Source organism: Maylandia zebra, linkage group LG7, assembly GCF_041146795.1.
Source record: "Maylandia zebra isolate NMK-2024a linkage group LG7, Mzebra_GT3a, whole genome shotgun sequence".
NCBI lineage: Eukaryota > Metazoa > Chordata > Actinopteri > Cichliformes > Cichlidae > Maylandia > Maylandia zebra.
In genome coordinates, this window is record NC_135173.1 from 52,492,552 (window position 1) to 52,636,730 (window position 144,179).

Below are 144,179 nucleotides of genomic sequence, written 5' to 3' on the forward strand. Positions count from 1 at the left end.
TAGCATTAGCTTATAACTTAGCGCTCCACCCTCATGTCATTTGTCATTCCTAGCTCAAAAAAAGATAAAGATAAAGAGAGATAGACACTGTGGATGTCGTCATCTGTTTTATGCAGTCTATGACTGTCCCTTATTGTTGAGACAGTTTTCTATCAAATGACATTCACAGTGATTCGAGTTGTACTTCATGCTTTGCTCCAAGTTGCAATCGTAATGTCAGGATAATTATTCCATCACATTTTTATCACGAGTAAGTGGACATGCTAATCTTAGCATTAGCTGCTTAAAGATATAGCCGACTGGAGCAAGGTTTTAGTCCTGGGTAAAAACATAATGTCCTAAATCAGCCAGCCATTATGCTTTTTAGCAAATGTTACTTGAATAGCTGAAAATGTTGCCTTTGCTGAAGGCTGTTGGATCAATACACATTCAGTGTATTTAGAGCAGAAAGGTGTGCGGATTAAAACACTGCCAGTTATCATGTTAATAAATGAAGCATAATATTAGCAGTACTTTCTGGACAGCAGTGAAGGTTAAGAGTAACGAGCTGCAGATATTTTGGGTTACAAGCATTAGTCACTGGACGTGCCCTTTACATGAAAAAGCCTCATCAGCAGATGTTAAGTGAGCTGCTGTGTATATGCAGAGGAAGTCCCTCTGATGGAAACATAGATTACTAATTGAATGAATACATGCAGCTCTGTATCGTGTGTCTGCCAGCTTTACTTACGATGTTTTGATGGTGTAGTGTGAGTCTGCCTGTGCACGCAGGGCACAGTTACATAGCGTGATCAAAGTATTATTCTCACCTGTACACAACAAGCCATACAAGACGAAATTCATGCAAATCACTTGCTTCTCTTCAGCGTCCCTGGCCTTTGGTGGCTTTCTGTGACCTTAGGAGGATTGGAGGAACAGATGTCAATTATTCATAATGTGTCTGTGTCACAGCATCCTGTCAGATATTGGATTAGGATTGTCTAATGCATCCGTGCAATAACCACATCTTTCCTGTTAAATGTCGCTCATTGTCTGGATTATTGGATATAAGAAACATCAATTTCTCTCGGCATTCAGTTGCATGTGGCGACGCAGCTGGAGACACACTGTTATATTTGTTTGTGTGATGCGCACCTGAAAATGCATACACATGAGGGGAACTGCAAACCGGCTGTTTCCCTGAGGACGGTAGGTGGGCAGGTGCCATCTGTGATTGCAGGGATTCCCAGTCACCACATCTGTCAGTCACTCAAGCGAGGATGTACCTGAAGGGCTTTCCTTGCCTCCACACGGAGATACAGATGTATTATTGAAAGGAAAAGAAACTTGAAGGACAGATGGATTTTTTCCTGTTTTAAATGTGTAGTAATAATTTCTGCAGCCCACTTCTCACTGATAAATTTCTCTTTGTCCTTGTCACCTCTATTCTTAGCCTCTTATTCCTCCCACTCGCCCACGTTTAGTATTCTGTGTCTTATGTCTTAAAAACACTGCTCTTCATAGATGGAAAAATGGAAATGTATGTTAATGAAAACTTTGCTCGACTTAACAGAACAAATTGAAGCATCTGTTTCCGTCCCTTTGCCTCTATAGTGGCCAACTACATAAGGTGGTGTGGATGTAACAGGAGTGTGGATTTATAGAGGCAAATAAGAGATGATTTAACGCACGACACATTGAGAGTAGCACAGAGTCAGCCACTGGTCATAGCTAAAAGCGACATCAGTAAACTGAAGCTTTTATCAACATGAATATTTCTAGTTACCATTAATAGGCATGCATACGCTGATATAAGCTGAATGCAATATATAATCTATAAGTGGGCTTGGACATCTGACTGTCTTCACACAGGAAAAGACTGGGTGGAAACTGTCACTCATGCTGCTCCAGATACAGCTCCAGGCTCACTCCCTTATTACAAACAATCGCAGGCTGACAGTTAAAACTGTGCCTGACGTTGACGTCCCAGTGTCTGGCGTCTTTAGTATTAGGTGATGCATTTTCATTGCTTGCAAACAAAGGTACACATAGGTTGAATGCCCCCTAACAGAAAATCCTACAGCTGTTCTTTCGTTCCTGTTTCTCACTCTCTGAAGATGAATTTGTAGACTCATTTACATATATATGACTCTGCTGATCACAGGGGCAACACAGCAAAACACCAAAAAAAGTGATTAAAGCGCACTGTTTTTCATTGCTTTGGTTGCTGAAAAGGCTTAGTTGTCGCACACGTAGCTATTCTTTTTCTTACATGTTCCTCTTCCAAGTGTACACACATGCAGGCACTGGTGTCTCTTCCTTTCTTGAATTCATACAGTGGAGGATGAGGAGGAGGATAAGAGAAGGTTCTCTTGTGGCTCATTTTTGATGTGAGAGATGCGACAGTATCCTCAGAGATGAGACAATAGGAAAGGCACACAGAGACCAACAACAGGGTTTTTATCTACTATCCTTGCTGATAAACCTTTACGTCGAATGAGCTGCGGTACCGTCTCTCTCCTTCTCTGTGTTCAGTGTGCGATTCATTTCATCTTTTTAGTTTTTAATATGTTTCTTTTAATCTTCTGGACTTTTATTTTGGAGCTTTTCTGCAAATTCATTTCATGTCAATTTTCTATTTTTGCCTCAGTCCTAGAAACAAGTGATGCGGAGGTGGCGAGCATCTGTTATTTACACAATGGCCAAGATTTTGAGTGGTACACTTTAGTGATATGAAGAACACACGCATCTACAGTGAAAAGGCTAGCAACTGCTTCAAAGTTGAATTGTGCGGATTTCATTTAAGTTACATCTAGACGTTCTATAATTTACCTGCTGTGGGACCATGTCCTGGTCTTAATGTCTGTATCTGATATGTAGAGCCTACGCTTGAAGAGAGGGATCCAGTGAGATTCACAATGAAGATGAGACGCTTGTTTGCAGATACTGACTCAGTCTCAGACTTAGATATGACTGTTTTTTTGTGCCAGAGTTTTCACTGTTGAACATGTCTGACGGTCTGATTTGTGATTAATATCTGGAAGAATGAGAAAGAATTAGTCATGTGGCTTAGGAATGATAGATGTAGCCATCCTGATGTTACTCATTATTTCATGGACCACCGTTTTGGCTATCCTTAAACAAAAGCTTTGTGGCTGTTACCGTGTACGGGAGAGACCTTATTTAGAAGAGAGCACTGCATGCTAGCTAGCATCACACACTCAGATACCTGTTATTTAGTGTAAGTACACTAATTAGTACCTTATTAGTTAGTGCAAAATACAAACAACCCCCAGAATTTTATTCACCAGAATTGGAACACAGACTGTGTATATGGGGAGTGTGGACAGTCCAAAGATCTTGGAAAGCATGTGACAGGACTTCTTGAAGTTTTTTTTTTATATATATATATAACTGTAACTGGGAAATTTTCCAAAATCCTATTAGAATTGCACATATGGTTGTTTTCCTGTAAATCAGATATCTGTATGTCAGAAGGAAAATGAGGTCTGCCTGTGAATGCTTTGCTTTGGTATTCCACCACTGCGTATCAAAGTCCACATCAAACATCCCTCACGTGACATTAAAGGATTTCTTGAGGTATTTCGTCTTCTGTGCACTCTTCTGAGCTGCATCTGTGAGTGGAATACCTCTGTGAGTTGATCAGATTGAACAGATTAAGTCCTCATGTTCTGCCATTTAGGTTTCATCTGCTGGCTTCAATTAGAGCTCGATCCATCAAAGAAATCCCAGGTGGGGAAATGCAAACAGGTGTGCTAGAGATGCACTTATAGAGAGGGGGGGGAAGGAGTGGGAGAAAAGAAAAAGCTAGAACGAGGTTAGAATGAGACAGGATGGCAATTTTTATGAATGAGGAGGTAAATTACTCTTCAAGGTCATGGACGAAACACAGCTGTCTATTTGATGGGTTGATGATGCCTCTGGGTCGGCAAATGGAGCTGCAATGCCAAACCGGAGACTCATATTTGCTTTAAGATACCACCATAACAAAATTACCTGCTGCTGTGCAGTTTGATGTGAGGATGGTAAACGAATGGGACTGCAACGTATGTGCTATAAAGCAAGAGAGGGAGATATATTAAAAACATAAATCAGTCAGATTTATCCCTGATTCAGGTCTGAGTTTATGGCATCATGTGTGTATTTCATGTGTGTGTGGGTTTGCGTCCTTGCCTACACATTCTTCCTTCATGACAAGTTTGAGATTGAGCGCAGCAAATGAGACGGGATGCTTTTCCGTTCCGTGTCTCTCCGGTGAGTGGTGCACATGCTGCTTCAGCACTGCTCCAATCAATTTGTCACTACAGTGTGAATAATCTGATTCATCTCCATAAAGAAGGAATTGATTTTTTTTTTGTTATCTCTTTTTTTTCTTCTTCTTTTTTTTTAAGTGTGACTGGTGGAAAGTGTTGAGTTTATAAAATAAAAACATCTTTTTGGTGAAATATTCCAGTTTATTGTGCAGATTTAAAACCACAATCAGAAGAATTACAGGAGTGCACAAAAGGTTGGAGTAAATTACAGCTGAGAGCTTCGGTTGTCTTTTTTCCCCCCTGCTTGATGTTCCCTTAAAAAAGGATTCCCTCTTGTGAAGGCAGCCTCAAATCTCATCTCCCCTCTTCATGTGACAAATTGAGTGTGAAAACAGATTTAGAGAGAGCTGAAACAGCTGAATGAGCTTATACCAACTAACTGGCTGCTCTGTGTCACTTACATTATGACTCGCTCTCTCTCTCTCTCACACACACACACACACACACTGCAATATTTAAAACACAGCACTTTAAAGCCATGCCAGATTTTCTGATATTTGGTCAGTGTCTGTCTGGAAAATGAAGATGTATAGAAAAAGCTTTTATTAGCATTAGCATGCATATAATTTAGCTGTGTGGATTTACCGCTATGCTAGTTCTGCATATTACATATGTTGTTTGCCATCGGTAAATTTTTTTTATATTAATCTCTGATTGCTGTTAACGTGGGTTTGCTGTAGAGCTGTCAGTGTTAATCTTGTTAAATTGACGTTAACGCCATAACCGCATTAACACAGCAAACCTCCGTTAGCGAGTTAACGCAGATCGCCCCGTGCGAGGGCTGCATGGCGTCCACGCATTAGTGCAGTTAGCTCGTTAATACGTTAGCGCCGCGCAGCCCCTCATACGGGGTGATCCGCGTTAACTCGCTAACAGAGGTTTGCCACGTTACTGCGGTTATGGCGTTAAGGTCATTTTAACGTGATTAACGCTGACAGCACTAGTCTGCTGTAATGACTTTTTTCAAAGAATTGTTAATTTACTACGTATATAGGCATACAGGAGAACTGACTTACTGTTTCTCACGTTAGTATAAAGGAGAATATTAAATAAAAGGTAAAAATAAAGAATACACGTTTACACATATATTGTCATGGCTGTGTGTAGGCAGGCAGGGAGGAAGGACCCAAAATGCAGGATTCAGTGAGGCAAAGTTGAACTCAAAGTAAACAGCTTTATTTGCAGGTTGCAGATTGAACAGAAGGCTAACTATACTGGGAAAATATAAACTAACAGGCAGGTAAACAGGGACCAGAACATAGAGCGTAGACTGAGGGTGAGTAGACATTAACGATGCAACAGAGAACAATGGAAACACAGGGTTTAAATACACACAGCAGCAATCAAGGGATGAGAGACAGGAGAGGAACACACTTGGGAGAAATCAGAGAAATCAAACTGAACACACTCACATGAGACAGAGACCTTCAGAATAAAACAGGAAACTCACAGACACAGAGAAGTGGGAGCAGGCAGGCATAGAACAAAACCCCAACAAATGGTAAACCTTGGCAAAAGATATAACAGAATAATATAAAGAAACACAAAACGCTGAGTCGACAGACTCAGGACAATGACATATATAATCAATGCTGTGCTTCACATTTAAAATACTTTTCCAACATACTTTCTTTTTGAAAGATTATTTGTGGTTTCTTGATTTCTTACCATCCAAATGAATCAGCGTCTGTAATATGGGACAGATAAATGATTTAAATGATAAATGATGGGTATTGTTTAGCTAAAATGGAAAAAAACAGTCCAGCATTCCTTCAAAGTCCCTGATTTGAGAACACACTAGTGACGATTTCTAAATGTCACTAAATATAGCTCATTTATAAGATCACTTGGAAGAACTGAACATGATTTACTGAGTTAAAGAAATGAATATATTTGGCGATTAGACTCCCATGACCCATCATGGCAGATGGTCATCCCAGGTGTGATAGGATTTAGGACAGGAGCCGCCCAGAGTCTAGACCAGGGGTGGGCAATTCCAGGCCTCAATAGCCGGTGTCCTGCAGGTTTTAGATCTCACCTTGGGTCAACACACCTGAATCACATGATTAGTTCGTTACCAGGCCTCTTGAGAACTTCAGGACATGTTGAGGAGCTAATTTAGCCATTTAAATCAGCTGTGTTGTTGGTTCAAGGACACATCTGAAACCTGCAGGGACACCTGCCCTCGAGGGCTGGAGTTGATTGGAGTTGCCCACCCCTGGTCTAGACGCTGGTGGTGAAGATGAAGACCGAGGGCTGAATGGAGCTCTGAGGTGTCTGTGAGGTGGAGATGGGGAGGAGGTGGGTTGTACGAAAGAGAATCTGAAAGGGAGAATAATGGTGGGCACAGGTTTAATCCATGCAAAGCAGAGGCTGATTGGATAGGTGGGCAAAGTAGGTGGGCGAGAAGGTGATTGGACTAGAGAAATGATATCAGTATTGAGATTAACAGCGTGGGAAAGCGGTAGTCATGTAAAGAACAGAAAAGCAGCCGAACACTCGGGTGATGAGCAGGCAGATGAGTGATTATAGATCCTCCTTACTGAATTTACACATAAAGCTTCATTTCAATTTCGCTTTACTGTAATCCATTGGTATTCATTTACATATACAGTATAAAAAAATTTAAACATAGTTCATGCACTTTTCTTAGCTCTGCATCGCCCAGCTAAATATCGCAACACTTTGAAATCCGGAGACACAACTGATTACATGTTACTTCTTCATTTTGGAGCATGGTGCCAATCTGCCTCAGCTGTTTTAGGGAGGGGACACTTGTGAGTGCAACTGAAAACACTGTATCAACACACAATTGTCTGTGCAACGAACAGTGAGTCATTCTCTCCTACTGTCCATGCGTATGAAGACTGAGCTAAGCATTTTTGTCCAGATGGCAGATTGTGAACAAGGACACACACACACACACACACACACACACACACACACACACACACACACACACACACACACACACACACAGATAAACACGGTGGAACTTAATGAAATGATTGTTCTCTGCTGGAAAATCAATGAGGGTCTGCTGGCTAGAATTCATTTCAGTACTCTACTGTTTTGATAACCATGAGAAGAAGTCTGAAACACATTAACAACACTGAGGCAAGCAATGAAAAAAAGAAAAGAAGGAAGGCTGTGGAGGGGGGCAGCTAATGGAAAAATCAGTGCTTTAATAGTATATCTTACCACTGGACACTATAAGTGGATATATGACAAACTTTCTAAGAAATGTACATGTTACAGACATTTGGATATGATGTGATAACAAATGACACTAAACATCATGATGTCATTTTATGGATTTAGTCTAACTGAAATAACAGGAGGAGGAAAACATGTGAAAAGGTGAAAAATGTGTCTGCTTCACTAATAGCGTAGTTCGAAAGTGCATCCATTAGCCCTTCAGTGCATGGACTCATGGGTCAAGGATTTGGGTGCATTATAAGCAGTGTTGGTCAAGTTACTTGAAAAAAGTAATCAGTAACTAATTACTGATTACTTCCCCAAAAAAGTAATCCCGTTTACTGATTACTTTTTTAAAGTAATTAATTGCTTAGTTACTTTTTAAAAACACGATTTACAACCTGAAGAGGTGATAAAGCGATAGATCTTTCAGTCCAATTCAACTTTTTCTGCATAATCCATCATACAAAATGTAATCAAATGGAAAAGTCTCTTTTTAAAACTTGTTTTATTAGTTTTAATCTTTTAACTTTATGCATCAAGCAAAAATTTAATTATATGCAACATTCTCTGACTGGAAGAAATTTGTTTAACATTTAAACCTATTTTCTGCACATTCCAGCACATAAAATATATATATATATTTTTGTGTTTACACTCACTCTTTCAAATAGATGCAAGTAAAACACAGCAGAAAAAATAAAGTCAAAGACTAGCGGTCCTGTTGCTCTATTTTCACCTGTAAAGCAGGAGTCGGGTAGGCGGAGGTATACCCTGGTGCAGGTGTGCCGCAGCGGTCAGTGGAGGAATCCGCGAGTTTCTCTGAGTTTCCACGCTTTAAACGCTGCACGCTCATACTCTCTCATCCACTGTTGATCTGCACACAGCTGTTGTCACGAACATCGCACTCGCTTACGTCACTGTCATGAGACATTCTCGCAAAAAAAATCACGGTTTTAGTAACGCAGTAACACAGCGTTCCTACGGGAAGGTAACGGTAATCTAATTACCGTTTTTGCAATAGTAATCCCTTATTTTACTCGTTACTTGAAAAAAGTAATCGGATTACCCATCTCTGATTATAAGTGCAGGATAAACCGTTTCTGACACAAAAGTAGTCACATGACCCCCCAAACAAAAAAATATTTAAATGACGGCACATTTAACAAACTGTGGTCTTATTTAGCATTTATTAAACAAGCATGCATTCAGTACATTCAGTATGGGCTATATCTTCCATCTTTAACAGTCACTGTTTTGATAGCTAAGAGTCACCGCCCTGCATACAGGGTCAGACACAGGTCACTCTGAGCTCACTTTTCTGTGGTATTTGTGGTGTTCTCTCCCTTACTCTCAGACGCTGCTGCACTAAAGATTTGTAGCCTTAGTGACAACACTGAATAATGAAGTCATACTAAAACACAACAAACTCAGGGTCTTGCGATCTTAAGTACCACTGCATAAGTACAGTATCATTTTAATAGGAACGTCGGTCACATCCTCTAGTGAACACTTTTGAAGATGGATGATGAAGATGATTAAATGTTTCAGTGCTTGGAAGAATTTACAAGACAGCAGAGAGACAGAAGGAGCCTTCTTGAGAAAATTCTTTGAACTCTGGAGTTTACAAAGAGGAAGTGAAACTGAGCTGAAGCCATCATGAAATTGGGGTGGAGATTACTTTACTTCCATGGGTGTGCATGATAATGTACTAATAATAAACATGGACGAAAGACTTGGTGCGTTCTGTTGCGTAAAATCGACAAGATTGCATTTGCACATTTAGGCTGATATTTTTTGCAGCTAATGCTTCTCCAGAGTTAGGAGAGCTAATCTGTGAGATTGGGTTAGCATAGCTCTTAGTCCTTACTAATGATATATATGTGGATTGGCAGAACTATAAACCACATTTTACTACACTGAGTGTAGGTATGACTTTGTGGCTGTGACAATTAATCTAATTATTGATTTAAAGAATGGAAAATATCACGCCAAATTATTAACAATGTGATTTACGTTACTCCTTGTACACTGAATGGACCCCTGATGCACAGGCCTTTGTTATTTATTGGGTTTGTACCCACAGAAACTGAACAGTATTATAGAGTTGACAACGTCAATCATTTTTTATATAATGTTAAAAAGGAGTTTCTTATTCCCACTGTTGCCACTGTTGCTTGTCTGAATGTTGGGCTTTTCTCTGTATTATTTTGAAGTCTAAACCTCACAATATAAAGCACACTGAGGTGACTGTTGTTGTGATTTGGTGCTATTTATAAACCAAATTCAACTGAATTAAATAGAACAAATTGCATTAATGTATTTACTATAGCTTATGACCTATATGCTAAACTACCGGTAATAATCTTGCTTTCAGCCTTAGCTCCACACGTCTGTGTCACAGATCAGAAAATAAGGATCTAAAAGCATGGTGTAAACTGAGGTTTACTGGGTTCAGCTAATTTACAAGGCACAACACAAAATGCAGGCTAGAAAGCTATAGCCAAGTCTAAAAATAGACTGGAATGAATGGTGAATCACTGATGCATATACTAAAAGCACTGTGGTAATTCACTAGGAGTCAGAGGGAAATTCAGGTAATACTACTAGCTGAAAAATGGACACGGACCATTTGATTTTAGACTGGACCATGAAGCTGGTGTTGTGCACATTGACTCACTGTACTGTGGCTGTGACTTACTAAATAAAAATGGGACCATAATTCATGTCAGTAACTACACCTAAGTTCACCCCAGCACGAATTGTCAAAATGGGTGCTGTTGACGTATTAGGTTAAATATGAGAAATGATGCGTGCAGCGGGAAGTAGCCATCTTCACTCTGTAAAGCCTGTAGAATTTCAAAGTGTGCTGATTGTGGTGCATAATAGCATGGGGAAAGCCAAGGATATAGATCTTATAGACTACGTGTAGGTAGTTTGCAGATGAGCACTGTTAATTAAAGCCGTGGAATGTTTAATCATCCGGTGAAAGCAGGTTATTTCTCTTCCTGCTATGCTGTGAGCCGAGAGGATTAATTAAAGTCCTAAAGTTCATCTTGTGAAGGTTTAAAAAGTTATGAAAACAGAAACGAAAAATGATCTGAGTCTAACAGCCTCTCTCGGTGATACAGTATAGTAAGTGCATGGGTGCTGAATCCCTTCTTTTTAAGCACGCACAGAAAAATATACAGCATCATTCAGAACTTCACAAGCTCACAATGGCCACCGAGTGCCAAACCTTAGACCCTGTTTTTAATTCTTCCATAACATGCAGTAGCCTAATCTTTGTTTCTGCTTTTGTCTTCCCCCCGATGTTTGCTGAAAAGATGTCAGGCTCTTACCCGTCGTCTGCAGCAGCCAGGAAAAACCGCAGGCAAAACTGCCAGAGATAATATTATGCTGTAAACGTATATTCCTTACTCTCTGTGCAAACCATTAATCACTGTATTCCTGAAAGTCCCTCTGCATGTTTTGATTTCAACAAAATAGATCTTTTATTGTTAGTCACACAGTAGAAGTGCAAATATTCTCTGCAGTTTTCATCTGTACATTTTTTGGTCGATGTGTCGCACCAGTGTTTGGATTATACTGGTAATGATCAAGACAGTATAATGCTATAGACAATAACGATGACCTGACAGTGCTGTCCTGATTTCTCAGTCTTTTACATATTTATCACACTTACATGTTTCACATCATTAAACAAAATACAGCTTTTAAATGTTGAATCTTTAAATGATAAATTATTTTTTAATTTACTAAAAGGGGAAAATATCCAAACCTACCTGGCCCTGTGTCATAAAGTAATTGCCCCCTAAACCTAACAACTATTTGTTTCACACTTGGCAGCGAGAACTGCAATTTAGCATTTGTGATAACCGGCAAAATTCCTTCACATCACTGTGGAGGAATTTTGGCCCACTCCTATTTGCAAAATTGTTTTAATTGAGCCACAGTGGAAGGACTGCATGAACAGTCTGTTTAAGGTCATGCCTTCAAAGTCTAGACTTTGACTAGGCAACTCCAAAACCTTTGTTTTGGGTTGTTGAGGCATTCAGAGGCAGACTTGCTGGTGTGTTTCAGATCATTGTCTTGAACTTAATAGCATGAACTGATGGCCAGAGATTCTCCCTCAGGGTTTTCTGGTAGAGAACAGAAGTCATGGTTCCATTAATTATGGGAAAACATTCAGCTCATAAGGCAGCAAATCAACCCCAGACCATTGTACTACCGGCACAAATAAACTCTTTTTATGAAATGCTGTGTTAATGGTGTGTTAGTTTCCCCAGATGTAAATGGACTCAAACCAAAGAGTAGAACTGTTGTCTCGTCCGCAGAAGAGTCAAAAGTCTTGGGAGTCATCAAAGTGTGTTTTTTTTGACAAGTGTTAGAAGAACGTTTTGTTTTGGTCAGCTGTGGTTTTCTCCTTAGGACTCTCCCATAGACACCATTTTTGTTCAGTCTTTTTCTTATTGCTAAATAACCAAGTCTGACCTTAACTGAGACAAGTGGGGCTTGGCATTATTTAAGGTGGCCCAGGATGTGTTTCCAGTACCTGCTATAGCAAAACTAACTGACCGCTTGATATTTATTGTAAAAACATAACACAGTATTATTTTCCAGTAAGAGAGACAGTATGAGTAATTTAACCTCTCTCCAACAGTGAGATTAACTGAGTGGACTGGATTGCTGCCATGTTACAGGTGCAGTTTTCATGATTAACCAAGCAACAGCTTCTGCAGAACACTCATCATCTAGCTTCCTTTGTTTGGACAACCTTTGTTAACTTAAAATCAAACATCACTTCCAAGTAGTGGTCATTGTAACTTATATTTAACTTTGCAAAAGGGCCTGGCTTTATCAGCTTGCAGGAGTGCAAATAACAAGGGCTGCTTGGCTTTCAGACCATAGCTGATCTTTTCTGAGCACACTGCAAATGTGATAGGTATTACTACTCCTCTGCTTGACTGCATTACCAAAAAAGACAGAGGGAGAAAAAACATCTGTTAAAGGAAATGGTTTGAAACTAGTGAGTATTTTATCGGCTCCAGGGTCTAGCTGTACAAAAAGCTCACCTAAAGCTTTCGCTCTGATATTCTGCACAGGCTCTTCAAGCAGCACACAGCAGCAGTTTTTGCCCGCTTAACATTCATGTGCTCAAAGCTGATAAAAAGAAATGACAAACAGAAAATGTAAGCTGTGCTACACACCTCCAGACAACCAAGAGACAAAAAAATAAATGAATAAAATCTGCATTTTCTAAACTCCCGCATATGGCTCTCTCATTGTAAAAATAACCCCAAAAAAAGATAACAGGGTTTTACCAGCATTAAGATGCAAGACCATCTACACGCACATTTCAAAAGGTGGACAGTCCAACAGCTTCATGACACTTGTGTTCCAGTGAGCTGTTGTGTGTCTCCACAGTCCCATCACTTTTTCTCTTGTTCCCAGCTCCATCTGTCTGCCTGTTTACATATCTGAAATGTCTGTCTTCCTAATAAAGCCATGACATAGTGAAAGAAGACTCTGGCTACAAAGGACCAGAGAGGAGTGCTCCAATGTGTCTGGTTTGGGCTTTATGTGAAAGCACATATGTTGATATAAACAAGACCACAGATATCATTCTTGTGCTTGTCTGGATTGAATTTCATGATATTTTAACTTATTCGTGATCATTAAATCCATTACAGTTACATATCTATTTAGGGAAAAGCCAAGAAATTCAGCACTCAGCCTCTCCCTCACTGTGACCTCAGCTCTCCAGCGTATAGGGGAACTTTGGAGTCACCATATTTAACTCAGCCTCTCCTGATCTCTGCTGCATTGGCTGAGGGCAGCTGGGTACTTTATTCACATGCTGTGGGACAGTCAAAAGTCAAATCCTCTTTGAAATTCAGCGTCAGTGCTCTCTCACTGCATCCTGTTGTTTGCTTGCTGTGATCGGTTCTACAAAAGCAAATTTGACTTAGAAATATATCAGACCTAGTATGTAGTGCCAGGGTAAAAAAGCAGTTTTTTTTAGGCTTTTACTTTTTAACCATTTCTGTTTTAGCTTATAGTTAATATACATTAGTTCTAAACAAACAATTTTATTGGACAACAGGCAAGAGATATGGAGTCCTGGTGTAACCTATATATTACTAAAAAATATAACCCTTATACCAGGGGTGGGGAATTCCAGGCCTCAAGGGCCAGGTTTTAGATATCACCCTGAGTCAACACACCTGAATCAAATGATTAGTTCATTACCAGGCCTCTGGAGAATGTCAAGATATGTTGAGGAGGTAATTTAGCCAGCCCTTAGTTACAAAGGCCCTTGAGGCCTGGAGTTCCCCCACCCCTGCCTTATACAATGCATACATATTACTTTTAAGATTAGGCTTGAAACTTTGACCTTTGATAAAGGTCAAAGTTAGGGCTGGATCACATGAGGTCAGCCTAGACTGTTGTTATTATCCCTGCCACAACCCAAGACTTACATGCTAGTTACTATAATAAAAAAATAAAGGTTTGGGTACAATGTTATCTGCTTTCCTAACTGCTTCTCAAAACTTTCTAGGGGGCCCATTTCCTGCTGTTCTTCTTTCGTCTTATCTTCCTCCCCTCACAACCAACCAACCAACAAACCAAGCAGATGGCTGCTGCTCCCTAATCCTGGTTCTAGCCGAGTTTTCTTCCTGTTAAAAAGGAGGTTTTCCTTCCCACTGTCACCAAACGGGACAGTGGGAGGTTGTCTGATTGTTGGGGTTTTCTCTGTATTATTGTAGGGTCATTACCTTACAATATAAAGAGCCTTCAGAGGACTGCTATGATTTGGTGCAATTTAAACTGCAGGCAAGCAGGCCACCCGCAACCAGTGACAGATGGCTTCCCCTCCCTGAGTCTGGTTCTGCCAAAGCTTTCTTCCTGTTAAAAGGGAGTTTTTTCTTCCCACTGCCACTGCCAGCACCACCAAGTGCTTGTTCACAGTGGATTTCAATTGAATTTCTCTTGAATATTGTAGTGTCCTTACCATACAATAGAAAGCATGTTTCTGTGAAGTGGCACTCTATGTATAAAACTGAACTGAACTGAAGTTGTGATATAAACAGCCTCCAGAAAACCAATCATAAACTTGTATGCAGGACTGAGAATTTGCATCAGGTGTTTTCAAAAATGCTGTAAAAGAGATCACAAGGGCAGTGGAAGACAAGCAGCACACCATGCCCCTATTTCCTGTTTCACTTAAAATATTTGACACTATAGAACAACAGTATAACTGGACAATCAAAAAAAGTTTACAGAACATTGTCTGATACCTGATTCGGTTGCACTTGGTAATGACGGGCACCTCAAACTTGACTCATTCATCAAAAACAAGACAAGGGTAGATTTCACAAAGTATTTCACTAAAGAAGCTAAAAGAAGGACCCATCCAAGGACCCAAGAAAACTGGAGCGGTGCTACATTAAAAGGGCGAGACAATCACTTCTGCCTGAAAGCATCTCTTCAAAAATATAAGAGCAAAAGTCATCTGCAGCCGACCTTGGAAGTAATCATCACAACTGTTACCAGGACGTGATAAAACGCAGGGATGTGTACATATTACACTGGTTTGGTTTGCATTGCCATAGTATGTTTACCTAAAAACGCTACCCTGCCACAGCTACATTCCAACCAGTGTCGAAATCAATCAAGTTACTTTCTTTTAGATGTGCTTTGTGGTATAGATGGTGAAGCCAACCAAAGTCTTTCCCATACAACTCTTCTCTGCAATTTAATACACAGCTAGTGTTTATGCTTTAAAAATATTTTTTGTTGAATCAGTATGTTAAACTTCAGCTTTTTATGAGGAATAACTAGAGCAATATCTAAACCATTGGTGTCAAAAATAAGGCCCAGGGGGCCAGAATCAGTCTAACAAATACTCCAACCTGGCCCACTGGACAACTTTGGAAAATGTAAAGGAGGGCATAGCATTTGGACTTTTAACTGTATTTCCATATATTTTCAGCCACCGGGTTATGGCTGAATTCCAGTGGAATGACGGTAATAGATGTTCCAGCCATGTGTTCCAGCCCTAAACCTAACCTTATCCCTAACCGTAACCATAACCTTATTCCGAACCTTAACCAGCAGTTAAATGGCGTAAAGTAGTGTTTTCCAAAGCGATTTCAAGAAAATGACTGAACATGTGTAGATTGAGTCCAAACGGTTCTTATATGTTCTCCTTTTTCTGATGTCATCATTTAGGAACGCGTTGGGTACCCAAAAACATAAAATGTTGACAATTTGTCACCTGGCGTAAAATATTAAGCTTAGGGAGTGAGAATGTGTTGATATTTTACAGCTTTTCCTATTGATAGAGAACTCTCCTGTGGTCATTCATACCACACCAAATTAAATTTGTAACAGATAAAAAAAAAGCAATTAAAATACAGACATTTTTTCCCTCACTTTGTCTGAAAGGTGAAAAGTCACGTGGCTGCAGCCTTCTTTGTGCACCAGCTTAGTGATTTCACTATACATATTAATAACAATAACAAAGAGGAAGCAAGACACTTTTCACATCCTGTGTATATAAAAATGGAGTCACTGAAACATTAAAAAGGAAAAGAGTTTTACCCTGAAAACTTGTATCCTGCCCTCTGCTTTGAACTTCTTGCTAATGTGTTTGCTACATAATTATGACCCGAGAAAAACTGATGGTATCCAGCAAGGACTTTGATATTACAAATTTGCATTTAAAGAGAGATGACACTATCACACCCTCTATCTTCTCTGTTTACTTTTCTGAGCCTTCTGCCCTGTAAATACTAAATGCAGCTGAACATTTAAACATTAGATTAATTAAAATGCGCTGAATTGCTATCTTCACAACCCTGTTGTGTTGATGTCAGAATTAAACTGTTGGGCTTCCTCATTCTCGGATGATTTCTTTAAAAAAAAGGTAACAAGATCTGATTTGTTTCTTTATCTTGGTTTCTACTGGCAGCTGTTAAAAGCAGCAGGCTTTGCATAATGAGTCGGTCCCTGTGCCTGTGATCACCAGCATCTCTCTCACACTCACACACACACACACACACACACACACACACACACACACACACACACACACACACACACACACACACACACACACACACACACACACACACACACAGCTTTTATCACTGACCGGCTCGCTCCTGTCCGTACACAGACTAATGACTTTTCAGCAGCATTAATGGGCATATAAAGGACGAGGGACATCTACTTTAAACGGCTATGTAAAGCCGAGGAGCTGGGGCTTTGGCGTGAGGCTGCCTTCCAGCTTCTATGGGCTACGTTAGATTGATCGCAGATCAGATGCAGTCTTGTATTGAATGGGCTTACTGAACAGGATGGAAACCACCTCTCTGGAGAGAAATAGGAGAGAGAGGAGGGACAAGCTGCACAAGCATCCTGCATTATTGATTATCCAGCAGGGGAATTCCATGTTGAAGGTGAGAATGAAGGCACGCAGGGACACTACACAGCTAATTTCTTATCTCCAGACTGTAGCAGAGGTGGTGTTTGCAGTCCTTAGATTAGAGAGGTGCGCAGGGAAATAACAGCATTGCCTTCTTTGCTACAGCTGCATTACACTGAGGCCCTGAAGGCTAATAAGCCTGTCAGCAAGATGTTTGCACCCTGAAGCGACAGGGCACTCTGTGGAAGCGAAGTTTGCAGGCTCGTGGACTAGAGAGAAGAAAAAGCTCACCTTCAAAAGGACACCTTGGGAGCACAACGCCTTGGAGGAAGGGACAGGAAGTGTCGTCAAGCCTTGAAAATGTTAAGTGTGTGGTAAAGAATTTGAGAGGCATGAATTCCTAATGTCAAATGGGACTGTAATGAGATATAATGAATGCATAGCCAAACAGGCCAGAAGAGCGGACGATCTGTCTGTTCTGCTTTCCATTCAAAGCGAGGAGACGAAACCAACAGCACAGTCTTTATTGGAATCCAGCCGCGAGCTGCTACAGTAGTTCCTCAGAGCCGCACCTGTGCGCTGATATCTTACACCGCTGCGTTACTATTTGCAGTGTAATCTTCTCAATGTAGCTTCAGCTCTGGCTGTGGTTCAAATGATGTTGACTGTACAGCGGTTACAGGAAATTACACTGAATGAAAAGGCGTGTGAACAAAGATCGGCAGCAGATTAAAATATGTGCAACGACAGGAAATGTAAGCAGTACAGTAAGCACAGGTTTTCTTTGAACCCCCTCCTTCCATAGCACTCTTCTCCCTAGGTGTCCTGTGTGCAGAAGGTAACAGGAAGTAAGGGTCTAAGACTTTAGTTCATTTCAAGTGATCCACAAATAACCAGAAACAAATTTTTCTTCAGCTGTTTCTCTTTATTATTTTTTCATCCACATGTTATTGCTGTTAAGCTCCCTGCCACGTGTAATGTTGGGAAAAGCCTGATTTCTGTGTTTTGCCTGTACACCTGCAACTTTACACTCCCCCCCTGTGACCTTGTGTGCTTTACCCCTCATCTCCATTTATATTCACTTCTACTCGCAGAAGGTGGCACTTTATTCAACACCATTAACAAGGCAACAGAAACCTTATAAACGTGAAGTTAAACAGCTACTGCTTTTCATCGTCCGTCGTTCCGATTATTATCTCTAGCATTTTCTTCAACATTTTATGATTTCATTTATAAAATGTCAGACATTTAAAGTAACTCAGTTTATTGAATTTTTCAATCTGGTTTGATCTATGGTGGAACATTTTGGCATTTTCATTTCAACTTCATACAATTATTTCTTTTATAACTAAACTGTTGGGATGAGAGTGAAGTTTGATTCACTTTAAACTACTCGAGGTCCTTTTCTCTCGATTGAATGCCAACAATGTTCCCACCGTTTAGGTTAATTCACCCTGAAAATGAAAGCAGATTTGTTGGGTATTCAAGATTTGACAAAGATAGAAGCAAAGAAGAGAAAATCCATCTGCCAAGCTGTCTTTCTCCAAGGTCCTCTCTGATTCCCCAATTATCTTCCCATTCAGTATCTTGTAACAGACTCCCCACTCAGACGGGCGCAATCCATTACTTTCACGGTCATTAGCTTCATGTCGAGTTTCTCAAAAAGAAAATGCTTTTAATTCAAAAATCCCCTTTGGTTTTAAAGGATTGCATCCAAAACAAATCAATTGAATACACGGAATACCTGCAGACATTCCACTCATTTTCCCAGCAGTGCTTTAAGGCCCACGAAATGCAAGTAAGAAAAAAACCATTCTAAAACCCACTAACCTCTGAGAGTACAAAAACATAATGCACAGCGCTACACAGCTGTGCGCAGACCGCAACACATCATTTTCCATTTTTACTGACTTTCTTGTTCTTTTCTTTCCGCCCACCATTACCCGTCGGGTGCTCCTGCAGAAATCGAGGCTTCTCCCAACATCAAAATCACAAGCACTTGCATGGTCATCGTGTATCTTTAGTTTGTACCACAGTGAACCATCATACAAAATAATCTTTTAACGTCGACTACTAGCAAAAATAAAACGTGTTCCCTCGTTGGCTTTGAATTCTACGCTAAATTGACTTTAACGGTGCAAGAGGTGCTACATGTATTCTGCTAAACATTCTAGTCACTAAAAAGTAAATTAGCTCATTATTTTATTACAAAAATACTAAATCTGTCCACAGGCTAATCAACTGTACAATAGAGTACTTTCCAGGAACTGGTATCAGCTACTGTGTGCCTGTACTGTGTCACAAGTGGGTGGAACGATTAAAGGCCCTGAAATAGAGCCCAGTGCAAACATAGGAGGGTCTGATAGTAAATATTAGATTAAAAGCTGATTGCAGAAGATGATGGAAGTTTTCCAGGAGATCAATAGCTCCTAGCTCCGCTGAGGGACGTTAGGGTCCTCCTGGCTGCTCTCCAGCAGCTCATCCTCAGAAAAGCTGATGTGAAGGCAGGTATCATTCATCGGGGAGAAGGGCAGCGGGTGGCCACAAGTGTCCGACTGTGAAGTGAGGGTGGGGGCTTCAGTGGGATACGACTCAGCGGCTGAGAGAACGGTTTCCCCCCTCTCCTCCACGGGACTGTTACAGCCACTGGAGGCTGTTAAAAATGTCCCATGGTCCCCGAACAGGTCGTCGTCGTCACGCAGGGGCGACAGCAGGGACTTGGTTTCGGAGCGCACGCCCGAGTCCTCGCTGGTGGAGCAGGAGCTGCTCTCGCCGTTGCTCAGGGAGTGGAAGTCACCGGATGACAGCGAGCTGGGGGTGATGTCAGGGAACGAGATACTGCTGCTACGGCTGGGGGCTGCGTCGTTAGAGGTGACCTCTGCGGGCGTAGGCGCAGCTGCGACCTCTGACCCTGGAGACAATGTCCTGCTAGCTCTCTTGCGGTTTACGGAAGGTGGAGGAGGGTCGAGTTTGGGGATTATCTGCCTGCACCTGTCGGTGAGAAAACAGAGGCACCGGTTAGTGAAGCCTTCAACCGGCTAACATGTTGAGAAACAGTAGATTCATGAGCACATTTTCTGTTTGGTTTTTTTGGGGTTTTTTTTTGCTTATTTATATTCAGCATAATTTTCTACATTATTAGTAGAAGAATGCACCTTGAGCCAGTTTTGCTCCATCAGTCACATTATACTCCATTAACCTGAGTGCACTGTGGTGTAAGCTGCTACTACACGACACAGTGACTCTGTCTCTGGCTCCCTGTTGTTCCGGCTGTCTAGGAACTTATCTACGTCCCACAGCTTCTCTGCGGGGGAAACGGAGGGACGGGCGAAGAAAAAGAGCCAAAGACTGCGGGAGGGGAAGCGTAAAGAAGCAAGGAAAAAGCTGCAGGCTTTCCCCCAACCAGAAATAGCTACATTGCTCACTCTGATTTTACCACCATAACATCATGACAAGCACCAGTGCTCACAACCACACTCAATTATAGGCATTCTCTTGGAAAATGATTCCTGACAAACATCCGATAACAAGCCTCACTTCCTCCCCAACTCCTCCCATTTACATTATAACTGTGGCTGCTAACTTCGTTCCCCCGAGAAATCTGGTCCGTGGGTGAATCCTGGGCTGAGTAATGAACTTATGTGACCTAATGATGTATTTGCCGTCTCCACACGAGGATGATGATGACAGCTACAGTAATGATGGGGAAAACATCTCCTGAGATAATTATCCGCCATTTCCTACACTAACAAATGGAGCAGCACAACGTAGCACAGGAAGGTAAAAGTCAACCTGAACTCCACTGACTCCAAAGGCACAGGGGGGTATCATTAATAAGCCAGTGTAGCTGTGGGGATTGCAATGCAGATGAAGAAAAATGTAGCAATGAAAGGGCCGGCATTCAAAGGTTGTGGTTCCCTGAGAATGGAGCCGACTGCTTTAGGATCCCTCGACTTTTCCTCAAAGGACAGCATGTGGTAACTTTTTTATTTTCAGTTAAATGTATTGGAAACTGTTTTTATGGACTGACACAAAATGTGGCACCTGCATCAACGGTGGCCACAGGCTGAGTTTTAATGAGGTTAGCAGGTTAACATTTGTGGTTTTCCATGAAACGATGTTAAGAAATTTTTGGTGGAGACATTCATGTTTATACTCAAAGTAGCACACATAGTGAGCCCTAAAGGCAAATGAATCCACTTGATTCTTACTCATATTTAGCTTCTTTTTGGGCTGGTAGGTTCACTGTTCACGCACAATCTGCTCATTTAACGGTTTGACTCTGCAGCAGGTTTAAATGGTGTTATTTTTAAAGTGCTGCCAAGTTGTGGCTTGGATTCCAGCTGGATTGAGCATCAGGCTATTTTCTTTTCCTCTACTTTCTGTCACTATTTTGATTTAGCACTACTCTGGAAGACCAGGACATACAACTGGGATTGGGGTTGTCAACAGAACAGATACTGCTGATATCTTTCAATACCAAAATTCTGAAAATGTGACAGTACTTTTGTGTTTTTGCCTTAAGTACTCTAGCAGGCCTTTGTACTGAAGCTGTGAATCTTCTGGAACTGAACGAGATGAAATATGCCAGGAAGTGTTTTAGTTTATCCTCACTTGCTAAAGAAATAAAACAGGAACACACACAAGCACAGGATAAACTACACTTGGAAGATTGTGACTAGTACAGCTGCTGTAATTGCTTTGCCACGCTCATTAATAAGAAGGCTGGTATGGAAGTACTTAGTATTCGAGGTAGATGACCAACGAATTCGTCAACCAATTCGCCAAAGGCAAAATGTAAAAATGCTGTCATGTCATTGCAAGGGACGAGGAAATAGTTCCAATACTTTAGCGAACCACTTAAAACAACTGACATTCAACAGCATCCAAAGTTAAGTCAGCTATAGTGCTGATTGTAGGGCTGCCACAAACGATTATTTTGATAGTCGACTAGTCACCGATTATTTTTGCGATTAGTCGACTAATCAGATCATCATCCATTGAACGTAAAAGTACAGCTTATTGCACCAGCAGCATCTGCTCTTATATAACTATCATTAGCTTACAGCTTTAAGTGTTTAAGGTCTGTGCTAACTAAAAATAAAGACAAGATGATAGTTAATTGAATTCTAATTAAATGTGCAGATTGTTTCGGTGGAGTTTAATAAACTCAGCCGATTTACTCAGGAACAAATAAAATACTGAAAAAAGCCAAACAATAACATTTTTAAGTTATCTAAGTGACTTGTATATGTTTAACCTGAGTAGGGCGGTGGGTTTGAAAACGATCTGCCGGGAGTCCGGTGCTCTCATGGCCCCCGGCTAGCTATCGAGCTAGTGGGTAACAGACGCCTCCGTAAACGTCGGAGCGCTTTTGAAAATATGTGGTGTCTTGATAAACTGAGCAGATATTTGAGGTTTACACAGCTACATTCTCGCCTGAAAATATGTTAAACGTTTATTTTGTGACCCAGAAAGAATAATAAGAGTAATATTAAAACTAACTAGCTGCCGCCATTGTTGACAACTGCGCTGGGCCGCGCTATGAATTCTGGGACACAGTTTCTTCTTCTTCGGGGTTTAACGGCAGCTGGCATCCTTGTACATGCAGTGCTGCCATCTTCTGTTTCAGTCCGTTATTACACTCTTAAATCCTGCTACTTATTCCTGCTTTTGGGATCTTACAAAGCTTCAAATGACGCGTCGACTATTAAATCAGTCGTCGACGATTTTGATAGTCGACGTAATCGTGACTAGTCGACTAATCGTGGCAGCCCTAGCTGATTGGCTAAATTAAAGTAAATTATTGCTTCAATAAATGCTTAAACTAATGTTAATGTATATAACATTACAACTTCTAATATTAACATTTTAAATAAATACTCTGCCAACACCATGTCTGTATTTTAAAGTTACAGTGTGTAAAATCTCACCACTAGATGTCAGTAGATTTCTTTACCCTTCCCAATTCAAGAGCACAATCCTAGCTATGGTGGCCACCGTTTATTTGTATTGAGTGTCAGTCTGCTAACTTTCTGCTGTGAGCGAAACTTTGACATTTAGCAAATAAGCTCTCATACATTATGAGAATGTAATCAAGTTGTTTATCAGAGCGAAAGCGTGATTTGTAACATACATGAGCCTAACATTAGCTGGCATGACGTTAGCTTATAACCAGCTGTTGTTGCTGGATAAAACATGTATTATCCTTCACATCTTGAGTCTGAAGAGCTAATTTAAATTTTATTATTATGTAACATAACAGCTTTCATTCTATATTATGTAGAGCTACAGAGTGTTAGTGATTAAACAGTAGATACTTTAGCAAGAAAATACTGAAAATAGGTCACTGAACTTTAAAAATCCAATGCTCAGTTAGTCCCGTTAGGTGTACAGAATACAAGATGAGCTAAGGACTGGGGTCAGACTTTTGACTGTGAAATGGCCCACAGTAGCCCACAGTGATCAAGTCGTCCAGTGCTCATTATCCTATAAAGTCAAGTGATTATTATGAGAGTACCTGCAATGACAGTACAAACACAGTTCAAAAGAGAACATGAGTGCTTACTTCTGGTGTATCATTTGATCAGCAATTAGATTCAGTTGATTTCACTGTGGATTTATCTTTTTTTCACAATGCAGCTGGAAAACTACTACTTCCACTACTTCTAAATTGAGGCAGGGCACAAAGACAAGCGCAGTCACAATTCCCGGCTGATCCCAAGCTAACCAGCAGCAAATGACTCCTCAGCAATCTTCTACGCATCCAACTGGAATCTCATATAGGGTGTGATATTAAAACTAGTTTAGTTGTTTGTTGTGTGGTGTTAGTTCAGCAAGTATTACACACACACGCAGGTAGGAACAGAGGATTACCGGAGTTGACTCCTTTCTTTATTTTTCTTTTTTTCTTCTCCAAAACCACAACCAGAACAACATACTCACTAGCGCCCTCTAGCGCTTCTGGTAAATGCATCTACAGAACAAATGCAATAGTATGTGTGGACACAACATCTCCCCCTTTGAACAAGGACTTCTTATGTGAACCTGACTTCATCATTCTGATGTATGTCACCTAATACACTTTTAACATATTTCACATTACTCAGTAACATTCACTTTCCCATGACAAAGTCTTGGGTCCAGCAAGGTGGGTTCCTCATCCTGGTGGGCCTAAGCCTACTATCAGACTCAGAGTTAGATGCTAGATCAGTTCCTGGTTTATGACAGTCCATTGTTGTGTCAGAATCAGTACCTGCGTTCAGCTCTGACAGAGCCGATAAGTGTGAGGCGTTCCAGGTCCGTCCATCATCCAGCAAATAAGTGTTTGGTCCTTTCCTTGTCATGACAGTCCTTGGTTTGGAAAACTTTAACTCGCCTTTCTTTACCTTCCACGGCTTCCTAACCCGTACCTTGTCACCAGGCTGAAAGTTGGATGGTTTGGCGTGTCTGCGAGCATCAGTGTATTCTTTCATTTTCATTTGCTTATTCTTAACTCTTTCGCACATGGTATGCCTCTCTGTCTGAGGAACAGGCATATCCATTACCTGTAACTTTGTTCTCATTCGTCGTCCATGGAGCAGTTCTGAAGGGGAAACTCCAGTTGTTGAATGAGGGGTTGCTCTGTAGTCCATCAGGTAAGTTCTCAGGAACGATTTCCAGGGTTGTCCTTGAATCGAGGCAATCTGTAGGCAGTCTTTAATGCATCTATTGAATCTCTCAACTTCCCCATTAGCTCTTGGGTAATACACTGAGGATCTCAGGTGTTGGATTCCCCTGCTTTTCAGGAAGTCAGTGAACTCAGCAGAGAGAAATTGAGAGCCATTGTCACTTATCAGTGTCTTTGGATTCCCTTCACGAGAGAAAACTACAGAAAGGAATTGAATGATAGTAGCTGCATCAGCTCGGGGAGAAAAAGCTACTTCAGGCCACTTGCTAAAGTAGTCTACCAATGTGATGGCAAATCTACAGTCAGAAGGGGCTATTTCAAAAGGGCCTATGATGTCCACAGACACCTTTTCCCAAGCAGCAGCTGGTAAAGGAATGGGTTGGAGTGGAGCATCATGGGTGACAGCGGACTTGTCATTCTGTCTGCACGTTGCACAGTTCTTTATCAGTGTCTCTATATGACAATCCATTTTGGGCCACCAGTACATTTCCCTCAGGCGTTGTTTGGTACGGACGATGCCTTGGTGAGTTTCATGAGCTATATCCGTGAGTTTTTTCTGCAACGACTCAGGCACTAGCAATCGATGTGTACCTCTGATGATGCACTCGTTCAAGACTGCGAGTTCATGGCGGATTGGGAAGTACGGCTGTAAGTCAGGATCCAGTGACGTCTTCCTAGCAGGCCAGCCTTTCTGTATCTGCACTTTCTGCAGCTTTGTGAACACTGGACAGTCTTTGCACCCTGACTGGAAGTCATCCTCAGACACAGCACTCAGATCAGTGAGGATGGCTGCAACTGACTCCACATCCTCTGCACATGCCATGTCTGTCTCGGAAAGTGGAAGCCTAGAAAGACAATCAGCAACATGGTTCAGTGACCCAGTTCTATATTCCACTTCATAATCAAACTCCAACAGGCGAGCTGACCATCTGGCTATGCGTAGACCAGCTCTGTTATTGCCCTTAGTAGTCAGCAGTGTTGTCAGTGCTTGGTGATCTGTTCGTAGGAGGAATTTTCTGCCCCAGAGCCATGTGCGCCATTTTTCAGCAGCCCAGACGCAAGCTAGAGCTTCCTTCTCAACGATTGAGTATTTCCTCTCTGCATCAGACAAGCTGCGAGATGCAAATGCAACAGTATGTTCTGCATCATTACCGTCAAGTTGAGTCAAAACAGCACCTACACCGTAGTCTGAGGCATCTGTTGAGACTATGGTTGGCTTACTGGGGTCGAACATCACCAGGGCAGGGCTGTGCACGATTAACCGCTTGACTTGATCAAACGCTGCTTGAGCTGCTTCGTTCCAGTGGAATGAACAGTCCTTACGCAGAAGAGCTCTCATAGGTTCAACAACAGTCCCGTAATTTGGCACAAACTTGCTGTACCATGCACTCAAGCCAAGAAATGAGCGCAGGGTTGCAGGATCAGTAGGGGGCGGAGCATGCAGGATGGCAGTGACATGAGAGTCATCTGGCAGCAGACCTTCTGGACCGATCTTTTGACCCAAAAAGCTCAGAGTAGTTTGACGGAGTTGACATTTGTCAACATTGAGTTTCAGTCCTGCATTGTTGATTCTGTGTAACACAGCACGCAAGTTGGCCTCATGTTCAGCTTCTGACGTTCCGTATATGATGACATCATCAAGGTAGCATTGCACCCCTTTCTGGCCGCGTAGGATTTGTGTCATCATCTTTTGGAAGGCTGCAGGTGCTGAACTCAACCCATAGGGAACTCTGCAGTACTGGTACAGTCCTTCATGTGTAATGAAAGCAGTGAGCCCTCTACTCTCTTCATGTAGTTTCAGCTGATGGTAGGCGGATTTAAGATCCAGGGTGGAGAACATGACAGCCCCACGCAGCTCAGACAGTATGTCCTCTATCAGTGACAAGGGATGACTGTCAGCGACCACCGCTTTGTTAGGTTCTCTCAAATCAACGCACATGCGTATGCCACCAGTCTTCCTTCTAGTGACTACAATCGGGGAGACCCATTCAGATGCATCAATTTTCTCTATGATGCCATGTTCCTCAAGGTTCTTGAGTTCTGCGGAAACTGCATCACGGACTGACAGGGGTAAGCGTCGAAGTTTCTGCTGTATTGGCTTCACTTCAGGTCGCACCTTCACTTTATGTACAAAGTCCTTTGCACATCCGAATGCAACTGGAGACTCACATTCCTGTTTACATTGAGTGGGCAGAGCCGAGGTTTGCTGGAGTGCAGCACAGACCTTGGGACTGTCAAGAACTAATTGTCCCCCTTTTATGTGTAGCTGGAGGGCAGTCACCAAGTCCATTCCCAGTATGGGTGTTCCTGTTCTCACAATGTAGAGATCTGTGGAGGCACTCTTGCCATTGTAAGTAATGTCAGCTCTAAGACACCCTAATACATCCAGTTTCTCTTTTGAATATGTAATAAGCTGAACAGCTGGATTACTTAACTTAACTGAGCCAAAATTTGTGCTGTAAACATGTTCAGGCAGTATGGAAACACCAGACCCTGTGTCTACTAGTAGCTTAACAGTGCATGCCTGTGCAGTATTTGGTACAGTGACTGCAACAGTGCACATCAATTTAGCCGGATCACCACTGACACAATTGTCAACAGTTAAAACACACATTTCAGGAACAGTCACTTCATTAACAAGCTTATGAGAAGATTTACACACTCTCGAAAAATGTCCGATTTTCCCACACGTATTACATTTGCAGTCTTTTGCGGGGCAGGATTTATCATTGGCTTTGTGATCAGCTGAACCACAACGGTAGCACGTCGGAGCTGTATCCGTTTTTTTAGCTGCTTTGTATTTTGGCTTGCGCATCTTCTTTTGTACTTGAACAGCGGCAACAGGCTTTGTTTCACCGACAGCAATGGCCTTTGCATCAGCTATTGCAGCCTCTGTACGCCTAGCAATTTCCAAAGCTCGATCGAGCGTCAAATCCTCCTCCATTAGCAGTCTTTCACGTATACGAGCATTATTTGTCTTCTCTACAAGTTGATCCCGCAACATTTCATTCTCCATAGCCCCGAACTTACATTGTTTCACGAGCTCACGCAGTGCTGCAACGTAGTGATCTGTAGACTCACCGACAGCTTGGGCTCGTTGCCTGAAACGGTATCTCTCGGCGACAACATTGACTTTAGGATGAAAGTACGTTTCCAAAGCCTTTACGGATCCCTCGTAATCATCCGTAGCGAGTGGTAAGGCGCTGTAGATTCGTTGTCCCTCCGTTCCCAAGCAGTGAATGAGCAGGGCCCTCTTCCTCTCCGTAGCAAAGTCATTACCCCCGATCGCCAGCAAGTAGTTATCGAACAACTTTTTCCACGCAGCAAATGGAATTTTCGGTTCGCCCGGGCAATCCAGGAACACAGCCGGGGGTTGCAAAGAGAGCAGAGCCATAACTTAATCATCCCATCCTCGTCGCCACTTGTTGTGTGGTGTTAGTTCAGCAAGTATTACACACACACGCAGGTAGGAACAGAGGATTACCGGAGTTGACTCCTTTCCAAAACCACAACCAGAACAACATACTCACTAGCGCCCTCTAGCGCTTCTGGTAAATGCATCTACAGAACAAATGCAATAGTATGTGTGGACACAACATTGTTGTGCACCTGCCAGCTGCTTTGGATTCCACCCCAGCTCCTCCCTTAGTGCTGTGTGTGACTTAATTGTCATATTGGTCAGTGAATGCCACTCGGATCTGTGCTGCAGGTCTTGCTGCTGCTATGGGAGGAATGCTCCCGGTTGGCCTTTCCACGTTTCATAAATGCTGATTAATATAAATTAACTCTGATGTAAATACAGTTCTGTTTTGACTGTAGTGGTCCTGACTGAACTTGATTAATTACAAGATTTCTGATGGTTTCTTTAATAGCTGCTTGTCACACATGCAGCAGAACAGTACGTGAGACCTCTGGTGCTTTATGGCGGTGGATGGTCTTCTCAGATTCTCTCGGTAAATCAAAACATGCATGTGACAAAAACACACACTCACACTCTAAAATATCTCACAGAGCCGACTCTAACAGATCGAGTCTAAGACAGGTACATAAAGATGTGCCGCTCCTCCAGCCCTGCTCTGACAGTTTTACAGCTCAGGCCAAACCTCCACAGATAAAATAATACCACGTCTTGACAAGAACGTTTCCTCTCTTCTGGCAAAACCGGGAGAGACAAAACAATCCAACAAAAGGTGGAAAACAGAGACAAAAGTGCTGTGCATAAAACATTTGTGACTCATTGATTACCTCAATGCTAATGCGGCTTCTAAATTTGCAGAAGCACATTTGAATGTAAATAGAGGTTACGCAGTCATTAGCAGAGAAATCACTGGCGAGACCTACGCACGAGCCAGCGAACACCCACACTGTTCATCCACTGCATGCACAGCCTCATGCTTGTGCCACAGACACATGCTCCACATGCTGGTTACCATGAGTAATACTCACATAGAGGGAGGAGAAGGGGCAGAGAAGAGGAGGAAGAGGAAGAGAGGAAGGGGGCTTAGGCAGTGGCAGAGAGCTCCCCGGGCTCCCAGGGAGAAGCAGGTTGGTGCGGTAAACGATGAGAGGGATGGGGATGGGGACAGGGCGATGAAAGGCATGAGCTGGGGGGGTTTAAGGCAGTGGCTGATGATATCTCGTTAGGAAATGAGGGATGGTTAGAGGAAGAAGAGGATGAGCAGGAGCGGGTCCTCACACCTGTACCAAAGAGAGGCCACAATTAGACGACAGAGAGTCGGGGAGCTATGCATGTGGAAGGAATAACAGCTAAAAGGTTTTGGATTTGAACATTTCCATCATTGGTACCCTCCGTGGTAATATCTAATACCACACAGTAGCAGACAGGAATGGAGATATTCAGTCGAGCAGCTGGGTGTGGAAGTATTTTCCCCCATTCTAAACTCAGCTTCAACAAGTCAATAATAACTTCGGTGTTACATAAGGTGGAAACATGCACTTCCCTGACTAGACCAAAGGTTTTTCCATCAGTCTGACTTGGTGCGTGGCGCTGAATACAGCTGCAAATGCCAGCAAGAGGTGAAAATCAGAGAGATAGCGCATTCAAAATGCTTTGTGGAAAATATGCATTTTACAAAAGTCACCTTTAGCTGACCTGAAATCCAAAGGTAGCATTGCAAAGTACTGCATGACCTCAATTCCAAAAAACCTGGAGTGCTGTGTAAAATGTAAATAAATACACAAAGCAAAGCTCTGCAAATCTCACAAACCCATATTTTACTTGCAATATAATGTGGAAAACATAACCAATGTTTAAAATGAGAAAATGTACCAATTTAAACAAAAAATAGGGTCATTCTGACGTTGATAGTAGCAACACATCTTTTAAAAAAAGCTGTGAAGTAGGGAAGGGGCCATGTTCACCATGATTTAACAATACTCGATAAACATCTGGGAACTGAAAAGACCAGGTGCTGGACTTTTGGGAGAGGGATGTTGTCCCATTTTATTTGTGATATATGAATCTAACTGCTCAACAGTCCTGGGTCTTCTTTGTCATCATTTTTATTTCATAATGGACCAAATGTTTTAAATTAGTAAAAAGTCTGGACAGCAGGCAGGGCAGCACCTGGACTTTTCAACTACAAAGCTGTGCTGTTTAATAGCTGCAGTAAGCGGTTTAGGATTGTCTATCTAAAATATGAAATGCCTTCCTTGCAAAACCTGTTTGCACCTTTCAGCACTCATGATGCTTTTGAGATGTGCAAACTGCAAATTATGCAGACAATAATGCACCCCCAATACAATCAGAGATGCAATTTCTATTCTTTACTCCAGAGAATGCAGTGTCCACGTTTTCCAAAAATAATTTCAGTTTATCCAACCGCAGAACAATTTTACAGTTTAATTTAGTCTATTTGAAATGAGCGTTGGTTCAGAGAAGACAGCAGAATTTCTGAGCAGTGTTCACATATGGGCACTTTGTTGAATGTTAGAGCTTTAACCTCTATTTGTGGATGGCAAAATGAACTGTGTTTACAGACAAATACTTTTGGAAGTGTTCTTGAGCCCACGCAGTGACTTTACAGACAGAATCACGCCTGTTTTTAATGCCTTGCTTCCTGAAGGCCAGAAGATATGGAAATCTAGTATTGATTTTTATCCTTCTTTCTTACGCACAGAGATTTCTCCAGATTTTCTTAGTGTTTTGACAATGCTATGTACTACTGATGATGCTTTTCTCAAATTCTTCACAATTTTACATTATTCTGAACTTTTCCACAATTTGTAGCACCAGGTTTTTGCAGACCAGTGAAACCACTGCCTGTAAAAACCATGTTACTGACCTGTTAACCTAGTTATTCCCCCCAACAGCTGTTTCTTTGTAGTGCTACTTACTTTTCTAGCCTTTTTGGCTTTTGTCAAATTCAAAAAGCGCTAATACCATTTTACAGAATTTTGTTCGTTTATTTACATTTTCACAGCAATTCTAACATTTTTGGAATTTGGAATTTACTTAAAACTGAAAGGATTACTGTCATTCACTGTGCTGGTTATTCTGGCACTATAAGTTACTGCATTTTTTTCATGTATTGTAATCTGTAAAAACTGGACAGAACACAAAACCTTGAGGCCTGTCAATTGCCTTAGAACAGCAATGCAAGTCAACTACTTTAGGCATGCATAAATAATGTCAATAATTACCTCGCTTGAAAATAATTTGTGGTTAAATTAAAAACTTGCAGAGAAAACAAAAGCTGCTGGTGTAGCTACAGTAAAATATCTCCAAGCTGCTGTCGCTTTGCTGCTAGCTTTCTACATGCTACGTTAGCGATCCTGCTAGCAGCTAATGATGCATGGTTTGAACTGAAATGTGCCAGCTCTGACATCCAATCCAATCCAGTTTTTCGAGTCAGGACTGAACTGAGCTCACGACTGGACTCCATTAGATTGGATTGGTGCATTGCTACTTGGTGGCACATGATAAATCTGCAAAGTAGTGATTAATTTTCCTTCCATAACTCAAAAATATCACAAAAACAAAATATCTTCTTAATAAAAAACTTTCCACAGACAAGTCTATTACTTAAGAAATGGTTAGTAGATGGAGTACCAGTGCCTTTTCCCTGAATTATTTTACTACCAAAGATATGTGACAGCCTTTTCACTGTCTGTTCTTGAACTAATAAATCTCACATGAAAATAAACGAACAGAGCAGAGAGAGGAGCAAAGGCTTTTTAAAACATTTATTTACAACCTAAGTACACATGACTAATTTTTTAACCATTAAATAAAAAGGAACAAAGCAGTCAATCACGAAGAGAAAGAAGAAAAGAAGTAGGACGTGTAAACTCACAGGGGACGCTGGGCCTTTGTAAAAGCATCTTGTTTTTCTACAGAAACTAACACTTAACCCCAGTCGAGGGTGTTGGTTAGATGTCCGTGTGGGACGTTTAAGTTTGTAGATGGACGAACGTGAAAGTCTGCAAAACTTCAAAATTCCACTAATTTTTCTGAAAAGCAGAAACCTGCCAATTTGAGTGCCTGTCAAAGCTCACTCTTACAAACTTTCCAGCTTTGCAGACATCACATTCAGCCCAATCTGAGTCCGAAGGCACGAATGAATCTTGCTGAAAAACTGTCAAAAAACATTACAGTAACTGTTTGTGAAAAACAGCATGCAAATTCAGCGGACAGTATGGGTTCTGCCCAAATGCCTAAAACCATTATCCAGTACGCTCCCATCACATTTGTGCAATCAAATTATCAGCCGGCGAGGTCTGATAGTGCAGCTCGGAAACAGAGACCATGATGTGATGAAGCAGCAAAATGAAGAAAAGATGGAGGAGAAAGGAATATCATGAGATAGGTCAGGAAATGTGATTATGCAACATGCAGTCCTGTCGGAGAGAGTGGAAGAGAATGCAGTGTATACAGTGCAGTGTATGCCACGGGAAAGTATGACTCACTTGTGAATATAAGCTGGCTACTATATGTTTCTGTCTGAGCTCTGTGTGGGCAGGCTGCAGCTTTTAGCAGCATTGTGGCTCAAGGGATGTCAATCTTTGGTCTGTCTACCACTTTGGTCCAGGTAGAGATATCTCACTAACATATGGATTGACTCAACATTTTGTACAAACGTCCGTGCACTCAGGAGTCTCCGCTCACTTTAGTCATCCTCTTACTCAGCTCAAAGTTGTGGCAACAAAGTGTATTTTAAGCCTACTATAACATCCTGTTTTGATCCCACTCGTGTTGTGTAAAGGTTGACTCACTACACGGCTGGCTATACACCGAACGCTATAAGCGGCAACATAAAGCACCGGGGACAGCTGGCGAGCTGAAGAACACACATATGAATTTGTAGGATAATGCGTGGTGATTTTGCATTAACAGTGTCACTCTGCTTGACCAGTGCTAGATATGGGAGCAAGGGAGGGCGGGGAGGGGGGTAAAGAAGAGATGGGAGGGAGAAGATGGCACTGGAGGACCTGTCTAGTCATTCGCAGAACATAAAATTGGGCCACTCAGGCTGTAAACATTGATCCGCTGGGGAAATCCAGAAAACAAAAGCAAATGGAAGCAATAAAATTTGCTATGCAGCGGGTGGGGGAGGGCAGACACAGGAGGCGTCTCACTGCGTCAAAGGTAATGCAAAGGAGTTTGGCAAACGGGTGGGGTGGGGGGGCACAATAACACAAAGGAGATGAAGTTTCCATTTTTCCACTGCCGCCCCCACCTCCCCTCTATTTTTCCTATGCTGTAGCAAATTTACAAGATCTGGCTGGGCTACATAAGCTTCATCACATCACCTAATCTAAACAGCAAAAAAGGTCAAAACTGTTTGTTGTGTATTTCTTCTGCTCAGCAGTAACCCTGACTTTCATCCCTTTTGTATGTCGTTTGTGTAAGAGCCGGGCATCAAATTTCAAGATTGCTTTTTACATAAAGATGATGTCACTCAGGAGAGGACGCTAACACAAGCCAATACAGGAGGAGGAGGATGAGGAGGAGGGTGGCAGCCAGAGAAAAGTCACTTTGGTGGTAAGTTCCTGAGCTACTTCGTCTTTTAAAATAGAAAATGTGGTGGGGCAGTGAAACAGCGGGAGCGAGAGGGCCTTGCATGCGAGCCGCACACTCCCAGAAGAATTCAATATTCAGATGGAAATGTACAGTAACAGGACGCTTCTCTTTGGAAGACGTCTGAGGTTAACCTTTGTTTTTTCTTTTGCTTATGCAAAAAAAAAAAAGATAGTAGCAGGGTAGAGTTTCAGGTTGTGAATGGATGTGAGTGGGGACTGGCTGGGACGAAACCACAGGCTATGAGTCTGGATAAGCACAAGCAATCTGCCAGGTCAACTTCCCATTTTCCTCCTTCACTGTTTTGAAATCATCTTAAAGATGCTCTGTAGAGCCAATTTAAGTGTGTGAATGAAAGGAAAAGGAAACTGGATAAAAAGGAAATTACTAAAAGAGTTTATCCTGACTGAGAACTCTCCTGGATCTTTTGTAGTAAAAGTTTAGAGCAGGAGGGGTTTTAAGAGCATTTAAACCTAATTAAAAAGTGATTATACACAGTAGTTCTATATATGTTTGCAAGGCATGTGTGTGTGTGTGTGTGTGTGTGTGTGCGTGCACAGGTATCACTGGGCGGCATGCCAGACAATTTAGATGCTGAGTCAAAGGTAAGGTAGTAAAAGCAATTCACAAGATAAAATGTGCAAGCGAGAAATGGAGCCTCGAGTAAGCCTGAAAAGCAAAACACATTAATAATGAATTATTGCAAGAAAACGATCACATTTACTGTCCTTATTCTCTCGATGTGTGGTTTAATGGCTTCTCAACATGAGTTTGTTTCATGAAACAGAAACACGAGGCCAGAGTTTAGAGCTGATGGAGTTTCGTGTGTTTCTCTTAAATCTCATTCCCTCTCATGAGCAACTCCAATCCCCTCTTTGTTTGTCTAACCCGAAACCTTCTCTCCCCCGTGTTCTGTAATCCCCTGACTGCAGTCACACTTTGATTAGCTGGAGGCGTTTTCTGCTGAGTCGAGCTGTTCCCCGCTAATAACACTGAAAGCTAGCGGATGTGTATGTCGCTGCGTAGCCTGGTTACCCCAAACACAAACTGACATAAGCAGCATGCATGGCCATTAAAGGAGCTTAACGTTCGGGGGAAATGTTCAGCAAGTTGGACGAGGATATGTGTGCTAAATGTCAATCTATACTCCTTAGTTTAACTTAACAGGAGAAACAGCTAATGCTGTTCAGTCCAAAGTTAGCAAAACCCGCCTGCTAGCGTCGTTAAAGGTTACCAATCCAATCAACTTCTTTGAAACAAAGTTCTGCTTGTTATTACTTTTCAGTTTTTTATAATACTCCACATCATTCACATTTAACTCTAGAATACTAGTATACAGAGTTAATGCTGACTGCAAGGTGACTAGGTCCTGTGGCTGCACACTAAGCCTAAATCCTCACCACTCTTCCACCGTGCTTGACAGTTGGAATGAGTTCCAATTTGGTTTGTTTTTTACCAAATGTGCCACTGTGCATTAAACCAAACACCCCTCCACCTGTCCAAAGGAGATTTTTGCAGAATTCTCAAGATTTGTTTAGGTGCAACTTTGCAAACTTAAGCCATGCTTACGCATTCTTTTTAGAGAGAAGAGGCTTTCTCTTACCAACCCTTCCAAACAAGTCATACTTTTCCAGCGTTTTTCTAATCGTACAATCATGAACTTTAACATTTAACATGCCAACTGAGGCCTGTAGAGTCTGAGATGTAGCTCTTGGGTTTTTTTGTAGTTTCTCTGAGAATTGCACAGTCTGACCTTGGGGTGAATTTGCTCCTGGGAAGGCTGGCAAGTGTGTGGAATATTTTCCACTCTTAAATAATCGTTCTCACTGTAGGATGATGGACAACTTGTGTGGAAATGGCCTTATAACCCTTCCCAGATTGATGACAGCAACAATTGCCTCTTTGAGATCAGAGCTAATGTCCTTCCTCCTCGCCATTTCGTTAACACACACACTTGCATGCTCGAGACCAGCAAAACTGCCAAAACGTTTCCTTTTAGAGAGGTGCTCACACTTGCTGATGATGAATAAATCAAATGCATTTGATTAGCAGCACCCGGCTGCTAATTACCCTCTTAACTCCTTTAGAAGCAATGAAGGTGTAGATAAATTTTTATGCACAGCATGTGCATTTGAACTTTTACTAATTAAATAACTACACAGTGCAATATGGCATCTGTAGTTGTTCATCTGAATTTTACTTTATTTTAAAAGCCACATAATTTTTGTTCTTATCTCCTGATATGTAAAACGACTGATTGACTATACAAGCCGTATTTCTCTTCTGTCATCATGGACATGGGAGATGGATGAGCAAAATCTCCACGCCCCACCACTATCTGGTGGATACATCGCTGCTGCTATTACCAACAAACAGTGCTATGTTGATCACACTGCTGTGAAGGCACAGACTCTGAACTGTTAGTGGCAGGGCTTTGCCTAGGCTAGATAGCCAAGGAATTTTCATATACCAAATTCCCCCCTCAGGCAACTGCATGTGATGTCCTCCACTCTCTGAATTCTTGTATAAAAGAATTCTCACTCTTGTGTATTTGAGGAAGTGATATGAACAATTTCCCAATGCTGGGATAAGCCAATTTGTTGTTTGTAATAGCGTTACAGCAAAACAGAAATTTCTGTATGTATGTATATGTAATTGCTTCACTCCAGCCACCCAATATTGTCTTTTTCTTTACAATAAACATGAAGACAGCAGTCTTACTTTTCATCCATGCTGGCAGAGTTTCGGGATGTGAACGGGACAATCTCATTGCCGGACATCTCCTTGTCTTCCACAGCGCCATTTGCTCTGATGAAGGGGTCCAGGTCATTGTTGGCTGAGGCTGGTGGTTTGACGCCGCTCTCCATGTTAAGCAGATTGAGGTAGGACTCAGCACAGCCCACCTGGGTGGGCGACAGGGGCGAGGTTTCGAACAGCCGTGAGGGCGTGGAGGTGATGAGGTGGTCCAGGGTCTGACTGTAGTGATTCTTCAGATTTAAGGACAGGGACTTTGCTGATGCTGAAACTAAGCCACCTGATGACTGCTGGCCATCTGAGAAAAACAGAAAAAATGGGAGACAAATCAACAAGAGGTTTAATGACACGAGTCACCTGTAACCAGCATGCAGACTTTTTAGAATAGTTTGTTAAGATTTCTAACTTTCATTATAGAAAAAGATCTGGTTGTGCACTGATCTCAGGCCAGCCGCACCTGAGGTCAGCAAGATTTTCTCTAAGCCAACACAACTAATGTAGAGACTGACAGCTCTGCCTCTAGTTAGTTTCATTCTTTTAGCTGAAAAAGAACAAAGAATAAAGGCTGTTATCATCACCTTCTCACTGAGAAGTAAGATATTGCTGAGGGGAAGTGTTTTTAATCCACTGCGCACAGTATGATTTATGCCACTGTGCGTTACACGGGAATGCGTGGGGGGGGGGATAACACAGTATGGGGTTGATGCATGGTTCTCGATTTTAATTTTCAAGCCTGTATAAAAGCGCAGTAGTCCTTTCAACGTAAAATGTCATCTGTCGGGCTGGCAGCCACACACTCCTTTTCAGTTTGGTTAAATTTCTCCAGGCTGAATTGCTCGACAGTTTATGCTGAAATTTCATCTTCCATCACCACAAGCACAGATGACAATGCTGGCAAGCGCGGGAAATCGGTGAGTGAGCGTGGCTTGTGTCGTGACTTTCATCCACAGGCCAAAAAAAAAAAGGAGTGAGCAATCAAGACCGCAGCACATAGACAACCTGACCTGACAACAAATTACTCAAAAGGCAACATGCTGTTCTCAGCAGTCACCCCTCCAGTCGCCTACCGTGTCCATTAGCTTGCAGCTCCTGTTGCGGCTGCCCTGGGTGTGTTGCTTTCAGGGCGCGGGCCTCCAGCTCTTTCAGCTGCTGCACGAGCAGGGTCAGGTGTTGCAGCAAATCCCTGTTCTGCAGCAGCAGCTGGTGGACGCGGGCCTGAGCCTCGATACGAGCGGCGGTCTCTGCTGCCATCTGATCTTTCAGCAGCTGTACCTGGAGAGAGAACAAAGGCCGAGGTGTGTTTTGTTTGAGTGGGAACATTTCTGACCTGAGCGTGCAAAATGGAAACATAAACAGTGTTCTTATACATCGCACCCGGCATAAGCTCCAGAATTTTGCGGAGACAAATTTAGATTTACGTTACTTTCTATATTTATAATAACTAGACTGCAATGGGAAGTGCTGACATTCTGGCTGTTTGGGTCTAAGACTGACTAAGTGGTTGGTGCAGAAGACTTACTGCATTCAAATGTTTTGTTATCATCATTTGTGTGTCTATGTTTCAGCCCAGGCAGTGAGATATTAAGCTGCAATAACTGTCCTTCCATTACTGTGTCAGTTCTGCCCTCTAGTGGGACAACATTAATATGAGAAACACAGAGAAGCAGGTAATAAACTGTTTGTTGCTGTTTTCTCATTATGCAAATTCGGAATGTGCTCTGGGGTGAAGCAGAGAAAAGTCTACCTTATTTTTGTGCATTATCCATGTACGTTTCTAAATAGGCCAAAGGAAGTTTAGTCATTTTTGCCATTAGGCAAATTCACAGCATGAGCCAGGATCAACCTAAAAAGTTACTGGCAATAGCAAAAATCATTTATTTTAATTCTGAGTAATGAAATGCCATCTTCAAAGTGCCTCTAATAATCTGAAATCCTGCTGGTAGAAGACGATAATAAAAAACATAAAAGAATATTTTTTAAATGTTAGTTATTTATGAAGTGTGAATAGAGACATTTACCACTTAATATCTGACGTGCAGCTAAGTCCAGTTACAGTGAATCTCATCATAAAGCTCTGAATCTGTATTTTTATTACATGTACAGCAGAGGATTAAAAAGTATTCTGTACTTTGGGATTTTTGTGTGTGTCTAATGCTGTACACCCTGTAAGACTGTGTGTATATGATTCTTACCTGAGCAACAGCCACGTGTGTGTGCTGCTGCTGCTGCTGCAGCTGCTGCTGAAGAAGCTGCAGGTAGTGCTGTGATGCCAGCGGAGTAATAGAAGGAGAGCAAGGGCTGCTGGGAGTAATGCCTTGGGATGTCACAGTGAAGAGGGACCTTCGATCGAAGTCCTAACCCCAGACAAACAACACGGAGAGAAAAAAACACACTTATTGATGAAAACAGGCTGGCTTGGGACGAAGGTATGAGGTTCGAGCCTTCAGAACCCACGGAGCTGCTAGCTGCATGTCCTAGCTGCATAACATGACCTATTTATAGACCTTGGACAGATTAATGCAATTACCATACTAGCGGGATATAGACTTTCCTGTTCTGTCCCCAAGATCAAGATAGTCATCCACTGAGCTCCCGAGGGGCCCCTGCTGTAATGCCACTTCTATAAGCTATATGCTCATTACCATATGATTTTCTCGTTTCCTTCCATCCTGCCTCCATCTGTCCTGTAACACATTTTTAACGATTTTCCAGATGATCTCTGGTAGCATAAAAATTTCCTGGAGATATAGGGCATTCCTTAAGTAGCTTTTCACTTCCCCTCCTGCCTTGCACAGTAAGAAGGGCAGATAGGTTGTGGGTTTCTGCATCTGGGGTATTTGCAGTCATCAAAAAATGGAGGTTGTGTGTGTGTCTGTATGTGTGGTGATGGTTTCATGACAGAACATACATGTAAAACATATAAAACACAAGATTTATATGTGTATAATTACACCACTTATTATTACTAAAATGAAATGAAAAGAAAAGAAAATGCCACATCTCACCACTAGAGGGCAGGCAGAACACTGTAATGTACTTTCAAGTTCAGGCAGATTTTTATGAGAGGCAGCTCACTGGCATTACATTAAAGATGAGGTTTTAGCTCTAATGTATCAATGTATCTAATGTTGCTCTCACAGGTTCTGACACTGACACATAGCAAGTCTGCTTTACCACATTTTTAATCAACTATGAGCAACAAACTATAGTGATCATAACTTTATGAACACACCATTTTGTCCATTTTACACAAGAGCTTTCCATTTTAGTCTCTAACATCCTTGCTATTTTTGAAGTTGATGGGAATTAATAAAAACAATGTCACATGCTTCAAGCCACCACTGGGATAGGCTATGGCCGGCACCTTAGTAACCAGTAACCAACAAAATGCACAACAAAAAATACATTTTGTTTACAGTCTGTTTTTTGGCTAATTAAAATTGGAATCATCATAGTTAACACGGGACACGGGAAGTTAGCTAGCTAGAGCTAGAGCGCATCACCTTTGCTACTCTTTTGTTCAAATAGAGGCAAACAAGCAAACCAAAAAACAAGATGGCGACATAAGGCCCTGGTTTCACAGACTCAGAGGAAAAACATATCAAATGGTAAGAGGCTGATGGCAGACACTGTGAAACTGATTGCTAAAACTTTATTTGCATAGGCCTACAACCAGTCAGTGACCCATCCCCTGCCAGTAGGCAAACAGTTGCTGGAAGCTGTTGGTTCTTGGTAGATGAAATTGGTTTCAAAGAGGTACAAAGTGCTGTGCTGAAAAATTCTCTGTGATATCTTTGGTTGTTTGGTAGCTGTTTGCCGCAGTTACCCATGGTTTGGATGTAAGTTTCCATGTCTACAAACACTTGCTAACTGCTCTACGAGCGGATACTGGTAAAAGTGCAACACAAACTAGAAATGGAAAACGTTGGCCTTGAAAGTAAAAGTTGGGCACAACTTTTACTCTGAAGAGGTTTGTGTCAAACAGCGTGGGTTTTACTACTGCCTGCAGACAAGCTTTCTTTCATACGAACTACAGGCAACAAAGTGTTAGCAACCACAAAGAGCTTTTTAATCCAGTGCCCCCTTTATAAGCAATTTCAAAGCAATAGCCAGGAACCACTCTCAAACCAGTTGGGGAATACACATTTTTCACCAGTGACCAGAGGTTGTCAGAGGGTCCCCGACTCGTCTCTAGGCCTGTGTGACTGAGGCATAAGATGACAAACTATAAGTAAAATGGTAGTCTATAAATCAGTAGGTGATCACAGTGGCCATGTCCATCTTTTATATACAGCCTATTGGGCAACAAATGTTCACTTACTTAAGAATTCTAGTTAAGGAAGACTTTTTTAAGGTAATAACATTTTAAATGTACATTATTAGCTTAAAAAAAGTTATGAAAAAGCTTCAAACTGATGAAAATCAGTGTTAGTAGTTGTCTAACAAAAAATACACTCAAAAAAGCAAGCTGATTTAACACTTCAGATGGTGTCAGGGGCATTTCTGTTCATTTCTTTCCCACCCTTGTGGTGAGTGTTATCATCCTGGCATTCAAATACAGCCAGTCCCTTTGTCAGCTTTACTTTACGTCTTTCCTGATATCCAATATCTCTCATTATTCCTTCCCTCATCTATTTTTTTACTAGCTGCTCACTCTCTCTTATTCCCTCCTTGCTTATCTTCATGGTGCAGATGTTGGTGAACCCCTCAATGGGATTACGGTGGCGTTTCTCAGAAAATCAAAGGGAACACGCTGGGTTTTTGGGATTAAGTGTCGCCCGTACCCAGCCAGCAAAAATATTCAGGTTCCTTGCTCCTATTGCACTCTCTCTCTTTTAGTAGCATGATAACAACTGTGCTTGCCACACTTGGTCCTGGTGACAAATCCAAAAGCAAGACATCATAACACACCAAAGCCTTTGCATCTTTTCCTCCTATTGCTCTCAAAACCATAAAGAAAGATCATTGTCAGCTTTTAATTTCACAGGGATTCAAGCTCTGCCACATGTTAAACACAATCTAACCAAAATCTATTATTTCCCACCTCATGCAAGAGTTATCAGGTTATTTTATGTCTACAATAGGCTGCCAAATAGCATCTTTTATTAGTCATGAAGATCTGCAGTCAGTGATGTGGTCAGGTACTGCAGTAGATGAGAAAGCACTATACTGTACTTACTTAGTTCAATGAGCCATTTGGCAGTGATATGCCTAGATTATAGTATCAAAACACCACTAGAGCCAAAGCAATGAATCAGAGTTGATGCCCTGCAGCTACAAAGGTAGAAGCCGTTTGATGCAAAAATGAAAGTCATCATTACAGTGTGAAAGCTCCTGCCTCACCCCTACAGCCAGTGTCAGAAATAAAACAGGAGCTTCCACATGGAAAATGTGGTGGAAATATATACTCCCGTATAAAACACGGGCATTTATAGTACAAGTTTGTGAATGTGAAACTGCAGTGTAAGGGAATTTTGCATGTCAAGTTTAATAAAAATATTGGCATAGTTAAAGAGTTAGTACTCTTTCATAGAAGTACTTGGGAAATAGTCCCTGTACTCTCCGTAAGTAAGACCTGGCTTGTGCTGCTTCTTTGTGTGATTTTTCAAAACAAACAGACTTTTTGTTATAACTGAGATTGTGCTTATGAATGATGCCAATTAAGGCAGTTTTTTTTTTTAGCTTGTTTCTCATTGTTGCATTAAATTGAAAGGGGAATTTTTAATCAGAGTACAGCATCAAGTCGGTTAATTTGTGGGATATGGATCAGGTGAGTTAGGGGGGTGTTGATCAGTTTCAGCTGCTTTGGTGTTAATGAAATTATCGACAGAGGGGGAACAATGGGACACAAAACAGAAATGGTTTTGTATTCAATTCAATTCAATTCAATTTTATTTATATAGCGCCAAATCACAACAGCAGTCGCCTCAAGGCGCTTTATATTATTGACTGTTTTGTAGGTGGAGGCCATTGAAATGGTAGCATGAGTCTAACTCCTCCAGGATTCAACATCAACACGTGCCATTGCCAAAAGGTTTGCTGTCCCCCAGCACGGTCTCAATAGCATGGAGGAGATTCCTGGAGACAGACAATTGCTGTAGTAGAGCTGGACAGCGCTGTAGAAGGTCCTTAACCCATCAGCAGGACAGGTATCTGCTCCTTTGTGTAAGGAGTAAAAGGATGAGAACTGCCAGAGCTACAAAATGACAACCAGCATGAACGTCTCTGACCAAACAATCAGAAGTAGTATTCACGAGGGTGACCTAAGGGCCTGTCATCCTCTAGTGGGCCCTGTGTTCACTGCCTGACACCATGGAGCCCGACTAGCAGTTGTCATGAAATATCAGAAGTGGAGCTAAAACTAGTGCCCTGTGCTTTTCATAGATGGCAGCAGGTTCACCCAGAGTACATGTGACAAACATGAAAGGGTCTGGATAAGCCATGGAGAACGTTATGTTATCTGTCTGACTGGTTTGGTGGTGCGTCAGTGATGCTCTGAGGAGGCATATCCATGGAGGGATGCATACACTGCTACAAACTAAGTAACGGCACCCTGACTGTCATTAGGTATTGGGATAAAATCCTTGGATCCATCATGAGACCCTGTGTTGGTGCAATGAGTTCTGGGCTCCACCTGACAATGCTGGGCTTCATGTGGCAAAAATATGCACGTTTCTGGAGGATGAAGGAACCGATACCATCGACTGGCTCCCATGCTCATCTTACCTTACCTCCAATAAAACAACAAAAACTGCCTCTCTACAGTAATCAAATGAATGTATGCGTCCACTTATTGCAGTAGACTGTATGTGAACGAGGCTGTTCGGCTGGAATTTATTTCATTCTCTTAATGCTGGAAATGGGAAATAAACCCTTCCAGCTCTAACGTGTTGTCCAAATGTAATCGTGTGAGTTTGAAAAATAAATAAGATGCTGACATACAAAATGTTACCATAACTTCTGTGTGCAATACAGAGTAAGACTGATGGCTTTTCAGAAAGGGAAATATATCATAAAATAAAAACCTGTGTATTAGGTGAAATATCCTGAGCTTCATGAATAATAAAACAACATGTTTCTGTATGTTCATGTACCTGATATGTCAAACCTGTTCCAGCTTTGTCTTACAGTATCTTACCATGATGGTCTGTCCAGGCTTGACGACGTTGAGTTCAGCCAAGCTCTGGAGAATTTCGCTCACTGCCTTCTCACACAGAGAGCTGCCAGCTGCAGGATCTTCTCCTCCTCGCCGTCCCTCATGTTTGCTGTCCTGCTCATCTTCCCCTCGCTCTGCCCCCGTCAGTGTGCGACCTGTAGAGGAATACACAAAAATGTCCACATCTGGTACATGCTAGATGTTCTCTCACATGTCCAACTTAAAGAGTAATTTACTGAACAAGCGCCTATCAAACAAACACGGCCCACATTTATATAACTCTATAATAATGCTATTTCAAGCACACACATCATGAATAGCTCTCTTATGTCAGATAACATTTCAGTCACTTTGAAAATTACCCTCATTACATGCAACACTGGCAATCACCCAGTTTTTTTTTCTCCAGTAACCTGAAAGCTGTAATCATGGGAATCTTTCCCACTGCTTCCCCCATCCTACCTACACAAACTGTACTCAGCACGAGGCCTTGGAAAACACTCAAACATTACATATTATCTTAAAGTTGTTCCTTAGATTCATTTACATCCCGGTGTAACCAGTCATGTGCCTGTTACCATTCAATCACCGTTCTAAATGAATCGGATGGTGAGATTTGACAGTTCAATTTATGCCATGAAAAAGCATGTAATCAGACTGAAGAAAGGCAAAGTCAAACCTAAGTGACCAATGTCGCTCATAAATACTCACTTTTCCAGTGTTCACCAAATTTAACGTGGAATGGTTTCTTTTCTTATTTTTAAGCTTGCCTTTAAAAAAAAATCTATGTTCTTTAAAGTCCTTAAAAACATACACTGTAGTCCACAATATACACAAACAGTCATGTTTCCAGAAAATCCTAAGCACTAATACTGATTATGCTGGCAATCTCCTGATTTTTCATGTCACCCAGCTTTGGTTTATGACCAGAAACTTGCCAAACTGATGACTTTCCCGACCTTCCTCTACTTTTATGTATATATCAACATCTCCATCTCAATCAAGTGTAAGCTTAAGTAAAACCGTAATAATATTTTCAGTTTTCTCTTGATGTTTTTATGGAAATTTTGCACCAACTGTATATTATAGCATTCAGATCAGGTGCAATAGGGCAAGCGCGGGGTACACCCTGGACAGGTCGCCAATCTGGTGCAGGGCTAACACAGAGAGAGACAACTATTAGTACTCACCTGTAGCCCTATGGGCAATTTAGAATCATCAGTTAACCTAACTTCACTAACTGCATGTCTTGGGAGGAAGCCGGAGTGCTCTGAGATAACCCAAACACGGAGTGTCCATGGCCATTTGAGCCCAGGAACATCTTGCTGTGAGGTAACAGTGCTGCTCCATTTTAATGTCATATTTATTATAATAAATAAATAAACGTGTAGATAGTAAGCTGAATTAGAACTGACAGAAAAATTAGTAAATCTCATCATGTTGTCCTCACCGTGGCTGCTGGGCTCCTCTGTTGACTTGTCACTTTCTCCGTCAGCCTGCCCGTCAGCGTCCTGCTCGGCGTGCTGCAGGCTGAGCTTGTGGCACACCTCAAACGCCTGACCTACTGTTCGCACCATACGCATGGCCTGTGTCTGCCACAGAAAAGAGGAACATTGTGATAGAAATCAATGCTTATAGCAGAAGTACAGCATAATAAGTCAGTTACACTGATCAGCCTAATACAAGTTTTAAATATGAACTATTAGTAATTTTGACATTTTATGAATTGGACAAAAACAAAATCCCCTTTGTGGCACAATTTTCATGACTGATGTAAAAACCAGAGCAGCAGTAACTTGCAAAAAACTGCGGACATATAAAAAGAACCTAAAATGGGGAAAAGTAAAGAAATCCTTGTCTCAAATATGCAGCTGTAATCTTTGTCCTTGAGTGCATCTGTTCTGTATTCACAGCATGCTGTGGATCTGGTAAGCCACCGAATATTAAATAAGCCACTACAAATTGAATCTTAAATCAAATTTAAAACCAAATATCGAATAACATTCTTGAATGAAACAGCAAAGTGAAAATCACAGAATACTAAACTACCAGACCTGATGTCTTCTGCACAGTGTTTTCTTTCTTCTGCCTCTAAAGGCGGCTATGCCCCTGTAACCAAGCTCTGCTGGCCCTAACTTCAAATGGCTGTAACTATCATAGTGGACATAGCGGGGACCCATAATAAGCTTTTCATGAGTCTGGTTAGAAGACGTGTGAGCCAGTCAAACTGTACCTTCTTCTTTGACTTGAAGACGTTGCATCTGAAGGAATTACTGGCGCCATCTCTTGCAATGTAGCTGAAGATCTTTAAGTCCTGGGAGTCATGTGATACGTAGAAAATCCTGAAAACACAACAGCTGATTTAAAAAAAACTCTCTTGCCTTTTAATATTAGGCATTTGTATCTAATAGCAAATAAATGAGTGGAGCCCCACTGATTTAGCAGCGCCAGGATATTTGCCTTTTGCTTATCTGCAAATAATTCAGTATTGGCGTTTATTATGGCTGAAAAAAACAGGAGAAACACCGTTCAACTACTTTGTCTATGTTGATGTTGCATAGTTTGTCCACCGGAGGGCACTTTGCAACTTCCCCACTGGCAACGTGTGTTTGGAGTGTCACAAACAATCAGCAGAGCCAGGCAGAGCATAAATAAGTTAATAAATTAATTAATAAATAACTACACATAACAACTGAAAGGGACTTTTTTTTTCTAAAAGAAAAAAATATTAGTGGCTTTAACGTGATCGCAGAACCTTGGCTTTGTTATCGGTCTTAAAATCCTATATCATGAGGGTGTGGAGCCATTAATGAAGCACAAATAATTCACCTTCTTCAGAATCAAGTAAAAGAGCAATACTGTGCTCAAAGTGCTTTTTCAAAGACACCTGCTACTGTACTACACTACTGTGGCTTATACTGTACAGACATTATGTCGTGGTTGATACTACACTACTGCCAGTGCAGTAAACTGGCACAGGTCAATGTTTCATCTGTTTCTAGCTCCTCTACTGTCAAATGTCTCCACTGGGAAGCAGGCAAACAAATTATAGCGACCTACTGCTCAAAAAGCACACTTACACACACAGAAAGGATAATTACATTGAACATCACTAAGACCCTTGGTGAGGTGTGGTTCTGCCAAATGAGATCCTCCCACAGATTTATCCATAATTTACATGAACTTGCACTCAAATCTCTGACTGCACACAAACCTTGCTCCTACTAGCATCTGATATGCAGTACAATTTTGACACGTTACAGTTAAATCGCTTGGGAGCAGGTGACATCTTCACCTTGTCAACTGGTGACTGTTTGACTAAAAAAAAATTAAACAATGACAGAAACATGCTTCACTAACTACAGTGCATGCATAAGCTGTCCCCTATGTATTATGAATGTAGGCCTCGTTTTCCATATATAGCCACCCATTATGTATAGCAACGTACACGTGAGGACATGTAAAGCATGCAAAAGCTACATCCACTGGGCCCGCAGTAAAGGACAAAATATCCACTTAGAGGGGTACACTGTATAACCTGTAGTCTACTCAAAGCAATTACTTTGGGTAAAGCATACATCAAGATGCAGAGAGCAAAGAACAGACTGTGCTGAATATCAGGCAGCTTTATCCTCTGAGTCTATAACCGAAAAAGGGAAGATGAGATGTTATTGCTTGTTTATATATGAAGATATGAACTTGTTTCGAGGGGTGCACTGACCTGTATATTGGATCGTGCATGATCAGCATTTTGCTCTCATCCCATGTCCATTCCTTTCTCTGTGAATGAAAAGAAAGAGCTTATATCTCAGTTCTAATATTCTCGTGGTGGTGCTTCATTTCTGAATCCAGGAGAAAATGGTCATTTTGGATTCTGGTAGCTTGCCTTCTGTTTCTTCCTTAGCATCACCTTGACCCCGTCCACAGACACCACGATGCTGACCTTTTTCTTCTTGATGTTCTTGGCCTTGAATTCGTACTGGGAAAGTAAATGAAAAAAAGTAGATCGGAATATTAATCATGCATACATAAAGAGCATCTTATCTTTTCTGCAGGATAGAAATGTGACTGCTGCAGTAGTGGAGCTTTAACTAAGTAAGAATTAGACTGCACCAAAAGTACCATCAGGGTGTACACCCCACCCCTGGCGTCGTTGCCCACCTCTCAAGGTTAAATACACGTAGACATTGAGGGCCAGCAGGAGGGACCATGCGCTTACCTGCTGCTCTCTGGCAGGTAGCTCCATGCCCTCCTGGGTTTTAAATGCACCTTAGAACACACATGCATCAACATTACAATGAGCGGGTGGAGGGAGGTTTGGAGTCTTCTCTCACCCCCGTTCTCTGCGACCTGCTGGAGCGGGGGGGCTAGGAGGAGGAGTTGGCCGTCCGACTGCGGTCTGGAGTGTGGGGCCTCCCTGCTGCTGCGGAGTCGGGGCGGTCTGCCTCCCCCCACCGCAGGGAAAAGGGTAACACCACCTGGGTCTGGGTGCAGTTCCCCCTCCAGGTGAAAGGGTACCTAGACCCGGTTTGTAGAGTACGCTTGGGGAGTGTGATTGTGTGTACAGCGTCTCTTTATGTCTGTCTCCACGTTGGTTGAGTGTGGAGTAAGAGCATATGAGAGCATGAGGGTGGGAATGGATGTTTGTATATGTGTGTGCCTGTATGTCTGTGTCTATATGTCAGGTTGGGTGTCAGGCGCCACCTCTCTGGGGACATCTCAGGCCCTCCAAGGTTTGGAGGCCTATCTCCCCCTACCACCACTTCCCCTGCCAGTGGCGGACTCCCTCAGACATCGGTGCGTTGGTGGTTCTTTGTGTCCGGGGATGGGCGTCCAGGTACACACCGGCTCACTCCTTGGCGGCCGCTTATCGGGGCCTGGAGCCTGGGGCTCGCTCGGGCCACTTCGGAGGTGGGGTGCCCCCGGCCTCTCGGCCTGGGGCTCGGTCACTCAGGCGCAGCTGGCTGCCGGCGGAGCTCACGGGCGCGTCACTGCAACTCCCCCTGGCTTCTGCTCCGCGGCTGCTGAGTGAGCCCTCATCTAGGACTCTCCTCAGCTCTTTCTGGGACAGTGGCGCGGCTGCCCCTCTGTTGGTCTTCCTTGGTCTCTTGTGTTCTGGGGGCCTCTGGATGTCTGGAGTTTTGATCTCCTCCATACCTGCTTCATGCCCTGGAGGACGGGGCTGTGGCCCCCCCACACCCTCTAGCAGATTATTACATGAAGGAACCTTTTAAAAAAACAAAAAACAAGCGCGTCCATGCTCACAGGTGTACACACGGGTGATCACACCCACAAACTACACCCTTTTTGGCTCCTACCTCAAAGCACACTGTGTGCTGTTGATCTTATGTGCTGCACAATAATGTTTAACATTTAGTATTTACTGTCATATTCCCATATATCATTGTGATGTTGTTTATTCTATTACTCTTGTTCTCTTCTGCTTGTTTTCTTTTTTCTTTCTTAGCAGGTGACCCAGGTGATTGATATATGCATTTTTTATTTCTTTTTTTTTTTCTGCTCATTCTGTTGGTTTTTGTCTTTTGCCCTTCTCCCCCGTCCCTCTTCTCAGCTGTTTCTCTTTCCCTCTTTCTTTCTCCCCTTCTTTCCCCCAGTCAAGTCTGTCCCGTATTCAGTAAGTGAAAATAAAATAAACAATAAAAGGTGAATCAAATGGACCATTACGGCAAGGCTGGGATGGTTAATTTGGTAAAGTAAATCCGTTGGGCATCTTTCTTTGCCTTTAGACAACAATTCTGATGGCAAAAGAGCCAAACGGGACAGGCAAAAAAAAAAAAAAAAAAAAAAAAAAAGAATTAGACTGCACAATAGTGAATGATCATAGAAAAGAAGTCTTTTATAGCAATTTCCTAATTCCATCTGTTTGCTTGCAGATGATTATCTGAAGACACATGCAGGATGAAATCAGATACCTTTGGAAAAATGCTTAGAAACTACATTCACCAGTCACTTTTTACATACACCTGTTCAGCTGCTCATTAATGCATCTACCGAATCAGTCAATCACGTGCTCAAACCCAACACTGAACGTGATTAGAGGGATTTTGGTTGTTGTATTTCACTTAAAATTCACTCTGACATTGTGTTTCATACTTGTTATACAGTCGCATCGCACACATATACCAACAACTCCAGTTCTTCACTGCAGTGAGAGATGTCTTGCTTTGGCAGGGTGGCAGCATTAAGAGAACAATCTATCAGCATTAAAACAAAAACAGCAGTGCACTTTAATTTATCAGCATTTTTAATGGCTTGGCAGTTTGCAATAAGAATTCTGATCAAGTCCGATAAACATTTGCAGCCAAGAAAAAAAACACTTCGCCAAAGCTCTCAGAGACAGACAAAACAACCCCTCAGCTGCAATGCAAGTCGAGTACATCGAGTATCGTGTTATAAAGACTGTGGCCTTGCAGAGCTGAACCACATCTCTTCTTGGAACACAAACTATCCTACTAAATTAAACAACATTTAAGTACAAGGCCTTGGGTATGGGTTTGTCTCCATTCTGTTAGCTGAAAAGTACACAACAGCTGTGTCTGCACAGAGTGACTAACACATTTCCACCTCATCAGCTGGCCAGGCACTCTGCCGAGGAAGTTAGCAAGTCTGGCCTGTCGACTCAGATCAGTTATAAATAAGAAGCAACTCTTGTGAGCTACCAGCTATAATGGCTTACAGTGAGGCCGCAGGAAACATCCATCTTTCATGTCCCAAAATGCCTATATTTTGTGGACTATATTTGGTAACATATGCCTGCAATATGAGATGAAATTCAGCTGCAGAGGGGAAATGTTGAGACCTTACTATCTAGAACAGGGGTGGGCAATTCCAGGCCTCGAGGGCCGGTGTCCTGCAGGTTTTAGATCTCACCTTGGGTCAACACACCTGAATCACATGATTAGTTCATTACCAGGCCTCTGGAGAACTTCAGGACATGTTGAGGAGCTAATTTAGCCATTTAAATCAGCTGTGTTGGTTCAAGGACACATCTAAAACCTGCAGGAACACCGGCCCTCAAGGCCTGGAGTTGATTGGAGTTGAACATGATTGTGATTAGCTTAGAAAACTCAACTCAGCTCAACTTAAACAACTTCCACAGCTCCCCTTCCTCCATCTTAATATAAAAAAAGCCTTCAGCATCATTGAAGTTGCTTATCTAGTTGTACCAAAACCAAAGTACACTCATGTATCCAAATGCAGTCAGATTCATATATTTTCTTCTAAATCTCAGCAAAAAACTTGTCTGACAAAAGTAAATTTTCTATATTATATTGCAAATGTGATTATACTTCAGTTCGTTGAATGAGTAAAAAGAATGGAAGAGAAGAGAATATAAGATGTTGGCATGCAAAATAAATGTGAATAAAAGTATAGAGACAAAGAAGGGTAAGAAGCCTATAAAGTGGAAGAGAGAACATAGGAGGAGAGGCGAGCAGATACAAAGAGACAACCGGAAAGGAGGTTAAGAGACAACCGTTGTTACGTAAGGACCCCCCGGAAATTGTGACCTTTTAATTCAGCTACACAATGGTAGTAAATAGCAATTAGCTGAGCCTTATGAATTCAAGACCTAACAGATATGATTCTGAGTCACATCTGTGTTGTATTTTAACCTTATATATATTCACACTCTGAATGTCTCCAAAGACAGAGTAAATAACTGTTGTGACTCGATGAAGTCATTTTTGTCACCCGTTTCCGTGTTTTGTGATGATTTTCTCCTTGTGTCTATTTGCCCTGCTCTCTCAGCCCTGGATCCATGGTGATTAAAGTTTCAGTCTCTAATTATACAGAAAGGAGTCCTGAGAGAGCTGATTAAACAGAGAACAGGTCTTTAAAGTGGAAGAGGACAGAGAAATGCACTGCAGAAACAGAAAGAAATTCTAGTCAGGATTCAAAAAAAGAGTACCGTCACAGCCATAGCAGTGCTTTCAGCTAAATACTAGAATAGAATAGAAATATTCTTTATTGTCCCTCATTGGGGAAATTCACTTTCACGTTCCAGCAACAAAGTGACAGGCAAATGGAGCATGCAAGAAATAATAGACTCTACAGGGCAAATTCACCACATGAGAAAAAAAAACTAGCATGCATTCTTGGTGTTTACTGTCATATTTTGGCATCACAAGGCTAGTGTTTGGTCATAAACCAGAATTTAAATCATTTCTTTATTTTTTGAGAGCCACGCTGTGTAAAAAATCACTATCAGCAAGATAGTACAGACTACACTATACAACTACTATGACAATGATTAAAGCAATTTAGCTTACAAGCTAAACGTAAGTCCTGAAAGTAACAGAATTAACTTCTGAAAGATTTTTGGGGCTCCAAGACCAAACGGATTATCTGCAACAGATTTCTAATGTAAGACTGAGGAATAAAAAAAACCGAGAGCTAAAAAAAGAGGACTGTCACAGTCATAGAGGTGCTCTGAGCTAAATACTAACATGCAGCAAACTAGCATCAGAGTCATACTTTAGCATCATGAGGCTAGTGTCTGGTCATGAACCAGAAATTAAAACCTAAACAACACAACTGCTATGACAATGACTAAAATACTTTAGCTTGCGAGCTATTAGTTATTATTAATCTCTGACACTCTTCCAAGTATTTTTTGTCCTGCCTTCCTCCCTTCACCCCCAACCGGTCATGATAGCAGCCTATATAAATACTATATAAATAAAATTGAATTGAACTGAAAATTGAATTACCTAAGTACTAACACTAACTAACAGTTCCAAAGCCTAACAAAAATCTGCAACACCAATCTAATGTAAGACAGAGGAATACAAAATAGAACAAAAATATCCTCCATACATTGATCTACACTGTGAGGTCTAATAAATACCAAAACAGGAGACACGAAACTACCTTTATACTGTACTTGCACAAGGATGTGAGAACACTCACACAGCTCATTTATAATTCACAGTTTATGCCAGAATTATGGTGAAGCAAAGTGGGATTTTGCAACTTCATCCAAAGTATGAAATTTTTATATTTTCTTTGCTTAAGTGCAAAGTGTTTTGAAATATTAAGGCTTTTTAATGGACTTGCATTGTTATGGTTTTCCCGGTATTGACATCAGAACAAACAATTAAAAGCTCATGACACAAGATGCACTAAGCCGTTGCATATGTCAGCTCTGAAAACCCTCAGGATATTCCAGAGAAGAGCTTAGTTCACTTTAGCGCGCTGCTACGGATGCTGAAACTTTCTGAATTAGGTTAGAGAAATTTAGGTAACCAGATTTACAGGCTCACGTGAGAGGAATAAGATCTGAAATGTAATGAAAGGTGCATGACTAATGAAGACTGAACAGACATGCAAAGGCACATGAGCTAAAAATCTCCCTTCAAAGACTTAGGTTTTAACCATAAAACTTTAGTTGCAATGCTGACAGTGAGTGTTGCAGTACTACAGCAATGTAAAAGCTCAAGGCGAACATACTGAGAGCATTTACTTCAGACCGTTCTCAGCCTGGATGTGAGCATTTAAGCCTTCAGACTCATCAGTCTTCCCAGACAGCGTAACAAATTCCAGTCAGCGTTTCCTCTCTGCAATCTATTATGAAAGTGTCAGAAAGAATAGTGATGGAAGTTGCTATGTGCACAAAACGAGGAAGGGAAAACTCACTCTCAGTAGAACATTTCAGATCACTGTTATATTTTGTTTTGAGCTAGCTATTTTACAACAGAGAAACACAGAGGAAGATTAAACCAAAGGAGAGAGATCAATCACTTTTTATTAGGAAAGTATAAGAAGGCAAGACAAAAAAAGGTTACAGAGCATTTTCAATTTGTGAGTAATTAAATATTTAATAGCTTCAAGGCAATGAGAGCCGCAGCCAGATCAGATACTTGAGATTGTTTATCTGACAAACTGCAATGCCCTCAGAATGATACTAAAATTTTGGAAAATAGCTTTAATATGTAAGACTATCTATTCATGTGGTTTTAAGGCCTGCAATGTTAGTACACGACTTTGTCCCAGACTGAAATATCTCAGTAGCTAGTGGATGGATTACAGCAGCTTTGACATTCATGTCCAAAAGACAAATCCTGTTACCTTTCCTAATTTTCCCTCGAGCGTCACTGTGATGCTACATTTTATCACTGAAATGTCTGCTAGACTCTGACTAGCCAGGACTTTGACTGGCCTGGACAGTCAGGTGCACCTTTAGTTCAGTGTTAATGAGCAAATGTTACCATGCTACATGCTAAAAATCTCCATTAAACCATTAGATTACCTTAAATACAGATATCAGAAACATTATAATACTATAGACCCTGCTACCTAAATTAACCCTGTATGGTGATCATGGGAGAATTCAGATAGTGTTTGTATACAAGTAACGCCCATTTTCACCCTGAATGTGATCAGTAATCTTTCTATTCTTAGTATTCTTACTGTACATATATAAAGACGAAAAAGAGACAAAGATGTGACTGATATCCCTTTTTTCTTGAGAGGCTGCAGAGCAAAGAACAGAGCTCCCAGTCATTATGTGGAAGTAATTACACTGCAGATACTGTAAATAAACCTCCGGGTCCCAAATGGTACCTGCCAGCAACCTCTAAATGAAAGGCCACCGAGTCCTACAGTTAACATTACTCGATTCATGTTTCAAATTCTGGCTTCTGAGAAAATTAAAATGAGAGGTTGGAAAAGGACATTTTTCCCCCTCCTGCTTGATGTTAATGGACATTTTAAGAATGAATAAATGAGGAGGGTTTTAGGTTGGGCAAATAAAAATCATGGAATGAGAAGGGCGCACCCCCGACTCCCACTCACAACCCTTCCCCGCTTTCAGCAATCCTGAAAAGCAGTGGAATGCGAGGTGCATTGTGGGTCACTCATGCTCCCCGTTGTACCATTGAATCCATACAGGAATCCACAATAGGCCCTATAGATCGCAACCTAGCAACGGCTTCATTATAATTCCCCAGATTTGGGGAGTTCCAAGGAATTTCACTGCTTTTTTTCCTGGATTCAGGGTACAATGAGATGACTGTTGGGAGCAGAACTGAGGCAGGAAGACAGACTAGCTACTCCAACAGCTGAACATTTAACATGAAAATAAAGATTTTTTTGGAAGAGGGGTGGGAAATCAAATTACTGGGGGAAAAAAACGAAATTCAATTAAAAATGAAGAAAATGTACTTTGCTGCATGAGTTGAACAGAAAGTGGAGCTTAAATTGCTGCTGCCGGTCACTCCTGAGGCCAGACAGGGAGGACAGAGTGACTCTCACGATAGCAGAGATGCCCAGACCTCCTGGCACGTCTCATCGTTAGTCAGCAGGAATGTGTGTGTCGGTGCAATTACCCCGGAAAATGACCTTGGCCTAGATCAGAAATGGAGGGGAGTTTTATTTTTCTTTACCCCGGCGACGTTACATATCTCTCTCTCTATATATAGATATATATGTGTGTTTGAGGGGACAAAATGAAGAGAAATAACGCGTGTGCTGACTGCTCTCTACTGTGTAATGATATTACTCCTGTTTGCAGCCCCCAGTGAGCAGCAGCAGTCTTTTCTCAAGAGAGAGCTGGTGTTAGCAGAAAACAGAATACTTAACGGCCTGCTAAATAGGGGCTCCTCCATGACAGCGGGCTTACGCGCAAGACGGGAGGCTGTTAAATAACTGCAGCTTTTTTTCTTCAGTAGAACATGGCACAGTGTTGATCGAAGGGCTTTGTTTACGCTGCTTCACCGTCATTTACTCTTCTTTAACCTGACCTCAGCATGTTTATTTTGGGACTTTAGTGACAATCTTCTACCAGGAATACAGGCTTCACCAGCTGGTCCCGACTCTCCACCAGCTCCATCTGGGATCTCCAGCTGTTACTTTTCTAGATAAATGGCTTTCATTACTTACACCGCAAGTCTGTTTACAGTGACTGACAGACAGAATTGACCATCACAGCTCGTGCTCGTGCATCTGTGCAGGGGGGAGAGGAAAAGAATGAAAGTCTGGGAAGCGAATACAATGGAGCGCATGGATTGATCGCCATCGTGTCGTTACCTTTGAAACGAAAGCGGCAAGGTCAAGATGAAAACCTTCCGCGGATGGTAAGCAGCGAGCGTGACGTGAGATGTGAGTACCTTTGGAGAGGATTCAACTACACTTGAGGCAGACTTGTCAGAAGAAGCAGCTAAGCCCCAGTGCGGGCCAAGGCAGGCACTCCTCGAGCGCTGGCGCCCTTGGAGTGAGAATGGGCGCACGCTTGAGTGAGTCACTGACAGGCACGGTGAAAGGACAGCCAGTCCCAGGGCGCTGACGGCAGCTACTCGGGGTTAGTCACATGGGAAGGGAGGAAATACAAAGGAACAACCTGAGCATGCCAAGCACTTGCACTCAATGAGAAACAGGCTGAAGGTGAACGAGGAGCTGAGGCTGTTATTCATGTTATTTCACAACTTAGAAAAACCCTTATCTTAAAAGAGTGAGTTACACACTTCTTTGTGTTTCAGGTGCGCTTTAACACGTTGTGTAAAACAGAGGAATTAATCAGGCATGTCTTGACATCTGAAAAAATGGAAGCGAGGGCGAACTGTACCAACACGCATCTCAGTACCCAGTGCTGCATTAACCTCCTAGGACCCGAACTCTTCCACAGCATGCATTTTTAATTTCTCTTTGATATTTGTGCATATTGGAGCCCGATGAATGTAAAACCAAAGAATTACCAGATTATTTTTTTTTACCTTATTTTTGTTTTTAAGAAAAATAAGAGCCACATATGAGGATATTCGTTTAAAATTTTGATAGAACAGTAGCAGCATAATGTCCTCGTAAGTGGATATCAGGCCCTTGTAGAGCAAAATTGAGTATTTTGGTCTAAATAACCCAAAATGTGATGTCCACATATGTGGACGCAGGTCCTAGGAGGTTAAGAGACAGTGACAGTGTCTGAAACTTGTGCAGTTTTGTTAAAATTATGGAAATAATCTACAATAAATGTGATACTATGAACACTTGTTGGTGTTTTGAAGGTCATAATCAGACTTATTCCAAAGAGTGTGGGTAAAAATTATTCATTCTTTATAGTTAAACACAGTTCTCAAGGAAAGGAAATCTGGCCCTGATGATGAATCTGAACAGCTGAATCTGTTGGATAATTTTACCTGCTCGGTATGGTTGACAACAGTGATGCAAATAATAGCCCTCTGTGTCATTTATAAAGCGCACGGCTGTCTGGATACCACTCAGGATCGATTTAGCCAGGGGTTTATATTACAATAAAGACGCCATCTAGGCCGGAGTGTTTCTGTTTAAAAAAGCACCAATGAAAACTGAAACCAAACTGTGTGTCTGAAATGGCAGGTGGAGCCACTGGGGCAACAGGGCATCATACAGAAAGGGGGTAAACGAAGGCATCTGGCTGATACAGGGATGCTGAGTGTGACTCTGTCCAAAGCAGTAGTCTGGCAAAGCAGCAGTCAGAGTAATAGGATTACTGGGATGAACACTGTCAGATCACAAGCCATAAAATCCCCTTAGCACCCAGTGCGGGGGGGCAACCATCAGCGATCTACATCCATACTGTAACAGAGCTTGTACGGTACTATAGGCTGACTAATAAACACTTGTGTATGTAATATCTGACATCTGCTTTGAAAAAAATAAATAAATAAGCTGAGACCCAGAAGAAAAAATGTTTTGATATTTTTAGATTTTTTTGAATAAGGCTCTGATTTCCCCTTCTAGAAATCTGTGTGTTTACACACTACTTTGTATTTAATAATTAGTCATTATTAGTCTCTGGCTCTCTTCCACTGTGTGTAGTTTTTCCTGTCTCCCCTCAACCCTTCATGGCTGCTGGCTGCCCGTCCCTGAGTCCTTCTTCCTGTTAAAAGGGAGTTTTTCCTTCCCACAGTTGAAAGTGCTTGCTCATATGGCGTGTTCTCTGTTATTGTCTGTACCTCACAATATAAAGCATCTTAAGAATAACTGATAACTGATTGTCAAAATAGCTGGTAAAACAGTTTTTTGTTAATCTGTTAAGCATTTCATTTCAAACCCTTCAACAGACTGGCGACCTGTTCAGGGTGGACCCCACCTCTCGCCCTATGGCAGCTGGGATAGACTCCAGACCCCCTGTGAACCTTAATTGGATAGAAGAGAATGGATGGATGAATGGATACTAATCATTTCAGTAGTTGTTCTCTGTGTGCTGTCTCTTTGTTGGGCTAAAAACAAATCATCTTGGGTGTTGGGGAAACACTATGTGATGAACCATTTACTCGAACAATGCAAGGTTTGAGGTCAGTGCTTAATCACATGCTAACCCTGTTTTAGGGAGGCAAACATGGGCTGTGAATCAGGGTTGCCCACCATCTGTGCCTTACATGCAAACATCCCCCAAAAAGTCCCCTTGAGGAGGCTTTAAGAGAGTTCGAGAGCTTTCATGAAGCTCAGACGTGAGTAGCTTAAATCTATGACTGAGACAGCTTCTCATGCAGCCCACTACACCAGCAACAACATGTCTGACAACAGAAGGCAGTGCAAAGTGTGCCACCACATGGCATTGATTGATGACAGTCAGCTTAGTGCTGTCTGCAAATTTCATTCCAACCTGACTGCATCCTTCCACAAGACAGGGTTAACACTGTATGTAATAATATTTAAGTGAACTGTTTAAATCATTGTACGATTCCCACAATACCTGGAATGTAACTACAAACTCAAATGGCAGGGGTCGAGTGGAGTCACAGAGAAAGAGGAGACTGAATCTGGCCTGCATTCATTTCTTTAAATTAATCAGGTATCTTATTTGGTGTTTTCATTTCGCGGCCCTGAGTCTTTGAGGTCCTTCAGTAGTAATACACTGCAGAAGATTGGACGCAATCAAAGAGATCAAATACACCGAATGCCTTTTGTGCAGAATCAAAGGACTTAGTGGAGATGAGCAGTGTGCAGTCTGATAACCAGGACTATTCCTGTACTGTCCTTTTCACTTATTACCCAGAAAGTCTACAGCGGACCCACGCTGCTCACACACATACACACTTGTTTGTCGTGTAAAAGAATATATTACCAATTTGGGGGATTTAACCGGTGGGGTTTAAACATGAAAAAGCCAGCAGTCATTAAAACCTCACAATCTGTGATGTATGATGGTGTTTAGAGCCCAGCTGTATTTATATATTAGCAAAAGGTTTTTTTTCTTCTTAGACACACAAAAATCTGAAAAAATTGCATATTACTAAGATAATGTGACAGTGCTAGGGCTGCTCAATTAATCGAATTTTAATCACGATTACGATCTGGGCTTTCAACGATCATTAAAAATGACTGAGCCGATTATTAGCCCCTCCCTCATTTATCCGCGACACCTTAAAGGCCGGTCCGTGAAAATATTGTCGGGCATAAACCGGTCCGTGGCGCAAAAAAGGTTGGAGACCGCTGATTAAGAGGACCCGAGGGAAGCTCGGAAAGCTAAGCAGAAGTTATTTGGAGAGTGACTGCCGTTGGTTGAAAAGAGAGTTTAAAAAAAAAAAACTTCAGTGGTGTTGCACACTATTTTATATTATTTTTTTAAAGTCATTGTTAACCCTTTAAAGCCGGTCAGAGCAGTAAGCTCCGTTTTGCGTAACTATTGTTAAATCCCTGTAGAACCTGAACCGTGTAAGCTAGCGCAATAATTTGTTTTGCATATGAAACCGGAGGAGTTGTACTTACATCTGATGCCATCAGCTTGTCCTCGGTCACGGTTTCGTTCCACATATAGCTTTGCAAAAATTGCATAAAAAGCGCTTGCAGGAACAAAAACATAATATTCCAGAAACACGCTTTGCCGTTCCTATCAGCTGTTCGTAACACTTCCCACAGTGAAATGATGCACATGCTGTTTTCTTTGCAAATTTGCATCATAGGATTGTTTTTTGTTTTGTGCCTTATCTGTGCTATTTGTGCTGTATCTCCAAAATAAAACTATGAAGACACTCAAAATAAATTTCCTGTTGTTGTAAACTATTTTTTGCAACTTTATTGTATTTAAAGTTTTGAGGGATAAACCTCTTAAATTTCTCCAAGTAGAAATATATGTAAACAAAACAAAAGCGATTTTCAATTTTTTTTGTAGTTTATTGCACTTTTTTGCAATTTATGTAATTACTATGGACTTAATGCATACATATTATTAAAATATGGGCTATAACAGTTGTATTGATGTATAGCAACTTGAAATGCTCCCACAAATGGCACTACAGCATGTAAAAAAATAATATAAGCTCTGGTGGACTTGGTTCTATAGTAGGTCTTAAAGGGTTAAATAAATATCGTCAAATAATCGTGATCTCAATTTCAGTGAAAATAATCGTGATTATCATTTTTGCCATAATCGAGTAGCCCTAGACAGTGCAGTTAAAAAATAATCTTGGGTGTTTTGCTGCAAAGCTAAATGCAGCAGCCTTGGCTCGACTCCAACCCCCTCTGGTGGACAAACTATGCAACTGTCATAAAATCGCTGAAGGGTGTTTCTCCCACGTCTTCACTTCTCTTCTTTATTTTTTTTTATCAGCATTATATATGCGAATATCAGTATATTGGCATATAACCAATATTTGCCAATATATCAGTCAGGCTCAGTCAGGAGCTACAAGTAACTAGCTTGCTTAGCATAAGCGCTGAGATAACTTGTTCAGAGACAAGAATTGAGATTTCCACACTGGCGCTCCATTCTACATTACTTAACCATACATTACCAGATTCAGAAGAACTACATTACTCTTACACTGATGAACTCAGTTGATTGCAAATAGCTCATATATCCAATTGCCAAGCTCTAATCTGGGGCAATATTAGTTTAGTTTAGCTCCTTAAAGAAGCAAGTCCCCTATGCAAAAAATAGGAAAAGAGAGCCAACATTCATAAAGTATTCATAAAGTATTCATAAATACCACATCTAGACATTTGTCAGTGAAATCCCCCAAAACAGAACAGACCCTCTACCGTTCTTGTGCATGAATGCATAAAAATGATTGGCTCTAATTGGCTCTTTGGGGGATGTGATGGAGCAACCACCATAAAGGAAAAATTGCACTTGTATCTGATCATGGTGCTAAATGAAGTAAATTACTGACTGATGGCCTTCTGGGTGAATTCATGTTTGTGCTAGTTTTTTAAAGACAATCAGTAACTGCAGACGCATTCCATATAAAGTTTATTGGGCTTAACGAGGCACTAGAAGTAAAGGATTTATTCTCTGGAGACAAGTTTCATGGCAATCTACTCATGGGATTTTTCAGTTTGGGCACAAGTGCTCCCCAATGGCTGCTGTGGGCATCTCATTAGATTTTCACAAATAGCTGGCTCTTCAACAGAGACACAGGTTGGTGATATGACTGACATTTGATATGACTGTGTCCAAAGTTCTTTTACAGATGGTCAGCAGAATGAAATTGCTTGCTGGTATAATGGAGTCAGGATCATTCTGGAAAGCTACAACATGTTCCTGCACTTGTCTGATGTACCTAATCTAGGTGATGGTGACAGGAAATAGAGACAAATAGACATGAAAAAAGAACAAGATCTAAGGAGCTTAGGCTTTATCAAAAGCCACCAAAGACAGGCAGAGAAAGTGAGAAACCAGACCAGTCAAAGATTACACAGAAATTCAGCTGGGATCAAATTATTCAAAGGAAGCACAAGAAAACATGAAAGAGTTCAGAGTTTAGGAAATTGAGATTCTGCTCCCAAAATAAGCTAAAGCCTCCAGTGCATATCATTATACAGCTTGTGGGCTGTCTCTTCCCTCATTATTCATTCAGTTCTTCTGCCCTGATGGCTTGATGCTTGTGAAGATAACAATGAATGCAGCAAACAGTTTCTCCAACTTTCACTGCAGCAGTTTGTTACATAAAATCTGTAAAGGAAATCACAAAACATGAAAGCCTTGATGTTTTTGTCTTCAGTCAGTCCACTAAAAATACAACAGTTTTTATTTTATCTGTATTTTAACCTATACTGCTTATGCTGCAGGAACACGGTTCTTTGTAAGACAAAGATATTGTTAATAGACAAGTATGAGCCTGTATTGGCCAATCACAGAGTGGTATTAGCAGCTACTGTGGATAATACATGTTGACATGATAAACTGGATAAACTCACAGTTCACAAATGGTGAGATCATCCAGTAGACTGACTTAGACTATTGTTTAAAACACTCTCAGCACTGTATGTAATAGAGTATGCATCAAAGCTGGGCAGATTATGTTTATAATCAAGCTTTGTCTAGTTTGTGAACTGTTCAATGATCCAGTGACAACGACGTTTCTGTTTAAAAGAAAGAAGAGCTCTAGCTTCCCTACTAAACATCCGTTGGTGCCACAGACATCAAATTTAGGTGAGTTCACAAATTTGCGAGTAAAGGACAAACTAAACTGAACTCAATTTTATTTACATAGCGCCAAATCACAACAGCAGTCATGTCAAGCCGCTTTCTATTGTAAGGTAAATGTCCTACAATAACAAAGAGGAAACCCCAACAATCACATGACCTCCCTATGAGCAAGCACTTGGTGACAGTAGGAATGAAAAACTCCCTTTTAACAGGACGAAACCTGTAGCAAAACCAGCTGGAGGCTCAGGAAGGGGCAGCCATCTGCTGCGACCGATTGGAGGCGAGGGGAAAGAGAGAGGATAAAAGATGCACTGTCGAAGAGAGCAAGATATTAACAATAATTAATAATGTTAAAAAGGAACGTTGTGCTCACCTTATGCCAAACAAACGTCTTACTTGAAGTGAACATGAAAAAAGCTGTGATTGAGAGGTTTGGTGCTACAAAGTATTTGAACAATTTGATATATGTTTGCAACAACTTAACATATATATTATATGTTAGGTTGTGGCCTCAAAGATATCTATGTTAATACAAAATCTCCCACTGAACATCATTGGCTCTGCCAATGTGCGATACAGTAACTGGAGAATTATGCTAGATTGCTTTTAGTTTGATCGCATTCACTGGCTTGTGGCTGCCGTCAGAGGTACAAATGAGTGGGAACAATAAGTAATGTCAATCTGGCACCTTCAGTTATTAAGTTATTAAATCTGATTGGCAGTTTTATACATCATTTTATAACTTCTCTTGTGCTGCAGGCTGATTCTACCAGCTGATGCCAAGCATACATTCAAATCAGAAAGCAGTGGCACCACAACGTCTTGCCTGCACACACTCACATGCTTTATCCTCTTTACATCAATCCTGAGTACGTGGATCCAGATGTCAATAAAGCTACGTTCAGAACCTAGCTTGTTACACTTTTTCAATGGGCAGGTTATTTCAAACAGCTGAACAAATATCGCCATACACATAATATTACATTCACATGATTATTACATTTTCAAAGGTAAATAGTATTGCTCAGCAAGTGACATGATACTGGAAATTTATAGTTTTATCTAATATTAATGAATTGTTGTTTAAATAATAACAAACATAATATTTGTGTGTTATTCCAAGGCTACAATGGACAAAGGAGTGCATTTGCAATAAGGTGGTTAAGTTTAAGGCGTGGAATATCTTACAACTACTGGTTGCGGTGTCCATCATCAGTGTCAGGTTAGCTCAGAATTTATAGATTTCAATTTAAGCTGATAACACTTTGTAGTGTAATGTGCAAATTCCACCTTTATACTAACTTTATACTGGCTAGGGTCTGGAAAGCAGTCGTGATAGCTCATGTAAGATCTGCTCATATATCCACAAAGAGCAGTAAGCCTCAGAGTCCCAGTATCACTGGTCAGGTGATCACAGCCTGTCCACAAAGAAGAAACATCTACTAGAGCTCATTATACCGTGGAGCAGCCGTGGTGGGTCATCTAGTCATTGGAAGGTTGCTATTTTAATCCCTAGCTCCGGTCTACATGTTTACATGTGAATTATCCTTGGGAAAGATGTTGAACCCTAAGTTTCCACCCATGTGAGTGTGTGAGTGAATGTTAGACAAACACAGAATAAAGTGCTTTGTGATTGGGTGAATGAGGCTAAAAACAAGGTGCCTTTTACTTCAATTAAACACTCGAATGTGCTTTCTATGTATCAGTCCATAATACACATAAATGTGGGACTGCCTTTTGAAAATGCACAGCTTTTAATTCAATTAGATTTGCATAACAGGTTTACATGCAACTTAAAACAAGGTATATATTAATTGCAAGTAGGGCAGGGCAATATGGCCAAAAATATTTATCACGATATACATATGAAAATTTGCAACAACGATATCACTGACGATATAACTGATGCAAGACAAAATACTTTACAACTCCACAACTTTATTAGTGCAAAAAAACCCATCAATGTATTTTCACTTAAAGCAGCTGTTTTTTATGTGCATCAAAGCTAAAAATTTAACAGTGCAAATGCAAATTCCTTGCTGACAGTTTAACCAAAAGGCATTTCCAGTGGAAATTGGTCGACATATCCTCAGCATAACCATGTATAATATCCACAAAACTTAAGAGGTTATACGCACACAATAAGGCAGTATTATGTTGAAGCACAGTACGTATCACTCTGCGAGGCTCCTGACTACGATAACTGTAATGCTCCGAAAATCCATCAAGCGGTGCGGCTTCGTAGTATCGTACTAAAAAAATTTTTGACCGATTTTTGAGCGTCGTGTACCACATAAAATCGATTCGAGGTCAGTAAGCACAGCCAGAATTCCTACATAAGGCACACCGGATTATAAGGGGCACTGTCAATTTTTCAGAAAATCAAAGGATTGATTTTAAGTGTGCCGTATTTCCTGCTTGCATGGTCTACCAAAAATTGTGCTTTGTTGTGTATCTGACGGACGAAAGCCAAACCAGTTCCACACCACTGAAGTTGCACCATTTTTACAAACCAATTCTGGTTCATCCTCTTCATTCAACGATCCGCTTTCGCCCTTCTCATTCTCCGTCGCCGCCGTGCTTTTTCCACCATGTGCATATGAAAACAAAGGCACTACGCATGCGCATTTTACCCATATTCTATCGCAATATTTCATTTTCTTATCATTGCCCAACATTATATCGAACGGTATGATATGGCCCAGCCCTAATTGCAAGCAAGTCCTATAAATCCATATAAATACAAGTTAAATATCACTGTCACAGACAAAGGTTAAAAGAGCTCAGCTTTGGGAAGGAAAGAGATGGTGACTAAGATGAGGTGAGATGAGATAAGGAAGGAAGGAAATAATTTATTGCTTGACTGACTGATGAGAACACTGAACCACATTCATGTCAGGAGGAGTGTTGGTTCACCTGAGTTGATGAGTTCAATTCAAACTGGAAATTAGCCATGCTTTAGCTGTGTCTCCAAATATGGAAATCATAAATTTGCTACATTAAAGGTATCAAGACATCCCAAGTAAGCAGTAGGAAGCTGTTAAAGGAGCAAGAGTAATGTGTAACTAACTGATGGAGGTACGTTTGCATCAACCTGAGCTTAATCCTTAACTGCTTTGTGCATATTTGAACCACGGCACATCTGAGACAGGAGAGGAATGATGAGAGGGAGAGTAATACGGTAGTAAAACAAAAAGAAGATCAGGGTCTTGGGGAGCTGAATTGGGGGAATGGAAGATTGAGACCTTCAGGCTTTATATGTAGCACTTTGGAAGAAGATGAGAGAAGTGAAATGAATGTGCAGGCGCGCACACCCACACAAACGCACACGCGACTCCAAATCACATTTAGAAGTAGGGCAGCCTATCCTGCCAGCTCGAAAGCCTGCAGCACTTTCCTCAATCATTATCCAACAAACGATACTAAAGTACGATAGGCCCAGTTTTATCTGCCTACTCATGCTAAGGAAGAATGCCCCCAGGCAGAGAAGCACAACTTCCAAAGATGGCACGTATATTTTAAGTAATATGACAAACGGACACGTGGTCAAATAGACTTTTTTGTTGCGATTATGAAAAAAAGACTTTTAACCTTGTGTGTCTTTAAAAACTGCCGGCACATTATAGAAAACAGAGTGCTAATCTGAATACAGGGAGTGCAGAATTATTAGGCAAATGAGTATTTTGTCCACATCATCCTCTTCATGCATGTTGTCTTACTCCAAGCTGTATAGGCTCGAAAGCCTCCTACCAATTAAGCATATTAGGTGATGTGCATCTCTGTAATGAGAAGGTAGTGTGGTCTAATGACATCAACACCCTATATCAGGTGTGCATAATTATTAGGCAACGTCCTTTCCTTTGGCAAAATGGGTCAAAAGAAGGACTTGACAGGCTCAGAAAAGTCAAAAACAGTGAGATATCTTGCAGAGGGATGCAGCAGTCTCAAAATTGCAAAGCTTCTGAAGCGTGATCATCGAACAATCAAGCGTTTCATTCAAAATAGTCGACAGGGTCGCAAGAAGCGTGTGGAAAAACCAAGGCGCAAAATAACTGCCCATGAACTGAGAAAAGTCAAGCGTGCAGCTGCCAAGATGCCACTTGCCACCAGTTTGGCCATATTTCAGAGCTGCAACATCACTGGAGTGCCCAAAAGCACAAGGTGTGCAATACTCAGAGACATGGCCAAGGTAAGAAAGGCTGAAAGACGACCACCACTGAACAAGACACACAAGCTGAAACGTCAAGACTGGGCCAAGAAATATCTCAAGACTGATTTTTCTAAGGTTTTATGGACTGATGAAATGAGAGTGAGTCTTGATGGGCCAGATGGATGGGCCCGTGGCTGGATTGGTAAAGGGCAGAGAGCTCCAGTCTGACTCAGACGCCAGCAAGGTGGAGGTGGAGTACTGGTTTGGGCTGGTATCATCAAAGATGAGCTTGTGGGGCCTTTTCAGGTTGAGGATGGAGTCAAGCTCAACTCCCAGTCCTACTGCCAGTTTCTGGAAGACACCTTCTTCAAGCAGTGGTACAGGAAGAAGTCTGCATCCTTCAAGAAAAACATGATTTTCATGCAGGACAATGCTCCATCACACGTGTCCAAGTACTCCACAGCATGGCTGGCAAGAAAGGGTATAAAAGAAGAAAAACTAATGACATGGCCACCTTGTTCACCTGATCTGAACCCCATTGAGAACCTGCGGTCCATCATCAAATGTGAGATTTACAAGGAGGGGAAAAAAATATTTGTGAATGTGGAGATGTTATATTGGTTTCACTGGTAAAAATAAATAATTGAAATGGGTATATATTTGTTTTTTGTTAAGTTGCCTAATAATTATGCACAGTAATAGTCACCTGCACACACAGATATCCCCCTAAAATAGCTCAAACTAAAAACAAACTAAAAACTACTTCCACAAACATTCAGCTTTGATATTAATGAGTTTTTTGGGTTCATTGAGAACATGGTTGTTGTTCAATAATAAAATTATTCCTCAAAAATACAACTTGCCTAATAATTCTGCACTCCCTGTATAGAAAACAGCACATTCACAGTTTGTTCTACAATGTTTCTGACTCATCTTTAAAAACATTCATTACACACTTCTCAGTCTTAACTGTACTCTCCTCCACATCGAAGATGAAAAACAGGTTTGTGGGATGCTTATTAGTTTGTTAAATAAGACTGAAATAACACATTTACATGAATATTTAAACTCTTGGCAATGCCACAAGTTAGACTGGCACATCCTGCTTCTCTCAATGCTCCTTTAAATCATTTGACAACTTAACTGTAGTTGAGTTTTGCCTTATTTAAACTTTTGTGGACATAATTGGAAAATACGCCATAAAATTGAATTCCTACAGCACTGAATTAGCATATTGTTCCTGCTAAAAACTGTTGTTTGCCTAGTGAAGACTGGGATGGAAATCCAATTGAGATACTTTGGCATGACCTTAAGCAGGCCATTCATCCTTAAAAATACTCAAATGTGGCTGAATTAAAGCAATTCTGTGAAAAAGAGTGGGCCAAACTTTCTCTACAGAGTTGTGAAAGACTCATTGCCAGTCATCCCAAAGACTTGATTGCAGTCCTTGCTGCCAAGGGTGAGACAACCAGTTGTTAGGTTTTGGGGACAATTACTTTATCATACAGGGCCAGGTAGGTTTGAATAGCCTTTTTGCCTTAATAAATCTAATATTAAAATACGTTTGATGATCTAAATGTAAGTGTGACACAGGGGCACAGCACTGTACAAAGTATTTAAACTGAGCTCAACCTTAAACAGCAACAGCAGTCACCACATGTCACTGAACCATGCTACTGCAGGTAACCATTTTTTCATTATGAAAAAAATACAATTTTAAAAAGTCAGTGAAGAACAAGACAAATGTTACGAACCTGTACCTGTCAGATGGTGTTCATCCCCGTTTCTCCTTGGAGAGTTGCACATACGCAGACTGGCTGTTCTGTCTATCTCAGCACAATGAGTGTTTTAGCAGGGGGGGTAATTTGGTCATTTGTACTGTCCTATCCACCTAGAACTGGTGTCTTTTCTGGCAGGAACCTGGCATATGTGTTCCAACAATACACAGAAGCATATCCACTTGCTGGTTCGTTGACTTTAGTTGTGTTTGTACTCGAGATTAGCTACGGCAGGCTTTGTGGCAGCATTAACAGTGGAAATAGGCAGGCTACAGGACCGCTCAGGTTCTGGCTATACACTTTCAGAGACCATACCACCGTAATGTAAATCATTTTATATCTAAAAACACACTCCAAATGAGTTTAACTGGTTAATATAATAAAACCTGAACTGTGTGCTGAGGTACAGAGTCTAATGGACATTGAATGCCTATGGAAAACTGTGCTTTCAGGCTGTGCAGCAGGATTGAGTTCATGGTTTTAGAAATGTCTTTTCCGTTGCTTCGGGTGAGTGTAGGGACATCAGAGTATATAAGACTTGACTAATTGTGGCGCTGAAAGAAAGCATAGCCTTAGGGATGATGATGAAAGGAGAAGCTTGTGTGTCTGTGCATGTGAAGCTGGTACTGGAGACAGGGACCACTTACTAGCCGTCTGTCCAACCATGTGAAGAAAGACTTGCTGTCCCTTTAGGATATTTATCTACCCCACACACCAGGAATATACACCACACTATCAGACAAAATCAAATATTACATAATAGCTAGTGCTCACTTGTGTTGCATATTTTGAATGTGGAATAAAGTTTCCGTGAATTAATTTCCAGTGAACGTTACAGTGAAGCTGCTCTCATGAGCACTTCAAACTGTTGAATTTTTACTACAAAATCAACCGAATTCCACTGAATTATACAATCGGTGGATTTTGTGAGGAGACAAAGCAAATCTGGATGAATGCTTCACGTCAGGGTCAGCTTTGGTTCATTCTGAATGATGGTTACATATGACGAGGATCAAAGGTACAAATAACCTTCAGAATAAAAAGGTTTGATTGTGACAATTTAGAAACAAATTAGTCTCTCTCCTCTGCTCCACATTCTGCCTTGTTTCTCAGCATCCTAAAATTCTGCTATTAGTTTTTGCAAACTGCAGTACTGAATACAACTTTTACAAAGGATAAAGACAACTTGTCACATCAAAATAACCAGATGCTGCAGAAAAGAATAGCATTCATCCTGTCAGTTTGAGTATATTTAAAAATTTTGTTGGAATGTGTTCATTTGATTGATTTAAAATATATTTAGTAGCACGTGTAATACTAAGAACTGTGGCATTACAAAGGTATCGGTACTAGACTAATTGCACAGTGACTCAAGCTTGGCGACATCAACTTTACAAAATATAGATTTTCTATAGCTAAAATTCTTCTGTGCCACTTTTTAGTGTTACCAGGCTCAAACGCAGCAGGTCACAAATTGTAACTTTTTTACTGTTAATCAAGAAGACGGTACCACTGTTCACCCCGGGTAAACAAAAGATGAGTGCACCCTTTCAAAGCTGAGATCACGTCTAATCCACTACACATATAGGTCACCGACTATGCTCTTGTACATCTGCCATTAAGCTAGCATGAATACAAAGTAAAAAAAAGACAATAACCTCTCATTATTGTCCATGCCTCTCTGGAAACAGAGTATCCCCCCCATTCACACGTGGTGACCAACCACCCCCACTTTGCTGTAGATCTACAACTGCCTGGAATTAAGCTGTGCTTTCATTTCTCCCCCGGCTTTCTGGGACATGCAGGGTGTGTAACTGTTTTGCAAAACTGTAACTCAGGAACTGTTCATGTTGAGTCCTGACTGCAGTTCAGTCATACCTGGCCATGTTATGTGATTATCTGAAGTGTTTTAATCTAACTTTGAGTCTACAAGAGGCTTTGAGCGAAATGCCTCATTTATGAACGTCACACTCATTCACAAGTGCTATGACTAAGTGGTATGTTTAGGAGCCTTCAGGCACGGGAAAACAGTCGTTAGGGCTAGTTGCCAAAATTTGACCTTTAAGAATTAATGGACGATGGAAACAGACTGGAAGGAAATGAATACTAATATTTCAGTCATTCTCTAAATGATTTGTGCCACTGCCAAATAAGTTGACCAGTATCACAGTGATGCAGTATGTTGTATGACAACTGAGTGAATGAACAAGAAGAATTAAAGAAGATGGTTAAAAACAAACGCACATGCTTTCGACTGCAGATTCCTTCAATTTGTCTGGTGACTTGATGGTTTTTGACATAGACTGTATATAAAAGATAGCCAGATCTCCTGGTTCTGGTGTGTTGAAGTATCAGTGTCTTCAAAGGGCTCCAAAGAAATCATTTGAGCGAAGCTGATAGTTGACAAATACTAGCTAGCTTTTTCTTGCTATCATACAAAATATCACAAATTCTAGAACAAATGCTAATTCATCCTAGATAACTTTCGCCACCGTCCTTTTGTGCATTCAACTGCAGATCAGTTTATATTGCTTGTTATAATATTGTCTTGGAAATGTTTCAAAAAGGTACAATACACACACAAAAAAAACTTGTAGACTTCCAGTTAAATGGCTCAGACTTGTGCAGGTGTAGCATAGACAGATCTCAGTTAGTGCCCATGGACCTGCAGTATCTATGTTAAGCACATGCTTTTGTTATGAAGGTGTAAATGAGCTGAATGGAAGTCTGTAGGATTTGAGTCATATTTGAAACCAGCCTCACGTGGTGTTTAGAGGTACTGCGGTTTTTGGGGTGTCCTTTTGTTAAACCCTGAAGTTGCAGCTTGATAATTGTTGACAAAATCCTGGGCTGCTGGGAGAAACTGGAAGAAGTAATGACAGTACTACACACCAATATTTACTTATTCAACAATCAGCTACTGTCATGTCAAAAACCAAAACAAAACAGTTGTTCTACCTACAGTCGGAGTTATGTCTGACTATAAAATAGGCATGATAAACAAAACTCAACAAAGTAAAACTAACTCATGTAAAAAGTTCTGCTGTACCCCGTGACAGGTTCATCCCCCTCGACAGCCCAATATCTGCATCTGACACAATCATGACAGTTCTGCAAGCTCTCAGAAGACTAACAGAATCAGCGAAGCCAAACTAAAACAGCAGGAACGTGGAAAAAAAAAAGTATCCTTCCTTCTCGCATGGCAGACAGGGGCTCTTCTCATGAGATGATCCAGACAGACGCAGAGACAAATGCAGAAAGAAAGAAAGGATGTAAAAACCTGACTGTTGGCGGTCTGGGAAAGGAAGATGCATCCTGAAAGGCACGTGCGGGAGGCTTAAAATCCCATTAGGGCCGATCAAAATTCAAAGAGAAGCATGCGTAGCCTGCCCTCAGCCTAAAATCTATTCCTGTCAGCACTGAGTAGATAGCCAGAGATGGGCTAAATCGAGGCAGTCTATTTTGGTAGGGGAAGAGTGAGGGTATGGAAAGAAAACAGCAGTGGAGAGGGGGGTGAGGCGGGTCGGGGGAAAATGAGAGAGAATAGCCTCAAACTTGTTTTTCTTTGTAGAGAGTCTGTGGCCTCCTGTAAATAGCACACGTTTGTCTCCCAAAGAAATTCCATTACATACACACGCCCTTTTTCTGAGGCAGTGAGCCGTGGAAGACCGCAAATCTTTCCGTGTGGATGCAGCAACACCAGCCTTTGTTATTCTGCCTCGTTAATCGATTGTGGAGGTTGTTAGGATACAAGAGGTCTCACTATTATAGAGCACTCAACCTCACACACACACAGACTCGCAAACTTTCTATGTCACTGGTCACACTGAATGAAGCAAATTCAGACAAAACCAACACAGTATGACCAGTCAGCCATAATGGGAGGACGTCTAACAAAAAAAGCGACTCTGAAAAGATCCACAGGATACAAAATTGTGTCTATTCACTTTCTCTCCGTGGGAATGGCAGGTGTGTGAAAAAACAAGAAAAAAAAAAACACCCAAAAACTAGCACGACTCCTGCGTTCTGTCAAACCCAGATCCACTGTTTATACAAAGATGATGGTCTGTGCTGTCTGCCCTTCCTCTCTCCCTTCTCATGTTTGCGCCTGCTTTCTCACATCCACTGAGACCAAAGAGATTAGCCGAGGGATATGAAACGACTACGGCTCTGCCAGCTACCGCACAACCCTGCTAGATTCCAGGACTTCCTTCTCCCAAGTCTTTCTCCCGCTGCCATCAGTTTATTCCTCACTCTCTTTAATCATGCTTCGCACCGCGGAGTCTCTGCTCAGTGCCTCAGCCAAACGGTCGCGCATTAAATCAAAGACAAGCCTCTTTGCTTTTGTAAAAAAGGATGAAGTGAAAATAAGGAAGGCTACTCAAAATACATCTATACAACGCTAATTACATTTCACTTGGAAAACAGACCTAAAACATAAACTCCAGGAGTATTTGGCACATCTGTGTTGACTTTATTCTTTTAGGTTGCTGTTTAGTTTTTGCTGACAAAATCTACATAAAGGAAACAAGTTTGATTAAAAATGGTAGCTTTCTCTAGAAGGTCTGGTGAGTAGGCAACCATGTGTACGTCACACAACTCGGTTCCTCTACAACTGTTGTGGATGCTGGAATAGCTTAGAGCCCGACTGATATATCTTTAGGGCTGATATATTGGCCGATATTAGCTATTTGGCAATATATCAGTATTGGCATCTATAACAGCCGTTGCATGCAAATTTCTAAAGTTAAGAAGTGGTGATGTTGCATAGTTTCTCCACTGCTGGCAACATAGCAGCTGGGCAGTTTAAACAGATAATCCATGTCTTGTGACAATAAAGCAAGATTATTTTTAAACTGCATTCTTATATTGTCCTAAGTATTTCTTCTTCAGTCACCTTTCTCACTCACTGTGTGTTAATAGACCTTTCTGCACTGAATCATATTTGTTATTAATCTCTGGCTCTCTTCCACAGCATACCTTTTATCCTGGTTTCCTTCTCTCAGCCCAACGGGTCGCGGCAAATGGCCCCGCCCCTCCCTGAGCCTGGTTCTGCTTGAGGCTTCTTCCTGTTAAAAGGGAGTTTTTCCTTCCCACTGTCGCCAAGGTGCTTGCTCATAGAGGGTCATATGATTGTTGGGTTTTTCCATATGTATGATTACTACCTTACAATATAAAGCATGTTGAGGCAACTGTTGTTGTGATTTGGCGCTGTATAAATAAAACTGAATTGAATTGAATTAACAAGGCCTCAAAAATAACTACACATAACAAATTCTAGAGAAATGTTTATGCTTCACGAGTCTAAAAGAAAAAATATTGGCCCATATTTTGGAACAAATATGTGTATCAGTCTTAAGTGTGTTTTACGGCTGAATGGGGCTAGTGCAAAGACAACCTCGTGGACAGCCTGTCTACCTGCAGAGAGTGTTTGTTGTCAGATGGAGGCGGCATCAAAACTATGTTTGACGATTGGTCTGTGGGTGATTCCGGCTTGTTCTATGGTTGTTCTGTCAACCATCTGCAGAGAAGAGCGAAGTTCTAAAAGAACTGAAGTGGGACTGTTCTATAAAATGGATTTTTGATCTTTGATTACTTTTTTTCTATGCAATGAATTGAAATAAGTGCAAAAGAATAATAATCAGGTAAATAGGGTGGTACAGTGGTAACGTGGTGAGCACTGTTGCCTCACACTATGAGGGTCCCATGTTCAGCTGGGCACTCTCTATGGGGAGTTTACATGCTTTCCCTGTGCCTGGGTACACTTCCATACATGTTGATGCATGTAGTTGTGAACACATGAAAAAATCTATAAAAATGATACCAAATTGTTTGACAGCCACACTATCATATTTACAGTCATCAGGAGACTATTTGACACAAATCAGAGCTTTAATAATTTCCTATTACGTCATATTTTTTTTAAATACACTAATAGTTGCAGCCTTAGCAGCTTTCTTTGGCTCTGAAAGGAAGTGAATATACAGATATGCACAACCCCAACATGTATGCATCCGAATGAGAGCGCACTCTTAGACATGAACATGAATAATCACTAATGACAAATTGTGTATTTTTATATGGGAGCTTCATAAATACATAGTAAACAGATCTCACTGTGTTGCAAGTGTTGTACATTTTTGAAATGTACAAGATGATCTTTTTCTTGTAGCAACCAGCAGCATCTTCCTTCCTTGTCTGTACCTGCAGCCTGTGCTGTCTCACCCTTATGATCATGTTTACTCTACACCTTTATTGATTTACAGGTTTGCTGGAATTGTGGTAAATTTAGAGGTGTGTTATCGTCACCCCCCAACAGCTTTCACAGGTTTATAGAGCAACCCTGCTTTTTTCCAGATGTAGGGTTGCATTATGTTTATACAAATGCGGTTGTACAAATGTTTATACAAATTTGAAGTTCACACTATTGCAGTGTTTTAAATTTACCCGAAAAGGGTAAAACATAGAACCCCCAAGAGATGCTTGCATGAGTGTCCTTAAATCTTGTGCATTTTTCAGGGGGGTAAATACACATTATGACTTTTTAGTAGCTCACACACACTCGGCTAAAGCTAAGAGCTTTGTCATGTTTGAACCAAGCACATCTAGTGAGTCACACTTAGATCACAGGACCAGCCTGGCTGTCTGATTTCGCTTTGTGTTAGCTTCCTGATGAAACCGCCGGCCTTCTGGGGCAAAGATGATAGTAACAATGATATGATTTTATAGCTAGGAGGGGGGCGGAGAGGGGGGGGGGGGTCATCATCTTATACTATAAAGCTGATTTGAGGAAAAAAAAAACAAAACTATCCGCTCAACAGAATGCAAAAATCAAAAGCCACAGGCTGAGTTTGTTCAAAGGCAGTCACAACATGTATGTATACGCTTCCTCCCCATTTTTCAAAGAGGCAAAGAGACACAGCAAAGAGAGCCACACAATCCACCTCAGCCCTTTTACTTTTTCATCCTTGCATTGTTTTCCCACGTCAGAAGCCGTGACACGCTGTCCAGGCACCACATGCGTCACTGCCTCCTCGGAACAAATACCTTCTGACAACAGCATGCTCTTTTTTTTTCTACTGTGTGTGCGATTCTCCTATTATTGTAAAGGTAGTTTCTGTCCTCCATCAAGGCCCACTCACCGCTGGACTCACACACTGATGAGTGTGTGAGTCTGTGTGTGTGTGTCTTTGCTTCCAGGCTTAAACATAGGATGACACTGTCTTTGGCTCTTACCCTGATTCTCCTCATGGCTGCCACGATCTCCATCCGACTGTTGGGCCTGGGCACGTCAAGACTACCCACGTACTGCAATAAACACGCAAACACACATACACAAAGCATCAGCGTCAGGTATTGTCCCATGGAAAACAGCTGCACAATTAATATTCCTTAGCCACAAACTGAGATCAGTGTATCCAATCCCTCGTGCTTCTACTCCCAAAGCCATTCTGCCTTCACAAGATTAAATGTGCAATTTCTTTTTCCATTTTCATCCTTGGAAGATAAACAGCCTCCCGAAGACAAGTAGGGGGGGGGGGGGGGGGGGGGGGGGGGGGTGTTATCAAACGGCACCAAAATTAGGGATCACTTAGACTGTTCACTTCAATAAAAGAAAAAAGCCGTCTTCACCGAGCCTCCAACATGTGGTACTGCTCGCCCCAGATCAGCTAACACAGCCAATCACAGATTAAACAGGGTGTCTCTAAGACAAAATGTGTTTAATGTATGACAAAAAAACCCCAAACAAAGCAAAGCTATGCCTTTTTAATGAGCTCTTTGTGGCTTGCATATATTTGAATACGCACCTGTGTAATTAAGGGGCTCTGGGGACAATGACGCCTTTGATGTCTCTATCATTTTACAGTAAACTGTCTGAGATCTTCAGCAACACTGGCCTTAATTTATTGCTTACTTGGTAAATAGGATTTTCCTTTTTTTAAATTTAATAACTCATTGTCTTGTGTACATTCTGCAGCTCATGGTGTTTGAATTTAGAAATGCATCATGCATATTTTTCTTTTTGTTTGTTTGTTTGGTTTTTGTTTGGGGGGGGGATTCATCTTTTATATTTTACTGTTTTTATCTGACTGAAAAGTGTTGTATATTCACAGTAAATATCAGGTTTGTGCTGAGGAGTTATGGGACACTCAGCGAAAGAAAGGAACAGTGACATCACCCTGCTGCTGAGCAGGCCCAGTGAGATACAAGATACAAGCACCCATGTGAATGAACTTTGGACCAGAAACGCTCCCTTTTTTTTTTAACCCTTTCGGTTTGCTGATCAAACGGAACAACAAACAGACTCAGAATACAGTTAAAGACGCATGTGCCTATGACTCACATAGCGATTGGTCCATCAATATGACTTTGTGCAAAGTGCCAGATATTTGCTATTTTCAGCTTCTTTTCCTGTTTCACATAAACGGAAACCGAAACTTTTGAAGTCCTGCACTGTTAATCTGACAAAAACAGCGGGATCTAACATCACTTCCACATCTAAGAAAACAGATTTTGTTTTAATTATCTGTTCGCATCTATTGCAAACCATTACTGCTATTATTGGAAATAATCTTAAAAAAAAAAAAAAAGCAACCAATGATGAAAGCAATCACGAGCTGCATCTCCACTATAAAAGCAATCATTAAAGCTGAATACTGTCTGGTTTCTTCGCGATCACCTTAATAATTCAGCAAGTTGGGAAAAGCTCCCAAATGCACTCAAAGCATCAAAAACGATCATCTATCTTTATCGGCTTTTAGACGATTGAGTCATCCCACATCTGCTCTGAGTCCCGTCTTTAACATTTTAGACTTTAGATGTATGCGTGCACTAATAAATGTGTGAGGTTGAGGACCTGCAGGCAAAGCTACCATGTGTTCAAACTTCAGCCCAGTGCACCTGCCGCTCCAGCAGCACACAGCAGGCTCATGTAACTCTGAAAACACTGCATATTAAGGAGGTTCGGGCTCTCTCCGGACTTCACCTTTGCTTGGAAATATATCCCGTGCTGGTAAGCTTCCTCGTTGTGGAGCGGCACCCTCGAGTCCGCCACATCATCCACCAGGTTGTACCTGTTCCTGGTGGGCATCGCGGCTTTCCTGACCTCCTCTCGCGGCACAGTAAACACGGTTCAACCGCTAAACAAACCGGGCTGGAAGCGCTACAGTCCCCATGTGTGCGCACGGCCCGGCTCCAAGAGCGAATTCCCGGCGGAAACGCGGTCCATCGTACCCGCTCCGAGCGTCAACAAGGTCCCGGGTCCTCAAGAAGGACAAAACTGCGCGCCTCTTTTTTTTCCTGATACAAAACACCGAAAAGACACTTGAGCGAATTCTTCTACACGCAGTAAGCCTCTGACATACAGGAAAACAACACGGATGTCTGTTTCCCACCGGGGAAATCCAACGCTGTTTCGCTCTGCAGGTGATGTTGCCTGCTGGCTGTGCTTTTTTCTCCCTTTTTTTGAATCCCGTCCTGTTGGTGGGAACGCCGCTCTCTCACTCTCTCTCTCTCTCTCTCTCTCTCTCTCTCTCTCTCTCTCCACAAAGCACAAAGCAGGTCCCTCACTGGAGTGAAGTCCCCAAGCATGACGCAACCCAGGAGCTGGGAGGAAGGCCGACGACTAAGTTGGTCCTCCCCTGGGGACATGAACCTTAGAAACCTTTGGAAACCGAAGGTGGGTCTCCTGTGGAAATAAAACTGTAATTAGCTGCTAATCACATCTGGATCACATTTACTCACATTTACATTTTGATCTTAAGTGGGTCGAACCAGCGAGACTGCACGTTCTGTCAGTGTGAAGAAGTTCAATTATGCGTTTAATGCCAGAGATATCTTAAGGGGGAAAAAGGTGAGATTTCATCTGTATTTCTCAGTTCTTCTACACCCGCTTCTCAGCGGTCATTGAATTTGACTGATAATATTCGCAGCAGGTGTCTTCTACATGATAAAGAAATGCTAATGTAATAAATGAAAAAAATCTTCGCAGTCTTCGCGAGTCTTCGCAACTAAATTTCAAGGAACTTACTGTGGACTCTTTGTTAAAATAAACGAAATTTCTATTGTAAACATTTTAAAAACCCATGTCTATTTATTGCTTATTTACTCTGGTGTAGTATGGATGGCTTGGCTTGTAAAACTTACCTAAAAGTCCAAAACGTGTGCCCTCCTTCACACTTTCCAAAATCATCCAGTGGGCCAGATTTCAGTCTTTGCTGAGCAGATTTTGGTCCCTGGGCCTTATGTTTGACACACTTGATGTAGGCTATAGAATAGATCCACTTGCACAAAAGTTCTGTTAAATATCATGCATTGAATGAAACCCCACTTAAAAGTATGACTGATACAGTTTGGAAAACCATCAGACCACTCAAAACCCTCATGCCATATATCCGCTTATTTCTTATTTCATCATCCAGTGGCTCTGTTGGACCATGAGCCCTGGGCTGTTTTTCTCCACATTAAAGACACTTTTCAGGTCTGATCAGCTCATGCTGCTGATTAAATGGCTGGGATTCACACACATCAGCCCTTCGTTTTCATCAGCCCTTTGAGTTTTCTAACCAGAGCCTCTGTGAGTCTGTTATAAGACGAGCTCAGTGAGCCCCCTTTGCATGCCTGCATGATAGTTTTTGATGGTTGCACAGTGGCATGTCATTTTACACAATGTATGGCTTATTGCACCTACATTATAATCAGCCCAATCCTTTTTGGTCACATTATAGAACAGCAATGTTATATTTGTTGCAAACTCTGATGCCCTCTTGGCCAAACGACTCTTTAAAAAAACATTTTTAATGTCAATGAATTGAATTGAGGTTTGCAAATGTGAAAAGGACTGATTACATTTGGAAACAGCATATTACATTAATATTAATAACGTGACATTATGAGTGGGAGCTGAGGCCCCCTAAAAGTTTGAACCTAGAATCGCCCCTGCCTCATATCATTCCTAATAAATAGATTTAACACGTTTCACACGTTGTGAGCCATCAAGTCATTTACACCAGTTTAAATATACTCTGTCGTTTTTTGTTTTGTTTTGTTTATGACAAATACCGGAAATCAGTTTTTGGTTTCGTGATGTGAGAAACAGTGAATAGAGGGTTAATTGTCAGGGTGCTCTTATCAGCTACCGACAGCTGATAAGAGCGTCCTGAGAAATTAACGTTAAGCCCAGTGAGCAGTCTGTAAGAGGAACATCATGTTCAGTATTTAAAGCATCAATAATAAAGAGAGCCATCCTTTTGTAGTACTAGTAGTAGCCGCTAATCTATTACATAATTAATTACTGCGTTAAAAACTAAGTTAAATCCTCCAGACGTCAAATGAAATTATGTCCTATCGCCCTCTGCTGGCCGTTTACTATAAGTTACTGAATTTTAAAGGTAACTTTGCCTTTTTTCCAGCTGTTTTTCAAGAAAAAGTAAACTTCTTTTTCTTGAACTTGTCGCCTTGTTCTCCAGAGACAGCAGAGCTAGAGACCTATAGAGACTAATCCTTGTAAATCAAATGACTGAATGAATGAATATGCATGAATGTGAGAAAGTGGAAGCCAGGTGACACAACTAAATCCCACTAAATCGGCACTTAAAGGGCAAGAGCTTAAAAGTGAGAGAAGAAAGTCTTGTGACACACAACACTTTTTTTCTCACATAATGCCATTTTAATTAATTGGTGACAGATGGGTAGAATTAACCTTGATTCATCAAACAGGCATTAAGCATCTATTAAACCTCCATGTAAGGTCAGTGCTGATGGGGGGGGGGGGGATCCAAGCAAAGAATCCATAGAGGTTGTGGTTAAGCTGGAAATTTTTTGGGGAAAAAACTACTTTGAAGAAATATCAAAGACAGTAAAATGCAATTTTTCCATTAATGATAAAAATACTGCATTCCTATTGGCCATTTAGAAGGTGAGTTTGGATCACACCTGATACAGACACAATGAACTGCATAACCTGCTAGCAGCTAAATCCTTTTGATTGTATTCACACTTTTCTCTGGTTCTTATAAGTTAAACTGGCAGTCACCGTGCTGTATGTGTTTTGGTTCTTTAGCCGTCAGAATTGTTGTCTGAAGACCAACAAGGATACCTAATGGATTTACTTTGCCAAACGGATCATCATGGCCTTGCCGTATTGGTCCATTTGATCGACCTTTGTTGTTATTATTTATTTTATTTTCAGTTGTTACAGATGGGACAGACATGACTGAGGGATAGGAAAGGGAGAAAGAAAGATGAAGGAAAAGAAAAACAGAAGGGAAGAGGGACAGTGAGAAAGGGCACTTAAAAAGAGACAGAAGAGAAAAAAAATCTCCTGGATCACCTGTTGAGAGAAAAAGAAGAGAAAAAAACAAAACAAAACAAAGCAACATACTAAACACAACACCATCACGTTAATGTAGCTAAGTGTAAACAGCAGTAAATACTAAATATTGAATGTTGTTGTGTAGCAAGCAGGACTGACAGCGCACAATGTGCTTGGAAATAGCAGCCAATAAAGGTGTAGTTTATGTCTATGAACAGTGAACACCCGTGTGCACACCTGTGTGGATCAGCGCGCTTGTATTCAAAAGGTTTCCCCATGTAATGGTCTGCTAGAGGATGTAGAGAGCCATAGCCCCGTCCCCCAGGGCATGAAGCAGGCATGGAGGAGATCCAGGCTCCAGACATCCAGAGGCCCCCTACGTCCTCCAGCACAGACCCTCCCCCAGGCCTGCTGCACGCAGCCACAAGGAGAACACCCTCTAAGAGCAACCAGAGCCACTAACCAGGTTATGACCACAACCCCTGGGTTAAGCCCTCCAGGGATAACGTCCCTAGGGGTTCTTCAGACGCCCTAAGCCGTCCCAACCTCCACATCAACCACAATGGCGAAGGCGGGACCAAACTACGACCCCCCAGCCCCGCTAGGTGATGGAGTCGATCAAAGGAGCCCAGAGGGATTGATCTAATGTGGTGGTAGAGGCTGTCTCGAGACTAATGTGATCTATTAGATGGTTTCTATATTGGCTAGAATTAAGATTATTTTTATTTTTCCTGCTCATGAGGACCGTTTTCTTGGTGATGCATAGGGCAGTAAAAACCATGTGGACTGTATTAGTTTCTGTAGTGACATCATCCAATTTGCCCAACAAGCACACTAAAGGGAGGTTGGAATTTTACATTTGAGACAATTTGATAAGTCTTCACATATCTCGCGCCAAAACTTCTGCACTGGTGGACAGAACCAAAGAGCGTGGATGTAATTGTCTGGTGTATTGCCTTGACAGTGTGAGCAGTTGTTGGAAGATGTAAAGCCCATCTGGAACATCCGATGACCTGTATAGTGCACTCTATGTAGTATTTTGTATTGTATTAATTGCAGACTGGGATTTCTAATCAATTTAAAGGTTTTTAAGCAAATCTGAGACCAGAAGTTTTGGTCTAAGCCAACTGACAAATCTGCTTCCCACTTTGCAATAGGAATGGATATTGATTCATCTATTTTAGAAAGTGTTCTGTATATTTTAGACAATAATTTAGGGGATTTAAGTGTAAGAAAGTGTACCACACTTGGTGGTGTTTGTAATTCGGCTTCACTGGGATTAAATTTCTTTTTTACTATGGATTTAATTTGTTGATATTCTAAAAATCTTTTCTTGTTGATCCCATATTGTATAACTAGTCTGTCAAATGGAATAAAGTCTGTTCCTTCTACTATATGTTCTAAGTATTTAATTCCTTTACAACTCCATTCTGGAAAATTAATCATATTATTGTTTTGTAATATGTCAGGGTTGTTCCAGATAGGTGTACGTTTGCATGGGATTAATGAAGACTCCGTTATTTTTAGAAACTCCCACCATGCTGTCAGAGAAGAGCTGATGTTGATGCTTTTAAAGCATTCATGTCTTTTGATGTTTGAGCTGATAAATGGTAGGTCAGAAATCTCTAGATTATTGCATAGTGCCTGTTCAACATCTAGCCAGGGCTCATTTAAGAAGGTACGTTTTAACCATCCTGAGATGTACTGAAGCCTGTTGGCTAAGAAATATTGTTGAAAATTAGGCAGATCTAATCCTCCTCTATCCTTGGTTCTTTGTAGCGGTTTTAAGCTGATACGCGGGGGTTTATCTTTCCAAAGGAATTTAGAAATATACAAATCAAGAGATCTGAACCAATCTTGTGATGGTTTGTTAGGGATCATCAAAAATAAGTAATTTATTTTTGGCAAGATCATCATTTTTATAGTGGCGACCCTTCCCATGAGTGATATGGGTAGAGATTTCCATCTAGTCAGATCGCCTTCTACTTTCTTTAGAAATGGGATGTGGTTTAATTTAGTTAAGTCTGAAAGCTTAGGAGAGACATTAATACCTAAATATTTAATATTTCCAGATTGTAGTGGGGCAGAAGAAGAATTATGGAAGGAGCAGATAATTGGAAGAACTGTAGATTTTGACCAGTTAATTGAAATAATCTGAAACTCTTGAAAACCAGTTTATTAGAGTGATTACCTCAGAAAGGTTGGTTTGTGAGTTTTGGAGAAAAAGCAACACATCATCCGCATAGAGACTGATTTTATGTTCTATGTTCTTACATTTTATGCCCTTAATTGTTGCAGCCTGTCTAAATGCTGCTGCTAGTGGTTCGATAAAAATTGCAAAAAGTGAGGGGGAGAGTGGGCATCCCTGCCTGGTGCCCCTCAGGAGACAGAAGCTGGAGGATGTCTGGTCATTTGTTCTGACACAAGCTGTTGGGGAATTATATAATATTCTTAGCCGGTTTATGAAAGAGTTTCCAAAACCAAATTTGTGTAAAGTTGCAAATAAAAATTTCCAGTTAACTCTGTCAAACGCTTTTTCTGCATCTAGAGATAATATTGTGGTTTCAATTTTTTTACTGTATGAGTAGTCTATTAAATTAAGTAATCTACGTGCATTTGTTGATGAGTGCCGACCTTTTATGAAACCAGTTTGGTCAGGATGAATTAAAAGGGGGGTTATCTTCTCTAATCTTTTTGAGAGAGCTTTGCAGATTATTTTGAGGTCTGCATTAATAAGGGATATTGGACGATAGCTTGAGGGAAATAAAGGGTCTTTGCCTGGTTTTAGCAGGAGACTAATGTTTGCAGAATTCATATTTGGTGGTAGTCTGCCATTTTCCTCGATTTCCTGCAACATTCCGTGGAATACTGGTGCCAGAATTGTCCAGAATTCTTTGTAGAATTCTGAAGGGTAGCCGTCTGGACCTGGAGCCTTATTATTGGGCATACTTATCAGGGCTTCCTGGAGTTCACTTGGCGTCAGTGATGAATCCAGTTCCATTGCTTGACTGTCTAGTAATTTTGGAAGAGTTGTGTTGTCAAGAAACTGATCAATTTCATTTTTAAATGGGTGTATTTGTGATGAATATAGAGTTTCATAGAAATCCCTAAAAATGCTGTTTATTCTTCCAGGGTCATATATTGTGTTTTCAGATAAATCTTTAACAGCACATATAGTTGTTTTTTCTTTATTTATTTTTAACTGGTTAGCTAGAAATCGACCTGATTTGTTACTGTGTTCAAAATTCTGCAAGCGAAGTCTTTGGAATTGTGTTTTTTTTATTAATACTTTCATTTAATTCTAGTTTTGTTTTGCATATTTTGTTCATTATTTCTTTATCTTGGTCGCACACGTAGGCTTCTTCTAAGGATTTGATGTTTTTTTCTAGTTCCTGAATATTTTTGTTTTCTTCTTTCGTTTTGTGTGATGAGAAAGAAATTATTTTACCTCTCATCACAGCTTTCCCTGCTTCCCATAGAACAGATGCTGATGTTCCGGGAGTGTCATTATAGTCTAAATATGAAGACTATAATAACCTTGGACTAAATTTCTTCATTTAGTCCAAGGTTGAGGTCGCCTCGAAGAATAAGTGTGCAATCAAGGTGTTCAGAGAGTGCACTAAAAATCCGTGGAAGAATGAGGGTTCATCAACATTTGGACCATATATACTTACATAGCTTTTTGTTAAATATTGATAATTTAATAATAAGGAATCTACCCTCTGGATCTATAACTGTATCGAGTACTGTAAAATTACAGTTTTTATGTATTAAAATTGCTACTCCCCTTTGTCTAGAATTATAACAGGCTGCAAACATATTAGGAAACTCAGGTGTTTTAAGTTCGTTTAAACCTGTGACAGGCCTGTGAGTCTCTTGTAATAAAACAACATCTGCCTGTAGTTTTTTAAGCTGGTTAAATATCTTTAACCTTTTTTTCTCTGGTGCCAGCTCCATTTACATTCCATGTGACAAACCTTAGTGTGCCCATAATTGTGTGTGTATGTCTAATGATGTACGGTGGGAGCTTCTTTTAGACGGGTAAAGAGAATGTGGAAACATCACTTGTTTGTAAATAGAAAGAGAAAAAAAATGTGTGGTGAGAGGCTCCATAAGTCTGACTATGTGTGTGTATATTCACTAATATGAATAAGCGTGGCTTGCGTGTGTGTCCTATAAGTCTGTGTGCGCTGTGAGGCTGTTGTAAATGTTCTGCCGTTGAGCGCATGTGTTTGCGTGACCGTGGTGTGTGAATTGTTAGTTTAGGTAGCCCTAGTTATCATTTACAGTCATTCACAGAACACCTTGAAACTAAACACAACTAAAACTAGCCCTTTCTCCATTACAGCTCACCACGTGTGAACATGTGTCTTCCATTTTATTGCATTCTATCTATCGTGTTCCTCTCTCTACACAGTGTGTAATTAAAAGTATTGTTTATAGCAGCTGGATAGCGTAGTGGTTAAACTACACGCCTTTGGAACAGAGGATCGCAAGTTCGATTCCTGCCTGGGGCGTCTGTATCCAGTAAGGGTCCTAAGGCTAGACCCCCTATGCTAAGCAAGCCTACCGCAGACATGAGCGAGACAGATAAATATGAAGGCATGCCGGCTCGGACGTCGCCCGGATCAACAAGGTCCGCGTCAGGTGTTGAGGAACCAGGGCACCCTGACGAAAAGTGGGCTACTGGAACAAGAAGGCATCGGTGGGCAAGGGACAAAAACAGGGCGTTGTTGGAATGCTACTACGCAAGTAACCCCGGCGGAAGGGGCTACATGAATAGGATGAGGGACCTATGGATTCTTCGATACCCAACATCCACAATGACGGCGAAACAACTAGTAGCTCAGTGTTCCAACATTCGAAAGAAGGGACTGCTCTCACAGCTAGAGATTGACGAGGTACAACACAAATGCTACGGCAAGGAGGAGTCAGGACGCCAGGTCAGGGGGGAGATATCATCACCCCCACCCGAGATTGGGTACATAGCCCCAAGTGCGATAGGAGAAGGATCGTTGAGTGCGAGAGGAACTGACCTGAAAAATAGGATCATGGCCAAGCTTGAAACCTGGATCCCCCGTAGCCGGTTACCAAGATTACGTGAAGTACCCTCAGAAGGTCTGCTAGATGATGTTAATGCAGCACTACGGGCAATACCTACAACCACAATTACCGACACTAACAAGCTGATCTACAATGCAGCAGTGATCAGTGAGATGCTTGGTTACAAGTTGAACAGCCACAAGGGGCAGTACCCTCCATGGAGAAGGAGGCTAGAGGGCAAGATCAAAGTAGCACGGAGGGAGGTTAGCCAACTAACGGAGTTGCAGAAAGGTGCGACAAATAAGGTGCCTAAGAAATACAGCAAGCTGTCCATACCTGAGGCCTTGGAAACTGCCAAGCAAAGACTCACAGCCTTGGCCAGCCGCTTGAGGAGGTACACCAGAGAGATAGAAGGCAGGAGAATAAACCAGCTGTTCTCCACAGAACCAGCAAAGGTGTACTCTCAGTGGCAAGGGAACAATAAGAGAACAGCACCACCAAGGCTGGAGACGGAGCAATACTGGAAGAGCATATGGGAGAAGGATGCAACCCATAACGGCAATGCTCAGTGGCTAGTGGATCTGAGGGCAGACCACAGCGACCTCCCTGAACAGGGTCCAGTAACCATCACAGTGGTAGATATCCAAGAAAGGGTCTCCAGTATGAAGAGTTGGACAGCACCAGGGCCCGACATGGTTCACGCCTACTGGCTGAAGAAGCTGACTGCACTCCACGAGCGTCTGGCAGCACAAATGAACCAGCTGCTAGTTAACGAGAGACACCCGGAATGGCTAACTGAAGGCCGGACGGTCCTGATCCCCAAGGACCCCAAGAAGGGACCGGTCCCCTCCAACTACCGACCAATAACCTGCCTCAATACTACATGGAAGCTCCTGTCAGGCATCATATCGGCTAAGATGAACAGGCACATGGGTCAATACATGAGCGGGACACAGAAAGGAATTGGCAAGAATACCAGAGGTGCAAAACACCAGCTACTGGTAGACAGAACAATCAGCCGAGACTGCAAGACCAGACTGACCAACCTGTGCACTGCCTGGATTGATTACAAGAAGGCCTATGACTCAATGCCCCACAGCTGGATACTGGAATGCCTAGAATTGTACAAGATCAATGGGACCCTAAGAGCCTTCATCAGGAACTCAATGGGGATGTGGCGTACAACACTAGAGGCCAACTCCAAGCCCATAGCACAAGTTACCATCAAGTGCGGGATCTACCAAGGAGATGCTCTGTCCCCACTGCTGTTCTGCATAGGCCTGAACCCCCTCAGTGAGATCATTAACAAGACTGGCTACGGATACCGACTACGGAACGGAGCAGTTGTCAGCCACCTCCTGTACATGGATGACATCAAGCTGTATGCCAAGAGTGAACGAGACATCGATTCACTGATCCACACTACCAGGCTATACAGCAATGACATTGGAATGTCGTTCGGACTGGAGAAGTGTAGTCGGATGGTAACAAAGAGAGGGAAGGTAGTCAGAACTGAGGGGATTGAACTACCAGAAGGCAACATTGCAGACATAGAGGACAGTTACAAGTACCTGGGGATCCCGCAGGCAAATGGGAACCATGAAGAGGCCGCTAGAAAGGCTGCAACCACCAAGTACCTGCAGAGGGTCAGGCAAGTCCTGAGGAGTCAGCTGAATGGTAAGAACAAGATCCGGGCCATCAACACATACGCCCTGCCCGTGATCAGGTACCCTGCTGGGGTAATAGGCTGGCCAAAGGAGGAGATAGAAGCCACTGACATAAAGACAAGAAAGCTCCTGACCATGCATGGAGGGTTTCACCCCAAGTCCAGCACCCTGAGGCTGTACGCTAAGCGGAAGGAAGGGGGCCGGGGACTGGTGAGTGTCAGCACCACAGTCCAGGATGAGACAAGGAACATCCAAGAATACATTGGGAAGATGGCCCAACTGACCGAGTGCTCAGTGAATACCTCAGGCAGCAGAAACCCAAGAAAGAGGAGGGAGACGAGGAACCATCATGGAAGGACAGAGCCCTGCACGGTATGTACCACCGGCAGATAGAGGAGGTGGCTGATATCCAGAAATCCTACCAGTGGCTGGACAAAGCTGGACTGAAAGACAGCACAGAGGCACTAATCATGGCAGCACAAGAACAAGCTCTAAGTACAAGATCCATAGAGGCTGGGGTCTATCACACCAGGCAAGACCCCAGGTGCAGGCTGTGTAAAGATGCCCCAGAGACAATCCAGCACATAACAGCAGGGTGCAAGATGCTAGCAGGCAAGGCATACATGGAACGCCATAACCAAGTGGCCGGCATAGTGTACAGGAACATCTGTGCCGAGTATAACCTAGAAGTCCCGAGGTCAAAATGGGAGATGCCCCCAAGGGTGGTGGAGAATGACCGAGCTAAGATCCTGTGGGACTTCCAGATACAGACGGACAAAATGGTGGTGGCTAACCAACCGGACATAGTGGTGGTAGACAAACAGAAGAAGACGGCCGTAGTGATCGATGTAGCGGTTCCGAATGACAGCAATATCAGGAAGAAGGAACACGAGAAGCTGGAGAAATACCAAGGGCTCAGAGAAGAGCTCGAGAGGATGTGGAGGGTGAAGGTAACGGTGGTCCCCGTGGTAATCGGAGCACTAGGTGCGGTGACTCCCAAGCTAGGCGAGTGGCTCCAGCAGATCCCGGGAACAACATCGGAGATCTCTGTCCAGAAGAGCGCAGTCCTGGGAACAGCTAAGATACTGCGCAGGACCCTCAAGCTCCCAGGCCTCTGGTAGAGGACCCGAGCTTGAAGGATAAACCGCCCGCAGGGGCGTGCTGGGTGTTTTTTTTTTTTTTATATGTTTCTATCTATCCATACATACGTATATACACATACGCACATATACACATTTTCAATAACCCCATTAACACCTCAAAGGATACACAACCTACAAATATATATATACCCATACCAACATACCCGTGCACCCGCACACACATGAAAATATTAGACAAGAACACCCTATCAAATCTCTACCTCTTCCCTGTACCCTGTAAAAACCATATCTTTAAATCGCTTTTTAAACTGCGCCATGCTCGGATATTGCTTCATATCTTTACTTAGTCTGTTCCACAGCTTCACTCCACACACAGAGATGCAAAAACTTTTTAATGTTGTACGGATACGAGGATGTTTTAAATTTAATTCCCCCCTCAAATTGTATCCCCGTTCCCTTTTAGAAAACATTTTTAGAATATTGTCAGGAAGCAGGTTATTTATTGCTTTATATATAATTTGTGCAGTGAGAAAATGAATCAGATCTGTGAATTTTAGAATTTTTGATTTTAAGAATAGTGGATTTGTATGATCTCTGTAACTAGTTTTATGGATTATCCTTATGGCTCTTTTTTGTAATAGAAAGATTGATGATAGGGAACATTTGTAAGTATTGCCCCAAACCTCTGCACAGTAATTCAAATACGGTGCAATCAGGGAACAATAGAGAATGTGGAGTGATTTGTGGTCCAGAATGTGTTTTACTTTACTCAAGATTGAAACACTTCTTGAAATTTTGTTATGTATATGATTTATATGAGACTTCCGGTTTAATTTATCATCTATAATCACACCAAGAAACTTATGTTCAAGTACTCTTTCAATTTCCACACCACCTAAATGAATCTGCACTTGTGCATTTCTAAGGGAATTCCCAAATAAGATTATTTTAGTTTTACTTAGATTTAGCGATAGTTTGTTCCTGTTAAACCATTTTTTAATTTTGCACATTTCTGAAGTAATTGTATCCAGCAGCTCCTTTAGATTCCCCCCAGAACAAAAAATATTTGTGTCATCTGCAAATAATACTAATTTTAATATATCAGATGCCTTACAAATATCATTTATATAAATAATAAATAATTTTGGACCCAGTACAGAGCCTTGTGGAACACCACAAGCAATGTCCAAGCATGATGAGGAATGGACACCCAGCTTCACAAATTGTTTCCTGTCACTTAAATAATTTTTCACCCAGTGCAGTACAACCCCCCTGATCCCGTACCGTTCCAGTTTATTAATTAATATGTCATGATTGATTGTGTCAAATGCTTTCTTGAGATCCAGAAATACTCCAGCTGCATACTGTTTCTGATCTATAGCATTTGTAATCTCCTTAATTGATTCGATTAATGCCAGAGATGTTGATCTTTTTGATCTGAATCCATATTGACTGTCAGAGAGTAATTTATATTTATCTAAGAATTTGTCTAATCGTTTATTAAACAGGTTTTCTAGGATTTTGGAGAATTGTGGTAGTAAAGAAACAGGCCTGTAATTTGTGAAGTGGCGTCTATCTCCGGTTTTATACAGTGGCACAACTTTAGCTATTTTCATTTTGTTTGGCACTTTTCCCATCTGAAATGATAAGTTGCAAATATATGTTAGAGGTCCTACAATTCCTTCAATGACCTTCTTGACGATTTTCATGTCAATATCATTACAATCAGTAGATGTTTTATATTTACACATGTGTACAATGTCAATTATTTCTTTTTCCTCCACTGATGTGAGGAACATTGAGTTAGGGTTCCTATCAATCAGGTTTTCACTACAGTCTACTGATGGCAGTGACTCAGGAATTTGTTCTGCCAGTTTTGGTCCAATATTTACAAAATAATGATTAAAGCTGTTGACCTTATCAGCAGTGTTTTCCATAATATTGCCATTGTCGATAAAGTATTGAGGATAACTTTGTTGTCCAGAATTATTTTTAATGATACCGTTTAAAACATCCCATATTCCCTTCATATTATGTTTATTGTTGTTCAATATTTTACTATAATTCTCCTTTCTACATACACGTATAATATTGGTCAACTTATTTTTGTATTTTTTATATTTATTTTCAGCATCTTTTGTTCTTTGTTTTAGGAATTCCCTATAGAGTGTATTTTTCTTTTTACATGCATTTTGTAAACCCTTAGTGATCCATGGTCTATGTGAATATTTGTGCTTTCTGTTGTATTTTATTGTTGGACAGTTTTTATCATACAATTCCATCAATATTCTTAAAACACAGTTCATTTTAAAACATGAATTATAGGATCATCAACCAAATTAAATTAAAAAGCCAAATTATATTAAAAGAAAAAAGTTTACTAAATTTACTGGGTGGTGTGGTGGTTAGCACTGTTGCTTCACAGCAAGAAGTCCTTGGGTTTGAATCCACCATCTGGTGGTGCTTGCATGCTTCTCCCATGTCAAAGGAGCTTGCAAAGAAAAGCGTCTGGACTTCTTTAAATCTGGGACTCCCCACCATTTGACCTTAGAACTGAAGAAGCTTCTCGGATGAGAGGTGAAACGTCTTCAAGCAACTTAAAGAAGTCCAGACGCTTTTCTTTGCAAGCTCCTTTGACTACAATGACCTGGATGACTGAGAACCTTCACAGACTTCTCCCATGTCTGGTCTCTGAGTACTCCAGCTTGCTTCCAAACACATACCGTTAGTGGGGTTCGATTAATTGGTTATTTCTAAATTGCCCATTGATGTGTGGGAATGGCTTTTTATCTCTCTGCGTTAGCCCTGTGGCAAACTGGTGACCTGTCCAGGGTGTATCCAGTCTCGTCCAACCTCCCCAATGACCCTGAAATGCATTAACACATAAATTTTTAGTAGACTTTAAATGGTGTACGTCTGTATCATTGCTAATTGGTTGCCAAGCATCCAGCAGAAATCCCATGACGTTATTGATCCCATAAGCCTCTTATTTCTTTTTCCTCTTTTTTAAAAATATTGTTGAACTTATTTGAATATATCAGGCTAAATGATGAGATTGGAGAATAGGCTGACTGACATAAGGGACATGGGTGAACTGCCATTCAAAACTCCCTTTTAACAGGAAGAAACCTCCGGCAGAACCAGGCTCAGGGAGGGGCGGCCATCTGCTGTGACCAGTTGGGGTGAGAGAAGGAAGACAGGATAAAAGACATGTTGTGAAAGAGAGACAGAGATTAATAACAGATATGATTCAATGCAGAGAGGTCTGTTAATACATAGTGAGCGAGAAAGGTGACTGGAAAGGAAAAACTCAATGCATCATGGGAATCCCCCGGCAGCCTATGTCTATTGCAGCATAACTAAGGGAGGATTCAGGGTCACCTGGTCCAGCCCTAACTATATACTTTAGCAAAAAGGAAAGTTTTAAGCCTAATCTTGAAAGTAGAGATAGTGTCTGTCTCCCGAATCCAAACTGGAAGCTGGTTCCACAGAAGAGGGGCCTGAAAACTGAAGGCTCTCCCTCCCATTCTACTTTTAAATACTCTAGGAGCAACAAGTAGGCCTGCAGAGCGAGAGCGAAGTGCTCTAATAGGGTGATATGGTACTACAAGGTCATTAAGATAAGATGGGGCCTGATTATTTAAGACCTTGTATGTGAGGAGCAGGATTTTGAATTCAATTCTGGATTTAACAGGAAGCCAATGAAGGGAAGCCAAAACAGGAGAAATATGCTCTCTCTTTCTAGTCCCTGTCAGGACTCTTGCTGCAGCATTTTGGATTAGCTGAAGGCTTTTCAGTGAGTTTTTTGGACATCCTGATAATAATGAATTGCAGTAGTCCAGCCTGGAAGTAATAAATGCATGAACTAGTTTTTCAGCGTCACTCTGAGACAGGATATTTCTAATTTTAGAGATGTTGCGCAAATGGAAGAACGCAGTCTTACATATTTGTTTAATATGTGCATTGAAGGACATGTCCTGGTCAAAAATGACTCCAAGGTTCCTCACAGCGTTACTGGAGGCCAAGGTAATGCCATCCAGAGTAAGAATCTGGTTAGATACCATATTTCTAGGCTTTTCAGGGCCGAGTACAATAACCTCAGTTTTATCTGAATTAAGAAGCAGAAAGTTAGCGGCCATCCAGGTCTTTATGTCTTTAAGACATTCCTGCACTTTAACTAATTGGTGTGTGTTATCTGGCTTCATGGACAGATAGAGCTGGGTGTCATCTGCATAGCAGTGAAAATGTATGCTATGTCTTCTAATGATGCTGCCTAAGGGAAGCATGTATAATGTAAACAGAATTGGTCCTAGCACTGAACCCTGTGGAACTCCATAATTAACCTCAGTGTGTGAAGAGGACTCTCCATTTACATGAACAAATTGGAGTCTATTAGATAGATATGATACAAACCACTGCAGTGCAGTACCTGTAATACCTACAGCATGTTCTAATCGCTCTAATAGGATATTATGATCAACAGTATCGAACGCTGCACTGAGGTCTAGCAGGACAAGCACAGAGATGAGTCCACTGTCAGAGGCCATAAGAAGATCATTTGTAACCTTCACTAAAGCTGTTTCTGTGCTGTGATGAGCTCTGAAACCTGACTGAAACTCTTCAAATAAACCATTCCTCTGCAGATGATCTGTTAGCTGTTTGACAACTACTCTTTCAAGGATTTTTGATATGAAAGGAAGGTTGGAGATTGGCCTATAATTAGCTAAGACTGCTGGGTCTAGAGATGGCTTTTTGAGTAAAGGTTTAACTACAGCCACCTTGTAGGCCTGTGGTACATAGCCGATCATTAGAGATAGGTTGATCATATTTAAGATCGAAGAATTAATTAATGGCAGGACTTCTTTGAGCAGTTTTGTAGGAATGGGGTCTAAAAGACACGTTGATGGTTTGGAGGAAGTAATTATTGAAGTTAACTCAGAAAGATCAATTAGAGAAAAAGAGTCTAACTTAACATCAATGGTACTAAGAGTAGCTGTAGATAATATTACATCTGTGGGATGATTACTGGTAATTTTTTCTCTAATGATAAAAATTTTATTTGTGAAGAAGTTCATGAAGTCATTACTAGTTAACGTTAAAGGGATGGTTGGCTCAAAAGAGCTCTGACTTTTTGTCAGCCTGGCTACAGTGCTGAAGAGAAACCTGGGGTTGTTCTTATTTTCTTCAATCAGTGATGAATAGTAAGATGTTCTGGCTTTGCGGAGGGCTTTCTTATAAAGCAGCAAACTATTTCTCCAGGCTAAATGATGATCCTCTAAATTTGTGACACGCCATTTCCTCTCCAGATTACGAGTCATCTGCTTTAGGCTACGTGTTTGAGAATTATACCACGGAGTCAAATACTTCTGATTAGAGACCTTAGTTTTCACAGGAGCTACAGTATCCAGAGTCGTACGTAGTGAGGAGGTGAAATTATTAACAAGATAATCGACCTCTGTTGGGGTAGCGTTCAGATAGCTGCTCTGCTCTGTGTTGGTACAGGGCATTGAAGATGATAACAGTGGGTGGATTATATTCTTAAACTTAGTTACAGCGCTTTCAGAAAGACATCTACTTTGATAAAGTCTACTCTCCACCGCTGTGTAATCAATTATTATAAATGTAAATGTTATCAGGAAATGATCAGACATGAGAGGGTTTTCAGGAAACACTGTTAAATGTTCAGTTTCTATGCCATATGTTAAAACAAGATCTAGAGTGTGATTAAAGTGGTGGGTGGGTTCTTTTACATTTTGAGAGAAACCAATTGAGTCTAATAACAGATTAAATGCCATGTTGAGGCTGTCATTTTTAGCATCTACATGGATGTTAAAATCACCCACAATAATTATTTTATCTGAGCTCAGAACTAAATTAGATATAAAGTCTGAGAAATCAGACAGAAACTCTGTGTAAGGCCCAGGTGGACGATAGATGATAACAAGTAAGACTGGTTTCTGAGTTTTACAGCTGGGGTAGATGAGGCTAAGCATCAGGCTTTCAAATGAATTAAAAGTCTGTCTTGGTCTTTCATTAATTAATAGGCTGGTGTGAAAAATTGCTGCCACACCGCCCCCCTGGCCTGTGCTTCGAGATTTCTGGTAGTTAGAATGACTCGGGGGTGTTGATTCATTTAAACTAACATAATCATCCTGCTGCAACCAGGTTTCTGTAAGGCAGAGTAAATCAATTTGTTGATCAATTATTAAGTCATGTACTAACAGAGACTTGGAGGAGAGAGACCTAATATTTAATAATCCACATTTCACTGTTTTACTCTTTGGTTCAGATGTGGATACTTTATTGTTCTTTCTTTGTAATTGTTTATGTTTAAGTTGTTTGTTGCTGGTTTTTAGTTTGTTTTTTGTCTGTTTGGGAGCTGACACAGTCTCTATGGAGATGGGTTTTTGGGGGGGTAGCAGGAGGAGAGAAGCTGCAGAGAGGCGTGTAAGACTGCAACTCTGCTTCCTGGTCCCAACTCTGGATAGTCATATTTTGGGGGGTTTAATAAATTTGTCCATATTTCTAGAAATGAGAGCTGCTCCATCCAAAGTGGGATGGATGCCGTCTCTCCTAACAAGACCAGGTTTCCTCCAGAAGGTTTGCCAATTATCTATGAAGCCCACATCATTTCTGGGATTTAACCTGCAGTTAAATGAGCATCCATGTTTACCACCTGAGCTACAAGCTGTGCTTTAGGCCATTTTTATTTGCTTTGTAAATATCTCTGTCCACTGTCTGCTCTTCTGTAATCTTAGTATCTGGTCATTGTGATTATGAAAAGGTCTCACAATTAATGATGTAATAGACTAATGGAAACATTCCTGTTTGATCTTATCCACATGCGGTGCAGCTGATCTACATCTGGCTGTGTTAGTGTTATTTCACACTTATCTAATCTGCAGAACACATCAGGTAACTCCTTGTCTAGTCATCTGACTTTAACAGCTGTTATTAAACATAAACCACACAGAAGACTCAGACTGTGACAAATCACAGAGTTCAGATAATGAAAACATGCGGAGACATAATTACACAAGACATAAACAGGCTTGTGATGGGAGCAGGTTTGCAGTGAAGCATCATTGTATGTATGTATATGCTTAGGGCCATACTTTTTTGAAATTTTGCGCCTGTTTTTTCTCATCTAACAGTCAAGATCTGGTTGAAGTTCAGCTTTAATTAAAGGGATTTAACAAAAGTATTAAAGTAGATGATTGCAGCTTCACAACATCAAAAACACTTTTGAGGGAGTAGGTGTATCATTGTCAAAGACACCATCATGAATTTAAATACAGAAAGCATAGAACAAGGTGCAAACCACTAGTTACACTTGAGTCCAAGAGTGTCAGACTAGATAATACCAGAAAACATCTAAAACAGCCTGCACTGTTCTGGAAAAAATTATTTAGAATAGATGAAACCAAGATGAAGTTGTATCAGAATGATTGGAAAAGAAAAAAATATGGAGAAGGAAAGAAGAGCTCATGATCCAAAGCATACTACATCGTCTGTTAGACATGGTGAAGGCTATGTTATGGCTTTTCATTGATGATGTAGCTGCTGCTGGGAGTAGCAGGATGAACTCTAATGTGTACAGAGATATACTTGATCATACAAATGGACAATGAGTCAAAACATGCTCTAAACACTACCCAAGAGTTTCTCAAGGCAAAGACATGAATTCTTCAGTGGCCAGAAGAAAATAGAATCACATGTTCAAACATGAGAACTTTATTCAGAATTCTCAGAGCAGTTTTACAGATAGCATTATTTATGTGTTGCACATTCCAGGAAGCAATGCAAAATGTAATACTGATGTATTGTGAAATGACTCACTACAAAGGAAATTTAAATAGTAGTTAATAAATAGGTAATTTATTATACAGCATACTTTAGGGGAAGTGCTGGTAAATCAAGTCAGACTGGGTTTATTTTTCATGAGTTTTTAGATACAAATAATTCAAAGAAAACTAATAAAAAAGCAATAGTGTACGGCAAAATGTAAAAAAAACAGGGAACTCTGGAGTATCCTTAATTTCTGTGGTGTGACACTGAGATGTGAAGCATTTAATTTTTCTTTGATCACTGCTTTTAAATGATATGTGATTTAGATTTGTCCGACATGACAGCAAAAAAAGGGGAAACAAATTGCAGTTTGATTTTACTGCAAGCTCGTGATAGAAATATTAAAGTCAGTATGCTAAGCAAAAGAAAGAGAAACTATACTTGATGAAATCAAATAGGAGTGCTAGTTTCGTCTGGGAAAAGAATTAAGCTTGTATGTTTTAATAAAATCCTCAAGGTTATTTCCTTCTAACTCAGTTCAGTGTGGTTGATCAACAGTCTGGTTTCAATTTCCATTCACCTGCAGACACTGATCCATGTTGACAGGGCATAAGAAATATCAAAAGCTTGCCACTGTAAAGGGCCACCACTCAAGATCAACCACAGTTACAAACACAGTGGTTTGATTGGGTTGGATGACACATAGCATTATAAAAAATGTTTTTTAAAAAGCCCAAATATTTTTGCTTGTAACAATACAAAAAGCGGAAGCATAAGAGATAACACTGAAATCTCTTTTTAATGATAACAGTAATATCTATCAATATCATCTATGTGACACTGAAACCTTTCTATGAATCATCTGCACACAGTGTGTCTTTTGTCCCGCCGCTCCCTGAGCCTGATTCTGCCAGAGGTTTCTTCCTGTTAAAAGGGAGTTTTTCCTTCCCACTGTCACCAAGTGGGAACTCAAAGGGGGTTGTCTGGTTTTTGGGGTTTTCTCTGTATTATTGCAGAATCATTACCTTACAACCACCTTGAGGTGAATCTTGTGATGTGGTGATGTATAAATAAAACTGAAACTGAATGAAATTCAATAAACAGTTGTCACAAACACAGTTTGTGCAGTTTAAAAAAATGGCAGAGAGGACTTCATGAAAAATAAACAAATTTTACTTGCTTTCATTTGGTTTTTCAAAACATAAAGGGGCCATTTTTTCCAAGATTATCATTCAAAGTAAGGCTTATTTGTCTGAAAGGATCTTAAAATGTCAGTGGGAAATTGTTTTATTAAGAAAACACAATCAAAGGTGCCCCCAAACATTCTAACACTTAACAAAATTACCCCCAAACCCCCAGCGTATAACAGAAATCTTTTTATAAAATTTAGTCTTTCATCAGTATTCATCTTCTTGCCTAACTCCACACTTCAGACAGAGAGATGCTTTGTCTTTTGAAGCTTTCAGAAGGAGCAGGATGTTCTGCCCAGATTCAACCACAGCTGAATAATTTAAAGAGGAAAAAGGTTCTACCTAGCTGCAGTAAATGGAAATAACATTTGAAAAAGAACTGAAAAGAACCACGCGTGACTGTGACATATCATACTTACTTTTCCCAGGTGTACAACTTTTTAACAAGAGTAATCATTAATGGCAAAAAACAAAATAAATTAAAATAAACACTTCCAGTTCTAAGGTTTTGCATATGAGAACAGCAGTTCAATTCAATTTAATTCAGTTTTATACATATAGCACTAATTCACAACAACAGTTGCCTCAAGGCGCTTTACATTGTCAGGTAAAGTCTCTACAGAGAAAACCCCAACAATCATATGATCCCCTATGAGCAAGTACTTTGTTGACAGTGGGAAGGAAAACTCCTTTTTAACAGGAAGAAACCTCAAGCAGAACCTAGTTCAGGGAGAGGCAGCCTGGTTTGGGATGAGGGGAGGAAACATGATAAATCTAACCAGGACCCCTAGCAGGTCTTAAAATTGGATGAATGACAAAACATGATATATTACACCACACCACTATTTATTAAACAGAAACCAAACCAAAACTAAGAAGCAGCATGTGAATACTAAACACATCCATAATACTTTCTCCCACTTTTTATAGAGAAGCTCAGGAGGTGTGTGCATCTCCATTAAAAAACAGAAGTTTTGGCAGCTTGTTGACATCAGCAAAGATCTTGTCAATGCCAGTCAATCTGGGTGTGGTTATACAGCCACTTAGAAATAGCGTGTCATTCTACAGTCAGAAAGATTATTCAAGTGGAAAAGCATTCAACACAGTTGCCAATCTTCCCACGAGTGGATGACCCCAAGGTCAAAGTGTGCATTACTCTGCAAAAGAGCTACATCTCCAACTCTTTAGTTAGGATGTTATATGAGAAAACTTTTGACAGCAGAAGTAGAAAGCAACTAAACAAGAAGAAGAAAGCCTCTTCTCTTAAAAAGAACATGGCAACACAACGTAAGTTTGTAAAGCTGCATTTGAACAAACTACAAGATTTCTGGAAGTCCTCTGGACAGATGAGAACAAAGTGGAGATGTTAGGCCGTCATTTTTGCTAAATAAGTAATGCATGTCATGTACAGTATTTACCTAATAAGAGGATTTGGTAAAAAGCAGTTTTTTATTATGTCTTATACACGAAATATTTGAAATGACAGAGGACAGAACTGCAGTTACTAAGTTAGATGGGCTCTGACATTAATATAAACATGTAAACTTTGACCTGATCATCGTGATAGAAGAAATACAAACCTGAGAGTGATACAAAAAGGTACAGAAGAAGCCAACACCACGCAGTAGTAGCAATTTTGTTTATTCACTAATTTGTAACATGATCAGGATTCACATCACAACACACATTATTCACATATCCCTTACAGCACAAGATACACTCAACACCTGCAGCAATTTGTTTTGTTGTGGATGGCCGTGGACAGAGAAAGCAGTGTTAAACAGCAGTGGAGCGCTTTTATAGTGTTAGACTTTAGCATATCACTGGATTGGATGTGTGTGAAGGCTGTTTTGTGTGTGTTTTAATTGCATGACAAAATGCTTTTCACGTTGACTCGGGTGATACAGTAAAATCGTAGAGTCAGGCTTCGACTAGGACCTACGCACAGGCTGGTTGTGTGTGCTGTGCACTGTTAACTATGATACCTGAGAGCTGATGGTGATGGTATGAATAATTCACTCAGTCAAGACTTAAGGTAGAAACAGCTGTAAGAGGTATGTGTAAACACTTATTCCATCCTTATTACTGCTAAAATAACAATGGCAAGGCCCAAAAACAAACCACACACACGGTACACTGGTGAGCACTGCATACCTCATTTGAGTGAAACCATTGCGGTGGTGACTGTGTGGGATACAGACCAATTACTCCCTGAATCAAGACACTTCCCTTCATTAAACTGTGGATGGGTTTTGGTAGAGCATAAGAGAGCAGTATGTCAGACACAAAGAAATCAGCAGATACTTATTAACGGATTCTAAAGCGGGAAAAGAAACCCCAGCTACACAAAGATTCCCAAATGAGTGCACAGTTTTGCTCCTCGTTTCATGACGTTTCACAAAATCTACATGCCACAAGTTGGCGACTGGTCTCTTGTCCGTTAGCAGCACAAGCAGGTTTTGCCATTCAACTGAAAGCTACACAAATACCTCAACTGAACTTAAGCCAACTGAAAAGTTAATGTATAAAAAGCACAAAACAAAAATAAAGATAAAAGGTCTCTATCTTTGGATGCACCAGATACATTCTCCAATGTTAAAAATATCCCTCAAATATGACGTCAAGCTGCAGTTTAGACCTGTGTGTGCTCAGAAGCTATGCTACTGAAATCACTGGCCAGAGATTTATAAAAGGTTTTGGTTGACAGACATTAAGTGCCTAGACTGAGGATGTCACACATAAGGCTTGGGGGCCAGAATCAGTCCGGCAAAGACTCCAATCTGGCCCACAGAATGGCTTTGATATTGGACTTTTAACTGTGTTTTCATGAGCTTTAGAGCTTTTTATACACATAAGGACCTCCCCGATTGCCATCCATACTACCCTAAAGTAATTAAGTAATAGATAAACAATTAAATCACAGAAAAGATTGCGTTTTTTCACTATTAAATGCAGAATTTTTTTTCTACAATGAGTCCACATTAGAATCAGCACAATCCTTCAGTTTTGTAGTTACCAGAACATTTTTTTCTGTAATTTTACACATTTATTTGTGCTCATGCATTTCGTTCATGTACTACAGCAACATTTTTTGATCATGTAGAAAAATCTGCACTTTTCTGCATCTGAGGGATTTTTAAATGTGTAGTAAAATGTCTTTACACTGACAGAACAAGGAGTTTCAGGTCCAGCCCACTTAAGATAAAAACAAGTCACATGTGGCCCATGACATAAAATGACTTTGACATTCCTGGTCTAGAAATTTCTAGATTGTTGATAAAAGGTCATGAAATCAAAACATAGCCACATACAAAAATATTACACGCAAATCATATGTTGTTAACTCAGTAAAACCAAAGAGGAATGTTAATTATCGTCAGAAGACAATAGTCCTTAACATTCTCAAATACAATAATACATTCTGGAGTGACAGCGCTTATCCCCGCAATCGCTTTTTATCGTCCAGACTTACTAAGTGAAGCAAATTCGCACATGAGTGAAATCCTCAGATAGTATTTATAAGTGTGGTTAGTGTTTTTTCTGCGTTAAATATTGCCGCAGGTAGCAGTAAACTGTGTATCATGTGATTTAAATATTCTCCTCCTTGTATTTTGTGCATTGAGAAAGTAAACTTCTAGAAATACATACGCAACAGGGCCAGTCGCAAAAGTTTGCACCACTTAAATGCAATCTTGTCGCTGCAGTGTCATTGTGAATGCTGACAATGTTATTTTTTTGTTTTGAACGCCAAACCCAGTTTGTGCCGGTGCAACGCGCAAGTAAACATAGCTCAAAGTTCTCTAGCAGATCCGGTCTCAGCCTTCAGAGGATACAGAAAACAAACCTGTGTCTCTCAAGATGAGCTGTGGCTCATCCGCAACTTGAGAAGGCTTCCCTCCCCAACTGATTCTGAGTATTACTGAAGTGTGATCTGACACATGTGTGATGCACATCATGCCTCGCAGCTGCAAACGTAGCCTCCTGGGGCTGAAGAGAATCCCAAAATGTGACGAATCTGATCTGAGGACAGCTGAGAAAAGAGTCACGTTCTTCCAGGCAATAATTCCACTCTCCCAGCTCTGCGAGGGCAGCTCTGTTTGCTACAATTCCTGCTCCTGATACACGCGGTTCTTTACCTCGGGACATTGTGCATTATTAAAGTGTAATAACTTTTTTGTTGTTGTTTTTTTTAAACCCGCTGATGTGTTGCACTGCTGACACTGTGTACCACGCTGTGCCCAAAACAAAAGTATACCCACTCTGGCCACACGGTTGTTAAATTGCATTGAGACACGGTGCCACAGCAGGGAGGCACACTCACACGCAAAGAATGCAAAGGGGCGAATTCCTCTGACACACAACTCTGAACTGCAGCCTTAAAGTCAAAGTGAATAACCTGAAGTCAAATATGTACAATTTACAATCACATTAATTTCTGATCAGATTTCCTGAAAGGCTTTATGGGCGACAACAACGTCAGTTTAAAAAAACAGAAAGAGAGAAAAATAAAGGCTGTATGACTGAAACCAGCAAAACACAACAAAACATAAAAACTAAGTTTTAAATATAAGTGATCAGGTCACAATCATGAATCCCGTTTATAGGGCAAGTACCAAATAACAGGCTGAATCTGTTTTGCAGGTGAGCGCAACAAGAATGTAACATTTTAGTAAAGAAAAGGGTGCGGAGAAAGAGGTAGGATGGATAGAGGACAGGAGAAAAATCCCAAGTGTAGAACAGAGGAGGAGGGAAAGAAACAACAGCTGGTGAAAAGGCCTCACTCTGGAGCCCCGTTTGTCGTTCCTGTCATCCTCTCTTCATCCCCCTGTTTCTGATGCTGCAGTCTGGCGTAAGTCACTGCATCTCCCCTGGAAGAGGAGGGAAAGGAAAGACAGGGGTGCAGGAGAGTGATGGTAATAATAAAATGTTAAGTTCAGGGAAGTGTGGGGAGGAAAAAAGAAAGAAAGAATGACAGGAATAGATGACACTGTTAACTGCAAGGTTAATGGACAGCTCATCTTGAAAAGTGAAAAGTTACTTTACGTGAATAAACAACAACAAAAGAAACCACATAAATCACATTAGAACTGTTAGAGCATTTAAACTTGAGATTAAAAACATGATAACTTGTTATAATGAAACGTTTAATGTTTAATGTGAGAGCCTGTTTCAATGGGATATAATGTGGGTGAGATATCAAAAAACACGTTATTGCACAGTCTGTACTGTGTAGATATTTCAGATGCATTATATTTTCTTTCTTACTTTTTGCCTAAAGAAGCGAGGCCGTACAGCACTCCTGTAGCAAAGGCGATGGCGTTCCCAAACAAGGTTGTAAAGGAGAAACTCAAGAATACAGGAAACAGAGCCATCCTGAGAACAGGCAAAGTAATTGAATCTGATTAAGTACATTTCCAAGATTATATGCGATGTGCACAACTATCAGAAAACCCAAGTTCCAAATGTTTTTTATTTTTCCCCCCATATAGTTCATTTCTGTCTCCAGTGGCATAAATCATCCTCACCCACAATAGAAGAAGGCCTTCTGCCAGGGTTTGAGTTTGTCTGCACGAGCTGCGACCGCATTAGCAAACTCGATGAACTGACAACAAAACGGGACTTCACAGAGGAACAACACAAAGGCGTTCAACCTTGAGAAGGAAGGAGAGGATACGTAAGCACGGCAAGGAAATCATTCTTTGCCCTTTCCTTTTACTAAAAGGAGCAGCTAGTTGGAAAAGACGTATTGTGCTGTCATGGAAACAACAACAAAGTTCTCACAGTGAGCCAGCTAGCCAAATTGGAGATACAGTTACCACTTAACCTGCTTATAACTTAAAAATCCTACCTAAAATAAAGAATTGTTAAGGCACTTTGGCGCAAGATGCTCCAATTTACTCTTCATACCTCCTTTGTTAGAGTAGGTGTGGTTAGGTGCTATATGAGACTTCTGCTCAATATCAATGTATAGTTCGCTGAAAGGCTCTTCATTTGGTGTTTTTAATCATTACTTTACACAAACTGGACCAGAAAAGGCAACTTTCTGATTGTCCTTGAATGCGCTACATCACCAACACACAGTGTTGCCTAAAAAGAGGTCATTTGGTATTATGTTTACTGCATTTCCACCTCTAAACTGTCCTTTAAACTATCTAGCTGTGTGGCATGTGAATATTACAAAAGTGCGACACTAATGGGACTTACACCATCCACACTCCAGCAGCAATGTTTAGAGGGTTCACAGTGACACAGTTCCACACTCCTGAGATGGCACAGGCTGCATGATTTGGACAGGACAAAACACAAAGCAAAGGGCTGTTATTATGACACCACAGAAGCAGATCATTGCGTGATAGAGAAAATAATCCGTCCCATACATCCGGCTGAAGCTGTTAATACAGTTCAGCCACTTCAGTGTCGAAAGTTGTGTGGGAAAGTTGTCATGTGTAAGCTGCTTAGTGACGTGGAAAATATGAAACTTACGAATGCAAAAGGACGACAAACACAGAATGAAAGAGGTCTCGTGAGCGCTACAACTGTGCTCTGTGTTTGTTCTGAAACAAATAAACGAAAATCAAATAAACTGGTCAAATATAGCACGCCTATCTCGATGAAAGGGCGATTATGAAATAAGGCCTGGCCCAAAGATTAACTACACAGAATAAATTTGAGAGAAATCAGGTCAAAAATCAAAGCAGGCTGCCTTTTTCATGTACAAGAGAATTTGTTTCAGAGTGTTTTAATAATAACTGCATCATAACTGAGGCCGCGTCCCTCTTTTTGGCTAGCATTTGTTTGAAACCTTTTAATCCTTTCACTCGCAGCATTTCTCCACAGTGATTATGATAGACAACATCTACTCAGTGTGAGGAAGATTTTCCACTGCTAAAACGCAGAAGGTCCACTATTGTATGTAAAAAAATAAATATGTGTACAGCAGAAAATGAGACAGACCAAAAGCTCAGTAGAAAATGGTGAGTTCAAAAGCTGTGTAAAAAAGCCATGTCTACTTCCTACATGTAAGGATTTCTGGCAGGCTCTAATGTATCCAACTTGGCATCTCACATATCACGGATGTGTGTGAAATAAAGCAATTAACACAGAAAATGAACTAATGGTGTAAATTACTGCCAGTTTGAGTCACACTAATGTAATGCAGTCAACTGTAAACACAAGAAGTGCTATCTATATACACGATATCCATGTAGAATAGAACAGGTAAAGTTTTGGGGTTGGCTCTTATTATATCTTCAGTCTGCTGTGTGTGTGCGTATATCCACTACATTGAAATTACAATACTTCATATTAGGGCTGGGCCATATTATACCGTTCACGGTAATACCGGTATAATGTTAGGCAACGATAGGAAAATGAAATATCGCAATAGAATGGGAGTAAAACGCGCGTGCGCAGTGCCTTTGTTTTCATACGCACATGGCCGATTGTTGAGTGAAACAGATGAACCAGAATTGGTTTGTAAAAATGGTGCAACTTCCGTGATGTGGAACTGGTTTGGTGTTTGTCCGTCAGATACACAACAAAGCACATTTTTTGCAGAACATGCAAGCGGCCGTTGTTATTGTCGTATTTGTCGGACTAAGATGCTCTTAAATCTGGGAGTAATCTGGGTCCTAAACTCCGTATCCCTCATGTCAAACAACACTGCAGCATCACTTAGAGTTAAAAACTGTCTAAATTCTTTCATCTTTAATAAAACGATCAGCATTGCTGCTTTACCAGGTGTAACTATAAAGTTTAACTTCCAGGCATCCATGAAAACAAAAGTTATTACATTTAACGGAGTTAGAAGTTAGCAGGAAGCTAGCGGAAGTTAGCTCGCTAGTTTCGCTAGTTACCTAAGCATGATATAACATGTTCTGACTGAGAGATTTCTGAAAAAATTCAAACGTACAGCTCTGCTATCACTTCCAACATAAATGAAGACAGGAAACTAAACAGCAGTGACGTTTGTAGGGTTACTGAAGTTGGGCTAGCTGGTATATAATGATGTGCTACCTGATCGCTAGCGACACAGCTATGTTAGCATAACATAAACAGTGAAGCTGGAGGACAAACACTAACACTTTTCCACTTATAAAAGTTAACGTGAAGGTTCTTCATGGTTAGAGACAAATGCAATCGCATGGCAGGATGCTGTAAACGGACCAAACTTCAGTCAGGAGAACAACTGAGATAATCCATCCACAATACGAGGTTAGTCATTAATATACTGCAACAACATGGGAATAGAGCAGCTGCCAGAGAATTCAACATTAATGAAACAATGGTACAGAAGTGGAGGAAGCAAGAAGAATGAGTTTAATAAAGTTTGATTTATCTGACTGCTTTGTTTCGCTTAATGTGCCTTATAATCCCGTGCACCTTATGGTCCGAAAAATGCGTACTGCACACTGCAGTTTAATGTTGCAAAGCACCTCTTTTTAACTTCAGTGGATATTATACATGGTTATGCTCAGGATATGTCAGCCCATTTCTACTGGAAATGCCTTTTGGTTAAACTTTCAGCAAGGAATTTGCATTTGCACTGTTACATTTTTATAAAGCTTTAATGTACATAAAAACCAGCTTCTTGTTTAAGTGAAAATAAATGGAAGGTTGTCTTTTTGCGCTAGTAATGTTGTGGAGTTGTATTTTGTCTCGCATCAATTATATCGTCGGTTATATCGTTATTGCAAATTTTCAAATATATATCGTGATAAATATTTTTGGCCATATCGCCCTGCTCTACTTCATATGTGAAGTCCACAGCTATTTTTTTTAAAAAGAAGATATATCTGAAAAAAAATCTCACTGCTTCTAAATCTTATGCTAAATACTGTATTAAGTAATATTGAGGACAGGACTCTCAGCTCTGCAAAATCTGCAAAACAACAACAACAACAACAACAAAAAGGAAATGCAAAAGGTTATTTGCCAGTAGTTAATGTTATAAATAAAAAAACCCACCTTGCACTAAATCGTGAAAACCCTTGAGTGCAGAACCCCAATCTATGTCTACACAGAGTTGTATTTTTAGGGTGGAGTTGAGAGAGTATTCAAGTCTTGCAGTTTTCACCACTGTGGTAACTAAACCAAATAACACCACAGAGCAGCTTCATGCTGAAACTCATCCACTGCACCTTCAGACAATCCAGCTTCCTTAATAATACAGAAGCCACTGAATATGCAGCTGTTAATGTGATACGGCCACGGTGACTCTGGTGTCACTGTGAAGGAGAGATGGATACAGGGAGAGGAAGGGTGGATCAGGGATACTGCAAAAACTGCAGAGCCAGCAGTTATATTTAAATAAATAAATAAATAAATAAATAAATAAATAAATAAAAAGCCTCACATGAAACTCCTGAGGGGAATACCTGAGTATGTGCACCGCGGTTCGTTTTGGCAGAACAAGCTGCTATGGCATGAAAAAACAAACAAACAGACGGTGCCCAGGAGTGGCTGCTGCTGCAGCGAGGGGGACAAAGCAGTGACAAAGCTTTTGTTTAGTGGCTGTGCAGTTAAATTGCGGCATATTCACAATCTAAAACAGATGTTACGTTATAAAAAAATGCCATGTCACTCTGCAGCTGCCCCTCATCTGCATACTGAGGAGGTCACATAACAGTATCAATTACGGCGTAAAGATTAATCACATAGCTGTCACACAAAATAAGTAAATGTCGTGACCTGGCACACAGCAGCAGCAGTGGTCATAGTGCACAGTCTGTGGTATTAACTAAAGCTAAGCGTGTTGTCATGGCAGGATTTGGGTTTCTGTGGACATAACGTTATTTACTCGAGGAGTGACATAAGACTTTGACAACTACTTACATATTCCTCCCAAAACCCCAGCTATTTTGCAGAGCCATCTGTACCACCATGTCATTCCATCATCATCCGGAGCGGATTTTGTAGGCGCTGCCGTCTCTTCGGTGCTCATTGTGTTTTTCTAGCTACGCTTGCTAAAGCTAACCAAAGCCAGTATTTACAAATGTCAGTCCACCAAACACCCAAATATGAATCTCTAAATTAATGTAACAGTACCCAGCAAACTAATTTCTAACCATCTTACTCCGACCTCGCAGTCCCTTCGAATAGTTTTATATCTTTTTCAGTTTATACGTCTTTTTTAAAATAAATTATTTTCTTTCCTTTGTCTGCTCCAGTTGGGGTCAGCTGCCCGATGTTACGAGGAGCTTCTACACACGGCTTAAGACAGTCCCAGCGAACCGGCAAGCTAACGCTAAAAAGCACCGCCACCAGCGGCCGCTAGGCGAGGATGTCGCCGCACCGCCTCATATAACTTCAAAATCAGTCACATAAACAAAAAAACAAACACGCTCTCTTTCTGCTGTTTCCAAACTGTCCAACCGGTGTGTTCAGGTTAATTTAGCAGCTCAGTCTTTCGCCTCTTTACGTGTTAAATAGACGTAAGCATTGCATTGTGGGAAGGTTCCGATGTACGTCACGGTTTGTTTACATCCGGGCAAATTCCTACGGGCGGGTTTGGTTGGCATTTGTACTTAATTTATGCTGTTACAGTAGAAATACTAGCATTTCACATCCATCTGTTGGCATTGTAATAATTTTCTACTAAAGTAATGTTATTTTTAAGTTGTCGCATTAGGTGCTGGGAGTGTACACTCAAGACTAGCCACAGTATTGTGGCTGGTTAGTACCATTTAAGACCTCTCCCAACTAAATTACATGTTTAAATTACAGAAATCTCAATTTCTTTTTCAGTATCTACTAAATAGAATTTTCCTTTAAAAAACAAATGTTTCTGTAACACATTTCTTTTATTCTTCATAGTACAGGCCATGTAGAAACACTGAGTTGTACAGTTACAATTGAATTTCTTTTTCTCATAAGATATCTCAGGGATTTTTAAATGTGTAATTAAATGTCTTTAGACTCACAGATCTGGCCCACTTTCCCCCCATTCATATAGATAAGACACACTAAACCTTTAAACCACACTAAAGATGTGGGAAATATCTAGTGTCGACTACAGGGAAAACTCACAACATACCCAGTGTTTGCTCTTTACAATCGCCAGTGTCCTCTTTAGAAAGTATGAGAAAGCAAAATCATTTGATTCCAGCAACACCCCCCAAAACTTTAGATTTTTAATAAATCTGTCTTTGAGCACTCATTCATACACATAACACACTTCTCCCCCAACAAACAGAAAACCCACTTATGACCTCCAAACGAGCCTTACAAATAAACCTGTCCCTGTTTCTGATTGCTTGGTAGCTAACGATAGTTAATGCATATGACACAAGACTGTCAAATGACTCAGCATTAAAGATGGCAAGCTACCTTTTCACAAAAGTGTTGCTTTGTGCCTTCACATAATAATTCATTAGTCTAAGAGTATGCACAGGTACTGTGAATTTATTTTAAACACATTTAACATAAAATATTAAAGTGTTCTTTATTGAAGATGGCATAGACTCTGTCAATGATGCTGATGCAGTAGAAAAATAAACTTTCCTCTTGGCAATTTTGCTTCTTTAGGTGCAATGCTATGGGCTGTTGTATCTGCACTGGCGAGGACAAGCGTGTTTTAATAGGCTGCTGGTCAGGGCCCTTAAATATCATATGAGTGCGTTTATAACATCAAAGTCAAATCTGGGAAATGTCAGAGTGTTTAAATGGGCAACTCTAGCCTCACTCTGACAGTAAAGTGGACTGTAGAGGCTTTAGAGTTCTCCGGCTAGTTCTCCTCTCCAGTGTTATTGGCGCTGGTTTCCTCTTCCCTGTGGGCGTGCGGCACAGCATGTCATCGAGCGTCTGCTGAGTCACCTGACCGTCTCTTTCAAGCTGAGTCACTACCTGCTCCACTTTTATTATATGCGGCCTGCCTTGACTCCGCAAACGTAGCAAATCCACCTGAAACGGATGACACCAAGTCAACTCTTGGGCAGATGATTGTTCTCTCAAGCTTGAGAGAACAATCTGAGTAACATTTCCTCAGAGTAGCATGGATTAATAATAACAGCACAAGGATACATCAAAATTCCTTTGGACTAGATTTTCCAATGTTTAAAACAGGACAAAAAAATGTGTAGAACTTTAAATGCACCACTCATCTTGTACATAAGCATTTACACTAACAACAATTATGTAATCCTAACCAATCGCCTGGCAGCTGCAGTAATTTTAAGTAGCTGTAGTTTCACTTACCACCTCCTGAGAAAACTCTGGCTTTTTTACAAAAGATGGACTTTTTGGCAACATGGCTGCAGAAAGGATAGAAATAGCCTCTGCCAATGCTCCAGACATTGTTAGTATTAGGACCTAAAGTACAAACAAATTACACAGAATGACAGGAAGAAGTAATGCACATTACATTTTACATGCTGCACCTTTACCTTAAAGTTTTGGCATAATCTGCTGTCGGTGCTCATAATTTGTGAAAATAATGACTGAGCCTTTTCAAGGTCACCCTGGAAAACACACACACACACACACACACACACACACACACACACACACACACACACACACACACACACACACACACACACACACACACACAGAAAAGAGAACAAATGATGCTCTAAATATGTGCTATATCTCACTTCATGCAAAAGAGGTACATAATGTAAAACTCACTCTTCGAAGTGCTAGTGCTACAGCGAAACAGTAAGTATGCCTCGGGATGAACTGCCCTCTGGTCTGTTCCTCTTCAATGAGCGCGATGCAGATCCGGTAGGTCTCTGCCGTATTCTGACCAACACAAAAACAGGGCATCGGTCCAAATATAAGAATAAATGAGGTTGTAATGTTGAATGGACATAAAAGAGTAAAATATCTGAAACATTACCAGCTTATAGCAGGTACCAGCTGCTAACGTGAGTGTGTCTTTGTTGAATGGTATGCCTTGGCTCCTCATGGTTCTTAGAACCTCCAAAGCATCTGCAATAGTTAAAAGTTTGCATTATTATATAAATATCATAATCACTGTGGGAGAAAAACAAACAAACAAAAAACACAGGAGTTAATCTGTTACTTACTTTCAAAGGAGCCTTTCATGAACAACATGTCTATGGCTATATTAAAGGATGTGGTGTCGTGGAAAAATCCTTTCATGATCTGTTCAGACAGCAGAAAATAAAATGTTATTAGTCAAACACTAAAGTATATGCCCAGTCTAGTTATTGTTGTTTAACTCAAGTTTGGATGTTACCCAGTTTACCTTGTCTGTTATTGTAGCAAAAGCCATGCTCTCCAGACCCAACTCATAGCACAGTCTCATGAAGAGAGGACCAAATTTGAAGTCTCCATACAACAAGTTACGGTTTTCTGTGTGATACCTTATGAGAGCAAGCCAGCAATGGGTAAGTGAGATTTGGATGGATTGTTTTTTAACAAATATCCCTGTATGAATGCTGCACTTACCTATAGATGGCATCTCTGGCTATTTGCATGTCATCTGCTGACTGGCACAGGTGAAGGAGAAGCTTCAAATCATCCCGCAATATCAGCTCATTCCTTTGCAGCTTCTGACTGAATAGGTTAATATAATTCCCTGTAGTGTGAGGTTTACACAAAAGTAAGTTTTATATGACATAAATTTGCAGAGCTGGGCCAGTGGCAAGAATAACTACTTTACCTTCCGATCCATTGACATGGTGAGCCACTGCCAGCTTTCTTTGCTGGAAGTCTTGTAGCTTGATAACATCTTCCGACAACAAATGCCTTTTTGCTGTAGGGTGATTAAAATATGTGAATGAATCCATAATCAGTTACCCATACATGGCAATCATATATGGGCAAAAATAATAATAACTATACGAGAAGAAAGCTCTTACGAGTCCCTGTGATAAGGTAGCCGTGCATAGAATAGCTTGCACAATACTCACATAGCCAAAGAGAACAACTGTACCTTGCTTTAATTCACGTGTGCTTGCTTTACAGGGTGCTAGCTCCCCCGCTATGCAAACCAGGCAGTTTTCGTACTACCTTTTAAGAGTGACAACATTTGTTGGCGACTTTTGTTTGTCTTACCTCCTATGCAGCCTTCAATCCAGCCTAGCTGTAAAACACCGTAAAAAACTCCTTTAGAGGGCTCATATAATAACGACCGACAACATTTACCAAGTCTGCCCAGCGCCATATCTCCCACAGGCTGTACCATGGCAATGAAATCAAAGGGGATGTTATTGGTAATAATAAAGCAAGGTTTTAAATAAAAAATAATTTCCGCCCTGGAAATTAAGCCATATCAAAATAAAACACTTAAAAATGTCAATATTTTATTTAACCTGAATAATATAATTAGTTATTATTTTTAATTCCGTCATGTGCAATTTCCAGTTGGTATGATCCAAAATGGCACCGCTTAATGACCCGGCTCAGTTTCTTTAAGCAGGTCGAAGGAGACAGATTTTTTATTATACATCAGAAATGATGTGATCGTCATTTAAAACGAAGCTTTAACTATGTTATTTGAATCGTGGTTTCCAGAAAGGCCACGCGAAATTTTATTACTGAACAAAACGGCAGCAAACAGGAAAATGTGTTTTTCTGTTAACCAGCAGGCGGTGCTGTTGTGCTGCAGAACATTTCTGGTTTGGCGTCATTGCTTGGAGCAGCTACAGTGTTTGTACTGTACCCACACAGTGAGGTATAATATACACAGTTTAATAATGTAAAATGCAGGGACTCAGAAAGTCAACTATGAGTTTACACTCATATGGTATTAGTCTTTGTTACTATATTGCTGTTTACTGTAATATTTGTTACTGAACAAACAAAAAAATGTTTTATTTATATTTAAGTCATTTCTGGGCCTGTTTGACATTTACAGTGCTAAGATAAATTCACCTCCTCTGTAAAATGTTTCTTCTGTTTCAAGCTATCATTCCAGATCCCCTTGTTGCTTTGGGCTCCTCTGTGTCTATATTTTTAAAAGGTGAATCAAAAACTCACATCATGTTCTCTAATGAGCAAACACCTATATCATGCCAAATCATATTTTGCACTTACAATAAAATAAGATAAGATAAGATAGGATAAGATAAGATAATACAATTTGTGTAAGAGTTCCATAATTTACATTATAAAATCCAAAACCATTCCAAACTTGTATGCCAATTTCATGTCATGCAGAAAAAAAAAGAAAATATGGGTTACAAGTAGGGCTATGAATGAATTCATAAATTTTTTTAAATATATTTTTTATTGAGCGTCAAGAATGTAATACAAAGATATACATGTAACGAAGTTACAATGCTTCTTTTTATATGTGTACCCCACCCCAAGAACATATTGGACACCAATCCAGAAAGAAAGAAAAATAAATAAATAAATAAATAAATAAATTTAAATGAGGTACATCAAAATTCACCATATTTAAAGATGTGCACTTAAAAGGCAATAGTTTGCACAAAATTAATCGTCATCATAACAATAAGGGTATACGGTAGCTGCCAAGCGAGTATCAGATGGGTATGGTTTAATTTTCTCTAAATGTTTTAACAATGTGTCCCAAACTGCAAAGAATCTCTCCTTCAACCCCTTGAGAGTATACTTTATTTTTTCCAGCTGTATAAATTGTGTCAGGTCACTGAACCACAGAGGCAATTTGGGTGGCTTTTGTGACTTCCAATGCAATAATATCCTTCTGCGCGCAAGCAGTGTAGTAAAAGCGATTATGTTTTTTGAATTCCTCTAATTACTTTAAAGGAACATTACTTTAACATAAAAGGCTGCAGTAAGTGCCAAACTCTGCTGCTAGTTAGTGTACCCATTGACCCGGACAGTATTATATAATCATGCCTTTGCATGCTTTTTTTTTAAATCTTTCTCATGGTGGGGGTGTAAGAAAAATGTCAAAAATGTTAAAATTCAGACAGACTACTACAGTAAAAGAAAAATATACATGTTGTTTATTAGCAGTAAATCAATTCATAAATGGAACCCAGTATGCAGTAGTTTTTCACTCTCTTTTTTTCTCATTTCCTACAGGTTTGCATGTTTAGGTGGTTTCTCCCTGAAGGCAGTGGGCAGCTATAGATGAAGCAATTTTTCAGTCTGAAGCTGTTTTGCAAAGCAGTGTAAGTTTTAAGTTTTGAAAACGTAATTCCTATAATTGAGGTATTTTCTTAAATGAACTCCTAAGATGGATAGTCTTTCACAGAGAAAATAGGGCTGTGACTGGGAGGATCCCCAACAGTTGCCTTGGCAACATGAACTCAGCCCATCCGGCTGAGATTGCTGGCTCAGCCAATCAGACACAGGGCCTTGTATAATTTATGGTTTCCTGCAAGGTGTATGTGTCTCTATGGGTTTCTCCTTCTCTCCCTCTCCATCTCTCTCTCTCTTTCTGTTTTTATAACAGCATATGGCTGTTTTCACATACTTTAAAACCTGTGTTGCTTATCTATAACCACAGGCTGAGTGATCAGTGTGATGGCAGCTTGTGCAAAGTTGCTGGAATGATGCAATAATCGACAGGGAGCACGACACTGTTTGTAGGGGTTCTATTTTAGCACTCAGACTCCGATTTCCCTTGACAAATGGCCAGGTTCAGCTGACAGATCACAGCATTTACATCTTCTTTGATTTATCCCTGCGTGCACTTCCCTTTAGTTTTGGAAATTGCCTGGGGTGCCCCATCATCATTAATAAATGTCCCCACTGAGACAGTTTTGGAGCAGAAAAAAAAAGAAAAACAGCTGGCAATGATTACTGTGAGAGGCTGGTTGTGTTAGACATATAAAGCCACAGCTTTTCTTCATCTGTAGAATGCCTTATGATTACACTGATTGCAGGCTGATCTTAAAGGCCCATGGCTGTGCTTAGGGTTTGAAGAAACAGTAGGGATTCTCCCTTATTTGCATAACTTATAAATAAGTAGTAGGCCGAAGGAAATATGCATACATTATAAAAGAAAAAAGGCTGTCCGTTTACTAGAGTGCTGTATATTAGCTAAAAGCCCTGAAAGCTTGGCTTGCAAAGCTCAGTGTTCACTTGCTCTGAGACATCAAACATGTGAAGCTGTGGTCTCCCACTGCACAACAAAATGACTCTGAATGGTGAAGACATTTCCTATCATCTTGATCTGCTGTGTTCCTTCTTGGTGATCTGTTCTTTCTCAGCCGGTACCTCTGGAGCATCAGATCTGAAAGGCTCTTGTGTTTAGTTCATGCTGCAGAAAGTCTGAAATAATCAGTCTCCTTTCTGCCTTTTCTTTTTCATTCTTCATATTCTTGTGACACGTTTCTTGTTCTCTGTGTAGCTATCAATCTATCCATATATTTTTGTTTTTATCTTTAAATCTGCTGTGAGCTTCACACTTTGGAGTGGCATTGGTTTGTTAGCATCTGTTTAAGCATCTTCCAACAAACAATAAAGCATATGTAATTCATGCTTTTGTATAGCTTCGCTGGCAATGAGATGCCAATGTCAGAACAACTAGAAAGCACTGCAGACAATTTTACACTAACGTTATACTTTTTTTTATCCTTCAACAACTTTTACTGTGCACACTTAGTTAATTAGTTTTTAAATATATATTTCTTTTACAGTTTGACAGATTCTCAATAGTTATGCATGAATTGTTTCAACAAAGTGATCGATCAAAAGTAGCTAATGACTTGTATCTTCAAGCCTTTTAGTCATGGCTGTGCTTTGAGCTGAATAATACCAATGCTAATCCACAAATGCTCATTATTTTTATTTGGAACATTAGCATGATAATGTTAACTAAATGGTAACAAACATCTAACAGCTTTGGACAAAAATGACCTGTGACGGTAAGAAAAACTAATTCATTTTGAATATAATTAAATGTTATGTAGATTAATCTGGTTGTCAAATCAATCAGTAATACAAAAAAAACCATGAAAATATGAATGTAAGTATATAATCTATTGGCAGTATATAAACCAAAGCTTAAAACACATTTACAAGATTATATTAATACCCCTACAGATTGTATTAAAGCACTCTCACTCTTAGCTATTTTAGCCTCATCACATCCCCTTAGACTAACTAAATGAGGCTTCCAGTCCACTCTGTAAATCTCTGTGGGGACATAAATCTCTCCTCAATTCTGACTTTCAGGGACATTTGTTGGCAATGAGGCTAAAAGAAGTAATTTCCACTCGGCCACAATTTCACTTTACAGCCAACAATCCCTGCCACATGACTGAAAATGAACAGATAGTGTAGAGGAGTTTCTATGTAGCCAGTGACAGATTTCTAATGATAGATATAGTACCAACAGATGCAAATACAGGTGCTCTTAGTTTGGGTGGCTAAACCAAGGCATGCTGGGCATTTAATTTAAAATAAATAGAGATCACTGTATAAAGTAGATTATATTAGTATGTAAATTTTGTTCACTTGCAAAAAATGTAAATGTAAAAAAAAAAAAAAAAAATCCTCAATGTACCTACTTTTTCTGAAACTTTTACTTTAGTAACATTATGAGGCTGACTGTAGTTTTTGTTACCGTGGCAGGAATTTTCAGAGGTCCGTGGTCCTCAAGAAATCTTATAATTACCTTGGTGACAAGGTAATTATATGACTTTAAATTGAAACTAGCACTCTATACCCTGTAAAATAGACTCACTGGACACTGTATTAGATACACCTGTTCAGCCGATTGTTAATGCAAATATCTAATACACAATCACATGGCAGCAACTCAGTGCATGAAAATATGTATATGTAGAAAAACAACAGCAAACTAAAAACATAACCGATGCCATGCAGAAGAGCACTGCTGAACACACAGCACCTTGAAACTTCAAGCAGATGAGCCACAGAAGCAGAAGATTGCACCGGTTGCCACTTCTGTTAGCTAAGAACAGGAAACTAAGGCTACAGTTCACATCAGTTCACCAAAAGTGGACAACAGAAGACAAATGGTAAATTCAGAATTTAGCATAAAAAAATAAAAGCATGGATCCATCCTGGCTTAGGCTACTGGTGGTAGGCTGCTCATGGTATAATGGTTTGAGGGATATTTTCTTGGCCTCAGTGCCAGTTGAGTATTGTTTAATTATTTATAACACAATTGCCTACCTGACTATTGTTGCGTACCATGCCCGAACCTTTGTTACGATAATGTGTACCCATCTTCTGATGGCTGCTTCCAGCTCAATAACACACGATAAGAAGATCAGATCATCTGAAACTGTTTGCTGGAACATGACAGTGAAACTTTACTGTACTCAATTTGTCTGTCTGCACAGTCTCCATATCTCAATCCGCTAGTGCACTTTTGGGATGTGTAATTTTTACATCACTTATGTGTAGCCAACAAGTTTGCAGCAGCTATGTGACGCTATCATGACAATATGGACCAAAATCTCAGGAAGAATGTTTCCAGAACCTTGTTGAGTCTATTGAGGAGGATGTCCATTATGGACAACACTCTCATTGCCTGCATGAGACTGTGGAGGACATGAGCAGCTCATTTAGCACATACATACCATAATATACAATATATGTGTGTATATTATCACCCCCACTGCACTTTATGTACATATGAAAAAATCTCTGAGGCTATTTGACTGTATATAGCAGCCATTTCTAAATAGCACAAACCACTCTTGTATAGTTTTTTTTGGTTTTTATATTTGTACACTATTTTTCATATTTATTCATTTTTCTTTTTTTAATACAGCTGTAATTCATCCTGACTCATTCCTGCTGATGTAACAACAGTTTCCCCAGTGTGGGATTAATAAAGTCTATGTCTCTGTCCAATTATTAAGTAGTAAATGTCTAGTAAGAGCAGACATTACGCCTGGATGACTTCATCTACCTAATGAATTTGTGCAAACATGAGTGGTTGTCAAAGGATCTGAGTTTTTTCTGGTGTAAGAAAGAAAAAAACATACCAAAAGTCTTATTTTTTTCAACAGATTTTATTGTGGTTGTTTTTTTAATGTTTGTTCCTTAGTAGTGGTTCCTCTTACATTAGATTCACCATATGGGTAGAGGAAATATTGCACACAAACATCAGAAAGCACTAAGGAGTATTTTTTACTTGAAACTAAGTCCTATAAGTTACACATGAGTCCGGGGGAAAAGGGCAGAGACGATCGATGCAAAGATCACAAGACACCTATACCACACAGCTGCAGACAAACATTATTAAAGTTCTCCTGGGAGAAAGATCAGGAGACAAGGCAGATAAAGAGACAGAGAGAAAAAAGAGAAAGTGCAGAGAAAGAAGAGAGAGAAAAGAGTAGTGTCAGTTCAAAGTTTGCAGGTTGCTGTTTGCTCGACAGTAAGGTTGTAGTGTTAGCTTCAGGTTGACCTGCAGGAAAACTGCATTATTGTGGTATCATGAACACCTGGCATCACTTGACTCATATCTCGTACCGTTTGTGTGTCGAGTGAATAGCCCCAAATATGAAAAGCCTGTTTGAATTGGTAAATGTTTCTCCAGAAGCTGGCCTGTCAAAGTTGATCTGTTGTCTCTGTACTGTTAGTTTGTTATGTGTCGTGTTTGTGTTTAAAGTGTCTAGTCTTGGTTTTACATACTTTCATCTAAAACACACAAGTCACTCACTTTCACCTCTGTGTGCTGCCCCTCCACGAGAGAAAAAAGCTTCTACTAGAGGCTGATTCCCTTCTCATTCGTGACTAATTTTTCAGCCTCCTTATGCTGAACCCTCCACCTAGAAAATCTACAATGTGCTGCATTCAGTATCATGTTTATATCAACACTGTGACACTGGCAATTCCTTGGAGCATAGAATACATGTGTCATGGCAAGATTTGCGAAAACCCTAAAATGCTCCTCAAATGTCTTTATTTAGCCTACGTAGCCCTGTTGGTCTTAAAGCAAATTTGAGCAAAACCCCCAAGAAAAAAAAAAAAAAATACTAATTTATCATAACTCATGCATGTCTTCCAAACACTTCATCTGCCACAAAGCTATTTATAATTATAGTACAATGCTTTAGAAAAACAAGACATTTTAAGGTTTATGAAAATATCCTGCTTCACCAGCTTTCCAGTGGGAAAAGGCTAGCTCCCCCCATTGCGCATTGATTACATACAAAACGTTCATAAGAAACAAGATTGGATATTCTTTTCTAGAAAGAACTTAAAATCTGTAAATAAATCAGCAAGCTGAAATAAAAGGCATTCCTCTTTGTAGATTATGCAGATGTGACAAAGACAGGGGAGAGCGCCATGAAGCAACTTCCTGTTGCACAGTGTAAAAGGCTGCCTGGACGATCAAGCACGTTAACTGAAATTTAAACGTAATAACTTACTTATACACAGACAGCGGCGTAAACCAGACCAAAAAAAGACGCTAAATCAATTAAAATCCAGCCAGCTCAAAAAAAAACAAAACGCAGAGAACATTTTCATAACGGTGGAGCAATCAGATTTGCCCGTTATGAATAAGATAAGTTAGACATCATTAATGTTAATCAGTGTTCAGTGTCCATTCAAGTGGAATCATATTTGCTATCGTTCAACTCTATAACCTTTTAACATCATTCTTAGGATTGACTCCCGGTGCTTAAAGCCACCTGTCTAATCTGCAAGATCTGTGCCACTTCTTATACATTCACTTTGATTCCCTAAGGCAGTAACAGAAAACATGCTATATTTATCCTTTGGTGTGGATAACAGACATTTTCTTTTTCAAGTCGTCGTGTTTGCTGAAAGTGGTTAGGCTGATTGAAAGCTTTCTCACGTATGATGTGGGGATGCAGAGGAAAACTCGATACATCAACAACAACATCATTTTCTTGAACTTCACTAGACTCAGCATAACTGGACAATCATAGCTTGGCTTGCTTATTTGGTTTCTTCTCTCCCCCAGTACTCTACCTGCATGAAACATCACCCTTTGTATGGACTCCTTCAGAGCTGATCTGTGTTACTGTTAGTACATAGGAGGAAAGTTTGGTAATCAGTCCTTGTTGCCGATATTTATTTCATTCTGTGTTTAGGTGTCTGCTTAGGTTTTATGCTACATGAATTGGTTTTCTTACTTAAAATTGGGACCCTTCCTGATCTCTCAAGGAACAGGCCTACATTTCTATCTTACAAGCTGGGAAGGATTCGTCCTGCATGACGACAGTGCTGCTGCTGGCCAGTACCATGACGTTCAACTCCTGTTGCTTGTCATGAGTCTCCTGGTACCACTCTCTCATCACATCAGTGTCATGGGTTGGAATGAGCGTAACCTAACATGGGCGACAAAGAGACTCAACTGAAATGGCATCTTGAATTTGAATAATCATATATAAACATTAACTTTAGTTGAAGCAGAGGTTTGTTTGTTTGTTTTTTTTAATTTTTGCTGTACCTTAAATAGAAAAATGCTGCAAAAGCACACAAAACACAATGGAAATAGAAAAGAAATGATGCAAAAGCTGAAAACAATTAAAAATCATGATACAGAACAGAAGTGTTGAAGGGGAAACCATATTGTGTGTTGCAACGAGGTGTGTCTGATAGCACTGTGTTGATGTTGGTCCAGGATCTGCACTGCAAATGATGAATCACATTGTTGCAAAGTCATAGCTCTGCAATGTCAGGAAAAAATGCATTTGTTTACACAAAACTCTCTTCTGGAACAAATGGTAAGCATTTTAAGTGTTTTCTTTTTTATTAATTATATTATCAAGTTAAGTTTGCTGTTATCCAAATTTAGGTTACTCATGCTGCTTTGCTAGTGATACTTTTAAAAACATGAACTAATTTCTTGGATAATGCTAACTGAATGCTCAGACATCGTCATTGGTCAGTTACAACATTGCTCCTGGACTAAAATTATTGTGAATTTAGAGAAACAACTGGGATATCAGACAGTGCATGGAACGGCTGTGGAAGTGAAGTGACAAGGTAACAGTAACAGTTTGCTAATAGCAAACAATGTATTAACAGTATTATATGAATCACAGAAAATACATCTGACTTCTGCAACACTGATGAACCCTGTGCTTTTGTTAAGCATGTCTCAGTGCAGTCCTTTGCATGTTTTGGTTTCTGTCACATGTGCTAGTCTGTGACATTAGCGTATCCCCAGACACGCCTCTGTTGTGTTTTGTGAGTACTCAACTTCTGCTGTGTTTTTTTTTTTCCATTTCCATTGCATTTTATTCAGCATCTGTTGTGTTCGGTGCACTTTTGCAGCATTTTTCTCTTTCCTGGTGTTTTCTTAAGTTGCAGTCCATTTGACCTCTTGGACCACTGTATTGCATTATTACATTATATTAATACTTGGTACTTACTTGCATATTGTTTCCCCACTGGGCTTTTCCTTCAAGCAAAGCATCAAGGACAGCCCGATTGGGTTCCTGAGCTGCCTGGTCATTGCCACTTACTACATAGTAAGAGGACCGCACACGCTTAAAGAACTCAGCATCCACATTTTTGGCACTGCAGTGATTAGGGATGTAAACCAAATCCATGTACATCGGAGGGCAGTTTGGTAGAGATGTCCCACCTGATACCTTTCCACTTCCTGTACCTGAAAAAAATGTAAATTTGCCTCAGATGACATTTAGAAAATAATAACTAAAAACAAAAGATACTGTGCCGCAAATAGATGTCAAAAACTGATATGTGATACACTATATATATATATATGTATATATATATATATATATATATATATATATATATATATATATATATATATATATATATATATATATATATATATATATATATATATATATATATATGTACTCACCTGATGTGGTGCTTTTTACCCCTCTGGAGGCAGAGGTATTGGTTGCATTTTTGGCATCTTTCCCTTCTCCTACACCCTTCTTTGGAGAGGCCATCTTTGAGTCCTTCACTTTTGATAGACCAACCTTTCTAGATGGTGATGAAGATTTTTTGGAAAGTTTTTTCTTGTTGGGCTTTTCGCCTCCTTCTGTGTTAGCATTGTGGAGGTTTTCTTCAGCCTTGAGGGCCTCTGGATCGACCATGCAGACGTCATGGTGACCTGAAGATGGAGCAGGGTCCCTGAGTGCAACGGGAGGAGGATCAGCATGCCTGTAGGTGAGGGTTCTGTCAGTAGGCAGAGTCTCAGAGTCATCTTCAGAGTCAATGTTTGCATCTGCTGTAATTGAGGGGCACTCTTCTGTCCCTGGTGGAACATCTGAATCTGTCTGGGAGGGAGCAGATTCACTAATGGATGTTGGTGGTGTCTCCTCACATTGCCTGGTGTAGAGCTTACCTCCTGGTGGTGGAGGTCCTCCTCCTGACTTGGCCAGAGGTTTCTCATCGTCCAAGGCATTCTCTTCATTGATGAAATACTCCAGAGGGTTAGGGTTGATGAAAGATGGGGAGAGTTCTGTTTTGGGGTGACGGTATTCACATGAAGTAACTAGGCAGAGGTCCACATCTGTCTTAGATGGAGCACAGGGGCTCCTCTTAGTGGAGTCTGGGTCTTTGGAGCCACAGGCAGAATTATACTGATCACAAGAGAGTGGCAGATGTGATGGGGAAGGAAGTTTAGGGCTCACAGGGGATTTTTTCTCAAATGTATAATCATCACATTTAAAGGGATTAGTTTCCTTTGCCTGGAAAAGTGTCTCCTCTTTTGAAAGAGTGAAAGAAGAGGATGGGGAAGTAGCTTTTGGGGGTGAGGGTGACCTGTCATATTCTTGGTATGTGTCAGATTTATCAGCTATATCCTCCACAGATGGTGAAATGGGGCTGCTGCTTTCTTTACCTGCTGGACCTCCAAGCACAGGGGATGGCTCACTGGAATGGGGAGAGTGGATTAGTGAGGTTGCTTTGGGGGTGACTGGAGACTTTTCTGTTTGCTCAACCACAGCACGTGTCATCTCTGTCATTTGACATGGGGTTGTTGCAGAGGGAGTAGACTGAGATGCATCTGATGGGGTTGCAGAAGTGGCACAAACTGAATCATTTTCTTCAAAAAGTGATGGATTTTCCACTGCAGAGGTTGGGTCTCCAGATGCTCTTATGTCAGTTGCATCTGAAGGACTGTAGTCAACCTCAGTTGGGCCATTTTCTGTAGCACGTGAGCTGCCCACTGATGGGTGCTCTGGGGACTGCTTGCTGAAGTCCAGGGCTAAGGAATGGTCAGGGGATTCCTGACCAAACTCTATTGACATGGTAGAGTGCTCTGGGGATTTTGTATCCTGCATCTGTGTCCTGCTTTTTGTTTTGGGGGAGATGTCTGGGGAGATTGACATTGGCCTTGGGCTATCATCCTTGGATGGAGATCCCTCTGCCTCATGGAAAGTGGTTGGGGTCTGAACCACAGAGACGGACAAAGAGTCGTCTACTTCAGTTGAGTGAGGAGAGCCCACTTCGGCATGAAGGGAAGGAGAGTCCGTGGTTGGTTCTGGCAAGGAGCTGGTGGCCAAGGAAGCTGTGGATGCTGAAGCTAAATGTGAGAAAGTGTCCTCTGCTACTACTTCCTCCAGAGGAGTTCCAGACTTATCTGATGTAGTGCCCTCTGAAATTGACATTTTACTCTCTTCTTTGAACGCTGTGAAAGGGTTGATGTCTGATTCATGTTTGGTCAGTGGTGCTGAAAAAAAGACGGAATGACTGTTTTCTCCTGTTTTCTTAGGATCTATATCAAAGGGGGACTTTTCCTTCTTTGTTGGAGAATCAGGTTCAGCTGTTGGCGAGCTCTTTGGTGAGGATGCTACCCTCTCTACTGGGGAGGAACTTTCTAGTTCCTGTTCATGAGGCTCTGGGGTAACTCTGTTGGAGGAATCTTCTTTATCACTTGTAACCTCCACAATTACTGGACCCTGTTCTTTTCTTTCTTCTGATGCAGTTGCCAGAGCTCCCGCTTTTTCATCTACGGGTGACTGATAGTAGGGAGTGTGACCAGATGACTGAGGCGAATTAGCACCTTCTAATGTCTTATCATCTGGGCTAATGGAGGAATCTGCTGTTGCTCTGGTGTATCCTGCCAGTGTGGTGGATAATTCTATTGGAGGAGCAAACACTGATGGTGAATCAGAAATATCCTTATTGTCAACTGAGGGAGATCGCACAAAAGGTACTGTTGTGGATACTGAACTGAGTTTAGATGAATCAGCATCATACTGAGCCGTGGCAAAGCATTTAGCTTTTCCTGCAGAGAGAAAATCCTTAGAGAATTTATCTTCTTCTAGAGATGAAGGCGGAGATATTGTAGAAGCAGAATGGTTGTAGTCCTGACCTTCAGTGGCATCACTCTGAGAGCGATTTAAACATGTAATATCCTGAAGTTGAGAGAGCTTCTTTCTGTCACACTCTGATGTGTCAAACCTGCCAACATCCCGTGACGGAGACTCATTCTCGTCATTGGTGGCTTCATCGCTCATAATGTCCCTGGGAGTCATCATCTCATCCATCGGAGTAGGCACACTAGAGATTTCAATGGTGGACTGGGTGTGGCCAGATGTGACAGTGTAATCTTCAGGAGGTTCGTCTCTGTTCTCTTCATCGGAGGCTGTTGAACTCTCAAAGCCAACTGGCACCATTTCATCATGGATAGACGCAGCTGGAGACACTGGTGAGGACACTTTAGGTGAAGCAGATACAAACAGATTTTGATTCTCTGTTTCTTTTTGACTAATGAAATCATTTTCTACGTTGTTGTTTTCAGCACTAACTTGTTTCATTTCAGCATGTTTCTCTTGGTGGTGTTCTTCCACACTGGGAGGAAGATTATTTTTAACCAGTTCTGCTTTCTGTGGTTCGTATATTTCTTCAGTCTCTCCTTTCTCTTCATAATCCCCTCCCTCAGATGTCTCCTCCATCACAGTGCCCTCATCATCAAACTTCTCTGATATGCTTCCATTGATTTTTCCCTTGAGTACTTGTTCATCTGGAGTCTCTCCACTTTCTCCTTCCACCTCAGTTGTGGTTATACCTTCATCAACAGACTCTAATGCCTCAGGTGACTCTTTGGTTTGAATCACTTCTTCATGGTGTATCATCACAGTCTCCTTTTCCACATTTTGTTCAACTGTTGCATCGTCCTCCATAAACTCTTCAGCTCTGAGCTCTTCAAAGTCCTTAGTGAGGTCCTCTGGTGAGGACATCAGAGATCTTTCTTCTTCTGGATCCACTGTCACTGGAGCAGCACTAGCTTCCACTTTGGTGGCATCCTCTTTTGTCTCCTTCTTTGCCACCTTTATCTTTCCTTTGTCTTTTAACTTTGATGGACCTCCTGAATCTTTCTTTGAAGCATCATCTTTTTTCAGAGGCTTTGGTTTGAGATTCTTTTCTTCACCTGCAGCAGATGCCTTTTTTATATCTTTTAATGGCCTTTTGGCATCTTTCTTTTGCTCTTTCTTTTCTTCTTTCTTCTCTTTCATAGGTGAGTCTCTTCTGATATCCTTTTTTAGACCTTTCTTTGCATCCTCTTTCTTCATTTTTTCATCTTTTTTGCTTTCTTGTTTAGGGGTTTCATCTTTTTTTGCTACTTCTTTTTTAACCTCCTTTTTCTTTTCCACAGACGCTTTGGCCTCCTTTTTAACAATCTTCTCTTTTTCAGCTTTTGGTTTCTTTTTTTCTGGCGTTTCGTTTTGGGCAGCTTGCTCTGCCTTTGCTTTTGATTCTTTCTCAGGTGCCTTTCCCTTTTTCAGTGGGACTTTTTCTTTTTTCTCCATCTTTTGTGTTTTTTCACGAGCTGATTCTGCATCAGCCTTTGCCTTTTCTGGTGTTTCCTCTGTGGAATCCTTCCTGATGTTTTTGACTGGTGAAGGCTTTGGGGTAGACTTGAGGCTCTCTTTGCTGTCTGTTCGGTGTTTCATCTTGGCTTGCTTCAGTGTCGGTGTTGATGGCATGTTAGCAGACACTGTTTTTTGAATATAAACGGGCTGCTTCAAGAAGTCCAGGTGCTTAAGCTTTTCTAAACCTTCAAAAATATGATGCTGGGTGGCATTTCCGGGAAAGAGAACACGAACAACCTTATCTGAGGGATTTGCAGGGTGCCACACAATGAGTGAAGCAATGGAAATCATGTGAGAGAGAGGGAACTCTGATTCTTTTCCATTCGGGAGCAGGATGGAAGTGGTGTCCTTTTCACTTCCTGTCCACTGTTTTATGAAGTGCTGCATGTCCTTGCTGTTCTTTGATGGATTAAGCACATACATCTCAAGCTTGCCCACGCCCATTTTCTGAAAAAGTATGATCGGTTCTATAGTGTTTCCTACAGGTCTTTGCAAAGGCTCAGTCCGTAAATTTAGTTTGTTAAGAAACTGCTGAGTGAAAGCTGCCTCCTCAACATTTCTGCGCACTCTGTAATTGGGTTCAGGATTGTCCAGGTTTTCGGGAAGATTCACAAACACAATTCCAATGTCTGGAGAAATCATGTTCTTCACCCAGTCGCTGTTTGCTGTTGAACCCTGCGACTGTTCCTCCTCGAGCTCTGCAATCTTCCTCAGCAGCATGCTATTGATGCCCGGAAGATTGTCGTCACCGATGTGGGTCAGGAGAATGGAGTCCACCCGGTCTAGATGTCTCACCAGCTTCCAAAAACACGACTTTCTGTCTGAACCTCCATTGATTAGCATGTTGAAGCCGTTGACAGCAAAGAGAGCGGAGTCACCGCGACCTCCGGGGAAAATGTAGCAGCATGGTTTGGAGAGCTTGAGGAATCCACCTGAGGTTGGTGGTTCTAACATGTCAAAAGGAGTTGGGATCTCTACAGATTCAGATAAGTACTCTGTGAACTCTGAGAGGCCCTCCATTTCAGGAAGGATGAGAGTGGAGTTTAGTTTAATGTTAATGAAGTCCTGCAGATTGTGTTTGTCCAAGTTGGAATTTTTCCATTCGCCTTGTTCGGGGCAGGAGAGAGTGAGGTTGGCTTTGTTTGCTGGGTGAATGGTGCTGAGCAATTCACCAATCTGGCCATGAGAAAAAAATGATTAATGGAATCAGTAATGTACTCACAATGATTTCAGGTTCAGTATGTGTCTGTAAGTATATGGGTGTGGGACCACCACACATTTTTTCTCATTCTTTTTTTTACTTTCAATAACCATTATGTAAATGTGTCATAAGAAGAACCCTCCCCATGTTTGCTCACCTCTTGGTCAGTGAATATGTCTATGAAACTGAAAAATGAGAACAATCCAGACTGAAGGATCAGCTCCCCGGTGTTTTCAGAGCATTGTCCTGACAAGACCAAAAGTTTGTGTCTGGCAGTGTCAGAGATCATCAAACGCACCTAGAAAGGAGAAAAAAATATACGTTGTCTGTGCACTGATTTGTTCAACAGTAGATAATAATTTATATAAACTTGGAGAAAAGTACTTATGTGGTGACTATTTACTGCAGCTGCAGTCCTTCTCCTCAAAATAATTATATTAAAAAGGAAATAAAGAAGCTCAATACTTACGCATTTAGCTTAATGATAAATGTACTAGAAATACCACCTGCTTCAAGTCACTTATTTCCATTAGCTAATAAGCTTAATTGTTCTCTGACTGTCTATTGTACTGTCATCACTCTATCTCGCTGTCCTTCACTATTTCTGATGTTCTTTTTTTCTAATTCAGCACCATCAGTTTCTCTGGGCGGCTGGCCAAATCACTCCTGCTGTGCTCTGTGATATTATAAGTGCAGAGTGTGACTGCAAACAGGGAGGGAGTGAAGGAAACAACGAGAAGGCGCAATTCCTGATCCTCTCATATTTTTATTCTCCTTGAAGTTAAGCGAAATCCAAAATCTGTGCTTGCTATCCCTGCAATAAAGAACACATCAGTCCAGGTTCTTAGATTTCTTATTACACCCCCCCCCCCCCCCCTTTTTTTTTTTTTTGGTTCTTAGTCAACATCAGCAAACACACCGGGCTGTATAATTACCTGTTTTAAGATTTAAATGTTTTGTAAATGCTGATGGGAGAATAATGGGAAGAAGCTATAATTTCTAGTAGGAAAAATGTTTTACCTCGGTACTGACGGCTTCATCTGAAGGGTTGATGAGCACAACGGTCTCCAGAATATTGCTTTTGTGGTGAAGAATTCTCTGGCCTGAAAAGAAAACAGAAAATAGATATAGTAAAATAAATGTCATGCTAAATGTCTCATGCTATGAGTTATATAGTAACCCTGCTGTGAATATAATTAGATAGAACCAAGAGGCATAATCAATCTACAGAGTAGCTGACCAACAGAAAACTGTGTATCAGATACAGCCTCTCAGTAATGATGATATCCTACTTTATTGTATAAAAGACAGGAAAAGAAGGAAAGTATTTACTAATTTGCCAACCAAACCAATTGGCTGATTATTCAAGGAAATAATTGGATTTATCATTTAATAATTGTAAAAATTATTATTATTATTGTATGATCTGCTGTACAATATAAAGCGCCAATAAAATAAAATTTAATTGAATTAAAAATCAAGGTTTTTTTTTGCCCCTGTGCTTATTAATTTATAGCAAATTATATTATATATATTATATATATTATATTATAGCAATCTTATGTAAGTGACACAAGAATAATTTCTCTTTGATCTTTTTGAATTCATCATTATAAAACTCTCCTAATAATATTCATATATTAACAGCAATGACTGATTTTTCATGAAATATACATATTTCTGTTACACATGTTCTATTGCCTTGTTCTTCACTGTTCATGCAGGAAATTTAAGTGGCCAGACATTTACATAAATTTGTTGTTTGTTTTAATCACATGATTCTTTTAACACATGTACATACACGTTTGCTGTTTACTTTTAGCTTGTCAGTTCTGCAGCTGTTCCGTCACATTTTTTTGTCTCCCCACAAATACTTACATTGTGTTTTATTATTTTATTTATCTATTTATTTATGTTTTGCAAGCTCTTGTAGCTTTTTTTTAAATTTACGTTGTGCTTTATTCGACTTGCAGTGCGTTTGAACTCCCAGTTCCTATAATAACCCTGAGTTCTTTGTAACAGTTATACACTAAAGACACAAAATAAAAATTATTATTAACATTACTGATTATTCTGCCAATTAGTTTCTGCCTGTAATAACTGACCAAATATCTATTTAAAAAATGTCTATCAAATTTTCCCAAATATAAAGATGATGCTTTAAACTGGCTACTTTATTCAACAAACAAATATTTACATACTGCAAGGTTAAAGGACATGTTATCATGTTATTATTATTCCCAATTATTTGACAATTACTGACTAGCCACTTCTTTTACAGTGCTACACAACTCCAGTCAGACTCGGCCTCTGTGAGAGGACAGACAGCACCGACATGGCTGGGTTATTATCTGCCTCACTCTAACACCCAGTAACGATTTGAACTCTGACAATGGCCACTAAAAATAGATGAATCTGCAGCAATTTGAGAAAGGTAATATTTCCTCTCTCATGAGACGGAGTGATTAGACAGAACACGAACAGTGTTGTGGGGTTAGGCCCGTGATCAATCTTCTAGGTTTTGGTTGATTGATTATGACTGTGACCCCACTGTGTGTGTGTGAGGGGGGTTTGGCTGTCCTCTGGCCCAGCGGATGAGACATGAACATGGTATCTTTAGCTTCATTATCCATCCCTACATGTCAGGCTTCACTCAGTCAACCCCACAGACCCTTTGTTTCTCCTCACTGTCACCAACATCAAGCATCAACTGATACCAAACTACAAGACACAGATCTTATTTTTATTCATTTATTTCAGTCAAAACAAACAAACAAAAAAATGTTGCTGCTATAATGGAAAGACAAAGGATGAGAATCTGCTTTGTGTGAAGTGCTTGGACCCAGACTGTAAATTCAGAAGCACCGTGTTGAAGACTGAGTGTGGCTTGTCCCTGGAGACGCAATACTCCAGCAGCTATCTGCCTGCTCGGCTGATTCCTCCATACATATTTCATATAGCAGCAGATTCTCATGAAGGAATGCACAACCATTAACTCTACTGCTTCACCCCAGAGAGTTATCATGCCTTACAGAAAACACTCTCATTCACTGCTGTGTTTCCTACACAGTAAATGACTGCTGGGGTCTAATAATCTCGGGGGTTCAGTAAAAACTGAAATAATGGTTCGAGGTTTTGTTCCCTCCCAGGCATTTGTCAGTTCTGTTTTTGGGGGTGTGGATGGAAAAAAATAATAATAATGAATTCTTCTAGAATGATTGTAATCTAGAGATTTTGTGTAAATTCAACATCATGACAGAACCTTAAACGACAAAAGGGTCATTGCTTTCATTTTTTTGAGTGCATAGTGGATATTTTCCAGCAGAATCTATTGAAGACCTTAAATGTGTGTCATTTTTTTTCCAGTGAGCAGGCAATGAATGCATCAGCTTTATTTGTTTCTTTTATTTCTAGTGTTGGTACATTCACCTTCGAGATGCGAACAAGCTGTTGGTGATTTCTGTCAAACCGATTGGCCTCGTGAAAAACAGTTTTCCTTTGCACCTGCATTTTACCGGCATGTTGAAGATTTGTGTCCGTCTACTACAACCATCATAAAACCCCTGCTACTCAGGGGGTGGAAAAACCTTCACCAAAACCCATTCTGAGGAGGGAGTGGTCTGACCGGTGCTCCTCTAAGAAACAAAGCCATATCTGTAACCGCTAATGCAAAAGAGACGCATCTCTTTTGTCTTTGTCCCTCTTCGTGGGTTACGCCCTGCTTACTGGCCTTTTATGTGATGAAATAGAAAGTATAGCACAGCACTCCTCACAGGAAAAAAAAACAAACTATCCATCACCACCGCCATGTGTCTGATTTAACTCATCAAAAAGTGACAGATTGCACACAGGAGCTTGTTTGACCCTGACAATTACTTTGATCGATATGAAAATCCTTAAAACCCAGTGCGTCTCTGTCTCAGCGGGAGGTGAGGTAATGTGACATGCATCGCTAAACATTCTCCTTCTGGCTGAATAGGAAGAGGACGACCGGTTGGTTTTTCCCTCTCTGCAACTGACCGAGCCAGATGGGAACATCAATGAGGATGGCACCCCACCAAAAATAGATCAGTGGAACAACTAAATTCAGCACTTGCTTTAAAGCAAAAGGAAGGACTGGATCTGCTCCTCTAGATCCCCAGTATTGTGTGTGTCAGCAAGTGTATTTCATACCAAAACAGTGACGTCCAGCAGAGACACTGGCAAAATTTTTACTGTGACTTTTGGATTTGTCTCCAACCAAGCATATATAACATGTCTGGTAATGGAGCTAATGGCAATGATCCAGCTATTAACTTGAAAAGCAGTCGATCACCTGTGGCACCATATTGATTCTCACTGCCAGCATTCAGCTTTTAACATCTTCATAGTCATTACTGTAGGAATTAGCCCATGCAATTGAATGACAAGCTGACAGATGAAAGGCAGTTATTATTACAATTTTTTTCTATTGCAGTGCTTATAATATCAGGGGATGTGGGACTTTTTATGATGCAGGTGAATAAAACTGCTGATCTGCAGTTGGAGTCAGGAATGAAGAGAAAACAGACCATTAGGAATATTTTCTTCGCTGACAAATGAATAAAAGTCAACACAGTTTTTAAATATCATCGATCATAAATTGCAGTCTTGTCTTCAAGAATCTCATTAGCAAGGCTTCTTCATGGATTTGTGGTTTAGACATGTCTTTTGAGGCTTCACTGCTGTCTGCACTGATGGCAGAGTGATGGGAAATCTATAAGTAAACAGAAGTGTCATATGTCTATAAAGGAAAGGCAGGTGGTCTCCCATCTAGCCTGCTCTTCTTCCTCTCTTTTCCTTGTTACTGTGAGGGCCAGGCATCCTGTGCGCCACGTGATTGACGGTTCGTCGTTCATCAAGCAGACAGGTAATTGCATTTGCCCTCCTGAGCCGGATTTCACCCGCTGGTTTTCCTCTAAAGAATAATCTCTAAGCAATGAATGAAACCACCCTACCAGCTAAAGAGAAAACTCAAGAATGCAGCATTTAAAGATGTTTCATTGATTTTTCTTTATTACAGCTAAGGGTAAGTCCCACTGAAAATCAACTCATAAGCTCAACTCACTACACAGCCCTCCGAGAACCAATGCTGATTCATTTCTGACAAGATGCTTGATACAACTTCTGTTAGCAAGGATTAACTTTTTTTTTTTAACCTTTTATGTTTCACTCAGCTTCGATGTTGTTTCCTGTTAAATCCTAATTTATAATTAATAAAGTCATATCAAGCATAGTTTTAATTCAGGCACAGGGGTGCCTGAAGGTCACGGTCATGGCTGCAATTGGAGCAGATCAATTCATCTCAGTGCCAGCCCACCTCTACTGATGGCTCAACTTCTATGGGTCCAAAGGACAAATCTCATGTAAGAAGTGGATTTAAGCTGCCATAGCATGCCCATAGTGTGCAAGTGCAAGCTGCTTTGCAGCCCATTGCCAATTCAGCTTCTAGCTGCTGCTCCTGATAATATACACCTTTCTGTGAAAAAGTATGGGGAGGTACCGCATCCATCCAATTCAATTCAGTTTAATTTATATAGCAACAAATCACAACAACAGTTGCCTCAAGGCCATACAAAGCACTACAATTATTTTAGAGAAAACCCCACCAGTCAGATGAGCCCCTATGAGCAAGCACTTGGTGACAATACAACAGGAAGAAAACCAGGGGGTTTTCTTCCTGTTGGGGGTGAGGGGAGAAAGGTAGGACAAAATCCATCCAACCTCCATTCTCTTAAGAGGTTTTCCCATTTGGGGTGTGGTGGGACTGGAGCCTATAGAAGAGTTTGCTGGTAACACCCTCCAGAGACCACTAGTCTTAGATCACTTAGCATGGGCTAACACAGAGACAGACACCTATGGACAATTTAGAATCACCGATTAACCTAGCATGCATGTCTTTGGACTCTGAGAGGAAGCCAGAGTACCTGGAGTGAACTCACGCAGGCTCCAGGAGAACACACAAACCTCACAGACAGTAGAAGGAACCCAATCAGCCAGCGGGTTCGAACCAGGAACCCTCTTGCTCTTGAAGGACCAGTACTAAGCACAGTGCACCAGGTGACAGAAGTGATGTTATTATTATTTTTAAATCTTTTTTTTAAAATTAACAATATTATGATTCAAAAGTTTAAAATATATATCTGTGAATTAAAAAGAATCATGACATTTTACATAAAACCCTACAAACCCGTCAAATTGTACAGTTCACATCAAGCTGAAATCAAAAATTTAAAAAGGTAAAAAAAAAAGAGTTGCCAAAAGGAAAGAAATACAATATGAGAAAATAACATTATTGATTTTTTGCCTGCCAAGACATTGACTCTCAAAGTGTTCTCTTCATTCTGCTGCGTGTCTGTCTGTGTGACCTTGCTTATTTATCACCCCAATCTCTCTTCAGCCTGTTCTTACTCCATTATTTCCTCTTCTCTCACCACCCCACCCGCCTGTGTCATTGTCTTATTTTAAAAGCCCTTCCCCTCACCCTCTTGCTCCCTGAGTCCTCCCCGTTCCCCTCCCTTCTTTATTTTCATGGACAGACACCGCCACTAGGGATTCGACATTGCTAATTACTCCCAAATCAACTGTGCATCTAGTTGCAAGGCAACAGTACACTGGAGGAAAGGGCAAGAGTGGAGGATGGGAAGACGGGATAAAAGGGAGTGTGAAGCTGGAGCGCTGTTAAATGTCATTCTGGATGAATCCTGCCTCTCAGATGACTGTATTTCATTTCTGAGATTTGATACAGGGATATTAATGCATTAGAATCGACCTACTGATTTAGTTTGCAGCCACATTTATCGGCTCGATCAATCTATTAAACATCTAACCACATACGAAGCTGGTCGTTCTCAATGTGGAGCAGAAGCTTTAACTGCTGGGGACTGTCAAGGCCATGTTGCCTACTGATACACCACATGTCCTGCAACACTGAATGTGTTTCATCTTCATACAGACTCCTTCACTTTGCAAATGACACAAAGGTAAAAGTGCCTTGCAAGAAAATGCTGACAGGGTGTATCCTGTGGTAGGCAATAAAGCCTACGTGTTTAGGATTCCACAAGGAAGCTATTCAGAGAGTGCAGAATTATTAGGCAAATGAGTATTTTGTCCACATCATCCTCTTCATGCATGTTGTCTTACTCCAAGCTGTATAGGCTCGAAAGCCTACTACCAATTAAGCATATTAGGTGATGTGCATCTCTGTAATGAGAAGGGGTGTGGTCTAATGACATCAACACCCTATATCAGGTGTGCATAATTATTAGGCAACGTCCTTTCCTTTGGCAAAATGGGTCAAAAGAAGGACTTGACAGGCTCAGAAAAGTCAAAAATAGTGAGATATCTTGCAGAGGGATGCAGCAGTCTCAAAATTGCAAAGCTTCTGAAGCGTGATCATCGAACAATCAAGCGTTTCATTCAAAATAGTCAACAGGGTCGCAAGAAGCGTGTGGAAAAACCAAGGCGCAAAATAACTGCCCATGAACTGAGAAAAGTCAAGCGTGCAGCTGCCAAGATGCCACTTGCCACCAGTTTGGCCATATTTCAGAGCTGCAACATCACTGGAGTGCCCAAAAGCACAAGGTGTGCAATACTCAGAGACATGGCCAAGGTAAGAAAGGCTGAAAGACGACCACCACTGAACAAGACACACAAGCTGAAACGTCAAGACTGGGCCAAGAAATATCTCAAGACTGGTTTTTCTAAGGTTTTATGGACTGATGAAATGAGAGTGAGTCTTGATGGGCCAGATGGATGGGCCCATGGCTGGATTGGTAAAGGGCAGAGAGCTCCAGTCCGACTCAGCAGGGTGGAGGTGGAGTACTGGTTTGGGCTGGTATCATCAAAGATGAGCTTGTGGGGCCTTTTCGGGTTGAGGATGGAGTCAAGCTCAACTCCCAGTCCTACTGCCAGTTTCTGGAAGACACCTTCTTCAAGCAGTGGTACAGGAAGAAGTCTGCATCCTTCAAGAAAAACATGATTTTCATGCAGGACAATGCTCCATCACACGCGTCCAAGTACTCCACAGCGTGGCTGGCAAGAAAGGGTATAAAAGAAGAAAAACTAATGACATGGCCACCTTGTTCACCTGATCTGAACCCCATTGAGAACCTGTGGTCCATCATCAAATGTGAGATTTACAAGGAGGGAAAACAGTACACCTCTCTGAACAGTGTCTGGGAGGCTGTGGTTGCTGCTGCACGCAATGTTGATGGTGAACAGATCAAAACACTGACAGAATCCATGGATGGCAGGCTTTTGAGTGTCCTTGCAAAGAAAGGTGGCTATATTGGTCGCTGATTTGTTTTTGTTTTGTTTTTGAATGTCAGAAATGTATATTTGTGAATGTGGAGATGTTATATTGGTTTCACTGGTAAAAATAAATAATTGAAATGGGTATATATTTGTTTTTTGTTAAGTTGCCTAATAATTATGCACAGTAATAGTCACCTGCACACACAGATATCCCCCTAAAATAGCTAAAACTAAAAACAAACTAGAAACTACTTCCAAAAACATTCAGCTTTGATATTAATGAGTTTTTTGGGTTCATTGAGAACATGGTTGTTGTTCAATAATGAAATTATTCCTCAAAAATACAACTTGCTTAATAATTCTGCACTCCCTGTAGCTGACTTAGATGTAATGGTGGACACTGCTGAGAAACGCAGCTATGAAACTGTAAATACTCAAGTACTGTGCTTCACAACATATTTTATGACAGGGGTAGATCGTGATTGAAATAAATTAAAATAAAAAAGGGGGTCTTTTATATAGTGATTGTTTTTACTTTTAATACATTAAGCGTATTATTTCTCACATGACTGCAAAAGTGTATGTCTTTGGTTTCTGTTTACGACACAATGGAAGCTGTTTGAAAAATCTCAAGACATTAATCGGTGTGAAACATTGTGGCATAAATTTCCAGTTTACCTCTGACATCTGCAGAGAAACGAGCCGAGTGTCTGGACACAAAAAGCTTGAGTTCCTGGTCCAGGTTGCAGTCAATTAAGTTGGCGTCCCACGAGCGGATCCCTACAAAACAAGCACACAAGCACAAACAAAACTGTGAAAAGTCACCTTCCCTTGTGAATTATCTTCCTAAAATTTACAGGAAAATCTTGGCACGAGCAAGGATTGACTTTTAATTTGGCAAGAGGAATGAAATCTATAATAGGAAATATCTATATCCCTATTTCTGTTTGGCCACGGTGCCAGAAGCAGGGACGACCTCTGTTGTGCTGACTCATTGCGGTGTCATCCTCTCTATAATTTTGCAAAGCCAAGGCCTAATGAAGGCTTCCGAGAAGTTATTTGATAGCAGCAGCGAATCAGTGTTACTCTGAGGTGAACAGCAGACGATGGGCTGAAAACACTTATTTTAGCAACAGGGCCTAAACCTTAAAAAAATAAATGACAGCATAAGTTAAAAATCGAAACACCATTAAATAAGATAATTTTTATTTTAAAGACAGCATGAAGGGGACAGCATAAATGTATTTATTGAATTTTTTTCCCACCCAAGGTCAAGTGTAAATTTGACAATACACAGAGAGAGAGAGAGAGAGAGAGAGAGAGAGAGAGAGAGAGAAAGAGAGAGAGAGAGAGAGAGAGAGAGAGAGAGAGAGAAAGAAATGACTGTGGCCCCAACAGGTTCATCTCCAAAGTAACCTCTTATTTTTTTTAATTAAAGAAAAATTATTTATTCATTTTTTGTTTGGTACATCTGTATACATCATCAGCAGATTTAACCTTTAACAAAGAGCCACACCTACTCTGTGCTTTTACTCTGATAGTGCCTGGAAAATCTAGAAGTGTGCAGGGTAAAGATAATATGAACCCATCTTAGTTTTACGCCCACGCAGATACTGCGCCATTGCCCCCCCTACAAACAGTGCACTATGGCCAGTGAGGCAGGCCTCTACAGCAGCTGTAGCCTTTCTAAAAAACGCCCCGCTTCACTTTGAAGATGGGTCCTCCTGGCTTTCCGTAGGGACCGCAGTGCGGACCGAGCCACGCCCACAAGCCGGTGTGTGGGATGAGAGAGAAAGCTGGATGCAGGAGGGTAGTGATGGAGAAATATTCCCACGGGGATGAAGGGGGAATTCGTTGATTGTAATTCAAGGGCGCGTACTGTAGCAGTCTCGAAACGCAAACTGTCAACTCCACGACACAAACCGAGAGAAAACTCTCGTTTCCTCCTTCAGGCCGTGAACTGTGACACAAAAGCAAGGTGCTGCGAGAGACCCTCAGAAACCCGATTCGCTTCACTGCACTGACGCACAATCCGAATTGGATGCTGAATCATTGCTCGTCAGCTTCATAACAGCACCAGGCCCACGTGTGTTGTGGCTGGCAACAACTGAACCCACTGATATTATGTGATAGAAAAAAAATGATACAGAACTGCCCCTGTTGGTGGGTAAAATACCCGAGGGCGAAGATGTAGTGATTATTTTCCTCTAGCTCACAGTGATGTTACTGGGAGGGGCTGACAGATAGCACCACCGCAGTCTACTTCAAACAGCTGCCCAACAAATAACACTCAGACTGTGTTCATTACTCGTTGACACGCGTAATTCCTCACCACCGTTCACAAAGCAAAGCGCTGCAAATAACTACAGCTCCAAAAAAGAAAAAAAAGAAAAGAATAAAACCCCCGCACAGATTATGTGACTTTATGCTGCCAAACTTCCAGTCTATCCGTCTCTGTTCCAGCTGTTTTGAACACGTCAAGAGGAGCTCTCTGGCCTACACCCCCTTTCACAAAGCCCCATCTTACCTTTCTCTATGTCCGCAATGGCACACTTCAGATGCTCCTCCGTTACGATCTCTCCGATAACAACCAGCAGGTAGAATTTGCTGTCATTAAAGTGCTGCGAGGGGCTCGAGGATGTCAGCGACGCCCCGGTGTTGCTTTGGCCGCCTAAAGTCTCCATGTCTGCAGATTCAACCAGGGTTGCCATCCTCTCCTGCTGTCTATCTTCTCTTTTTTACGCCCCCGCTCTCTCGCTGTCTCTCGTTTGCGGATCCCAGCCTCCCTTTATTCGCTGCAGAGCTTTGGAGTGGTCTCCAGACATGCAAGTGCAGCCTTGATAGGAGTGGCCCTTGCTTTTTATACCAGCAGACACAGTGTCACATTCGGTAACCGGGGAGAGACGAGGGCGCCGGAGCTTTTTTTCCGCATACTCACTCCACAGCTGATGTCATCCGCAACGAATCAAACGCATCCGGAAGTCACTGAGATTTTATGCTTTTCATTGTTTTCATCGGTGCTGGACTCCTCACTACTTGTTACTCATATTAAAAAAAAAAATACTTAGAGCACTGATGTTTCACCCCTCTGGGTTCAGTTTCTGATGTTGGGTTGTAGTAAACGAGTTGTACTTCTGTTAGCGCAGTGAAAATCTTTATAGACCTTTCTGACGTGCTTTTTGAGATTCCGTTTTTAAACAGACTTTTTATTTACTTTAAACCGAGATTTCATCTTTTTAGTCATTTAATTGTTTTTATTTTTTATTTTTTTTACATGCAAAAACTATAATATTCAAAGACAATGAATGCAAATTGCAAGGACCGTACTCAAAGATCAGGGCAGAAAACCCCTGAGAGATTGACTGAAGCCATGGTAGCTATCCATCCATCCATCCATGCATTTTGATAACCACTTATTCACTTTATGATTGCTGGGGGGACTGTCACTGGGTGAGAGGTGTAGTACACACCAACAGGTCACCAGTCTGTTGCAGGGCTAAGTATTATATGTCCAGACACATCAAATCACTTCAAACCAAAAAAGTGTTTGGCTTCTAATCCTACAAATATCCTTTATGCATCTGTTCACGGTCCCTCTTTGATCTCCCATAGAGTCTACTAAAAAGTTTCAAGGGAGTCACTCGAGGAAAATTCTTTGATTCTTGGAATCTTAGATCTCACAAAACACAAGTCTTCATGTGAAAGCAGTATCAGATATTAGGGTGGGTTAAGTCAGAAAACTACAAACAGAAAGAAAATGAGAAGAGTTGAGATCACAGGATTCCAGTCTGTCATATTTTCTTTGCAAGTGTGTGTGCTGTGTGTGCTGTGTGTGTCTGTGTGTGTGTGGTGTGTCTAGATGTTAAATGCAGTTGGCAGTGAATAATAAACAGTTCTGTCTTTTGATATGAACATAAAAGATGCTCCGTTTTCCCAGGAGAATAATCCTACCGGTACTTGCTAAACTTTGGCCTCTGTGAACACAAACAACTTTAAAACTACGTTTGAGCATTGCTAGAAAAAACATGGCACAAATATGACAGAGACAGAAAGGGAGGTGTAGACCAAAAAACGAGTCAGACAGATACACAGATACACATATACACGTGCGCACAAATCCAGAATTTCATTCTAGATTTCCCTCTGGCAAGCCTAACGGGGCCACTGCAGGTGTTTTATTGACTTAAAAATGCTACCAGGAGCAGGAATCCACTCAGCAGCTCCTGGATGTGAATATTTCAGAGGCTTTGTGGCGTGGTGGGTTGGGTTTGATTCTATTCTCCAAAGGCCATTGGAGGTCATATCAAACATTCATCATACACAGCTGGGAAAGAAGGATGCCATTAAAAATACAACACGGTGCCCCCAGAAGTCTCCCAGATACAGACAAGGACGAAATGGATGTGAGTGTGTGTGTGAGTGTGTATCTGTTTGTGTGGCTTGAGGGGGATGGTGATGAATAGAGAGCCAATGGCAATTTGATAGACAGGAATGTATGATGTGTGTGTGTGTGTGTGTGTGTGTGTGTGTGTGTGTGTGTGTGTGTGTGTGTGTATGGACAAGCCATTTAAAAATGAACACTGAAAGATGTGAATGATTCAAAACCCAAACACTCACGTGAGTCTTACAAAACACCAAGCCCCATTTTGTTGGATGTTACTTAAAAAACAAACCAAAGAAGTGAAATAAGCTGTTTAATTCATTTCTTTGGAAACCAAAGAAATGTGTTCTGGAAAAGAACAAAAGATGCCTACAGTGGCTATCAGACAACAGAGGGTGGGGTAAGTTTATACATTGCATGTTTCTTTCATATTGTTACTTATCTGGTTTTGAACTTTGGTCTATTAGATGTTACATAATTTTGTAACTTTTCAAAATGAGTCACCTGCTTAATCAGAATCAGAATATTTTATTAATCCCGAAGGAAATTATGTGGTTACAGTGGCTCCAAGACAATAAGAACAGTAACAGACCGAAATCAATTAAATAATACAATGTTATTCTTCACATGCACGAATAAAATTTGAACTATTGTATGATTTAATTGATTTCAGTCTGTTACTGTTTTATTGTCTTGGAGCCACTCTAACCACATAATTTCCTTCGGGATTAATCAAGTACATTGCAAAGTTACTAAATTTAATTTACTCTAATATATAAAAATAGCTTAATTATAAATATCCAGAATATTGCAAAGATTAAATATGTATGACTGACATTTTACTCTAAACTGTAAAAATTTGTTATTTTCATTGTAGAGCATGTGCAAAAGGGTGTAACTATTTCACTGTACTGTGCATTAGATGGAGGAGATGTTCAGGAAGAGAGCCACAGGCAGGAAAGATTGCCTGTCGTTCAGTGGTGCATTTGGGTAATCTCAGTGTCTCACTGAACGTGCTCCTGTGGCCAGCATGTCACGGAGTGGGTGGGAGGTGTTGTCCAGCATTGTCCTTATCTTGGACAACATCCGCCTCTCTGACACCACCTTGAGGGAGTCCAGCTCCATCCCTACAACATTGCTGGCCTTGTGGATCAGTTTATTGAGTCTGTTGGCATCTGCGACCCTCAGCCTGCTGCCCCAGCATGCAACAGCATGGATGCATGGAGGATGCCACTGGCCACAACAGACTCAGAAAATCCTGAACACTGTCCGATAGATGTAAAAAGATCTCTGTCACCTCAGAAAATACAGACGACTCTGGACCTTCCTATAAACTGTGTTTTTAACCCAGTCCAGTTTATTATCTCTGTTTACTCCGAGGTATTTATGGAGCACCTGCTTAGGTTGCCAGACAGCATACTATTGCTAAGCTAGCTAAGAACCTAGTGCAAGCTAAGAGAATGCTGACCTCAGCCCAGCAGCCAGACCCTGAACTTCAACGAGTAACAAACTGAGGCACAGCCAGGCTGGAGCCTCTGTTTCTACCTTTTCATGTTTCTAAAGCAGAATCACTGTGGCGATCGCTTTAAACTCTCTTTGTGCTGATTTTCATTCTTGCTTTGCACTTTCAGCTTTCTGGTCGTACATAAATACTACGAAAAAGATCATATGTGTGTTCTCATTTGGATAGGGATTTGTGTTGGTCCGTGGGACTGTAGCCCCAGGTTTACATTGTTAAATGGTAATTATGAGACAGTGTGTTTCAGCTATTTTATAGAGTAACATGAAAGTAATGTAATGAGGGAGGAATGACCTTATCTTTCAAGTAATAAAGTAACGCACTACATTACTTTAAAGAAAAGTCTTCTGTGTAATATGTATAATAGTTCGTTTTTGAGTAACAACCACAATAGTGATCACAACAAAGAGGTGAACACTCGTCTAAAATTTGTTTAAAAAGAACACAGAAAACAACATGAATATATACAAAATACAGCACTTTTCCCTTGAAAGTAAATACTACCAAGTGAATGAGCTGTCTTGGCAGAGGTTTGCGCTCTATGAGTGCTTCATATATTTTTTCTTCTACTTTGCATTTGATGCAGTTTGATCCCTTAATTCTATTAATGAACATTTTCCCATCTCACCCTGTCAGCTTTTGTGTCAACCAAAAGTCCATTTTTCTTCCTCTTTATTTTCAGTTTAAATATATTACTGGGCCACATATTTAGTAACTATTTTCTATGCTGATGATGCACAGTTTCACTTTACTATGGATCCAGGTAACACTGAAAGCCTAGAACTGTCATGGTCCTGGGTCGTGGACCCAGCGTTTTGTGTTTTGTGATTATTTCCCTCTGTTCTAGTTATTCTGTGTCCTCCCCCCTTGTGTCCGGTTCGGGTTCTAGATTTCCTGTTTTACTTTGTAGGTCTGTGTCTCGTTATGCCCATTAGTTCCAGCTGTGTCCCCTCCTGTGTGCCATTTCCTCATTACCTGGTGTGTGTATTTATAGTTGGTGTCTGCCTGTGCTCCTCGTCGGCTCGTCTGCATTCATCCGTGTGTCTCTGCGTTAATCTGCATTCCTCCGCGTTCCATGGTGTCCTGTCTCTGCCCCGCACCCTTTTTGTATGGTCCCAGGTTTGTCACTTAGTTTCTCCCAGTTTAGGTTTGTCATTACTCATGCTTCATTGCCTGTTTTTTTCCACTGCCACCGTGTAAATAAACTTCACTCGTATCATCAGTTTGCTGCATTTTGGGTCCTCCTTTTCCTCCACTCCACACGGCTCACTCCGCCAGCCGTGACAAGAACTACTCTGAATGGATTTTAGAAAATCAAGCTGCATTTATACTTATATTATATGGCCAGTGGTTCCTGCCAGAAAAGTTCTTATATCTCACTCTCCTACCAGCAATAGAGACGTACTGTATTAATTTCATTCTGATGTGCTGAATGACTTAGCTGACCTTAATGAAACACAGTAAATGGAAGGTTATCAGCTGAGGTCATGCCATTTGCCTGTTTCTTTTTGGTCCTAGTAAATGGCAAAAGCAGTAGTCTAGACACACTACAGACTAAACTGGGTATATGTTTAAACAAGCAACAACTTAAAAATACACATTGAAAAAATGTGTGCCAGAAGCAAATATTTCTAGCTCTGTTCCATAAAGAAATGAATAGGATGCAAAATCTGTTCATGCTGAATTAAATTCAAAGTTCAGATTGTTCATATTCAAATGCAAAGCAAATAGACTGAAAAGAGTCACCATTAAATCTTGCAACGCTTTCTTCACTGTTAAAACACTGAAATAGCCCTATATTTGGTGATGAAACAGAAGAATTTCCCTCTAGCAATGGCACCTTAATGTAAATGTAAAGCTTGAAACAGAGAGAAAATATGGCTAAATGTAATTAATGATTTTAAAAATTAATTACTCAGTTAAAATTGTTGTGTCCTTTATTTGGCACCCCTTCTTTGTCAGTTTCTCGGTCTCTGAAGTGATATAGAGTCTGGTTACATTTATCAATATTACAGTTTGACAACAATACAGCCTGGCCGGTACGATTATAATTATGATTTAGTTTTGTTTTCATTATAGTGTTTACTATGTTCTCTACTTTGTTAGCTTAGAAAGCTGTTAACCCTTCTGAGCAGCGTGTCTTAAAATTTGGATGACATTGTGAGATTTAGGGAGGGATTTTTTTTTTATTGAGAGCTGCACAGAAAAATCCATAATCCAGTCGTTTTAGCTAGTTCATGTTACATCACTCTTTTTGATTAAAAAAAAAAAGAGGAAACCTCGGCTTCATTATGCTTTACCTGAATCAAACAGAAGCTTTATTAATATTTTTGTAGCGCTTGCGTTAACTCCAGTTAAATATGTAGACTTAGTTTAAGTAAGAAACAAATTAAATTATATATATATATATATATATATATATATATATATATATATATATATATATAAAATACTTTTAAAACATTGTTATAACATCTCTTCAAGGGTTTTTCATTTTCAAGATTTCTTGGCATTGGGACTGCCATCTGTCCTCCGCCATCTGGGGCCACAATTAAGACATTAATAGAGAGAGTGTGTGTGGGTAAAACATCTTTTCAGTGGCTGCACTCGCTGGCTCCTCCTGTGCAGAGTTGGCACCAAATGCCCACAATGGCACATATGTGGATGGGAGGTTTTATTAGAACATTAATATTAATATTGATTCTCATTATTAGTTTAAGTTATTTACAAGTCTTCTGAAATCACTGCACAACATTTGCATAGTAAACAGTTGCAAATGGGCACACATCATTTGTGCATCCCCCTAAGTCATGTTGCCAAGGCCCCTGTTGTGATGTAGCCAGCAGGCGTTGTGTGTTTGTCAAGAACAAAACTGTTCACCTTGAGAAAGGTCAGAATGCAATGCTTGTTTATGGAGAAGTGTTGGAACTACAAATGTTAAATCCCATTGCAAATTCATGCAAAAATCAATTATATCTTGTTTGATAAATGAATGCAGGACTTGCTGTAAAGTAACTAGAGCCTCAGTTACTGTATGTGTTCAATTATATACCACTATGTTTAAGGAAAGCAGTTAGTATATATTTATAAAGGGGAAAAGCACATGCCCACACTGCATTAATAATGAAAATAGGTCTTCCAGTAAACGGGAACAAACAGGTGCACAGACCGCACTCCATCACTGAGGAGTCCCTCACGCCATGCCTGGTGTGTCTGTGGCATTTCTCTGGGCTAGTCTACACCCTGCTGAGCTGACAACACCAGTGTATCACAGAGACCTCTGTGTGTGTGTGTGTGTGTGTGTGTTTGTGTGTGCGCGTGCGCGTGTGTATACATGCAATTGAACAAGGCAGCTGTGTGATGAATGAGAGTTTCAATCAATGAAGTTTACATGAGTGCAATGACTCTCTAAAGCATACATGCAATATCCACTATACAAGAGCTCTGATTTCCATCTCCCTGATTGTCAAATGCGATCATGTTCACCACTATGCAGGAATTTAGAAAATGCCAATCATAAAATAGTCAGTCTGACCTGTTTTTATGGACATGCTTCACAAAGGCAAGCCAGCAACTGTGATTTGTGTGTGTCTGTGTGGGTGTGTCTGCATGAACCCAACGAACCCTGTTGCGTCTGCTCTGGATAACACTGCTGTACTGATAATTGCAACATTTTCTTATTTGCATTCCAAACAAAATCTAACTAAATGTCAGATTTTGTTAGTCATTAGACCTTAAAAGTGATAATTATCCTTTATTTCATACATAGAGCTGACCAAGTGTTTTATCAGACCAGATATCATGCACCATTCCATCCTATAGCCATCGATACTCATTATTTTGCATGTGCTTACGGTCACATAACACAGCAACAGTATTGAATGTCAGTGGCAGGCCAGTATTGAATGCAGCAACATGTGTTGTGCTCAACACTTGAACAAAAAAATATGTATTTAATGCATTTAACTCTAAATTAATGTTTGAAAAAAATTATATTAAGCTAGATAGATCACTGGTCTCATACCCGTTAGCAGTTGTCACTGATGCACCTTGGACTGCATCTCTATAACACACAAATTTCCCTTAACTGGTAACCTTAATCTGGTACTCGTGTCCCGACCCATTTGCTGGTAAAACAGCAAGGACTGAACTCCCTCTGCCTTTTGTAGCT

The 144,179-nt window shown here is 40.7% G+C and overlaps 4 protein-coding genes across 6 annotated transcripts; all 4 read right to left on the reverse strand.

Annotated features, from left to right (window-relative positions):
• Window positions 1–17,832: 17,832 nt before the first annotated feature.
• Window positions 17,833–77,382, reverse strand: si:dkey-34e4.1 (carboxyl-terminal PDZ ligand of neuronal nitric oxide synthase protein). 3 transcript variants are annotated; one of them, XM_004549811.3, is made up of 11 exons: window positions 76,848–77,382; window positions 75,098–75,169; window positions 47,450–47,542; window positions 47,285–47,343; window positions 45,797–45,905; window positions 45,014–45,155; window positions 43,546–43,718; window positions 38,600–38,761; window positions 37,475–37,679; window positions 36,375–36,705; window positions 17,833–19,935 (listed from the first exon to the last, which is right to left on the reverse strand). In XM_004549811.3, the coding sequence occupies exons 1-11, from the start codon at window positions 76,950–76,952 to the stop codon at window positions 19,374–19,376; spliced, it is 2,013 nt and encodes a 670-aa protein (XP_004549868.2). In that variant the 5' UTR covers window positions 76,953–77,382; the 3' UTR covers window positions 17,833–19,373. The 3 variants fall into 3 exon arrangements, with proteins under 3 accessions (XP_004549868.2, XP_004549870.2, XP_004549871.2); XM_004549813.4 differs by lacking the exons at window positions 75,098–75,169; window positions 76,848–77,382 and adding an exon at window positions 71,142–71,386; XM_004549814.6 differs by lacking the exons at window positions 75,098–75,169; window positions 76,848–77,382 and adding an exon at window positions 70,911–71,114.
• Window positions 77,383–98,590: 21,208 nt separating this feature from the next.
• Window positions 98,591–107,929, reverse strand: cacfd1 (calcium channel flower domain containing 1). The gene is made up of 5 exons (XM_004549816.3): window positions 106,800–107,929; window positions 103,170–103,242; window positions 102,491–102,616; window positions 102,231–102,338; window positions 98,591–101,833 (listed from the first exon to the last, which is right to left on the reverse strand). Exons 1-5 carry the CDS (start codon window positions 106,906–106,908, stop codon window positions 101,743–101,745), a joined length of 507 nt encoding a protein of 168 aa, XP_004549873.1. The 5' UTR covers window positions 106,909–107,929; the 3' UTR covers window positions 98,591–101,742.
• Window positions 107,930–108,389: 460 nt separating this feature from the next.
• ptcd2 (pentatricopeptide repeat domain 2) lies at window positions 108,390–111,143 on the reverse strand. The gene is made up of 10 exons (XM_004549815.3): window positions 110,988–111,143; window positions 110,593–110,685; window positions 110,379–110,508; window positions 110,176–110,293; window positions 109,994–110,072; window positions 109,804–109,895; window positions 109,593–109,706; window positions 109,349–109,423; window positions 109,161–109,274; window positions 108,390–108,866 (listed from the first exon to the last, which is right to left on the reverse strand). Exons 1-10 carry the CDS (start codon window positions 111,115–111,117, stop codon window positions 108,645–108,647), a joined length of 1,167 nt encoding a protein of 388 aa, XP_004549872.2. The 5' UTR covers window positions 111,118–111,143; the 3' UTR covers window positions 108,390–108,644.
• A 5,699-nt stretch (window positions 111,144–116,842) lies between these two features.
• map1b (microtubule-associated protein 1B) lies at window positions 116,843–137,067 on the reverse strand. Its single transcript, XM_004549817.5, has 7 exons — window positions 136,636–137,067; window positions 134,787–134,888; window positions 126,855–126,937; window positions 125,992–126,132; window positions 120,667–125,809; window positions 120,203–120,441; window positions 116,843–119,152 (listed from the first exon to the last, which is right to left on the reverse strand). The coding sequence occupies exons 1-7, from the start codon at window positions 136,817–136,819 to the stop codon at window positions 118,997–118,999; spliced, it is 6,048 nt and encodes a 2,015-aa protein (XP_004549874.2). The 5' UTR covers window positions 136,820–137,067; the 3' UTR covers window positions 116,843–118,996.
• Window positions 137,068–144,179: the final 7,112 nt, after the last annotated feature.

Coding starts and splice junctions, on each gene's coding strand:
- si:dkey-34e4.1 (XM_004549811.3), bottom strand. CDS start 76,952: ATGCCCACCAGGAACAGGTACAACCTGGTGGATGATGTGGCGGACTCG. Junction 47,543..75,097: donor CAGCCATGAGGAGAATCAGG/GTAAGAGCCAAA, acceptor TTACTTTCCCAG/TACGAATTCAAGGCCAAGAA. Junction 38,762..43,545: donor AGCCTGGACAGACCATCATG/GTAAGATACTGT, acceptor GTCTGGGGTTAG/GACTTCGATCGAAGGTCCCT.
- cacfd1 (XM_004549816.3), bottom strand. CDS start 106,908: ATGAGCACCGAAGAGACGGCAGCGCCTACAAAATCCGCTCCGGATGAT. Junction 103,243..106,799: donor TGGGGTTTTGGGAGGAATAT/GTAAGTAGTTGT, acceptor CAAATCATGCAG/CCTGTGCCATCTCAGGAGTG. Junction 101,834..102,230: donor CTCGCTTCTTTAGGCAAAAA/GTAAGAAAGAAA, acceptor CTCCTCTTCCAG/GGGAGATGCAGTGACTTACG.
- ptcd2 (XM_004549815.3), bottom strand. CDS start 111,117: ATGGTACAGCCTGTGGGAGATATGGCGCTGGGCAGACTTGGTAAATGT. Junction 110,294..110,378: donor GCCAGAGATGCCATCTATAG/GTAAGTGCAGCA, acceptor TGCTCTCATAAG/GTATCACACAGAAAACCGTA. Junction 109,275..109,348: donor GATTATGCCAAAACTTTAAG/GTAAAGGTGCAG, acceptor TTTGTACTTTAG/GTCCTAATACTAACAATGTC.
- map1b (XM_004549817.5), bottom strand. CDS start 136,819: ATGGCAACCCTGGTTGAATCTGCAGACATGGAGACTTTAGGCGGCCAA. Junction 126,938..134,786: donor TTTCTCTGCAGATGTCAGAG/GTAAACTGGAAA, acceptor TTTTCTTTTCAG/GCCAGAGAATTCTTCACCAC. Junction 119,153..120,202: donor AGTGGGGAAACAATATGCAA/GTAAGTACCAAG, acceptor CGCCCATGTTAG/GTTACGCTCATTCCAACCCA.